The sequence below is a fragment of the Lepeophtheirus salmonis genome, chromosome 4, assembly GCF_016086655.4.
Source record: "Lepeophtheirus salmonis chromosome 4, UVic_Lsal_1.4, whole genome shotgun sequence".
Lineage (NCBI taxonomy): Eukaryota > Metazoa > Arthropoda > Copepoda > Siphonostomatoida > Caligidae > Lepeophtheirus > Lepeophtheirus salmonis.
The window spans coordinates 47,698,228-47,842,406 of record NC_052134.2 but is presented as its reverse complement, the minus strand read 5'-3'; the positions used below and the strand labels follow the sequence as shown (position 1 = coordinate 47,842,406).

General features: G+C 29.3%; 1 protein-coding gene across 1 annotated transcript; it reads left to right on the top strand.

Annotated features, from left to right (window-relative positions):
• The first annotated feature begins 63,400 nt into the window (after positions 1-63,400).
• Positions 63,401-137,888, top strand: LOC121116083 (ras-like protein family member 10B). Its single transcript, XM_040710299.2, has 3 exons — positions 63,401-63,724; positions 134,964-135,451; positions 136,943-137,888. Exons 2-3 carry the CDS (start codon positions 134,978-134,980, stop codon positions 137,486-137,488), a joined length of 1,020 nt encoding a protein of 339 aa, XP_040566233.1. The 5' UTR covers positions 63,401-63,724; positions 134,964-134,977; the 3' UTR covers positions 137,489-137,888.
• The last annotated feature ends 6,291 nt before the right edge of the window (positions 137,889-144,179 follow it).

Genomic DNA, 144,179 nt, shown 5'->3' with positions numbered 1-144,179 from the left:
TAGCATCTCTTTGTTTTGTTGACAACCTACTGAGAACACTACTACCATATTTTATATTTATTATAACAAATACATACATATATACACTATGAATATCGGATTCACCATTGGAATCCATAATCGTATTCCATTGAATACGTATATTATTATATTACAATTAGTATGATATTACTAAATAACTTGGATAAAAGGACAAGAACATTATTATATACTATGTTAATATGAAAATTCTACTACTTTTAATAATGTATTCCCATAATCCAATAGTTTGTGCAAAACATGCCACCATGCACAGGAATATATTAGTTCCTCTTTCTTCTTTTCTTCATTTCCTCAATCCTTTTTCTACTACTCCTTTTCTTCAATCCACTTTCATCTGCTACAGGTTGACCATTTGAAATAATAATATAATTTTTGTTTTGCTAAATAATATATACAAATACGAGAGGGGTATGAAAAGTTTCCGACCATAGCATGAAGATGGCAGCACTCTCAAATCAAAGCTAGTCACATAAAAATGACTCTAGGGAAAGAGCGGTTAAGTGAAAAATAATCAATTCAATCAAAAGACAAGGAAGACTATGTTCCTAACAACGACCTATAATATTATTCTTGTGACGAAGTCACCCTTATTCTTCTCTTTTCCCTAGGGAGAGACGGCCTGTTCAAACTGGCTGCATGTCTGGAGGAACATGTAGGATCTTCTAATTTTAAGCTAATCAGAATTGAGAACTATTAAATCTTACGTTCCTTGCCTTGAGTCTTTTAGTCACATATATCTAGGCTTTGCTGACAGTTACTCACCAAAGCTTCAGCTACTTTAGATGTGCAGTGGTTATGTAACAGTAGTTTGAGTTAGTTGATGTGAGTATTTTCTGTGATAATGGACAAAAATATAGTATTGAGCTGTCATTAAAAATTTATTTTTTAAATTATCACCTTAAATAGATTGAAACATTAGCAGACATGTAAAGGCCTGTTGTTTTAAAATTTGACGCTTCTAAGTCTATCCAACTTAGAATAATTGAGCTTCAAACAAAAAGTGTCTCGTGGCCATTATTTTGCAGAGAAAAACGCCGAGTACCATGTGGACGGATTAGGTAGACGAGAGCATCGCTGGGAAAAAGGTGTAGAGTAACAATGAGACTGACAAAAAAAATTAAAAGAAGTCTTGTATCTTTGTTTAGTCGGAAACTATTCAGAGCCACATTTGAAGTATGTACAAGTATCAGTGAAATCGGCGTTATGGAACCAATGCAAATAACGGATTCTAATACTTATAAAATGAGCAATTTTTGCCGATTCTGTTACTAATTTTAATTTTCTGTTTCTCAACCATATTTTAATGTATAATTTTACCTTCAAGTTGTATTTACCATAAGAACTATTTTCAAAAGACTAGTGTTTTTTTTTGTAGATAACAATTGGAAACCAATATCGATCTATTCTATAACTCTTTTCTATTCTATATACCTATGTATGCGTATGACAAAAAGTATTCAATTATACATATTCGTGTTGAAAAGAGATATGATCCTTACTAACAAACAATACATATCTAAGGATGCCATTTTTGTAATGAAAGAAACTAAGTTTAAAATTAAAAAAGGAAAAACAATTGTTGCGTGTGCTCTTTCTTCTTTTTTGCTTATTATATTATATAACAGCATTTTCGCTTGCAGGCTGAAACCCACTTTTATTATTGTTATTTAAGCCCTAAACCACGAAAATGACCTTTAATGTTTTTAATCACAGTAGATTTTAACACGTTTTTAGAGTAAAATTTCGATTTAGAGCCATATTTTGAAATAAAATTAAATAAATGACAACTGAATACAATAAAAAAAAAAATACCAGTTTTTGTTAAGAGTGACCCCTGGAGATCCATTTAATATTTCTAATTCAAAAATGAGGAGCTACCATGCCAAATAAGATTGGTAAGGATAATTTTGTGGAAGCAGCAATGTTCTTCCCTACATATAGTCCGTCTGGGATTCTATTCTTTGTCCTATTTTTAAATAATGGAACACTTTCTATTGGTCCAGAATGCAGAAAAACAAAACCAATTCCACACGTATTCTAAGACTGTAAGCTGTTGCATAAAATCATGGAAAATCGTTGGTAACGGGATAAAGGAGAGGATTAGAAGGAGTCCCTCATCACATGAACTTCTATACTGTTTTAAGGGACCAAGCAAAACACTTCGTGTGGCCTCTAAATTAATTGTTCGACTCCAAGCAATTATCTCCAGGGCACGTTATAAAAATGTTTACCCTTCTCCTAAAATAGCAAAAATAGCTCATAGTGAGTTTGAATAATATAAGCAATAGGACATTCTATTTTTATGACTTCTCACTATTACGCTGTGATATCATTTCCTTGTGTTTGAATTATTTGTTTTCTTCATTTTTGTATCTGTGTGTCTTCTTTTTCTTCTTGTATGTTTTTATGTTCATTAAATACTCTTTTTTTTAAATGACTCATGTTCCCTTTCAAATCTCATCTCTTGTTTAAAAGTAGAGATGAATAATCTTTCTTTCTTTAACGGTTATAATTGCAAGTACGTGGTTCGTATTTGTACTGAAAAGTTTATGCACTTTACCAATTATTATTTTGTTATAATACAGTTTAAGGCTCCCCCCTATTTCTCTACTGTTTTTATAAAGTTTATAAATGATTATTAATAATGATTCCATTTATATTAGTGAGTAATAAGTGGTGTAATTGCAGTCATTCAAAGTTACAAGGTAACTGACAATCTACGGTATTCATTAGCTTAGTTATAGAGTTTGTAGATAAATCTGCTATTATTTTTCTTATTTATACCTATTTACGAAAAGTACGAAAAAGATATGTCAAACCTCATTCATACACATAGGACCAGTCTCAACATATAAAATTTGATATTTAATGATAATGATTTTTTATTTCTTGATCACTGCTAAATAACTATTTAAAATTAATAAATTTACTTATGAAATAAACCAAATATATGTTATCAGAATTGTATATGATATAGAACTACGGCTTCCACTCTTTTAACTGTCCCTCCCGTGCAGAAAGTATAAATCAATTACAATATTTCCAATTTAATTGTTTAATATTTATAAAAATTTTAAAATTACAGAATTGATTTCTGGTAAAATATCCTAGTTTTCGATTAATATTTATCATTTATTTTCATACTATTTCCTTGCAATACGATTAACTCTGGTCTATCATAATATTATCTAATATTTAATTTTAAAACAAATAAATTGATCAACAGCGGTTGTAGAATATAATTGAAAATTGTATATGCACTGAATCAATGAATTGATTGAACACACTATAATTAAATTGAAATAAACGGAAGTATATTGTTAAAATAATAACCACGCAACCTATGTATATATTTTATACTGTTTTAAATATTTTTATATTATTTGATTTGTAATTATAATATAATTTAGCTTGCAAGATTTATTCAGTTAGCAATAGGAAGTGTTAATTTAATTTTTTGCTTTGTTTGTATCACTATTATTTAATTCTTGAGGAGTTAATTTACTTTTCTATTCCATACAATTATATACAAAACCGGATTTATCATTTGTGTGCGTTCGGAGAGTAACCTTAAGGAATTGTTGAGGAGTTTTAATTGTAAGTCCTTGTTTGACTCAGAGTATAATTAAGGATCGACGCCAGAGTCATTATTGCCAATGTTCTTGTTTATTTCCTTCGTTCTCTCGTCACAGCTGCTTGTAGCTGATCTAATGTAACGTTATTATAGCTAAGCTACTTTCTTCCGAAACATTATTAAAATTGTGAGGGCTACCATGTTGATTTTTGGTAATTTTTTTTTTCAAACACACCCAAAAATGATACCAATTATCTTAATTTATCATAAACTCATTACTTATTATAATACTAGTGGAAATAATTAGTTAATCTATTAGGCATAGATGAACAGACAAAAATAGGTAAAGCTTACTTAAATAATATACAAATTGTAAATCTAAAGTACTTTGGTATTTATATTGAAAAACCCCAAAAAATAAAATGATAACCCTGACATTTTGAAGAATGTTTTGGAAGAGAGCAGCTTAGCTGTTTTGGTTTTTTATTGTAACTGCGAGAAACTTTAAGTGGAAAGGAATACACACAAATACCATGCCGTATATAACAAGGACATCGGCAGGAACGACTCATGGAAGAGTGACAAATTGGAAAGAATGGGAAAATTATTTTAATCAGATATGATAAGCTACCTATCACCAAAATAATACATGTTAAGATAAATGAAAACTAATCAAATACAACAGCTATTCGAATGGGATAAGTGCTAATCACTTAATTATCTATTATCAACTATAATATCATTAGATGCGATGGATTATTCATATTGGACAACACTCATGGATTAACGAACAAGCATTAACATAAATTCTGACAAGAGCAGTGATTTTCGCTTTGTTATGATCCAGGATGTGTCAAAAGAAGAGGTGATTGACTGTGGGAAGACAAACCAGAGAAGATTCGGGGATGCAGTCAAATTAGGTGGAGTCTTTGGAGAACGTGAGAAATATTTTGAAGCATAGTAAAGTTGGAACAATTTGAAACTGCAATAAAAACGATGGTCTTCGTCTCTTCATTACTTTTTTTTCTGGTCCAAAGATAACGAAACAGGCTGCATGATTTAGTTACTCAAATCACTGGAATCTAGTAGTTGTGACAGTAAATTCATAGATCCAATGAATATCAAGTCAAGTCATAAAAACCATAAAAAGTGACTTATAGGCTCTTTCAACGAACTTTTATGTTCTATATGTTCATTCAATCCAATTAAGAATCTGACTCAAACTTCATAAACTTTTTAAAAAAAAATATAAAATGAAAATTCCTTTGTCAATATTTAATGCCATCAATATATTTTTATTTATTGAATTAATGTAATACATATTTAATGACGACAGAAAGGCCTCTAAAGATATTTCTTCGACATTTATGTCATTATTTAATTAGCTTAATTGTGGTACGTATGGTTGGGCCCAAATCTATCAGAAGGTTTGAGGTCCTCAAAGTTTTTACGTCCCTTATATTTCGCAATATATTAAATTAATGCTTCTTCGCCAATCCATGAGTCTTGTCCAATATGAATAATCTACTCTCGAGTTTGTTTATTTTTATTTTATCTTATAAATGTATATTGTATTGGTGATAGGTATTATACCAGCTTAAAATAATTTAGCCATTTCTTCCATTTTCTCACTTTTCCTTTTTGTCCCTTGCCATTTTTTCTTCTGCCATTTTTTCCTAACACCCTCCTCAACATATCCTATGAATGAAAAGACATACATCTTGGTACCTGGTTAAGAATCAATCATGTTTGATTCTTAAATTGAATAAGATTTGTGGGTATTCTCTGAACTTTGGTCCTTGAATTATCTCACTTTCACGTTTTCCCAAATGATAAAATTTAATGCCTGCATAACATTTCGAAATTGATTTAATTAGTGTTAATATATAGTTTGATTAAGGAGATTAATCAAAGACATTATTAGTAATAGATTGAATGACCTAATTATTTTTCTTTAAATCTAATTTTTTTATAACGGCTATAATAATAGATTCTATTAAATAGTTGGAGCATATAGCAGGGAATATAATGTTTTCAATTGATTTGGTCAAGTGTATTTTTACTTCCGTCTGCTATCGTTATGTCAAATAATTTCCCTTTCTATTCCTTAGTATTCTCACTTTATGGTTGCTATATTGTTATTTCTTAGATATTAGGCGTTAACTCAAAAATGAGAGAAAAAAAGAGACTAACAGAAAAAAAATTGATTTATTATTATAGATTATTAACACACTATTTGCATGCAAAAGTGAGGCATAGCCTGGTTATTAATTTAAGATATCATTTTGAATTTTGTAACATAGATTTGAAAAATTAATTTAATATTCAACATATAATATTCTGGAGACGGCTGTTAGTAATGCAATCTTTTTGTTCTCCATCATCAAAACAACTACAGCCAGATAATTTGGATTTTCATAAAAACAATAATTATAATAATATTTACATTAATATGAGCTACAAATTTCACTTTTGACAGAAAATGACTTTAATTTAACAAATCATACCAATATTTTTATATCATTATTATTTCGATCTGTTTAGAAATTATACAAGTAAGTAGTTTTTCTACAAATTGAATATATAACATTCTTATATTTGAAACTGGATTAAATATTTGTGTATACTCATAAAAGATAGAGAGTGACCATGTGGATTGGTTTTGCAGAGTTATTATTGTAAGTCTATGTTGGACTCAGAGTAGGATTGAGGATCAACATCGGAGTAATTTCTTGTTTATTTTCTTCTTCTCCTCCCCCCTCATTACAGATTATTGTAGCCACCGACCTATATAATAACTTATTAAACTGGATGCTCAACTTATATACTAAGAAGGAGATATGCCCTTCAGCTGTCGGCAGCCATTTTGTGTATACACCTATATCTATGTTATATTAATACATCTATCTAGAAAAAGATTCTATATAAACTTCCTTTTGATCATAAGTATTTTTATTCAATAAAATAATAATTTTGTTTTAATGACTTTTATAGAGGATAAGATCTGTTTTGAATTGTTCCGAGATGCAATCGAATTTTAGAGTAAATAAATATAATTTGTTTTTGTAATTTAGATCGTGGCTATTTAAAGGTGAACATTCGAAAGTGTGTGGTTCAAAATCAGAAATATCTATGACTTGTCATTTTTTACATTTTTGTAATACAAAGCTGATAACAGCGTTTTGAATTAATGTTCCTTGGTTTTTAGAATCCTTTCATTTTTAGTCTCAAACGGCATTTCTCTGTTTCTTTGCATATTTCTATTACGTCTTTTAATGGCAACAAAAAACCACCATTAGATTTTTTTACTATCAACGAATAATTATGGCTGACCGTTACATAGCTATAAAGAGATTCAAAGCACTGAGGACATACTAAATGCTTGGAAACTGAGTCCTCTAGGCCTGACTTTTGATCAATGAAAAATTTTCATCATTAAGGAATCGGAAAACTTTTGATGGTTTCCTCTTGTTCTTTGAGGTAGTGATGGGCGTCACTGTATCCTCCAGCCTTGTGCCGCTGTTAGAAACATGATGCCTAACTAATAGGCGTTTCTAAATGGAGGAAAACATAGGACAGATTGGATTATTATTGCTTCCCAAATGATACCTTATGGCACAAAAGAATAACTCTATATGATCCTGAAAAAGAATTAAAAATTGGAACAATATTAAAGTAGAATTCACATACACTAGGTAATATGTATAAATATCTACCTGAGATAGTTTGTAAGTTAGAAGATAATTTATCCTTTTATATTTAACTAGAGAGTCAAATATGCCACAAATTGAAGTAATTGATGCGAACAAATTTTTAGACGTTTTGACAAAAGATTTACAAAATTTATCCTTCAATTAAGAAATATATAAAATATATCTTGAATTATTGGTATCCAATAGTCTTCATTTCCAATTCTCAGATGAGATTTGAACCCTTTTGCCAATGAATTTCTGCTGTTGGGTGAAATCAAAAAGTCTATCAAATCTTCTAAGAAACTCGACTGTTCCTTTAGAGTTTCTAAACTCCGGTAATTGAAGATCCTTATTACTCGATCCCATCTGCTAAAATGAACTAATGAGTTGAGTAGCCAAGTTTACTTGTTGGAATAAACATATTAATTCATAACCATTTTTTCGTTTTAACGGGTGTTTGAAATGGAAACCCATATATTTTGTCTGCTTATGTTACTGTTTAATGAGCCCAATCCAAGAGCCGCAGCATAAGGATGAAAGAGTTGCATGCGGCTGTAGATCCATGGTTAACCGATCCATGTTCTAGACATAAACATCATGATAACCAGGAAAATGCATATAAGTCAAAACTTTTTTCATCGTATATGTGAAAATATGGAGTTCAAGATATATAGTTATTCTCTTGAAATTAAGTGGTTTTTTATAATGACAAAGGAATAGAAAATTACTTTTTTTTAATTACTTATTTTTCATCAGTTAAAAGTACAAAAACTTTTAAAATTTGCATTACAATGAATTAAATTGCAATAATTATTTTATAATTAAAATTAAATATATACAGATAAAAAATAAATTTTTATATGCAGCTCGAGTAATTGAAGCTCAAAAATAAATAAAAGTAATATTTTTTTGTATCTTGACAAGTACCCTGTTACATACAAATACTCTTGTGAAAATGAAACACAAATTAGAGCAATTAGAGACACAGGATAATAACAGAATATTAAAAAAAAATTACAAAATCTATATTCAGGTCATAGAAGTACAATATTTTTAACAAAATTTCAACATCACCTTGTTTTTAAGTAATTACACTAAACTATTATGTCTTGTCTGAAAAAAGAAGAAACACTTCCTTCCTAGATGAATCATAAAACATGTTATCAACTGCTATATTTGACAATTTTGATACTTTGGTTGAACTGTTTATTTCGATACCATATATATTAACTAGGTTCTTTGTTTTGCTTGTACATTACTGTAAGAGTTCTCTCTATTAGAAAGATTTGACTTTCATCAGAAGACGAGAAGGAGAATACTAAATTCATAATACACTATTTATTATGATTGAGGCTGTTGTTTTTTTTTAAATCAGAATTTGTTGTTCCTCTCGCTATGGAATGGGATTTGGATGTTAAATGCCCTTTCTGGCCGTCTATATAAATCGAAGAAATATGGCCTATTCTTGAACATTTTGTGCAGATACTACTTCGGAATTCGCACTCGGAGCGACAGTGATTGTCTCTGCTGCAACTAAAACATCGACCATGTAAGTCCTGCATTGTTCCATGAAATGTGTTTTTATTTCCCTTGAACTTTTTTTTCCTTCTTGTAGGCTTACAATGAGTTAATTGAATACTTCTTGCCATCTAACGTTTCTTGGAGAGTGTATGTTGACCCCCATGTAGTGACTGCATTGCCAAGCTCGTCTCGAGTTTGATTTTGACGTCTCATAAATTTATCTATGAGTCTCTCGTCGGATGTTGTGACCATCCGCAGTATATATGTATAGATTACGTTAAACTTTTCCAATTCTGCTTCTTGGCCCTCCAACCCTAAATACTAATGACTAAACGACTCCCCAGGTTCCTGGTCGCATTTAAAAAATATATATATATTTGCTTCAAAATTGGAATCTCCTGGAGAAAATTCTTCCTTTTTTGTTGCAGGTATCCGTTCTTCCCTTGAATAAGGATGGAATCTTTGATCTTTTTGGACATAAGTTTTTTGCAATTTAGATCTAAACAAGTGTTTAAATATCCTCCCTGTTCACCAAGACCAATATATCACATACTTTTAGTTGAATAATAACAGAAATATCCCCACTCCCAGGATCTAAAACCCGCTAACAAAGCATCCCCAAGAAGATGTTGAGGCTTTAATGAATCTTCAATCCTGGCTTGACGTATGGGACACATGCTATGTCAAAATGGTGTTGGAAAATATTTCTTTTTTTAATTTACCATGGCTTGAATAAAACTCTTTGACTGTATCAATGGATTTTTGTATCTGGATCTCCTCTTTCTGCTGATCCTTCGCCCATTCACACATCATACATTAACTGAGCTGAGTTCTCTAGACTATTTTTGATTTTTACATTTTAGAAATTGATTTATCTGTATGTTCCAGGTCAAAAGTGCATACTTTGGAGGTTTTATAGCTCTCCAGTCGTCCTAGGCAGTATTGGCTATTGCTTATCTTTTTCGTTAAGGTTGCTTTGTAACAACCAAATGATTTTTTGTTGCCACGGATATTTTGTAGAATGGAATGCAATAGAATTAAGTCGGACCGAATTGAATTCAATAGCAGTTGAAAAACTATGAAAATGTAGTTGTTTTATTAAACTCGAACTTCTAACTGCACCAGGTTTAGTTCTCTTAAGTACTTTGTATGTACGACTGAATACATTATATATGTGCATACAAAAGGATTTCATAACAATATCAAGACCCGAACAAAAGAAGGTCAATTATACATTTAATACTAGGTATTGATGACAACACAAATAATGATGATAACAGTTTTGGAAAAGAAATAAAACTGTTCAGTTGCAACTACATAAATTCTTGGACTCGTTTAAACTCATATACTTTACAACTTTAGAAATATATCTGCTTACAACCACTAATTTATACTATGTGGAACAAAAAACTCATTCTGTAGTTTTAAGAACTGTAAATGTAATAATGATAAAAATAACTATTTATCCTTATCTTTATGGCTGTTTGTAAGATAAATGTTGCATAAAATCCATGTAGAGCATACTAAGTAAACCTATAACCCATAGATTATCTTAAAAATGTATACAGGTAGGTACTATGGGTTCTCTTTCAAGATTCCGTTTTTTCCCGGGATGTTTCGGTGTTTCACACCAACAGGAAAATTTCGAGAAATATTTATTTTCCCGATTCATTATTCCATGTTTAGAGCTTTATTTAATAGAATAAAGTTTTTTGCGTCTCTCTGTATCAGAACAATCTCCGGGTGCACTAGAAATAGTCATGAACATATTTTTATCTAATATTTTTATCTTTGATCTACATATTTAGTCGTATTAATGAAATATTGCAGGCGTGTGCATTGTGCCTGTTTGTTTTTGTTATAGCTCTCTTATATATATCATAGTTCATGCATGGTCAGTATATGTTAAGCTTTGAATAAAATCGCATAAAACTCATTTTTTCTCGAACTGTTAATATTATTCTTTTATTTTGCTTTTAACTATTTTTATTCATTATTTGCACACATTTATATACTGTACACTAGTTTTTGCTATCGATAGAGAGGGAGTAAAAGATTATTATTGCCTTAGAGACGTCCTCATGGTGCCATGATGGGATACTTTGCAAATGATCCACTCAATCTTCCATTTACCCATATATCGTGTGGGCGTTATAATAAGGACTCAGTCTCGTTTCATAGGTCATTCAGATCTCTTCTTCGACCATCTTAAGGATTTTGTAATTTTTCACATTCGTAGAATAGATTAAACGAGGTCTCCATTTTCTTATGGCATAAAAAAGTAATTGAACAATCATTCTCTAATTTCAGTTCTTTTTTTTTTCATAATGAAAGAGAACCAAAGCTTTTAAATTATTTATATTCAAGTACTCAAAAATTAAATTATTAATATATGGGTCATCCATGGAATATTCAATTATTCCATTATCCTTATTGCAGTAATACTTATTTAGTAAAGGGATCCCAAAATTTGAAAAAAACAAACAAACTGTTTTGTGTGATTTTGCTCACAGATAATTTCCCGGGTTATGAGAAACTTTAGTTAGTAAATCAAAAAGTAAAGTACATAGTTAAATTTTCTTTTCTTTTGATTTATGTGAGTTGAAGTTTTGTTTTTCCTATGGATGTAACTAGGGGTGTTGCTAGCTTTCATCATTTGGACGGGGGGGATATTATCCCCAAAAATAATCAACACCGTTATATAATTAAATAAATAAATATTTTTATATGTATACTAGCAGAGAGATCCCGCGCTATAGGACTGAATAGAAACAAAGAATGAAGTTACAAAATTTATACGTTTACTTGCTAAATTTTAAAGTGTTATGTTCAACCATTTTGTGTTCCATCTGATGAAACATCAAAAAAAAAAAAAATGGGTGGGGGCTTCAAAAACTTTTAAGGCAGCTCAAGCCCCTCCCCTTAAAAGGGGATTAGTGACGTCACTGAATGTAACATTATAATTTATTCAAATTGAACATTGGTATTTATTTTTTACATGTGTGTCCCTCACAATATGGCGGCCCAAAGAGCTCTTTTTAGTGAACGAAGGCTTCTGAATGTAAGTTAATTACATATAGGTTTCAGGTAATTTTTTTAAGTAGGTTCGAAACGGATAACTTTAACTTTGGAATCGGGTGGAACCGAATATTTCAATATCCACGAGTAATTTGAAGCTATAGTCAAATTAAAAGAACCTTCAACAGTGTAGAATAATTCACTTCATTAATGCACCTAAGCTATTAATGAAGGATGAGTCAAAACAGGAGGGTCAAGGGTCCGTTGACTACAACTTTTTGAAATATAATAGTTATTAATAAAAATAACAGGTTCAGTCTGTTGTGTATAAGTTTAGAGTGTTTTCACAGACATCATAAATTGCAACATCATTGACCGCTACCTCCCGCCTTCATCTTGTGTATCAAAATATATGTATTGTAATAGCATAAAATGCAAAAATTTCCAACAAACTTTGATGAAACTTCATCAAATGGCCTTAAGAATAAAAAAATTGAATATAAATTGATGCCAATTATATATTTGAAAAAAATCAAAATAATGTGTTATAGAACTCCTATACGATGGCCATATTTGTACAATATTTTTTTTTGAACGGATCGATTAGGGACATAAAAGTAGGATCATTAAAGAGAAACATTTCATTTTCCTCATTTTAATTGATTGTCTACACTATGAAAAAAAAAAAATCATTTTATAACGATACAATAACATATTTTTAATACTGATATAAAATAAAACCAGACATTATAACGATAGATTTTTGATCGATAGTAAAATATAAGTAATTTTATTTGTTGGTACCGTTTAGTCTTTCAATAGTTCACATTTTTTCTCCAGTATTCAACTAGGATAAAATAAACCCCCAGATTTATACAAATTGCCTTATTCCCTTGTATCTACATTGTATTATCAATACTTTTCAGCATGCTCCTGAAACAATCAATCTGATGTTATGTAATTCTTTACTTAGGTTAGCATTTATTTGTATAATATATTTGGCAAGTTTTAGTGGAGGCTTAGAGAATTTAAGTAACTGTTTTGCTTAAGAGTCTTTCCTTTGATTTCGTAATTCTTCTTTTTTTCAACGTGAGGATTGAGGTGTACTATGGTAGCTACAAAATGATAATAGTTAAGATATCAGAGTTTATTATACATTATCAAAACATAAGGGTACTAATTTCATTCCCAAAATCGTAAACAGTAATGAATATTTTCTTAAACGGAAAGTTTACCGATCCCATTTCAACCCTGGAAAGTTTGCTGCTCTCTTTTTAACAAAAGATAAGTTCATCCCAAAGCAAGTTCGTCATGAGGAAAGTTCATCCCAAAGTAAATTAATAGCGAGGAAAGTTAATCAAAGACAGGTTGAACCCGAGGAAAATGTATGGGTGACAAAACATATATTTTGAATATATCTCGATGATAAAAATCAACAATGATGACATTTTTCTCCAAGAGGCCCCAAACTTCGAAGTCCAGGGGGTTGAGGTCAGGGCTGGAGGAGAGCCACATGGAGAGCCAGAAGTGAGACATATTACTTCTCCAGAAGTTTTGGTTACTTTTGGCTGTATGTGACTGTAATAGACTTATGGTGTTTTAGGTAGTCTGGATGGAGATGCCAACTGTCTCTGTAGTCTTCTCGGCACTGACACCAACGTGGAGGATAATACATCCTCGTTGTATTTTTTGTTGTAATTCCGACATTTTTAAACTTAGAACAATAAGATAAAAATAAACCTTGTTTATTTTGCTTCAGCTGTTGTTTGGTTGCGTAAAATAACCTGGCAGTCAAAAATAACGGTGGTTAAATCGTAATTAAATGTTACTGCAAGTTTTGGATCCAACTCTGTTGATAAAAACAGACTAAACTATGAGTTTGTTTCAAGAACAGGTTTGCTAAAAATGTATCAAATAAAAATGGTTGTCATGTTATATAGTTTTATATTTATTCTCAGAATATTTCGTTTGAAAGTGGAGAGGCCACTTATCATTAAATACTTCCAAAATAGACTCATGCTCCCGGATCAATGACTACTACCTTCTTCGTCCTTGTAAATTTTATTCCTTCTTTCTTTTAATCCTTGAAATTGAATAAATAAGCTCGAAGGAAAATAAATACAAATAAAACCAATATAATGTGGAAGAAATTACGTAGAATATAGAAGGGTAGTATGCAAATAATTTATTTGTTTACTATTACTACAGTATATATTGACAGTTGGTATTATTGTAATATAATTTTAAATGACAATAAAATATTAATTAACAAATTATTTTAAAGAAGAATAGTCATTAGTAAAAACTTATTTAATGATTAAAAGTTCATTTACAAAAAAAGAAGTGTGGTACATATGGTATATCATAAAAAGATCAATGCATTTTATTCCTCATATATATAAAATATTCTATTGGATGAAAAACAACTCTAGGTACTTTGATACAAAATCAAGAGTGTAAGGTTGAAAGAATTTTCGTTTGAATTTTGAGAAATGAAGGCCTCAGTAGAAACTCAGTTTGTATCTATTCACGTTTTTATACTCTTTGGCCAATAAGTCGTCCTTCATTTGATTATAATGACTCGAATAAAAATAACTACGCCTATTATAATTAATATGTTGAGATGAAGGATAATCCAAAATTATTTCCAAAAAATACATTCAAATTTAAAAAACATAACTGTCCCTTTCTTGTTTTATGGAACTCGAGATATTTGGAACAAAAATTGCATTTTTTTCCATATGAGTTAATTTTTCATTTATTATATGCATTCTATGTTAATAAAGAAAAGTTTATATGTCTGTATGAATGTCTGTATACATGAAAAAAAAAACCTGGATGCTCGCCACGAACAAATATCTAATTTTCCAGCTATATAATATGTATGTTTAGTTTGTTTGTAAGAGGCATAACGGTTAGAAAGATTTTGGGTGATCGGCGATTTTGGCTATTCAAAAAACATAGATCAAAGAATTTGGATCACATTTTGTATCTAAAAAAATGAGATTAAGTGCTTCAGAACGTTTGAAATGTTGACAAAAGATATTTGGGGAAACTGTTTTGAGTAAGGAAAATGTTTACAAGTGGTACGAACTGTTCCAAAATGGCCGAGAAGATTCGAATGAAAAACAGATGAAAACGTTGAAAGAGTGAAAAAAATTGTATTTGAAAACTGTCGAATCACTTTACGAGAAGTTGTTAAGGATTTTGACATGTCGGTGGGCTCGTTCCTTAAACTTCATGTTTTGGGAATGAAATAAGTGTCATTCATTTTTATTTTTTTTGTAATACTTTATTTTGACACAAAGAATCCTTACATTAGTATGGCTTTTTTACTAACATAAAAAAGTAAAAAATCAGCCATACCAAATGTACGTTGCCCACTAAATTTGAAAAGTCGCCCCACTTTTTGAACACACCTCCTATATAGTACACCATGATGTATATCAAAAACATATTTTGATTGAAGATTTTCAATTTTTCCCGAAAAGGATAAATAACTATCCTATATAAATAATGTGATTGATTTTTATTTTTAATCAACTCGTTTCTAGAAGTCCTTTAATAAAAAGTAAATTTATCATTTTTCCAAAAGGCCATCATTTTTTTAATTGTCAATATAAATATTTCAAAAGTTGCATCTGACATCTTATTCTTCCAAACCCACGTCACACTCTTGAAGCACCGGCCATGAATGCAGTATTCAATTACAAATCATTCATATTTAAAAAAAGGGCTATCAATCTTTGTGAATGTGGTTTTGTGAGGTGCTTGAGGATTAATTTTTAACAAGGTAAGAAGGTAAGTCAAAAGATTTGCTATTTAAAAATGATTGATTTAGTATTAAATTTACTCACGTATAATTTATGAACAGTAAATATTAGTTTGAAAGAATGGTCTAAGAATATATTTTTGATGGATCTAAAACAATTTCGAATTAAGATTTTTTGTCAAAATATAAAATACTAAAACATAATATAACTTATTATCATATTTATTTGGAAATTTTATAAGCTCCATTACGTAAAATTAGAGTAGTTCCATTGTTTAAAGAGATCCCTGCATGCCCAGAGAAGTGGGTCTTCATTGATATATTTTGCTCTTGCAATTAAAAATAGACAGGGTCGTTTAGGAAAATCTGGACTACCTGTAACTGCATCCTGATCAAAAAGGGAAGCAAGTAGGAGTTTAAATTTTATTTACAAGTTCTAATAATGCAAAAGAAAAAATTCAAGGCATGGGTTTGTTATATTTGCAAAGGATTTGCAGGTCTTGATCATGACTTCATGTGAGACGTTGTTCATGTAATTGATGATGGAGGCCTTCAAGGAGTCGATGTCGTTGTGTGAATTAGCAGAAACCTTCCTTTCTAACTTTTTATAAAAGAAGTAATCCATGAGATTCATATGAGGGAAGTTAGAGGGTTCCGGGGGAGGGGAAGTGTCACACAAAATTACACCTTCTCTTTTGGGTCTTGCCGGCCTTGTGAAAAGGGGGCTGAGTCTTGTTGGAACAGGAACTCGACACCATTGGCTTCAGCTTTCATCCAAGTTATCCTTTGGTGAGACAGGAGTTCACAGTACCTGTTGGCATCCCCCCTCTTCTTTGGCTCAAAGAAGATGGGAAGCATGACACTTCCGTTGTTCCAATTACCCCAAAGGTTATGATGCTGTCCTTGGTTGTAAACACGTGGGGGCATTTGCATCTACTTGATGCAAGCTGGGCTGAGTCACACAAAAGTAAATTTGATGACAGTATTCCTTGAGGTACATAGTGAATACTTGTTATGAATTTAATGTTGCATAAATAACTAAAAGTTAAGGCTGAACGTCTCACATTAAAATTGAAATAACATAGTTAAAGGCTTTCTTTATTATTCAGGATGTAACTAAATATGGTCCAGATTTAACTGAATGACCCTGTATACAGCTACAACTTGATAAAACTAAGTCATTTATTATAAAATACAGTCTTTTCAAATTAAATTTTAATGCTTTGTTACGTCGTTTTTACTTCCTTTCATGCTTATCGCAGCTAATTTAATGACATGTTGATTCAGTAATGCTGTTTTCCCTCCAAAATTCTTGGAGTTGAAATGCGTGTGTTATGTATATTGTGACAAAGTCTTTTTGTGTGTTGAAAAAATTAAAATCGGAATTAGTGAGGTCAAAGTGTATTTTGCCATATTTTTTTTTATATTAAAAGTATTTTAAGTGATAAAAATCCTTTTTCCATCGTTTTTTGTTGGACAACATTATATTCGAGGTTTGTTTTTTGACAGTTGAAATTTGTATATTGAGATCCTGAGGATAAAGCAAGTCATTGTTTTTGTTTGTTCTTCTCCTCTTTGGAAGGGTGCTTATATTTTATTTCATATACACATATTATATAGCTATATTTTATTTCATATACACATATTATATAGCTGTCTTTCTTTAATTATAAAGAAATAATCGCAACTTTAAAAAAATATGTCTAACAAACCTCCCAATAAACCTTCCGAGGATAAGTTCAGAAAATCATCGAGGATTGATGTAAGAGATTACTCAAATGTCCTCAAGAAAATAACAGCATTCATAGAGATACAGCGGTTCGTGTGAAGCTGAATAATAATTATAAATTGGAGACTTTTGTGCTCATTATGGAAAATGTAGAAGGTTTGTTCTTTAGAGGAAAAAAAGTTAAACATATTGATATTTACGATATAGCAACGAACTATGGTTTCAATGAGCATGAAATTGCCAGTGCTAATCTTAGATTTAGCCTAGGTCAAGCTTGTTTTTATACTAGATTCCCTCTATACGTTAGGAATAGAATTGATAACTTGGAAAACACAAAGAGATGGAAATAAAAAAAATATAGACGGTTCTTTAAAGGAGGTGACTTTTAAAGTGATAGGGTTAATATTAATTAGAATAAGAAATTGATTGTAACGCTTGTCAATACTTTCAAAAGAGTAAATGAGGCAAATTTGGTAAAATAGTTGAAGCAATTTGGGGAAATTATAAACCACTATCCCCCCAAAAAAACAATAGATAATAAAGCTCAGTTAGAATATAAGAGTTATTAGGAAATTTGGCAAGACAGTGGCTACATTGTGGAAATTGTAGCTGATCCTTCGTCAATACCTCAAATTTTACCAATTCAAGGAAGTTTAATTAAGCTGAAGTTTTCTGGAGTAAAACTTTTATGTCAAACTAGATGCTTTAATGTTGGACACATGAAACATGATTGCATGGAAAAACGAGTTGAAACATTTGAATATGAAACGGCACTCAAAAAGGCGATGCAATAACGTCTTCCATCAAAAGTACAAATTGAAGAGAATATGGAGGCCTACTTGATAGAAGACAAACATGAAGATTGTTCTTCCAGAATACATAAATATACTCTATCCGAAAAACAAATCGAAAAGGTAAATGAGACCCAAACTGTGGTAGAAAAAGATATAGATAAGTCTTTCGGATTAAATAATGAACAGGGAAAGGAATAAATGATAGAAGAAAAATAAATGAGGATAATTCTTCCAGAATTCATAAACATACTTTATCCAAAAAACAAATAGAAGAGATTAGTGAGACCCAAACTGTGAAAGAAAAAGATGGAGATAATTCTTCCGGATTAAAAATTTAACCAGGAAATGGCAATGTAGAACAGGTACAGGCCAAGTACTTGTATAAGTTTAACAATAGAAAAGACAGGCTCAGAATGACTTCTTGAAGAAAAGGAAAATTTCCGATGTGTCACGAAACATACAAGCATCTATCGAATCAGTCAATACTTGAAAAAAAAGGGAACTATTATCGGAGTTGACTTTAGTAAGACATTTGATTCGATAAATCATTGTCATGTTTTTCAAAGCTATTAAAAGACTTCTCCCCAAGAATTTTTAATCCTGTGAGGGTACTTTTATATAACGATTCATTTAATATTAATGGAGTATAAAGTGAATCAATTTATCTGAAAAAAAGCTGCAAACATGGGTTCAACGCCTCTTTTATTCATTGCATCAATAGAACAATTAATTATACATATCTTAAAAAAAGTAAGGCGAGTTTTGTGTTTATTTTTACTACTAACCGGATCTGATCCATACTTATGCGGATGATGCCACTTGTACAGTAAAAGCTAATTCAGAGTCATAGCTTCTTAAAATAATTGATATGCTGCTGGACTTCTTCGAAAAGTATGAGAAAAGATCTGGTGTAAGACTCATCAGGCAAAATTCCTTCATTCTTCTTTTGGGTGCTTGGAAGCCAAGTGAGGATCAAAAACTAACAAGTTGTCAAGTCAAAAATAAAATTGAGATCTTGGGCATGATTTGGAAGTGTCAAGGCGCTCATATTTAGAATTGCCATTCTATAAATTGTACTATTTACCGAAACTTCGCAGGGTGGAAAATTTTTAATCTTCAGAGAAGTATTTATCCATATAACACACAATTAGGTCCCCTAGTTATATACAAAGCCACTGCTTTGCCTCAATTGGTATGAGGGTGATGAAAGGGGAACAAAGGTATCTTAAAAACTATTTCACTAATGCTATTTAGTCCCCATAAATTTGCCTAAATCTGTCATGGGAGGCGGAATTACACTTCTTATAAATATAATTCCTACAAATATATCAAAATTTTTAATCGACATGTCCAGGAAACCGGACGTTGAATGGAGGAGACAGGTTTCATACAGCAAGTTCTACCATGGGCACATGATTGGTACTGACCTCACCAACAAGAAAATTGCTGCTCACTCCCTGGTAGTATGCGCTGCAACTCAACTCATTATTTGGTCAGCTGTTCCTTTATTCAATTGGGATTCTATTGTGGATATAATCCTAGGAAAGGTTAGAAACCTTGCCTTCGTTAGGAATCTTAACACTCCAAAGAAATTAGAAGAAGAAGCTCTGGACTTATCTCTTTTTAATCTTTCATGCCCTAAAGGCCCTAACCTCCTTTTGGGATGGTTGTTTTTACTTTATGGATTGCAGGGCTGTCAAAATTCTGGTAAGATTCATCACCTTCAACATCAAAGCCCTTGGAAAATGGAGCTTTGAATTTAATCAAAGCTTCTATACTCTTTGGATTATCTCAAAGGAAGAAGCAGTCTCCACAAAAATCTAAAGTCATTGATTTTGATTATTAAGCTTTTAAGGCATTAATTGCAGGAAAAGCTTACATCCTACAAGCCTTTACGAACTTTGATCAATTTTTATGACATCTGCTGCTAGATATACCACCCTTCCATGAAAATCTCCAATGCTGATGACCCTTCCTGGATCCCGGCGGCAAAAGATGTAAAATTATATCCATCAGTTTCACTCCAACATAAGAAGCAACTAAAGTCAATCCTCAAAAGTTTAGAATTTATTTTTATATAGTAACAATTATGGTTTTATTTATTAATGATATATTTTTTTTTAATTATTACTATTAATATGCTTCATTTTTTTTAAAATTTTAAATCAATGACAGTTAACTTCCCCCATTAGAGTACACTGCTTGCTTGAAATAGGTTTTTTGTGTTTCATTTTTGAACTGGCCTCTTTGATAGAAATTTTTGAAAGTTTGTATATAAAGCAACAGCTTTAAATTATAATGTTTATTTATGTATATTTATTTACGTAATTGCTTTGTTAATATAAAATGACTGGTGAATAAAAAAGTTATTGAAGTTGACAGGATTACCACGTTCATTATTAGTGTATTTTATTTTTACATAAAAACAGGACATAATTTATACAACTCTATTTGCATATCAGCTTTTTGACATTGTTAAGTGAAAAAGAAGTAGAGAAATGGATAACTGACCACATACTATATTATAATTTTTTTTATACGAGGGATAATGCTGTGTTCTTAAACTAAGTTATAAATAATGCTCAAAAAACAATCCTGTTAAAAATGACTGACTGATCATCGTACATTACACAATACATACATATCTTGTTATCAAATGCCCTTCTGCTATTGGAAGGTGAAGAATGAGTTTGATGTCGAAATAGAGTATGTATGGATACAATTTTTTTTTATTTTTTTTCTTCAACTCTATATAATATTATAGCTACAGCTACTCTAATAATATTTCATTCATCGATAGAAAAAGAAGTAGATGGAAAATGAATTGACAAGTAGATTGGTTTTTTATATTTCTTCTCTTCCTTTTTTTTATGCATCTCTTATTTCATTGTTCTTATTACATGGTTGATTGAAAAACTCAACATACTTCATATAACGATTACACAATGCAACAACATTTTTGGCCGCAGGTTGAAACCCACATTTATTATTTTATTTAAGCCGTTGAACACGAATATAACCATTAGAACCTTCAATTCATCAAGATTGGGCCTTTAAAGCCTTACTTTTAAAAATCAAGTTTCTAGGGTATAACTAAGATTCAGTGGCATATTTCGACTCGAAAAAGCGATATATATGAAAATCAAAGTAAATAATAAATTGATAAAAACATTTCAGTATTTAAAAAATGAATTATTTATTACTTTATCTTGATTAAATGTAATAAAAAATGTAAATAACCACAAAAAAGTCGAGTAAAATAAAGGACCTTACTTAGATACTAATATCTTTTTTATTTTTTCTTCAAATGCTTTATATCATAGCTGAACTTATAGAATATACCTTGTATTTCAATTTAAAAAAAAAATTGCCTCTCAAAAACGTTGATTTTTATTGATTTATGGTCAAATAAGTTTATAATATTTATTAAAAAATTAAATTCAATACGCTGGGTAGGTTGCGTGAATATATATTATAATAATATTCAAAAAAAAATAATTACATAAGAGTTTATATAATTACATAATTTATATATAAAGGAATTAAAAACAGTTAATAGATGCTTCATACTCAAAGCAATTGATTAGCATTTTTTCATAAGCAATTACATTTTTCGTCGGAATATTATTGCGTTATATTCTATAAGTTCAGCCAAACATTCATGGATTGAAAGTTTTAATGTTCTAGGGCTTAAATAATATTAATTAATGTGGGGTTCAGTCTGCAGGTGTCCCAAGAGCTTCATTTTGTTGCATAGTGTTATTAACTCTGTTAGTTTATGATGATTTTTTGGGACAATACAAATGAAAAAAAATAAATGCATCTCATCAAAGTATGAAAATTCTCATATTTCAACAATAAATGCTGTTATTTTTTAAAAATTTATCTCATTTTCAGTATGTAACAACCTTCAAAAGACAGTTGTCAAAATTTCAGAACAATCTGTGCAAAGTTGTGAAGCTACTTTTGTTATTTCCAAAATAATGGATCAAAAAAATTTCTTATTGTAATTCTACAATAATTCTCTATGGTAAAAAATACCGTTCAAGCTAAGCATAGCATGAGAAGTGTTATAATACAAAGAACATAAAGTAAATAATTATTTAAAAAAAAAAACTTTGAATGGAAAAAAAGTTTTTTCTATGTTAAGCCCTGAACTTTGTAGACCATGTGTTAAGCTTCCTCTTCACAGATTGAAAAAAAAAAAAAAGTTTGTGTCTTTCAACTCAGCAAAGTTGTTTCTCTAACACAATGCCAGTTAGAATTGTATAAAATATTATTTTAGATGAGCACAATACTTTTTGTAGTTACTATCTATACAGTGTACTTTAGTTTCAAAATCTGTTCACATTCAAGGGGAGAGGAGACAGGAATTTGGAAAAAATTAGAAAAATTAAATTTTTTTGGAAAAAAAAAATTCAAATAATAATTTCTTTTCAAAATATATGTAAAAATCTACAGTTTTCCACAAAAAATCAAATTTTTTGAAAAAAATTCGAAAATCCATAGTTATTAAAAACAAAAAACTTATAATAATTTTACAAGTAAAAAAAAAAAATCCTTAATTTTGGGGAGGGGTACAGCCTCTCCAGACCACCTTCTGCGTTCGCCCTTGCATTCATTTATTCTTGAAGAGAGAGCATCGAACTATAAAGTAATCACTAGACCGCGTTCTTATGAATGACAGATAGTAACACTGAAGATTTGTTTCAGCGTTATAGATGTAAGTACTTGATAGACTTAGAATATAATTAAGGATTGGCAGGGGGGATTCTTACTATATCATTGCAAAATACAGACTGGAATTATTGTTTATTTGTTTCCTCTTCTTGCAGCTAATCTAATGAAGCATCATGGCAGCTTAACTGATTTTATCATAAATATTATTTAAATTGTATGAATTACCATGTTGATTTTCGGTTTCTTTTTTAATATGCAGCCAGTTCATATTTTTTACAACTATAGTGACCGCTTTTATGTTCTCAAATCTTTTAAAATCCTACATTTCTAAGGTTTAAAATCCTAAATATTTTTAATAAAAAAACGAAAAAACAAGGAATATCGATATGTTAATCCAAGAATGTTTGGAAGAAGAGAAGTTTAGCTGTCATGGCATTTCATTAGAAGTAGCTCTAATGAAGGGGAAGGGGGTGATACATAAAGATATAAGCAGCAATCACTCTGATCCTTAAAACTTCTCAACAGTTCCTGTGTATTACTCCCCGCCTTTCTTGAACGCCCTTACTCAGATACTTTAAACTTGATAATATTTCTCAAAAAATTATAATTGATAATATCTTTGGAAAAGCATAAATCATTGATCCGATTGTCAACTACAAAAAACTGGCCCAAAATTTGCTTAGAATTTACAACTCATTTCTAACAATTATACTTAGTATAGTCGACGGGTAGTCAAAAATGATCTCGAAAATTTAAGATATACTATTGTTCAATTGAGTAAGAATGGAAACGAACCCTTTGTCAAAAGATTTAAATTATCCCTGCAATAAAATATAAATATCCCATCCGAGCACCTCAAAATTGTTCAGCAGGGGGAAAAATCTTTCTCTCTAAAAATTATGCTATGGGAATGTAATATAAGACATGCCCGATAGGACATTACTTCAGTTATAAAAGATACAATAATTGAAGTAATGGAAAAATTATTAATATATGTAGTTCAAGATGTGTGGATCAAGAATATCATAGTTACAAGTTAAGACTTTTTATCTTATAGGTGTAATATCAAGAAGCAAAATCACAGAATAATGGAGTTTTTCAATAATTCGAATATGAATAAAAAAACTTTTTCTGGGATAAAATATATAAAAATTCACATTTTTTTAATTTAAGTAAATATTCTTTAAATTTTATATTTTTTACATAAATAAGTATTAAATGACCTTCTTAGACCTGTAAAAGCTAGAATACTCTAAAACAATGAGAAGGTTCGGATAATTTTCATTCTATATGCATAGGTTTCCAGCAGTAACTTTTCATAATAATGGAAAAAAACATAAAACAAATTTGATGATACCTTGGGAATTTGTAAATTAAAAAATAAATTCACAGATTGCTTAAAAAGTTTTCTATTCACTACGTGTCCTTTGTGCACATTATAATTTTCTCCTCGTTTGTTCTTTCTTGCAGACTTTTTTTATAATACTTTCATCAAAAAGGGCTAAAAATGAATATTTGATAAAAACTTTTAGAATACTTGAGAAAAAGCCTGGGAAAACTAGTTTAAAAATATTGAAAATAAGTTAGGAATTTTTGTTGATGAATGAACAAAAGAAGTGTGTTAATAAAAAAATACATAGACTTATAAGTTTTGACAGAGTTGTATTTGGTGACGGGACAAAGGGACTTCCTCTTGGCAGGTAAAATTATTGACATTCATGGATTTTTGTATATTGAATTTTGCTGTCAGCTTTGACGGACCGTACTGAGTAAAAACCATTTTCAAGGCTTGTCCATAAGTCTATATACATTGTAAACAGTAAAGTATCTGATTCCCTCGTATTAAAAGATGCTGGGAGTGCTCTTGCCGGCTCGGACCAAAGTATAAACTTTTAACCCTTCATTAACTTTTCTCTTTCTTTCTAAGTGAGCTAGAAATATCCGAAAAGCCTCGTTTAAAAATCTAGATACACTGATTCTTGTAATAGAAGATCTCTAAACTATTCAAAAATGAAATAGAATATATGTAGAAAAACTTTTTCAAAGCACCATATTTGAACTTCTTTGATATCAGTCCTTTAACGAGTTTGTGTCTTATTCCTTTCTTTGACTAAAAAATATATAATGAGTAATGATATAATCGTGTGTAATTTGGCCTTTAAAAAACCCGGAAAATCAACATGGTAACTTTGAGAGATTCTAAGCTTTCAGGACATTTCATTAGATCAGCTACAAGCACTTTTGACAAGGGAGAAGGAAATAAACAAGTAAATTGGTAAAAATTACTTTGATGTCGATGCTTACTTCTATTTGGAGTGTAACACGGACTTACAATTATAACTTTGCCACAAATCCTCAATGAACACAAATGAATGATCAATCATGTTTTGAATATATTTGAATATTGTAGGAAAATAAGTTCACTACAAGGGAGTTAAAAATAGTAATGAGAACAGCCAAGGAAAAGAAAATTAATTATGCAGAGAACCAATTCAAAAAAAGTAGGCCAGCTAAAAAATACCCTCGATTTACATCACTCATAATCATTATTAGGATGATGCAGTTGCCCCCGGAATTAGAAATCCTTTTCAGAATCAAAAGAACTTTATTTTGGTACTAATTGGTAAATAGAACATACATACAAAATTTTACATCTACATAAAGCAAAAAAAAAAAAAAAAAAAAAATTGCTGTGTTGTTTCAAAAACATGTTTTACAATAAAATACTTTTATGATTAGAAAAAGATTATGATGTTTTATAATTCTGTTTGTGTATCTTATTTTCTTGATTGTAATCAGTGATCTGACCTTGACCGTTTATTAAACATAATAGACATTATTAAACTTCAGTACAAAAAATAAAAAAAAGACCACATCTCCTCTTTTTTTTTATTAATTATCCTTTTAATATAATATAAATTTAAATTTAGAATATTGTATTTATATTCTACGAAGAAAAATAACTACATTTAGAGTGGGGGGGGGGGGGTTAAATATAAATCATGGTCAAAATCAGATGGCCCTTTTTATAACAGTACAATAACGTCAGTCGAACACAAATACAGACACAGTTACTAGTACATGCGTAACATTTTACTGTGTAGTACGTAAGTATTCATTTTTTGTTTCATGTATGTAGGTATTACAGATTGACAAATTTTGTTCATTAGTAGTATTGGTCAATATTTGAGTGTTGGGTTAAACTATTCTTTAGCCTGAGTCATTGTACCCTTAGACTTTTGTTAGAGGGGATTGTAAGAAACTTGTAAATCTCTACATAAGTGATGGAAAGTATAAAGGTTTCGATATTTCATCTGCCTTGATGCCTTAGACAAAGCGAGGCGGGTGTCTAAGCTATAAAAATAGATCTGCTCAGCAAAATATAGTTCAACAGTTACCTAAGGGCACTGTATTTGTGACTGGACAGCAACAGAAACTATATAGCTTTTTACGTATTTTAATTTTTGGTTAAATTTGCTTTTTTTTAACACCCATCTTGCTTATATGATTAAGGCAACATCAAATTGATGAATCTGTATTTTATAACTCAAATATCAATTATTCACATACATTAGCCTATCACGAGTCAGCTTTTTTGATCAAGTAAAGCCTTAACCAATAAGAGATATAACAACATGAATGAGCAGAATCTTCTTAAATCATAAAACGTCAACTCTAAAATGAAAAATTCAGATTCCAGAGCCTAATAAAAGTCTTGGCCCTGAAAAGCTATTTAAATATTTAATTTTGAATTGTTTAAAATATTGGATATGAATCTGTTAGCAAGTGAAATAAAGCAATTATGGGAAAAATAAATAAACAATGCTTTTAGAGATACGGGTACATCTAACCATTTATAAAATATCGGATTGGAGTGAAAAAATATTTCTTCATTGGAACTGGTATTTGTAGCTCTATTTGTGTAATATTGGCCGGCTGAAGACGTATTCTATTTTTTGATTAGGGATGTAGAAGGCCCAACAAAAAAAAAAAAATCCAATATCTGAGCTAGGCCTTTCCATCTCACACCCCAAACAATACAAAAAATTACGCAAATATACTTGTAAGCTTATGTGAATTGACTTGAAAAAATGTAACAAACATATTACCAAAACAGTAAGAAAATATTGGTATCCTAAAAACACTTAATGATAATGAAGTATCTCAGTTTACCAATTGAGTTAGTTTCATCAAACCACAAGAATCTTTCATGTTTCAGAATAGTTTGCAAAAATTGTTCATTTCGGACAAACTAAATCATTCATTATTATTAAAAACATTGGATCATTGATGGTTACAATAATGACATAATCTGGTCAAGATTTTTCTAAGGGATCACTTTTACATTCTTTAAAATTTTTGGGACAAGTTCATTCCTTTAGAAAACATTCCCAAACAGAGACATTGCAAAAAAAAAAAAAAAAAATGCAAGGATCCTGATTCATACTGAAATATTATATATTATTCATGTTACTCCAAATTTAAAAGATAAAAATTTTAATTATTTGTCACGAATTGCAGTCCTTAAGTGTTCAATAAATTATAAGAGCTATTAACAAATCAGAACGGGCAATTCGCAAAATTATCCGGCAATCTATAAAATTTCCAATAGAATGGTTAATTTTAATTTTAAGTACATTTACATTGTCAGGTGAAATGATTGGTGGTTAATATGATTATTAAACAATTCATTGCGAATTCATTTCATCATTAAGAATTTGATTATGATACAATTGCATTGCAAACAATTATTATATTATAGTTTATTTTCATTGAAATTTATACAGTATTCACGTAATCAAACTATTGTATGATCAGAAATTATCATGAGAATCGCTTGTCCAAAAAGGTGGATCATTACCAACCGAGTAGGGTGTTCAAAAGAACAGCAGCTTCAAGAATTGGATTATTATCCTCCGCCACTGCTTCACTGATCATCAAGGACCCCTTTCGATATCCTATAATACAAGAGTTGTAATAATATGGGTTGTGCAAGTGAACTCGTGGCTCGGGGGGAGGGTAGGATTTGTTTGTATTTTAGAAAGGTTAATTGATACTCAGGAAACGGCGATACGTTTGGATTTGTCTTGTGAACAAGGGGTTCACTTTTGTAACCGCTGGGTGGAGTGAATGATAGAATATAAAAAGGGGTCCTTGATACTAAGAGAAGTGGTGGATTTGAGTACTAATCCACCTTTTTGAACAAGTGGCTTACTTGCACAACTCATGGGCCGGGGTGTATAATAGGATATTAGAAGGAGTCCTTGATACTCAGGATAGCTACGGTAATAGATTTGGATTCCATTTGTAGACAAGTGGTTCAATACCGTAACCCGTGAGCCGGGGTGTATTATAAAATATGGGAAGGGGTCCTTGATACTCAGCATAGTGGTGGAGATAGGGTTTGATCTTCCTAAGGTACCAACTGTTCACCTGCACAACCTATTGGCCGAGATATATTTTGTTAAATAAAATTGAGTCTTTTGTAACAATTTCTTAAGATAGTACATTTTGATTGTCTATTAAAAATATAAATTTCAATGAATATGCACTAAATTCGGGATTGCCACTTGAAATGTTTGAATGGGTCGCATAATCTATTAAGTTAAATTTCTCGAAAAATGCCCATATAAAACGACACTAGTAAAGACAAATTTATTTCAATTTGAGACAAGATATATAAAAAAGTGAAATATATTAGGATAATTTATGTATATCAATTTTTTACCATGTACAGTGATGTTAAATAATAAGTTTTTTTTAAATCTTATAATTAAATAAAAATATAAGTGGCTATTTTTTCCAAATGTAAATTTCCCCTCTGCAAATTTTCCAACTACTGAATGTTTATCTTAAACCATTATTAAGATGTTATTGATTAAGCTTAATAACACATAAAAAAACAATACTTTTATATACATATATGATGATCCAATTATCTAATTGATATTTTAGTGTAATTTTATAGATGATTAAGTGTAAAAATATATAATGACAATTGGGTATTTGAAAAAACAAAACATCCGTCCCACATTTTTCAAAAACACATATCTTCTATTGAAATTTCCATAACCAATGCATCAACACATTTTTATAGTCAATAGACCATTATCCATAATGAATGGCATTTAATGTAGTTAACACTTTACATTCAATTACTGTAACAGTTGTTTCTCCATTTCTCATGCTTCAACAAAACATTAAGAGGAAAAGTTATTATATCTCTTCACCATAGGCTACTATGGCGATGTTGTATACTAACTTTGTAGTACTAAACCAAAAAAACATTACCAACTCTTATGTGGGCTATTTATTTGGTAAACACAATTTAATAGAACTAATTCTTCGATAGTACTGTATAAACTCACTAATACAAAAACACTCAGTGTGAATGAGAAAATGAACAAAAATTAACAGTCCATGTTTTTCTGGCTAACCCGTACAATGTACATATTTTGGTGTCAGCTATAGATATTTCGGATTCCCTGTATCAGTGTTCTGAACGTTGATTGGTTAAATATTAGGTCTTCTTCAGGCGTGAAAGATTATTGTTCAGGGCGTTGAGATCAAATCGGCGGTTACTTGTGCCGGCAATTTTGTTATGAAGCAGCTTTCTGATGGCGTTTCTTTCCTTTTCGACAGAAACCTTGTTGTATCAAAAACTGATTAAATTTTGGGAATAATTGCAACTGGTTCTCCAGATATAATGAAACTTCAACTTACAGAGGAGAAATAGTGTTGCGCCAGGATTGCTATTTTTGTCCACAACAGTATGAAATTTCAAAATATTGTGCTGCCTTGAATCCAGAAAATCATTGGAGAACGGCCTTGAGTCTTGCAACAAGACTCAGTACCTAATGTTATCTTAGACAGGTCGCTGAAGTGGTTGAGTGAGCATAGCTACGCCTTCATTGGGGGAAAAATATGTCCTGCACTAGTCGGGATCTTAATCCGAGGGATTATTTTGTCTTGGGCAACATTAAATCTAAAACAATTCGAAGATACCATAACATCAAGGAAATCAATTGCCTTCATGAAGAAGGCAATGCCCAATAAATTAATAAACTACGTGGTCAACGCCTGGATCAAAGCAATGATTGATGCTGGATGTGGATATATCAAATGAGCTCTTTTTTAACATTCATATACAATTCAACACAATTTTAAAAATAAATTCGCCAAAAAATGTGACATCAGTGACAATTTAAAGATTTTTGAAAAATATACCAATTTTATCTAAACACCCTGTATAATAACTTCATAGTTGGGATGATTAGGATATGTGCTATCAACTGTTTTAAGGGTCTTTTTTTATGTTTCTTATGATTGAAACGGTTTGTGATACAATAAACCTTGTGAATTGGTAAAAAAAAAGAAAAACAATAAATAGAGTCAATACTATCGGGTGGGAAAATATAACTTCATTTTTTATATTGCATGGCAAATAGGCTGTGGATGTAGTAACGGGTGAGCGTAGTCTTATTCTTGAAGCAAAATTCTAAAGTTTCTTAGCATTACAGTTAGTCGCTATCATGCGAAGGAGTAGTGAGAAACGTGCGTTCGGTGTCGAAAATATGTATTCCTTAAAAATGCTAAAATGTAGAATTAAATTAAATTAATCTAATAAGAATTTAGCTCATTATTTTCATTAGTGCAACTATTTAAAATTTGTTAATATCTTTTATTTCCAAAATAAATAAATAATTTAGTAATTTCTTTTCCATAATTTGAAATTTGCAAAATTCTTTGAACGCAAGTAACTAGATAATAATAATAATAATACTAAAATAGTGGTTACATTATAATAAAGATTATTGAAGGGCTTCAAATGAAATATACTTGTTTAAATTGGGTACTAAAAACTGGGTTTATTTAGGAAAAACCAACCTTTTAAAAGCTTTTCAAAATCACCAACTAATAATTTTTTATTCCATTAATGATCCACATCTCTTAAATTTGATATGTTACCCCTTAAATTCGCCATATTTGGTATTTAATAAATATTTGAATTCAACTTTCAATCAAAAGTAATATATGGAGAAACAAAAACTTGAAAAAATCATGAAGTTTTAAATTACCAAAGTTTGATTTATTTAATAATGGAGGACGTAACTTCAAAATTTTTATATAAAGGTGGGACGGAACAATGCAATTGTAGCAAATGATTCATATCCCACAACATCCAATCAACAGTTTTTGGGAACCCTTTGAAATCTTATGAACAAAAGTTGTTCCGATATCAAATGGCTACATCCTCAAACAACACTAAAAAAATCCGTGGTGAGGAATAAGTACTACCCTTTCTGTGTCTTGGCAGTTGAAACTTCAGAACACCTAATCTTTCTATATATGTCCATGTGGCAATTAATTAATAGAGTGGATGATACTGTATATAGAAAATGAATCCGCAGAATTACAAAGGCTGATTGGGTAGTATCAACGGGGTCAAGTCACTTAGAGAGAAATTCTAAATATAAGCCTTAATAGCTAAAATACTGCCTATGATGTATGCACAAGGACTAAAAGACATGCAATACCTCAAGGGATGGAAAAATGGTCAATATCAATGATGGAAAGTATTCATGAGAATGGAATACTAATTGAATATATATAAAGAAGAGAATTCCGTCTGCCTACTGAAAGTAGAGAGCAACAGAATATATTGCAACAGTAAAGTGTTGAAATTTGTGTATTTACCTTTTTTCATTAGATTTTAATTTTTTAAATAGTGATTCTATAAACATTTTTATTAATGGAAGTGTTGTTGGATAATTCAAGCATTGTTTTTTATTTATAATATTTATTTTACGTAAATTTATTTAAGTTAATAATTAATGTAAAACATAATTTTTTATATGTATAATCATTTTAAAACAGAAAAAAAAAATCCAATTATATAACATCTATTACCTTTTGAAAAATGAATGTTATTTTGCTACACCCTAATGGTGAACAAAACGCCTTTGATTTATGTAAGCAGGGACAGACAGTGTTGGATAAAGGATCAGTGGCACGATTATCTCAATGTATCATATACAAATTTTATGGCTTTTAAGCAACAGATTTACAACTTTTTTGTAAACAAACATTTACCTTTCTTTTATTGTCCAACAGTAACAGAGAATGACGTAATTGGGTAAATATAAAATAATTTCGCCATAATTTTTTTCTCTTATTTAGAAGACAATTTGAAAGAAATTATGGTCCGTTCCCATCGCAAAATGGTTATTTATCTAAATTGTGCTTTTGAAACAATCAAGCAAATTTTAGATTACACTAGGAGAGTAACCTAATTCGACCATTGAATATACAGGATTGCCGGAAAAAAATTACAAAATTCTACAAATAGTTTTGCAGCAATAACATTAATAATTACTCGACTTTTGAATAGAAAATAGGTTAGTTGAGAGTTCAATAACTAATATTGGAGGTATTCAACGCATTTTCCCACAGCTGTAAAGATTGCTTCGACACGTTGATTTAATGAGGAGCAAGCTGAGGTGATCACCTCCATGGACGGTGCCTGCCATGCTTCCCTGATTGCTGACTTGAGAGAGCCAATGCTGCTGTCGTAGGTGCTGCTGGAATTACTCTCCACAGTCCTTCACCAATAATAATCCAAGGGTTGGGAGCAGGAGATGATGGGGGCACCGAATTCGGCGGCCCAGAAATTTGTAAATTTGGATATGAGAAATACCTGGTTCTTCTTTACTGTATGGCAGGAAGCTCCATCCTGATGCCACAGATACTCATTTTGGCGTAATTGACCTTGATCCAGGGCAAGGATCCAGGGTAAGGTATGGTGCACACGCCCTTTTAGAAGACCTCTGTATCAACAAACTATCTTTTTTTGAAAAAGTGGTGGGGAATTATATTCCCATTATATTAGATTACCCCAAAAATCAAGTTATTCTTACAGTTGTGAAGGTCTTCTTGAAGGAGAGTGACAATGATCTTATGATTTGGAGCTTGTAAATTATTTTTTCCGCTATCTGACCACACCATGGTAATAAAAAATAAAAATAACGGTACTTGACTTGTTTACATTTGCGAAACTGTCACAAGGGTTAGCAGATGTTGCTTTAGATTAATTTCCTTTTAACACTGATTGCTTCTTAGCATGAATAAATATATACTTTCTCAATTATAAAATTTTACACAACCAAAAGACAATTAGAACACACAATTTCAGCAGCTAGGAATTGGGTCATTGGCTTCGAATGAAATCAGATTGCTGTTTCCTCAGAGGTATCATCATATTTTTATCTTTTGTTTTCTCAATATTTTTGAATATGTGGAGTTTCATAATGCCCCTAATATTTTTTTCTGTAAGGATCAAAACATGCTGGTGACACACTAAGTACGAGGGTTTTTCTACCTCTGTCAATATATAATAAAATGTTAGTCTTTCTTAAAAATCTTACACTCTCTGAGAAATGTTTTGTGTTTTGACGAAGGTATTTCGCTGATAAGGTAGCAAGTCTAAACGTTAATTTACTTCCGCCAATAAATGCTAAACAAAATCAAATGCTACAACTTCCTGGTGTTAATTCCACGACAGTGTAGTTCATGATGTCTGGGAGTACTACATTGCTAGCAGTCATTATACACATCAAAGATTTTTAAAGAAAATTACAGTTTATTTTAATAATCCAGATTTATTTCTCGGGTCGTACCAAATTTACAATTGAGGAGGATCGGACCTTTGAGCTGTATGTTTGACATCCCTGCTTTAATAATATAAAAAAATCTTATAAATTTAAAAAAAGACCAGCTTTATCTATTCGATTTAGTAATACCGCTTTTAAATGTTACTTTACAACATGTAAAGAGTTTTTCAATAGGGACGCTCCCATTTAACGTTGATAGGCTTCGAAAACAACGTCATATTTGTTATTGTTTCTTTAACAGCTTAGCTCACAAATAATTATTGTTTTATCATAGAGCAGTAAACACTCGAACAAAGCTTCCACGTTATTAAAATGTATTACAAAAGTGGTGATTCTTTGATCCAAACTTTAAGAGCGTTAACGCCAATTTATGGTCAACGTAATCGATCTGCAAAATCAACAATTCAACGTTTGGTGAAAATTTTTGAGTCCACATAGACGCTACATAATGTTCCTGAGGCAGTGAGACAAAGAAATGCACAAAGTGTAAAAAATACTGCTCCCACAAGCGCATCAATTCAAGATGACCCAAATTTGTCTCTTACGCGCCGTTCTCAATCGTTGGCCATCTCTGTGACATCGTGGTGGCGAATTTTGCGAAAAGATCTTGGCCTACACCCGTATAAGATCAAGTTGACACAAAAACTGAAGCCACTTGACCACTTCAAATGTCGGGAATTCGTAAAATAGGCTGAAGGAAAATTAGAAAATGATCCTGATTTTTAACGTAAACTCATCTTCAGCGATGAGGTATATTTTTAGTTCAATGGCTTTGTTAACAAGCAAAATATGCGCTATTGGGCAAAAAAACAAACCACAAGTGATTAATGAAGCGCCATTACATCACCAAAAAAATACTGTTTGGTGTGGATTGCATGCTGGCAGTGTCATTGGGCCGTACTTTTTCGTCGACGATGACAATCGCCACGTTATTGTGAATGGAAATTGTTACCGCGCCATGATAACCGATTTTATTTGGCCTGAATTGGAAGATATGGACTTGGACAATATATGGTTTAAACAAGACGGATCCCACTTCACACACAGCAAATGTTACAATCGATATATTGAAGAGTAAGTTTGGTGAGCGTCTTATCTCCAGAGATGGACCAGTCAATGGGCCGCCTCGCTCGTGCAATTTAACGCCTATAGACTATTTTCTTTGGGTCACGTGAAAACCCTGGTCTACACCAATAATCCGTCGAGGTTAGAAGAGCTCAGAACAAATATTCAACGCGAAATTGCTGCAGTTTCAGCCAATTTATGCGGAAAAGTAGTTTGAAAATTGGGTTCAACAATTTGACTTCGTAAAACGTGCACGTAGTGGTCACTCAAACAACATCGAATTTTATTTATAAATTAACTTGAATTTATTGTTACGGCCAATAAAGAAATCGTCTATATCTCAAACCGTTATCGTTTTATTTTTTAAAGAAATGTGAGCGCTGTTAATGAAAAACCCTTTATATCAAACAATACTATTGCTAAGTGACATAGAATATTGAGTATTCCCTTGATACCTTTTGGCCATTTTATCGATTAACTTTTAATTAATGTGCTAGGATAAAGTGATTAATAAGTACTGCTCCCTTAAGTGGGGGATAAGTACACAGTCATATAATGATTATACCTTACACTCAATAATGATCCTACTGGGAGCAACTCATTTTCTAAAAAAAAAAAAAGATACATTATTCAAAGAATATCACTCACACAAACTGTTTTTTCACTTTTCTTTTTTAAAATATTTACTTATAAACACATAGATTTAATTGAATTATGACATTGGCTGTTTTTCATGAAAATCTTTTGGGAGATATTTCATGAAAGGACGCACTATTTTTTTTAAGCTCTTATTTGCATTAATTTTTAAAAAGTTTCTTGCTTTTACAGTAGGTTAATGAAACATAACAGGGATTAAATCATAATTAAACTTTAAAAGAAATGAGTCAATTCTATGTACAATTTACATGGCTAAATACTTTGCTACTTCTTATTTTTCTTTATTCCTTTCAAATAATTACTCATTGATGTATTCAGGTAATTTGTAGTCGGGCTTTTATGCATAAAGGGTGCTTTTTCCTTAAGGCTATATATTTTCTTTATGGTAAATATACACATTTTGGATATGAATCAAATATGAAAATGTCTTAAGGGTGGTTACTAAATTTATTACGTGAGTAAACACAATGAATTTCTAACGACTTTGCATATTATAATCTTCAAACATCAAACACTTTCCCTTCACAATGAATAAGTTTGTGATACAAAATATTTCTAGTTTGGGGGTGAGAAAATGCCACATAAGTAAATTTTGTGCAACCAAAACTTTACCATGGTATTTCCCTCTTACAAACGAGACACATGATAAACTACATAACCTCTTCATTTTGAAATGGAGAACTCTTGAGGTTTGAAGATGATTATATGGAAAGTTCTTAGAAATATACTGTATACATACGTATTATGTGTAACACATGATAAGTTAATTTTGTAACATGACAAAAATATACTGGATCAATGATTCTCAAACTTTTTTGTATTGAGCAATCTTTTGTCACCTGCAGCTCCATTTTTAAAGATATGAAACCCAAGGTTTAACTATTCAAACATTGTTGGCATCTTCATTCTAGTATTATTTTCTGGGAATGAGATGGAAAGAAACATAACTAATTGTGTAGTTCTGTTTCTACACGACTCCCAAGGGGGTCAAGACGAACCATATAGAAACCCCTGGCCTTAAATAACTCTACAAATGACACAATGGGGAGTGCACATAACATAAATAGTACGTAAACTACAATGTAGTAGATAATCTTTATACACGTCCCTACTTGCATTATAATTCAAGGCGAAGCCATTTCGGGGGTCTATGGTTTATATTTTTACTACATAATAGAGACACATTCCAAATATATCTAGATGGAACAAACTGAAAACTCACTCATTGAGAAAAAATATGAGATATTGTAATGTTCAATAAAAAGTGGCCAGTAACAACAAGTGATACAAATGTCACAGTATTGTTTATTCTGTATTGATTTAAATATGATAAAACAAACCCCTGGCTTTTTCAAGTGTGGGAATGTACGTTCAGTGAAAATTTAATATATTGATCTTTGATTTAAAACTGATTATATATTAATAAAGATATATTTCTATCTTTGTATGATATAATATATCATCCCCAAGTAACTTTGCAACAGTCGTATGCTGCAAGGATAGTTGCAACATAAGAAAGGTCGATTAAAAGGGCAATTTATGCAGAATATACAAAGTGAAATAATCTATATATCAATAAAATGAATATGTATGAAAGCTATGTTAAATTTAGTGGTTTCTCAACTAAACCAGCTTCAAGTGATTCAGCTAAAACCCAATAGTATTGAAATTGTACGTTTACAATGTGGTCTAAAATTAAGGTCTCATTAATTTTATATGTGTAAATTTAAAAGTATTGATGATAGATTTTTCAATATTTATTTGAGAAAATATTGCTACAAGGTTTTCTCTGAAAAAATACTGCAGTGTGTGGGTGTAGCCCGCACTGCCAATGAAGTGTTAGAATGGTCCATAGACAATTTTAAGCACTTGCGGTATCCCTCTTTACCTAACCATAATTCCATTGACTTTGTAATGTGTGTATGGTCAAGGGGGATGTTAATGTAGTTCTTAGGCTTAGAAATCACCCCCCTAATGCTGGGTATGGAGACTACGCAGACAAAACATTTCCCAAGATGTTTTGCGTACTAGCTACAAGTTAGTGGCTAGACATCTCTGCCAAGTTATTCAAAACAACGGCAAGGTAATCAAGTGGGAAACTGGTCAATTATAGGACAATGCTAAACCTGAATTTGACTACATATTCTAATACAAACCATAATTTGAAAGTGGGGTCATTGTGTCCATTAGGAAACAAAACTCATTGTTTTAATATGTTTGATTATGATTATTTGATATTGATTATTTCTTTTCAGCGAGATCAATGCCTATAAATTGTCTTTCATTTCTACATTGAGACATAAAGCCTATGTATTTTGATATTTTGGTGCCCTGGATAGGGAAGATGAAAAGATAAAACTCCAAATTAGTGAACGGAGAGTATGTCTGACAATTTTGTCTTTCCTCATGGCGATGCAAATGTAGGGTTCAGAGACTTTACACTCATTATTTGAAAAATGGGTTCACTCATAAGCAACATAAGTTAACGGAAAATCCATTTTATAACTTGTACAATATAAATATTAATGAAAGAAGAGAAAGAATTATAAATTTTCTGGATAGCCTGATGAAGTCATGGTATTTTTGTACCGGCAAAAGTTGCATTTCATTAGGATTTTAAAGTAATTGGTTTTCAAAGTCATTGGAAAAGGGAAGTTGTATAAAATAAATATAATCAATCATGCTTTGATCAAGGACACGAAAAATATTGAAGTATATCCAATTTCATTCGTCATTGGAAGACTGTGTGTTCCGAATTGGGTATTACGGGACGCTGAAGCGATGTTTGCCATATTTTTATAATCATTCTCAAGGATTGGCCTCATTGTTTAGAGAATCTATAGAAAAAATCCTTTGGTTAATTGGACATTAAATATTAACGACAGTATTAAGGAGCACATGCACGATATCCAAAATGAACGCAGATAATACAATAGGAGGGTTGAATACGCTAAAAATGATCAAGAATCTGTTATGGTATTATCGATGGACTTTTCTGAAGCTCAATCAATTCTTTACTTGTCAATTCGAATAGGAAAGACACATTTCATTTCTCTAAATAAAGTTAACCTTTTTGCTATTGAGAATGGAGGAAAATCCACTATTTATATACATATATATAATTTAACGCGGCTGAGTAGATACATTTTTACCTAATGCTTTCAGTTTTTGTAATCTTGTTCAATAATAACCCTAGGAAATTATTAAGAAATGATCATATTGTGTGGCCTCTTTCATTTATCATGAATTACAGCGTATAAGTGGTATTCTGCGTCTTTAAATTCAGTATAACTGTGTGTAAGTATATTAGAATAAGATGCAAAGTTTTTCTACTTTTAACAATTAATACAGAGAGTACAGAAATCCCAGAATAAAAATTATATCATGATGTATGTATATCATACGTGATGATTTGTGGTGCATTGGATAAAGTTTCTATAAAGTTGCTTGGTGAAAATCCTTCAAAATTATTGTCAGACTCTAACTTTGGCGTAATTTCCAAATCTTATTATAATCAACAAAAAATTAAATGTGTGAAAGATTTAGTAGAAGTTGTTGTCAATGCATCTAATAAATACAATCTTATAATTTCTTAGAAGAGGGGATGTCTACAAATACATAGATATAATTGAAATAAATTTTTAAACTAGAATTTCTTTCCTTTAAAAGGAATACATAACTATCATATATTCACTTTCAATTCTTCTTCTCCTGGAGTTGTGTAAGTAAAATAATGTTCTAATATTTCACAAACTCTTTCTGTGAACTTATTGAAGCAGGGAATTTTGTCCAGTGAATTGCTTTTCTTGATTCCTAAAGTGTATATTAGACAAAAAAATAAAACTTATCGAAGGAAAAAATTGAATATCTTATGAAAAATGTTGTTACTTTGATTTCTTGTAATGAAAAGAAACAACTTTTTTAAAATCTATAAAAAATGAAACGAGCTTCCTTAACAAAGAATGAATAAATATTCCTTTTCCTCAACGATTTATTGCTTACGTTGACTTATTTTCCAATATCCGTCACTTTATCCAAAGATTCTTCATCCATTTTATCTTCGCCATTTAATTATTTGGGAGAAGATAATCCATCAATATTATCAGATAATTTATTATAAGGTATCACTCAACATTAAGTTTTTTAATTTTATTAATTTCTAATCCACCCCATTCACCTTTTTTATATTATCAGACTCAGCATGTCATTTTGATTTTAGAAGTAACTTATCAACCCATTTTGATTCAGAACAAGAACTCTCTAATGAAAATGCAACTGATGTGTTTAAATCACATGGAAAAAGAACGATAATGTATTTTTCATGCAAAAAAAAGTGGAACTTGTAAACATGGCAAGAATAAATATCTTAAAAAATCTTTCAAAAGATTTATATTTTATGAAATACAACTGATTACCTATGGATGTAATTCGTATACGTAATATATATATATGGTTTTCCTGTTATGGAACAAAAATTTTAATAATTTGCCATTTGAAAACTATTTCTAGGAATTAATTATACATTTATAATTCTCAACATACGGTATTTATGCATATATGAAAAGGATGATAATATTAAACAATGCAAGTCTAAGAAAATCAATATTTATTTTATATTATGAATTATTTATTTACTTAAATCCATTGTGAGGTTTTTTTTGTTTGTTATTGGCAACTAGGGCAACAGTTTTATTCAACAATTTTTTAATTTAAATTACAGTGATATAATAATTTAACAAATAAAATGTATCATAAAAAAAATAGTCGCTGTACTTGTAAAAAAATGTCCTAAGACGGACCTACAGAAGGAAAAACTGATTTAATTGGTTTTTAAGTTTTGATAGGACTTCCTAAAAACACCTTAGTTAGGTTGTCTGTATAGCACAGACATTTTAATATTCTGTCAGCTAGTTAGTCCTTTTATCGTGGCTTCTGAGCGAACATCACGAATACGTTTGTCCAAACATATGATAAAAATTGTTGCATACAGTAGATGTCCCTGGGGGACGCCCCTTTTATTTTCAAAATAATTGCCCTGGTGTCCATAACTTATGGCTGTTCTGTTTCTTGCTGAGGTTACGCCGACCATTCGCATGATATAGCCTCAAAACTCTTTCTGTACAGAGCTTTGATAATATATTCTTCTGATAAAGTATCATAGGCATTGGCAAAATCCCCAGCATTTAACTTCAGCTCTTGTTCACTTTCTATATATGGTTGTAGCATGAAAGGAATGTAGTCCATTGGCTTATGTTTTAAAAAGCCATACTGAGATTTATATAAAATTTTATCCAAGACGTTGTTTATGCAATTTAAAATGATTTTTTGTAAAAATCAGGTAAAGGCAGTTTTGTATAGTAAGAGGCCTCCAGTTTTTTATAAATTTTGCATCTTTATTTTTTTAGAAATTAGAATGATATTTCCATCAGACGCATATTCAGGTAAATATCCGACGCTCATTATCTTTTCGTAAAATTGTAATAAAATAGGAGTAATATAAAGTAAGTATTTTTTATAAAATTCAAAACCCAAACCAGATGTTCCAAGAGTTTTATTAGATTTAGCGTTTTCTCTCACAGCAGTTATGATTTCGTGTATTGTTAAATGTTTATCGATGAAATTATTATCATCATGAGGAATTTTGAATTCACAGACCGCATTACATATCAGTTCTTCGCAGAAGTATGCAGATCGATGTGTATATCTGGAACATTTCTTAAGTGCTGTACAATCGAAGCATTGATATAGCTCGGTGAAGAATGTTTTTATTTCTTTGCATATTTCTGTAGGATTTTCAGATATTTCTTCACTTGCTAGCATGATTGAAAAATCCTTGCTTTTGTTTCTTTTTTTCTCCATCATACCACTTTGTAGTCTTGATTTAAATAAGTCTTTGATGTTGTACATTTTGAATCTGGTTCTAAATGCTAGGTCAGAATTTCGGAAGATTTGATCCAGTTTGAATTTATTTTCACGATTTTAAATGCCCTCTTTATTTATATTTTCAATTATATCAATTTTCCTATTCCTATTGGTGGCTTCTCGGGGTCCAGCCTGTCTGCATATAGCTTTAATCTTTCATAACATTTTTTGTACTTCATAGAAGATTTCGCATCTTCTTTTGACATTGCATCTCGTGGTTTTTATTATTTCAACGATCTCATCATTGACTTTGGGTATATCTAATAGTGATGAATTGAGTTTCCAAGCTTTTTTATCTCTATGATTTGGGTAATGTATCAAATTAATTTTAATTTACAGTCGCTTATGGTCAGATATTTTGGTATCGATTACTTTATATAATGTGAGTGATTGCTTTTGAATACCACTGAATAGAAATAGAGCAACTCCTAAAGTTGTGGTTTGCAGGATTTTTCAAAAGTAAATAAAGTATGGCTATAATCTTTTACGGTTTCACCTGCGTCATAGAGATCATATGATTTAATGATGGAGCAAAATATTTTCTCTACGCGGGAATTTGTGATCCCGTAAAGATTTGTAGAGTTCCTATTAGTGTCCAATTTTATATTAAAATCCCCCACTCATAATTTTTGACCTGTGAGCCAAAATTGGTAAAATAGAAGTATTTTACAATACAGATATTCTCCAACTTTGAAATAAAATATCTTCTTACTTCATAATTCATGTTTAAGTAATTATGTGACTTAAACAGATCAGTAAATTTTTATTTTAAAAACTAAAGGAATAAAACATGTAATGTAGACTACTCATGTATATCTGTTAGATAACGGGAGAGAGATAGTTCACATTCTGAACCTACACATTCTCAATTAGGCAGCATTCATGGATGTTTGATAACTCTATTACTAAATCTAAATATTCAATGAAAAGATAACCTTATTAATGATAATTAATTGAACTCAGGGAGCTAAGTTTATATTTGACTTACAACATAATTTAAGATTGATATTTTTTTTAAAAGTAAACATTTTAAGTTCAATAGTTGTTACCATTGCTAGGTCATATCCATTCGATAAATGATACGCAGGAATTTTACTATTTTATTCTTTAAAAAAATCTATAAAGCTGAGAATCAAATTAATATATGATAATCTTGGGAGAAAGGAGGCTCAGACGATGATATCTTTGCAGTTCGGAGTACAGATTATTTTTAGTCGAAAACATATGATCCTGGAAGAAAGGGTAATAACTAATACTGAGGAGCAAAAGCCATTAACTACATGAAATATTTCTGAACAACTTGGAAACAAATTTTAGACAACGTAACAGATATTCTCTATGCAAGGCACATTTATGTTGTATTAATTCAAAACAAAATGACTTGGGGCATAGTTAATTGACGAATTTGAACATAAATCCTCGGATTTATAATTAAGCCACTTCCTGTTATGTTCAGCTCTACCAACTATTATAGCTACAATACTTTTTAGCGGAATATTTTGATAATAATTAACCATAATTTGCCCAGTATATAAAGAGTACACTAAAATATTAATGCTATAGAAATTATAGAGCATTTTACAAAAAATAGTATACTAACATGGTCTTAATTTTACGAAAAACCATCGTATGTTGCTTTCTTATAATTGCCTAGCCCATGTCGTTTTATGCCAGTAAGAAAAGTAGGTCTTCTTGTACATCCATTAAAAAATACCAATATATAAACTTTTATTTATCTATGATTAAAGATAACAATGGCACACGCTAACGTTTACTAACTGACCATATGTGTAAAGTTTGGGTCTTTTATATGAGTTTTATTTTTGTTCTTCCGATAATATTAAAACTATACCTAATTCCACATTTGCTTTAATGTAAAAAACAACACATTGTAATAACTAACATAAAAACCATCAATCAAGTTTTAGACAAATTATATGAATCAAAAATAACACTGGACATAGTCTAGAGCTGTGTTGACTGAATGGCTTATGTACTTCTCCACCCTTTTTATTGTTATTATCTGTTAGTCCATATTTTAGATACGTCATGCGTATTTCATAATGTATTATTTTTGATAAATATACGAAGTATTAAGCTGGTTTATACATAAGCTACGTTTACTAAAGTACAGATATAAAAACTCTTGTTGATACTTCTTCGTATATATATAAATATTTGTCAATCTCATCATTTCTATGCATAAATTTGGATATCATATAGAAATACAGATATATGGAATATGCTTTTAATTAAATATTATAAACAAGGGGGGCTCATCTAAACGTTCGCAAACCAAGAAATACAAGTAAAACGCTGCTGTGACTAAATTGTATTGTAAGTTTCCCATAATTAACATTATAACCTAAATTGGAAATCCAATTAATAAAATTTACGTTTGAGCAGACCACACGTTCACAACCTCCCTTTAAACGTTCCCCTACCTTCTTGACCGTCCAACTGGGTAAAGTCCAGAATGCCCTCCTTTTCCAAGCTCTTGTGGTGGTGTAGGGACTTTCATGGGAAGCCTGTTCAACATCATCATCGACAAAATAGTCCAAAGGATTCCAATTCTGTCACGTTAGGAGGCCAAGAACTCGGTGATACATACATCCAATTCTCAGAGTAAAGACAATCGAGTGATCTTTTACTGGTACAAGAGGTTGCCCCGTCTTGCTGTCAGATTAAAAGTCGGTCTTTCATGATGCTGCTAATCTAGGAAAATACTTTGTTGTTCAGAAAGCTTATGTGAATCTTAGTGTGGATCTTCAAGTCAAGGTGGAAGATGAAGGGTGCTATAATATTACCCTTGCTGCTAACAACTCCAGGACCCATAGTTTGATGTGGGTACTTGACCTTGATAATCATACGGACATTTAAGGACTCTTTTCCATGAACTTATTGTTCCTGGAGTTATGCTTCTATGTTCAATATCATTTTTTATCATCTCAAGATACCATTAAAAATTCTTTTACAAGAGCCTTCTGTTTCTGCTTAATTAAAGCCTTGGTTTGGATGACTCTTTTCATGATGTTTGACGGGGGGTAAAATATGTACCTTATAATGTCCCCTAACTATGATACAGTAGATTTTTACAACTGACACGATGGACAGTTGAACAAGACAGTTGTCATCTATCAATTGGGCGGGATTTTCTTCAATTTTTTTGTTTATTTTCCTCCGAACAATTTTAGCCATTTCCAGGTCACAAGGCTTCTGGAAAATCATCGTGAGTGTGTTTTCACTACTCTGCTAGACACGTTTTCTGATTTTTTGGACGAATCGAGTAGTGCACCCGACTACTTCAGCCAACAAGCCTTGCCTATTTAACTATTTAATTTACACAGTTTTCACAAAAGTTCACAGCTTATTTTTTTCTGATTAAAAGAAACTGGGGAGATGTTGTCGTATGGAAGCATAATGAGCAACTAACGTGATAAGATAACATTTGTACTGACTTCCTCTCCAAAAGTCGGTTTGCATTATTAAATATGATCCTATGTAGGAGCTAATATTAATACATACAAGGTAGGGCAGCAATGCAGGGGCCTGTTAATCAATATATATTTTCTCTTCACTATGAAAAGGTTTAGTGATCATTTTTGGATATTATTTTTCTGACGTCCTTTTACATAAAAAAAAATTTACTTATCATTTATTCATTTCATCATCATGAGCGATCAAAAAGCAAAAAGGCAGCGCGTCTCAGATCTCCTAGATGCTGGTGTTGATGTCATGAAGACTACGGGCATTATTAAGTGTTCTTGGAGTCTGATTTCTAAGTTGGTCAAGATGAAAAATAATGAAGAATACCTTTTCAGGATGTCAAGAAATGGACGGCAAAATTTAAAGAGAAATACAAAGTTCTTGTTAAAGACGTGTAAAGACTGTGATTTTTATTGAAGATGCCCATATTAAGTGAAAAAAGTTTTGCAAGAACCTTGTTTACATATTTTGTGAACATTATTTTTATTCCCCTATTATTAAAAATAATGAAAAAATGCTTTTATTTATAAATCCATCTCTCTAATCCTCCTTTTGCTCCCTAGCCAGTATTTATAAATGTAATTCATTTAAAAATTAAAATAATAATTTTATGACAATGATTGTCGGGAAGTACTTAAGAGATAAGTAGCATTTAATATTATCGATTTATTTGGGTAAATACCAGATGATTTTGGGCCGTTTTTTCTGTTTCTTTTTGGAGAAAAGTTTGTATGATACAATAAAGATAACAACTTCGGTATTAGCTCCTTCCATTTTTTGAAATCCTTTAGACAAAACCTCTCCTTTTCCAATAATTTTCATTATGCTTTGATTATCCTATATTGTTTTGGCTACAATTTGTCTTTCTTCAATATGAAAGTTCAGTATTTTATTTTTCTGTAACATTCGAGGAAAGGAACTTTTAATACTTAGAATCATGTCTCTAAAATTAAAACCTTTCACGTTTAGATGAAAAATCAAAAGGTTTTTTTTTTAGTTATATATTTTCTTAAATTTTTACGAACCAATTTTCTCTGTTACAAATTTATAGAAAGTCTTGTTTTTATTCTATTTTCATAAATTATATTTTTAAAAGTAATCATAATATTATTTTTAATATATACAGTGAGAGATTTATATATCGAAGCTTATATGAAATACTAATAGACAGAATACTAATTTTTATAATTTATTCTTTTATCGAAACTAAAGCATTCTAATGACTTATTACATCAAATATTGTAAGCAAATGTACACACAATTCTTGATCAATAATGTTATGCTAAGCTAGTGGATATAATATTTATACATAATGAAAATTAATTTTATATTTTTCGTTTTTCTCTTTTAGAAAGAAGTTCCCTTTGAATTTCATTGTCAACAAGTTTGAAATTGTCAAAGGTAAAAAAAAGACTTTCTCATCCAATGACAGGCGTTTATACATTTGGGGAGCTTATTATGCATAAAAATATTCGTTTAGTTTATATTTTCTTAGAAGGAGTTAATTAATATAAATAATATTTTAACATATAATCCTTGATACATTTTAAATTTCAATAAATCTAATGTTATTCCTGCAGACAAAATTATTTTATGTTTGATCTTTTGCAAGCATATTTAGAAACCTCACCAGAAAAAAACTCAACTTTATTGTGAAATATTAAATAAATCAATATAGTCTGCAAATATATAACCATTGAAATCATCATGGGCAGCTTTTCTTCTTTTTGTCAAAAAAAAAAGTTACTAGGGGAATGGAGAATGGCGGAAGATATCGTAAACTGAATTCTAAAACGATCCATTATAGGTATATTTTACATATATACGCTTTGTCTCTTTGACTCCATGTCTCCAAAGTATTTAGGAAGACTGATTTCAGAAATATATAACACTTCATACTTTTAAAAAAGAGCAAAATTACAAAACTGATATTATTACTCTATTTAGTTCATATTAATACACCATTTTGTTTTTTGAACTTCGTAATACTGCAGCAACATTATGGGGATGTATACACAAATTTTGTAGAAATTTGCATTTTTATATGTATATATAGACCAGTGGTTTGTAAACTTAAGGGTCGCCTGCCACTTTACGCGGGTTCTCCTTAGACCTTCTCAAAAGTTGTTGTATGATACCAAATGTCTCTGTTGTTTATTCTAGTGGTGTTATAATTATTTTCTTATTATACAAGTCAATTAGACTAATTTTTATTGTGTACTATTTCAGATTGCCCATTATGAAGACAAGTATTAGAAAAAAAGAAAATAATTTTTAAATTATAGATTAACTTTTATAGTTAAAGTAGGAATTGAAAAGACACAGTGTGCCATTTGCAAATAGATTATGTCAGCTAAATCGATGAAATTGAACAATCTGCTAAATGATAAACAATCTAACTTAGTGCACATAGATTTTCAACATTGAAAGAACAAAGCTAATGGTTTAAAAAAAAAAAAAAATGCTTAATTTTGGCTGCAAATACCAACAGAAAAATATGGCAGCCTTTGAAATTTTTTATTTTGTGCCTCTCCGAATCTTCAATCCCAAGAAACCTCATACCATTGCCGAAGAGTTGCTGCTGCCAACAACCAACGATATTTTTCGAGTTATGCTTGAACTTAATAAAAACAATTTGAATTTAGTATCCTTGTCTAATAACACCGTTAATAGTTAGCTCCAAAAATGCAGTGAAGTAGGATCAACTCAATTTTTTTGTTTTCTTGGAGTTACTGTTTATCATTGTAATAATAAATCAATTTTATTGATAAAATATATTCCATTTTGAACTTCAAACTGGGAAAATTTCCTTATTTTATTCAATATTCAAAGCTCTAAAACTCTTGAAATTATGTTTTTATTGGGATTCAAAATCATCATAATAATATAAAGATGGAAACGATTTGGTTCACAAATACTATTAAAAAATACACAAACATTAAAACACAAGATTGCAATATAATTTAATCCTGAGGCACAGGCAGGGAAACACATGTGCAGGGTTGAAGCAAGAAAAAACAGCAACATCTATGTTCATCAGAAATTAAAAAAGTAGATATATCATTTTCACAAATTCATTTATATTATCATAGACGAGGACTCAATCTTGATACATAATCTTAGGACTAACCTTGATGCAAGTAGAGATTTCAATATCTCTTCATAGTCTATTGATAAAGAAATGAACTTCATATGAATGTCAATAATTCTTTTTAACGGACCATCAAAATAATGATTCTGTGATCCCTTCCAAAAGCTTTGAGCTATAGGGAATAAAGTTTAAACAGTAATAATTGTTTTATTTACTTTAATTATTATTTTAATCTCTTAAAACTGGAATACAATAGTAGGGATAAGATTTTTGTAGAGAAACATTACAGTTTTAATATCCTCCAACTCCACAAAAGTCCAATCCATTTGATAAAAGGTGCGTCAATCGTAAGTATATATTAAATTCATTAATGTTTGGTCCATTATTATTTCAACTGTGTTGTCTCTTTCCTTTTAGCGTATTTAAAGGTTAATGACCTATTAGGCACTTTTGATATGTAAAAAAGGAACTAAAATTGAGATGATCATCCTGAAAATATATAGAAAATTTAGAATCTTGTATGTTTCGAATATCTCGTTGTACATTTTTGAATTGACAAGGCTTTAATAGATCTACACACGAATTTTAACATAATCTGATAAGAAATGAGTGAGGTATTAATGAAGTCCAATTTTTTGGCCTTTTTCATAAGAAAAATATATATTTGATTTGATATTATTCAGATTCCCATACCTCTGGAATTAATTAAACAAAAAGTAGTATTAACATCCTATAAAAAAATAACTGATTCCGTTACAAAGTTTGGGTTTTTTTTAGGTTTAGTTATAGAACTAACCTTCTGTTTTTTCTTTACTGAAATATTATGTTAGTTTCTGCAAAAAATCTTATTTTCCTTTTAAACAAACAAAAAAGGGAGTCAATATTCTTCCTCAACCCCAGACAGTGATTTATTGAAATTACATTGATTTTTCTTCATTTAAAAAAAAAATATATTTTCGTCTGGTTGGCTTTACATAAAATATAAACATATTACAAAATTGGCATTTAATTTGAAAGCGAAAATATTTTTTTTATTTTCATTTTAAATTGGAGTCAATCCATTGAAAAAGGGTGAACAAATTATAAAATCTAAATTTAATAATATGAAAGAAAGTAATCAAAACTAAACTCATTAAACTAATGCGTAAATTGAATATGGTACCTAAAAGATTCTTTAAAAAGTCAATTTGAACTATTTGATTAAAATTTATAAAAAAATTAGTCTTTATAGAAAAAATTGACAAAGAAATTATACTTGTTTTTTTTAAACACAAATTCATGCCATTTATTTATATAACTCTCATCAAACATTTTTCTAACTATATAATACATATAAAGTTGAATATTTCATTAGATCTTTTACCAAATATATAAGTTCTAAATAATATTGACCCTATTTAAATTCAGATTAAGGTAAATGGTGAACCACACTGTGTTTTTGAATGCCAAAATATGAGGCCAACAAATAAAATAACGGGAAACTTTAAAGTCTATCAAAAATATATTTTTTCATACCATAAAATAAAATTTAATTAAAAAAAAAAGTTTTTTCAGCTTTCAAATGATGAATTATACGCGCCTATCATTTCTTTGTCTTACAATACATCGATTATCGAATTTTCTACAAAATACTTATTACCTAAAAACATGGAGTTTGATTGAGTGACGAATCAAAAATTTCCTTTCTGCGCTGACCTACTGTCATCAATATTATAAAGAACATTTTAGTTTAATCAGTTTCCAGATAAAAATATTTCATGGAATTACACTAAACATTAAAAATATGCTATTATTTCAAAATACATTCTTAACTACATTATGAAAGCAATACATTAACTAAAATCTGTAAGGATCAAATATTTCTTACTATCCTCATCGCTAATCGATCCAAACCAAAAATGTTGTACAAATCTAGCAATTTTAGAGGGATATTCAGTATTTATTTATTTAATTGTATTCAAATAACACTATATTGATATATATTTAGTAAATAAATTCGGTATTTCGACACATTTTCTTTGTAAAGCGCTGAAATGAATTTTCATCAAGATTCAATAAAAAAGTAGCAATCAATTTTTTAAAAAGTGGATGCTATGAGACCTTAAGATAACTTTCCTTTGGTATGTAAAACAATCTGTGACGTTTGTACAACTGATTGGAGAAAAAAAAGTTTTTGAATTTGATTGTTATAATCTTCATATACTAAAGGTCATCAAATTGAAATGTGTTCAGATGAAATTCTTTTGACACTATATTTTTTTATGTTTAGGCAAAAGGACTTGATGCAGAAGCATAAGACATCGGGATAATACTTAAATATTCGTATTTATGCTTTAAAATAAATAGTGTTTTTCTTATAAAAAAAGTCTTAAAAAATATTTTTTTAAATGTATTTCGAAAGTAAAAGGTAAGTAAGAAAATATCCAGCCCTCTTCACCATCCTTTAGTCAACTGGGCTATTACACCCCGACTTACTAAATTATTCCTTAGAATTTACATTTTATTTTCAATAGTTTTAAGTATGTACTTAAACAATACTTCAGATTTTTTGCAATTTTTTATATATCCTGATAATACCTTGTTTAGGATTTATTTGTATATTGAGCAATTTTAATCGAGGTTTTATGAATTTAATTAACTAATTTACTTAAAACTTTTTTTTTTTTGTTTATTATTTTTTCTTTTCCTTCCTCAATGTGAGGTTGAAGAAGCACGATGGTAGCTTCAAAAATTTAGTATTGTAGCGTGGTGCATCATCAAACACGGATGAGTACTAATTTGATTCCCATAATTCGAATATTTCATAGAAGTTGAATTCAAAAAATTTATGTTTTTAATTTAAGAATAATAAATTATATCTTGTTGAAACACCAAACTCATCTCCTAAATAATATTTTAAATCAAAAATTTTTGCCGTTTTATAGTTATAAAAGTATTATTTAGCACTTTTATACGATGGAATATAATGGAAATTTTAGGAAAATTATACCATAATTTTATGACGTAATTATTATAATCATTCAAACGTTTATCTTTTTTTTAAAGTTTCTTTCTTTTTACTCTTCGTTATTGAACTGCAATATTGTACAGCCCGAACTTGATAAAAATACTTCTCTTTCCTTTAAATCTACATTATTGCCTATACTTTTTAGTCTGGTCGTGAAACATTTAATCTCATTATATGGAATTCTTTTTTATCTTGTAACCCCTTGCTTCATATTTATTCGTATATTTAGCAATTCTTAATCGAGCTCCAGTGAATTTAATTAATTGATTTGCCTAAAAGTTGTCCCATTGTTTTTTCTTTTGATTTCTTAAATTCAATTTTTTTCCCTATGGCAGAATGTAATGTACTAGCTATTATTAAATATATTACATGCAACCCTCTCAAAACTTATAGGTTTTAACTTGATTCCCAAAACCCTGAAGAATAATTAGTATTTCTTACGACTTTTTATCAAAAATAAAAATGTAATATTTTTACGACAAAAAAACAATTTATATCTTTATAAAATTGACGCTATCATAATAATGGTTTAAATGTTGATCATGTAGTTAAATACGTTTCATTTTTACCCGTGTTCACTTATCGTGTTATAAAGTAGATGTGCACTTGTAGTGAGTTTACAAGGTTCACTAATTGTGTAATTTAGGGAAGCTACACAAACGAAGGGTTTGTAAGTTCACTAACTGTGTTATTTAAGGGTTGTGCACTAACTGAGTATTTAAAAAATTAACACATCAACGGCTATGCCTATTATAGTAATTTACCATCGTCTCCCCTACTTTGCTCATTAACTTTCGTGAAAGTACTTTTTTTATGGTAGGTTTTTATTTGCGCTTTAAATAACATCAAAACTATTAATTTATATAAATCCATGTGATACATTTACAAACACTAATATATATTTTTTTTTTGTAACCAGTTTGTTTGTTTTTAAATGCTGATTTTTAAAGAGAAATGCACGTGTTTCTCTATACAATATATATGCAAATATATGTTTGTTTGTCAGGAAATAAAGGCAAAAATAATGCATGGATTTTGCTGAAATTTTTCATTTAACATCTTATGCATCCAAAAATTGTTCTTGTTAGAATTTTTTGGCCTTAAAATAACATATTTCTAAAAAAAAACACGATATTTTTGACTAACAAATGACTACATAAAATAAAACAAAAAATTATGAACGTAAAATCTTGCTGCATGGTTGTATGTTTCCTTGTAAATTTAAAAAAAAAAGAAGAGATTTTAAAGCTTAGAGAAGGAAAAAAAGAAAATATAATAAAATAGTAGATTTTTAACTATAACATGACAGTTGAGCAAACGACAGTTCAACGGTTGGGTTTTAATTTTTTTAAAATCTAAACATTATACTCAAACTCCAATAGAGAAATTGTGCTAATATATATATATATATAAAACGTTCAGCAAGAAAAATTATTAAAATTTTAAAGTCTTTATTTTTTGATATATGTCAAGTTTTCTTCAATAAAAATCTATTTTTAGTATGGAGACTTGTTCCAAGATCAATTTTTTCCCCGTTTTAGTCTTAAGTAATTTTTTCAGAATTAAAAGCATATAACAAAATTTATTTATTTATTCCTTAAGTATATATATTTTTTTAAATAGACGTAGTACCGTATCAACAATGATTTTTTAATGTAGGCCAATTTTTTTTTACAAGACTCGTCCATATCAAAGTTGGACCCATCTTATTAAAAGTTTAATGGTTTTAGATGAAGTTATGATTTTCAACACTAGTCTGCATTTTGTTAATTTCAAATTTTAACGAGAAATAGAGCTCTCAGCTTCAACTTTAATCCCTTATTGTCTTAGAACTCCTTTTTTTCCCCAAAAACATTTCTATGAGTCGTAAAAAGAAAAAAAAAAGATCATAATGAACCTGAGGGACGTCGGATATAACTCATATCCCTAAAACTACAGCTAAAAATTTGAAAATTTATAAAATCTTGTATGGTTTGAATTTGTCATATAATTATCACAAACCTTCGGAGATGGTATTTGAGAAGTCACATCATTTTTCAAAAGGCCTTCAGTAAAAAATTTAGAAATACTATTTATTTAAACTTTTGAGTTATCACTATTCTTTTATTTTTGTAAAAGTTATCACCCTAAAAAACTTAATTATTTAAAAACATGTGATTTGAAATATTTATAATTATTTATACAATATAATTTATGTTAAAACCTCTAGAGTTTAGATTTTTCTTCTTTGTGGAGAGAAGATTAACTCCTCAACGGATTAATATATTGTTCAAATCCACGTCAATTTCATGGGATAACAAATTCTAAAAAATAATGTTTATTTTTTATAAAAACACATCTGCGATAATATAAAAAAATATGGTAACTCTCATTCCTGAGATATAGCATATCACTAATCAATATTTGATTTTTTGGAGAAAGGAGGAGGGGGGGGGGAAGTCATTATTAATCTGTTTCGAGGAAAAAATCATTAATTTAAGGTGAGATTTTTCCATGAAAACTTTTCTGAGTTATCTAATTAAGGCCTTTAAAATGGAAAAAGTCCCGAGTGCGTTGTCCACTGAGCTACGCCTGTACATAATTCATCACTGCTTCAAGATAAATATACCATAATTCTACTTTAACGATCCTTCAATGTACTAACTATAAAAGTAAAAAAAAAATCACTTGAGAGCCCAGTTTATTTTAAAGATTGTTAATATTGAATTTTAATTTGTGAATTTCAAAACTCAAAGCAATTCTGTTCACAAAAATGATACAAGAATAAAAATTTCAAGTGTGGATAAAATTGCAAAGACCGTCTTTTTTTGCCTGAAAATTTTCTTTTGTTTACGTGTACACAATTCTAACTATTTTTATTAGTTGACGATTAATCTAAAGTTTGGTAAATTCTGCTTTGCAATGATTAGAATAGTCGATATCAAACGATCACATCATTAAAGATTTTGCAATAAATATTTGGATTCTAGAAACCAATTATTTCTGGTAAACAGTATGATTGATCTCAATGATTTCCCAATTAAACTAGAACAAAACAGTATTATTGAATTTAATATGAGTAAGTTTTAATGATTTTTTACAGAAATTGTAAAATTCTCAATACTTTATAAGATAAAGAATCGGTTTCCGAAAATATCCGATTGACTGTTTTTGATGATGTTAATTAAGAAAAGAATGATTTTCTTCAAATAACACTTCAAAAATTATTTTTGGTAATTTGTCTAAGACAGTGGTTTGAGCAATTTTGATGAAGTAATACATTTGTAACAACAGAAGGTGATAAGCAAGAAATTCTCTTTTTTTTTTAAATAATTAATTGATGACTGCATCCTTGAAGTTTTTGTTCCAAAAATTTTCAAGTGGCTCAGATTCAGGATTCAAAAATACTTTTACAATTTTAATATTCATTCACTGTAGATTCGTCGTTTTAGATATTTACATCATTCATCCAAGGACATGTATTGCCTCAAGGTTTTTATAATTCCTTTATTTTGAGTAGTATGCATTAATATAAATTAATATTTATACTACGTTTCAAGGTCATCATATATTAATCAAAGTAATTTTGAAAATATTTGTTACTCTGAAAATAACTAGAAAACTTGTGCTACATAAGAAGGTTCCATAAAGTAATTTATCTATCTCTTATAGAAAATGAAGATATGTATGTATATATATATAGCCATAATCTGAGCTGGATACAGATTGTGACATGATCACTGTTTTAGGAAGAATTCCCAACCTTCCCAAGTTGTTATTCATGTTTAACTAAAAATAAAAAACTGGAATGAGCACTCAGTAGAGTCTAAACCTCCACTTAAAATCATTTTTTCAAAAAAAAAAAAAAAAAAAAAAATTAACATGCATTTGAGTTATGTATCTCAATTTGTGCAACATTAGGGTAGATTTTGTTTTTCTAACGTTTGATGTGATCTTGACCTCTCAAAATTGAATGGTCTTTTTTTTCTGTCAACATAAATAATCTTCCTACGAAGTTTTAACAAAATCGGTTAGTAATTTTTTCGTATTCCTGCTTACAAACGAATTACTTTGAAATCTCTAATTTTCATGGTATTTTGCTATTTAAATATATAATCGTCCTATAAAGTTTTACTAAAAGTGGTCTGTTACTCTTCTGTAATCCTTCTTACAAACAAACAGAGACGAAAACATTAAAAACCTTGGTGAAATAAATAAGTAAAAGTTTGACACAATTATCGAATTTATGTTGGTTCGATATTTATTTTTACTTAGAGTCCGAATCGAGACTGAAGTTCAAGAGGTCTTGAGTTCGAACGCAGTTCCTATGATTGCCCTTTTTTATTTTTATATCTTTGCACCCAACCTCTGCTTTTTGCAGAAAGTGTTGCAGAGTTTTGATTATGCTTGTATTAAATCAAGTACCACTCAGCTCTTATTCATTATTTAAATTTCATCATTTTGTAGCATGGATGACTGCATAAATAATAACCATTTGGAACACCTTTTTTTTCTTGTTCAAGACTTATTTTTTAGTTTTAGTCATTGTCGACGTCAATTCCTAGTCAACTATAAAGGCATAGATTGATCTCAATATTTTATTATGAATCACTATTATTAATATCCTCCCAATAAAGCTATAAGCCAAGTGGCGTAAGGATTTAAAAATTAAGTTTAACATAACGTTATTTTTTGTCTGCTTGAGGACTGAGAGTGTAATGCATTTACGCCTTAAATTATCTTTGAAATGAAAACATGAATATTAAGCTGAGGAAAAGTTAATATTTGGAAAACAAAAAAGAAAAACATACAACAATCTGGAATAAGTTGTATTTATAAAAGTAAAAAATGGTCAATTAGTACCACGGATGTAACTAAAAAGTGTTGTCAATAGAAACTGTTGTCTTAATTTAAACATACAATATGTTTTTGATACTTTCATTAAAATCGACGACGACCACATCGGCTGGCTTTTTCTTAAGCTTGTTGAGAAGAATCTTCGACCTTGCGAGGCGTTATTTCCTTGTCTACAGGCTTTAGGGCTTGACGAGGGGTTCTCTTGTAGACCTTAAGGCCAATATTTTTCTTAAGTAGCCGGTCCATGGTCCTTCTGCTGACGTTGAACTCCCTGGAGAGGTCGCTGACGGTGACCTTGCCTCTCTTGTCCTCTACATACTTTTTCACGGCAGCAACCATTTCGTCCTACCTTTGAGGCCTTGACTTAGATCTTGTGGTCGCCTCAGGAGTCCCTTTGGCTACCACACTGTAAAAGGTGGTGCGGTTGCAGTTCAGAACCTTGGCAATTTCAGTGGGAGTTTTTCCCCGTGGGGAAAGTTCCAAAATTGCGACTCGACGTCTTTCCATATTATTGGCTGTTGTTTTACTGTCGCTATTTAGATTTTGCTGGAGTTTTGTTTATAACTAGTCAAGACCCTTCGAAGTATAAACCGGTTTCAACTCAATAAAATCACAAATATGTGCATGGTGTAAAACTTAAAGGAGTGTTCAGTTTTAGACACGCACACCTTTATAAGAACACAACCTACATGAATTAAACCTTTTAATTGAATTGACAAAGTGAATTCTAAAAAAGGAGGGAAAATGATTAAGTAAGGTCAACTCTCGTATTTCAAAAGTAACATCTAGAGGGATAAAGAGTTTTTTCTTTGCCAAGGAAATCTCGTAAAGATAATAGGCGGTTTTCGTCACTTTGTTTTTCATTTTTTATCTGCACAGCCCAGCTCAACCTCAGATTATTAATAAGTAACTCATAACAACAGTATTTAATAATGCTTAATGAGAATAGCTACAATCTTGCAAACTTTTCGTTTCCCAGATAAGAAAGTGAAAAAAATCAAAATCACTTGGTAATTAGGCAATTCTTCCCATTTATTTATTATTTAAGTAATTGTTAGTTAACAACTTAATTTTAAATTCTTCAAGTTCTATAAAATAATACTTTGATCAATAAGTAAAATTTGCAATTGATAGAACGAAAAAAATAAGTTTTACATATTTATCAAAATATGAGTTTCATTAATAAGAAAAACGTAATTGTAAAAAAAGTTATTTGTAAAATTTACGAAAAAGAATTCAAAAGAAAAACAAAAAATGAGATGAAAAGATTTTTCTTTTGAACTTTGTATTGAAAATGACGGAAAAAGAAAAGGATAATCTTACTTCTCCCCCCTCTCTTCTAGCTTTCTATTGTACAAAAATAATTGATTTAACATAATTGATTGTCCTTTTCAATATCTTAAAGATTTAAAATAGTTAACTTTAATACAAGTTGTTTACATCTAATTTTTTTTCTTAAACAAAAGAAATTGAAATCTTTGGTATTATTTATCACTATTTAATGTTAGATATCAATTGACTCATTAAATATCGGATTTAAAAATGAAGATAAATGATATCATTTAAAATTATTTTTTCTTTCATTAATGTTATTATGATTTACAAGCTTTTTAGCCATTCCTGTAAAATTAAACTTTCCTTAAATTAATCTTTATAATAAAATTAATGGGGGACTAATAAAAAAAAATGGTATATTGTCTCTTTTTTTTACAGGGTGAGGATCAAAAATTTGTAAACCGTTTTTTTTTTTGCGTCATTTTTATAGCAATTTTTGAAGCAAAAGTTAGTAATGTAACAATTTTGTTTAATATGTCCCCCTCCATTCTGAATGACGGCTTCAAAATAGGGACGAAGTGAGAAGCTCAGCTGGCCTTGATGAAGTCAGAGGACAAATTGTTCCACTTCTCCGTGAGCATGGCTTTCAATGCATCAGACAAATGGCTAAATCTACAAACGGCATCAGGTTTTCACCACTGCCTGAATGCCATTATTGCCGCTTAGGACGTTTACATTAATAATTAGGGACCTCAGACACACATCTATTTATTGAAATAATGAAGATGAAATATTAAAGTTAATTAATAAATTATATCTTGTTGAAGTTTAAAACTCAAAGTGTTTAGATTTTAATTGACCACTTAGTATTTGGAATGCTATTTGTCTTGATTTCCCACTTTTCACGACTACTTGCAGTTGATTTAATAAAACTTCGTGACAGCTATGCTACTCTCCTCATTTACATATTTTTCGGCTTCTTTTATTTTTACGTACTGGTAAAACATATTTTAAACATTACTGTGTATTTCTTTCCATTTTTCCTTCACCCTTTGTTATAATTCCAAAGTCAATTTTCCTTATATTCCAATAAAAAATTTCCACTTGTAACAAGTATTTATGACAAATATCTTTATTTGGACTTTTAATACTGATGTACTATATAACTAGTAGTATCCTATCATGAATTACTTATCATAAATTAACATAAAAAGATATTTAATGGTTTATTAAAAACGGAACAAAAATTTTAGAAACTTCACATGATTAGGGAGTTTTGATTAATTAGTTCTCACATATAAGCTAAAGTACATGCAGCTTTGTTCTACTGGAGCTTTATCCACCGTAGCAGTCTTGATACCTATTAATTTAGTATAAGACCTAAAAGATTTTCTATTTACTTATTGTTAATGACTGAAATAAAGTAGAATCATGTCGGTAAACAATTTTTGATCTATTACCTTTGTAACACATTACTCAATAATTTCCTGTTCTGACAAATAACACATGGACAGAAAAGTCCTGAGCGTAAAATTAAAAACAAGTTTTTTTTCAGTTCAAATTAGCTTTTTTTTATTCCCTTTATGGAGTGGAGTTCCCATGGCACTTTTTAAGCCATTGCTTCGATTGAATAGTATTTTTTCTCATCAGGAAGCAGAGTAAAATAAAAACAAAGACATAGTTTTGATACATTGTTTTGGAAATAACAAAAGTAGCTTCACACTTAGCACTATAACTCACCAACTAAGGAACAGATTGTCATTCCAATTTTGAAAGCCTTCTTTTGAAGGCTGGTACAAACTGAAAATGAGGTGAATTTAAAAAAAAATAACGCCATATATGTGTGCAGGGCGTGAATTTTCAGCTCATGTACTAAAAATATGGAAAGAATAATGACAGACCCAATTAATTTTTGATCGTACTAAACTTTAAACAGTTGTGTATTTTGACCGTTAGTTTATTGGCTAGAGTTTCTTTAGTGACCCAAGTTTTGTATTTTTCTAAACTACAGAAAAAAGGGAATTGAGTGTGTTGATTATAGAATATACTGCTATTAAAAAGTGGCGTGACAAGCATTATGGCGATTCTGATCCTGAGAAATTAACTATTATTGGGTGGTATATAAAAAAACTATCCCATAGTTAGAGGAACATTGAAATGAATATACCCTTCTTGATAGAGAGTATGTTGATTAATGAAGTGGGATTTCTTATAATTTTTGAGACTTATTGAATTCTGTGTTACACTACTAAAAATGAGCTACATATATCAGTGTAGGCGGTGTTTAATTGAATTTCATCAAATTTATGATCGATCTTATGTCATAAGAAAATAATATAATTTACATTTTAGAGTTGTGATTGAGAATATTAAATAAATTTGTATTACGATCAAAAAAATATTAATTATATGAAGCCATTCTCAGGAAGTGCATCGACTACGCGATGAAAAATCATCTCATAATGATTAATGTCACAATGAATGATTTATTGTGTAATTTACTGACGTCACAGATTAAAAAATAAACCAAAATAATAACATGTAAGATAACTAGATTAATAATTATAAAAAAACGTAAAATTTAGAAAATCCTTAGAAATTTCATCAAAATGTTTTTTAAAAAAGACATGGATATTTAATACAACTCGATACAATGAAAAGATTAAATTAACAAGTTGTGAAAATTGATAGGAAATGGGCTTTTTTAACTTCACCAATTAATTTGAACGGAAGATATGTTTTCGCCTATTTTATTTTGTATGTTGGGCAGCAGGATTACGGCAAAAGTTAGGGATTGTTTTCAATCTGACTTAACTCAAAGATTACATATGGCCACATTAAGAGGCCATTAAATTAGGAGACGTCAAGAACAAGAGTCATTATTGCAAAAATTGATAAAATAAATAATCCACCAAAATTGAGACAGAGCACAAGTTAATACCTTTATATAGCTTTAAGTGAGATACTTCATATGGGAGAAATCAAATAAAGGAAAAATCACAGGGGCAAAGGTTTGCGCTCTACCGAGTGTCCATCCTAGTTTACAATTACTTTTATTTTGGATCGACTAAGGGTAGGAAAAGGCGAATAATTAGATTAAAATATATTATCCTTGAAATTGAAATAAGAATGTATAACGATGTAATAACATATTTTTATACGTATTAAGTAGTATATATTAAAGCTAGACGAATGAGTAATTGATTTTAAATGGGGGTACAGATTAATTTCATTTATCCCTTGGCCCCATTTTGACATTGAAATATACCCAAGTAATTCACAAATTTCATTAAACTTAATGAAAAAATTATACTACAATAAATAAATAAAAATATGATGATATAACTAGACTTTTCAAAGTCCTAACTAATGCATTTTTAATGCATTAGTGCAAGGATAGTTAATAAAAGTTATCTCTTTATAGATTGAAGAAAGTTATCCTCATAAAACTCTTTAAACCCCTGTTTTGTGTAAAAAAAAAATGATTTATGTGGTGAGTAATTATATGTAATAATATAGTCGAATCAACAATCCCTTGAAATTGTAGCAATTTTTACAACTCTTCACTTGATATTGAGCGTTACAATACCTCCAAAATGATTGTGTTTTTAATTTTGTTAAAACTATATCAACTTATTGTTAAATTATCAGTAGTTTAAATCATATCAATTGCTGGAAAAACAATAATAAACTGACCAATTTTTACATGAAAAAAGATCCTGAAGAAAAATTACGTTTTCCTTCAAAACCAGTTTTTAACCCATACCTATAAGTTGTTGCAACCCTTTCGGTTTTAATCTATCCTACAAGTGGTTCCTAATTGAGAGCGGGGCAAATGACCAATTTTCTCTAAATTTTTTCCTACGAACAAGAATGGCTTCAAGCACCATAACCTCTCTTCCTTTATTTCTCATATCTGTTGGTATATATATAGTCATGAAAATCACGTATATTTTGGGCATGTTTAAGAATAATAATCTGAAAATCAACATGGTCACCCTAACAATTTGAAGTTATTTTTGGAGGACAGAAACTTATTTGTCATGAATTTTCATTAGATCATCTATAACCAGCTGTAGCGAGGGAGGAGGAGGAGAATGAAATAAACAAAGAGATTGGTAAAAATTACTCTGATGTTGTTTCTCAATTTCACTCTGAGTCCATCAAAGATTTTCATTATAACTTCGTAAACAATACTTAAGGTTACACTTCGTCTTTTATGAGCACAGTCAAATGTTCAATAAGGTTTTGAATATAATTGAATGTAGTAGAAAATGAATTTCGCTACACAGGAGTTAAATAGTACTGACAGTAGCTTAAGAAAAGAAAATTCATTGCTCCGAAAGAAATGTGTATGTTCTCGTATGTATGAGAGTTTTATTCTTTAGAGTAAACTAGTAAACAAGAGAACCAATCAGTTTTAAATTTTCCAAGTGAATAAGTAATTAACTGTGTGCTTCATACTACGGCAAAATAAATTTCCCAATTATGTTTGAAGGATACCCTCAAAATAACACTATATATTTGTTTATTGATCTTCTTTTTTTTTTTTTACATTTGAAGTCATATTTTAATTTGATTAAAAATGAAAGAATGTCTAAAAATAAATCAAAATGTTGACCCAAATAACCTCAGGGAGGCTTTATAGGCCAACAAATCTTATATCTTAAAAGTTTTGTTTTTTTACATAAAACATTATGCTGCAAAAATTTCAATCAACTTTTTTTATGTCATTATTTGTTTTGGGCCCTTTAAAAGCTTTTAAATACGTCACATAAATTCTGTACGGAAGATACATGAGAGGCAACGATGTTTAATTTTATACTATTCATTTATGTAACAACTCTTACTTAAGTAATCCATTTTAGATTTATACATGACTTTTTCATGTTCATTCCAAACTAAATAAAATATGATTTTCAATGTTAATCATTCTTTCCAAAAGTACTTCAAAGAAAATAATTCATTATTCAATAAGTATAACTTTTTATTTTTTATTTTTTGTAGTGATAAAATCGAAATTAGCATGGGGATTTTAATGTGTATTACTGAGTACCAAAAGTAATACTTGATTGATTCATTTGACATATACTCAAATGTGAATAAAATAACTTCTATTTGTCACATGAGCAGTTGACTATATCCGAATTTTTCTTCTATCTGAAGAATATAAGAACAAAATTATTTGGATGTAAATAAATAATTTTGAATGTCTGCATTTTGAAAAAAATCCGTATTTCACTAGATCCTGTTTTTAACAGATCTTCCAGGATTTTTAGTTTATCTTAGAAGGAAAGTGTTTTTTGGGGCGCACTCATCATTTGTATCCGTATTGATTGAAAAACAATACGAAATTAATTTAAAAAGAAACGTTCAGTAGAAAAGGTTAGTGCAAACTTACTATTTGGAACTTTTAAAAAAAGTAGCTTAATTTTAATTTTTCATTTTCATGACTCCAATGAAGTTGATTGCAAAAAAAGGAAACAAAATGTACTTAAATCGGGTTTTTACTTCGTGTGTCTTCTATGAGAAGAATTTTATTAAGGAAGAAAATTGTATATGAGATAATGTTGAGTATAAGCGTATTTTTCTTATATCCGGATTTGACTGCAGTATAAGAGAGGAAAGTGACTAAATATGCCTGATGGGACCACCTAAAATTTGCTTTTAATCATTTGTATCAAAATTAAATCATCAATTACAAAAATAAAAAGACATTTGTCTATTTTTAATGGAGCAATGGGCAAAGTAGAACTCATTACCAGTTGGACTGTTCTCTATTATTCGTATTGTTTTCCCTTGGGCCTTTAGGTCAATGTTTGGTGAAGTATGGAACAAAATAGAACTATGGCTCATTCCTAATTATCCCTTGTCACAGTTGATTTAACTGATATAATGAAATGTCCTGAGCATTATTCTTTTCCTCTCCAAAATACTTTTCATATTGTCAAGGTTACCACGTTGATTTTTGGTTTATTGCCCATTCTATACTGGATTTTCATCTTTACTCATTCCCTACGGACTCTTCTCTATTACCCCTATTGTTTTCTGTTGAGTCTTTTGGTCAACTTTTGGTGGAGCATCAGTCAACGAAGCAAAGTAAAACTATGAAATTATAATCCACAAAATCCTGGAAAAACAATACGGGGGCAATATTGTAGAGTTCATAGGATAATGAGACATAGTTTTAATTTACTGTTGCTCCTCCAAAAATCGACCTAAGCAATTGAATCAAAAAAATATTTTTATATTTTTAAAAGTACATCTGGTAGAATTATATATAAAAAGATTTAAAAGCTCAAATTTCTTCATATTATAATATGAAAAATACAAAATTTGTATTCCCCACTTTTCTTTTCTCCTATTTTTTCTCTTTGAGCAATTCTCTCTTTAAAAAACCTCTCTTTTCTCTGTTTAATGCTTCTTCCGTTTTCTCCTTACTCCTCCTGTGTCGTCGCTCCTTTCGTTCGACACACTGTTGGTGTGATGTTGGTAGTAGTTGTAGAAGATACCTCTGCGCAAAAAAAAAAAAAAAAAAAAAATCACCTCACTACAAATAACTTTTTTTTGTACATATAAAAAGTTGAAGACGACTATGACTACTCAGTTAGTAAACCAGAGCCTAGATGATGATATCAACGTATTATCGTTGTCCTTTCACTCCTCCTTGTTGTTATTTTAGTGAGTTTATGCACTTATAATAACCCCCATGTGTATGGGAGTAAATAGGGATTTTAATTTCTGCAATCCCAAATACAAAAACTGTGTTTTTTATTATATTTATCACGTCTACATTGAAAAAGTGTTCAGCTTGTGTCGTGGTGTTGTAGATATCCATTAATTCAAGTGCTTGTATTGATTTTTTGACACTTTTTCATTGCTTTTTTTACGAGGTAAGGATTTGACAAATCATTTTATTATATGATGCATTTAATTCCAAAAAAAGGTTTTACTGTTTGGCAAACTGTTGAATATCAATTATTTTGTAAATGAAATAAAAATTATTGGTTTTTCAATTGTTTGGATGTCATTATTATCATTATTGGAAATTCAGGAATCATCCTTTATCTTCCAAGATCTTAGGCTGTAATTATCACCTTACATAATAAAATATCATTTCGTAAAAACGCATCTACGATAATTTACGAATATCTATTAAACCTTAATCACTCATCTAAATTGTGGATTATACAAGGAGATTCTAATGAATCTCAAAACCACGTTATACCATGTGTATTGAATCTAATTTATTTGCCACTAATATGGAATTGGTAAAAAATTCATATATGCGAGGGATTTAGTTTATATATTCTATGTTTTTTAAACCAAAAAAACTTTAACCAAAAGTTTCCCCTCTACAATCAAATTTAATTACTAATATGTTCTTTCCATTTTTCAATCAACTCTAGCATAATTCCGTGTTCACTACCAAAATCAATCTTATTTATGATAAAATGCAATTAAAAAAAAACACTTATCTAAATTCCAAATATTCTTTGAACGAAGCTTACATCAACACGTATTAACACGAATCAATTTACAAGTTAAGAAGAAGTTCCCTGTCGATATGCTGTAAGATATTAACTTATATATTAAGGAATTGCCTTGTTTATTGTAAAACTAAAATATTACCACGTTTGATAAGGGAAGATAGCGTGGCTCCAAGGCCCTTCTGTAGCGAGGGCCAAGTTATATCTAAATTATAACTAAAACTTAACTGAAAACTTGGTCAAATCAAATTTAATTACTAATATTTTCCCTCCATTTGTCAATCAACTCATAAAACTTAAGTTTCTAATTTTTATAAACCATTTTTGATTAGTAATCGAATAAACTATCAAATTAGTTATAATTTAGTTAATTTTTTAAATAATTTAGTTTTCAATCAATATTGTGTTATTAAAACTTTCCATATTTTAGATAAATAATGTTTACTAACAAATAACAAGAAACAGTAAGCATGAAAAATATGTCAAAAGATGTATTTAAAACATAAATTATATTTTTATTATATGGGTTCAGTACTTATGGGGATTTATAGCACAGAGTCGTAATCAAATATTATATCAAAGCTATTTTTACGAATCCATTAGTAAAGAAAGGACGGATCTTTTCTTGTAATTAGATAATTAGACTTAAATATTCGATCACATTTAGAGATCAAAATCCAAGATTACAATTAGACAGATATTTGTCTCGAATTTAACAAGCATTTTATACTAAAGTTAAGACCTAAATAATATGAAATACAGATTTTGTCTAATTAGCATAATTCTGTGTTCACTATAACAATAAATCTTATTTATGATAAAAATGGAATTAAAAAAACACTTATCTAAATTCCAAATACTCTTCGAACGAAGCTTACATCAACACGTATTAACACGAATCAATTTACAAGTTAAGAAGAAGTTCCCTGTCGATATGCTGTAAGATATTAACTTACATATTAAGGAATTGCCTTGTTTATTCTAAAACTAAAATATTACTACGCTTTATAAGGGGATATAGCGTGGCTCCCAGGGCCTTCTGTAGCGAGGGCCAAGTTATATCTAAATTATGACTCAAACTTGACTGAAAACTTGGTTACAACATAGCTCTGAGTCCAACAATCCTTAAGCAAAGATATTTGTTTAAGTTTATGTGTTGGGATTATTATCGTACGTATATTTTTAAAATGAGTATTTGATTTCATTGAAAAATAGAGAATAATCAATGTAGACTTCACAAAGTATCAAACAATAATTAGTTTGATCAAGTTTTAAATATATATATTCACACTCAATCGAGTAATATCTATCATCGACAAACATATACATACATTTTGCTTTAATAATCCAAGAGATGACATCCTAAACAAATCCTTGGTGTTACCCTCTGTTTTTCAGAAGCCAACTCACACGTAGATACTCAATAATATATTTAAACATCATCTCCTCAAGAATAAAAAAAATGATTTCACGAGCCAGGGATTATTTTAGCTTGTTGCTTAACCTCATCTAAAGTTACATTCATATTTATAACGTTCATATAAAGTACTCCCTATTTTTTTTTCTTTATTAATATTAGTTGAACGAAACCCCTGCTGGAATTCATTCATTTTATACAGTGTTCCTTGTATACTATACTCCCTCTTTTCCCTTTGGTTTTTGTTGGTATATGAATCAGGAATCACTCTGGTTAGTGCACCAGGTGACGTTTTTTCATTCAATCACAAATTATTTCTTACTTGCTAAATGCCTCTTAAATTGAATAAATGTTACTTTTAAAGACTTTTTACGGCAATTAGCAAGATTTTTGGCAAAAGAACAGATGTTTCCCTTAATCAAGTCAAATTGTATCTCATTATCACAGAATAAAAAATATTCAAATATCCTTAATGGTCCTTTTATATTGCAGAAAGAATGAGTTGATGATATTTTAAAATACCCATGATTATAATTTTGTTTTATTATTAGGATTGAAGTAACTCCTATGTATTGAACTTTTTGCATATCAAGATTTTAACTTTAAGCATGAAGTAACAGTTTATTAAAACTTGAGTTTATGTCGTGAGAATTATTCTATTGTGCAGTGATGTTGGAAAATTATGTTATGGATGGCAACTTTCAAATTTGCTTTTTATCATAGATACCATTGATATTAAATACCATGTTCCTTAATTTAATATGGAGATATCAGTGAATCCCTAAACAATAAATAACAGCATATAATCATGTGGGTTGGATAGTAATTATTAATTTCTAATCAGAGGCTTGTAATTGCTAATATGGATTTATGGAAAACAATGATATTAACTTTTAAATTTAAGATCATATGTTATTAGAGGAGTGAAGATTATCAAAAACATTTAAACTGCATTAGAGAGTCTCACAAACATATCGAGGTTGTGTTCAGTGATTTTGAAATTTCCAACAGAAAATGATAGCTTAAAGTCTAAATTGTGGAGTATTCTTGTTTTATTTTGTTACTTCACAACTATGGAGCAATTTAATCGACTAAAAGTTTCTGCTTTGCTTCGTGCAAGAGTCACATTGTTTAATCGTCGAAATGATGGATATATTTCATTTGGGGATATTTCTAAGGGTGCTGATATCATTTTTAGCACAAAAAATCCAGCCTCAGTCATAAGTCCAATATTTATTGAATCAAATAGCCTCAAGATGCCCTTGATTTGGTTCCCGGCCTTTCAATGCCAGATTCCCCAATAATATTGTTATTATCCAACAAGAACATAGAACCAAAGTGACCCAGTCCTTTCTCTAGAAGAACATGGCTTTTTGGACAAGACAATGTGGTGGAGTTCAGGTTGTATAAGTGAAGTCCTGGGCCAAAATACAGTTTAAACACTACCGCCGCTGTGTTCCAGGCACAATGGAATCTTTCTAATATGCTACAATAAAGCCCGTCCACGGGTTGTATATATAAGCAGCTGGTCTCTATAGGAGGTTAAATTCTTCCACCGCCGCTTTTTATGAACATAAGCAGCCCTCTTAACATCCCAAAATACACCCCGACCATCAAGTTGTACAGGGGAATTACTGGGTCAAAATACAATATAATCTGGATAGCCCCTGCATTTCTAAGCATCAAGAACCTCTTCTAGTATGTTACAATATTGTATATATGTGAAGCTGGTCCCTGACGGAGGTTAAATTCTTCTGCCTCCCTGAGCATCAAGAACCCCTCTTAATTTTGTAAAATAAAACCAGGGTCTCAGGTTGTACAGATAAATTGCTGGCCGAAAATGGCTATTTAAATCTATAGCCTTCCGATTCTAGATATTAAGGAACCCTTCTTATAAACTCCAGCACACAGGATCTGCAGGTGAATTACTGGGCATGAGACAACCTAAACTTATCTGCAACCCCTTCCCTGAGCATCAAAGAACCCTCCTAATATCCTAAATACACTCCGGCTTTCAGGTTGTACTGGTGAAGTACTGGGCCTCAAGGCAGTTTGAACTACAGTGCTGCCACATTTCTAAGCACTATAAACCCCTTTTTATATAATAAAATACACTTCCACCCACGGTTTGCGAGCTGTTGGTCTCTTAGTTAGGTTAAATTTTTCCACCGCCGCTTCTCCAAGCATCAAAGAACCCTTTTAATATCAAAAAAATACCCCACCCCTCAGGCTGTACAAATATAGTTCTAAAATATGCTATTTAAGGGCACCATGGCCTTGAAGTCCCCAAAAAAGTTATTACCAGAACCGTTTCAGGAACCATAAGAACCTACATGAAAAATTTCACAAAATCCAACCTTTGGTTCGGCTTTGATAGAAGGATACACACACACTAACACACCCACCCCTAGCAACACCATTTAAGGTGTTTTATCGATTTTTTTTCCTACTCAATGAATCTTACTTTACTAGGCAGTAAAATAATATTGGTAATAGCTTCAAAACAAAGTGTAGGCTCTTATTTATTATTACGTTGAGCTATTTTATCCTATTCCTCAACTAAAGGAAAATATGGAGAAAAAAAACATATTGTAGATAGCCTTTTGTATTTTCTTATTAGCAACTGTTTATTATTATTAAAATATTTTTTATTAATTATAACATAAATTAAATCTGATGATATCAGTATAAAAACTCGAAACAAAGGTCCATATTTGTATTAATAAAATAAAAGGCCAATATTTTTCAGTTCATAATACGTTAAGTCAACATGTTTAAATCATGCAGGAATAAACTAATGAAAAAACTTGATAAATTTATTAATTTGAAAAAGTTAGTCTTGTTTTATTTGCAAGGGGACATGACTTTTAATCTAAGTAATAGAGATAAATTTTGTAATATCTTAATCACAAAGTAAAAAAATGTAGAAATTATATTAATAAAAATATTTTTTTCTCCTTTTTCGTTTTTAACTTATTTTTTGTTTTTCCTTAGCTAATATCAATTATAGATTTTCATTTTCCGGTATGTTTTGTTGCTTTTTATTATTGTATGTATTGCTGACTATTGAGTGAAATACAACTCATCAAGTTCATTGGAAAATATTGCCCTCTCATTGATTTCCATTAGAGTGCTAGCCAGTAGGATCATTTATCAAGGAAAGTTACCTTAAAAAAGATTAGGATTAATTATTTACGTTGCTTTTTCCTCTTAATCAGAGGTAATGGATTATATTCTCCCCCGCCCCCCCTACTGATTTATTCAGTCAGTAGTAGATTTTCCAATTATCGTAACAAAAAGTCACTAAATAAATATATAAAAATATTAATCAGAAAGTACCAAAATGTCAAGTTCAGCCTTTCCAAAAAATGAAAGCCATCGATACATATAATATATATGAAACATTCATTTACCATTATTTATGTTGTCCAAGCTATTTATTGACACATGTTTAGAGTTCTAGTTGATCAAGATACTTAGGAATGTACATAAATCAGAGCCACTGGTTTAATTAAAAAAAAAAAAAAATTCGCACTGTTTTTTGACGTAACAACTATAAAACTTATAAATATAATATGAAGGGCACTATAATAATGCCCGTGTGTCTTCACTTCAATAAGATGCTATAACAGGGTTTAGAGGTTCTTTTACGATTTTTATTATTTGTTAAATATTAAAGCAGAGACAAGAACAAAAAGTTTATACTCAATTTGGCCAATCTCCATCTTAGTGATATTTTCAATCTTGTTCCTAAATCTCTTGCAAGAAAATCCCAGATCATCCCTGTCCAAGTTGACTGTAACATTTTTGATGCTAGCCATTACAAAGTCACATACTTGTGAACAAGTCTTGGATTCAAGAAACCCAAAATAAATGGTAATCACAGGAGTTTAGGTCAGGACTGTTTGAAGGGCATTCTTAAGGGACACAAATGTGTGTTGTTAAGAGTATTACAAAGACGTCTGAGTCTACTTTCTATCCTGACTTTAAATAGTAAGCATGGCTTGTGATCACTCACGCGCACTTATTAGAGTATCATTTGCTGATTGACTCGAATAAAAAGATCTTTTAATCACTGAAAGACTTTATTAAGCTACCAGTGTGTTCCAATGTTGACTCCTTTCTATCATAATTGTCTTTATCCTGTCTGTGAGTACATTAAAGACCTATTCATACCTACTTTTGAATTTAATATAATCCCTCATGGTTTTTTTCATCGTAGTCTGGCTTCACATTCCTTCTTCTGGTCAGAGTTTTGATCGAGAAAGTCAGATTCTTGTCAATTTGCTTCTTAAAGTTGGAAACGAATGTATTAGTTTGGATTCGATCACTTCTTGGCTTGTGTTAAGTCTTGGAGGTTTTTCATTCGCCTTTAGAAGCCTTCATTACACGATAGACAGTGGTCTTACCATTCTTTATAACGCTGATTATCTCCTAATTTGTTCTATTTTCCCAATGGAGTTCACGGATATTTTCTCTCAACCCTTGCTCTATCCCTGATTGTTATGAAATTTATATTTTAAAATGCATATTAAAAAGCAAGGAAAACATACTTTTACAAACAATTAAAAAACAATCATATCAACCTTTCCATTCCATCAAAAAGCTCACTTAAATTAAATCTAATTTATTTCGTTGATTTAGTTAATAGCCTATCAATTGCTGAAGTAATCAAAGTAATTTTTAAATTTTTTCTTATTAGATATGGTGTGGGGTTTTTGTATATTTCCTTGTTTTCGTTACCCTTTGCCGATAATTTAATAAAACGTCATATTCTCTAAGACATTCTTCAAATTGACGGAATTACTAAGTTTTTTTTATCTGTACATACTCACAGGTTATATTTTCTACAACTATTCACATGATATTATATTCATCTTGAATAAATGAATTATTTTTCATTCATAAATTAAACATGTAGGAATTTTTTATAAAAAACAAAAATAAGCAAAAATTATACATGTTTTCCTTCAAACTTTATTGGAAGACAATAAAAAACCTTTCTTTTTTTAATTCCAACATGATTTGATTGATTTTATACGTAAAAAACGAATACAGACTTTATATTTGTACATATTTGTCCATAGCAAACATTACTTTCCTTCATTTGATAAGTTATTATATAAATTATTCGATATGGAAATATTGCCTTTTTAATAAAATATGAAAGATTAATGTTCTTAAAACGTTCTCTTTTTCTTGTTATCATATGTACTATATAACGTAATCTCTCGTTTTCTGTGTGTGTCTTATAAACTATTTTGATCGTTTTCTCAAACCCCCTTATTAGTTGTAATGACAAAATTTGGAAGAATTAACTAGAGACTCAAAATGACTTCATTGTATTTTTGTCAGACGTTTATCTCTCACTCTGTTTCTTTCTTCTCATTATTCTTTCGATAATTGTAATGTAGGGCGACCTTTATACAATCTACATCAGACAAGATCTTGAATTTTAAACACTAAGATGAAATAAAATTTATATGAAAATATTCAAATACTCCGTGGCCTCATTGTCTTGCATTGAGTTTCGAATTTTTACATTTTTTTTTGGTTTTCAGTCCAAATTATGGTTTGAAATCCTATTGAGTTTTGACACAATACTAGTGCCATGCATCTGAAAACAAATAATTCCATTTGTTCAAAAGTCAGATCTTGAATCACACTTTGCAAAGCTTTGAATATCCCTACAATACGTCATTTCAATCTTTATTCTATCTCTCAACTTTTTCTCCAAAAAGCAAATGAGAAAAGACTTAAAATTATTTAACAACATACTAATTATCCCATTTTCTACAACTGTTGGATTATTTTTCATTTAATAGTAGGGATATTTACAGATTTTGAAGGTTAGAAAGTCAACATTCTAAACACAAATAAAACATCAGCTTACAAAATATAATGGAGTCGTTGATGGTTTTTTGGTGATACTACTATGACTATTAACTTTCGGTACAAATCCCAATGCAAGTATTCTCTTGGGGTGTTCATCCCCCCTTATAAACATCAGTGTATAATTTCAACAATTTTTTATTAAAATATCTGATTTCTATGAATTCATAATCTTAAAAGGTAATAAGATAAATAATATTACTTTTTGGACACTGTAGATGTTTTAGATTAGTATTTTTAATTAAAAAATAATTATCATAGAAGACATATTCTATACAGAATCAAACATATCCTGCTCCCATTACATCACCCTATTATATATTACTCTTTTTGGTAGATAAATTATAAAAACGTATACAAAAATCATCGATCATTAGTTCATATAATTTTTAATAACTCAGAAACTAATAAATTACCGTGGCCAAACATTAATTGCCGAGAGTATTTGATAGAGAATGAAGTTTCTCACAAAATTTAATTGAATCTCAAATGGGTACATAAAATTGTATCTTCGTCGTTCTAGTATTAAAGGATATTTAAGAGAAGTTACAAATGGTTCAATGGTAAATGGTCAGAATTTGAACTATTTATTTTACAACTTTTCTTTGACTCACCAATTATTGATTGATGTTTCACTGAAAGGAAATTTCATCTTCTAAATAGTAAAAACAAAATGTATTATGCCTTGAATAATTTGTATTTGCGTTAATGCCTCATTTTCTTGCATTGTGAAATTCTTTTGTTATTTGTTTATACATGCCCCTCAGTATAAAATGTAACACTTCTTAACTGGCATGCCTTTTTCCTATTTGTAATATTTCGATGTTTAACCTTAATTGCTTATTGTAAACAATTTTCTAAAGAAACTGTAAGGAAACAATAATCAAAGTTAATTATAAAATAAGAGCATCATAACCAAAAACATGCAACAACAAAGAGCTGCAATTCTGGAAATAACTGAAGGCTATAACTGCTATGCGAGGTACTTGTAGACTGCAAGAGGCACGCCACAAGTTTCTATAAGGTCCAAATCAAGACCAAAGTGAATGTATACCAGGTTGAGACAGTTAAAGGTACCATTAAAGGCGGAAGAGGCAAGTTAAGTGTTAATGACCTTTCTCGTGAATTTGAAAGCAGCCATACTGCCATCATCACTGCTTCACCCAATCTAAAGCCGAACGTCTTTAAGAAATGTTGTTCAAAGTTCTGTACCCGGCTGGAAGTGGTTATTAAGGAAAAATGGAGCTATATTGATTGAGAAGGTAAATAATTTTGAATTTATCAAACTACTTAGACATTTACTTTCATATGGACTTCTCAATAAGTAATAAATATAATCATATAAAAAACATAATTGATTGTGGCCTATTTATTCATAACTATCATCATCTGGAAATGTCTTCTCGAACTATCTACAATATATTTGTATGTAACCACTAAATCTATAACCAATACATTTCCATCAACTTTTGTAAAAGCTTCTACATGTTTGGTAACTATCCAAATAGAAAAAAAAATACCAACAACAAAAAAAAAACAACTAAAGATGACTTGTTCCCTGAAAAAATAAAGTTTTTTCTTTTGTGAGTCGATATTCTTTCTTTTCACTTTTTTTTCAGAGTCTATATAAACCAACATAAATAGGATAAATTGTGTTCTAAAAGTATACGGGGGAAAATACCTTTTAGGTCATAGTACCATCCTGTCGAAGGACTTAGTATGGTGCTATTAGTGGCATCTAACAGCTATCCCTTATGACTAAAGTTTCATCCGGATATATTTTCTCCTTTATACAGTTTGCAATTGAATTGTAAATTTGTTAATCATATTAAGGGCAAATAATACGTCTGATCCCAATTAGTGTAACATTTTTTGATACATCTATTCGACTTCGTTTCAATGAAGTATAAATTCTACAGTTAGGATTAAGGGATGTCAAAGAGTCCCCGATTTTTGTGAATAAATAAATTTTCCATGTTTTTTTACAACGCACTTTAGTTAAGTGAAAACTATCAAGATCAAAAATTTACTCTCAAGAAACATGGCTTCCCTAACAAGAACCACATAAAGTCTTTTTATTCATATAATCGTTCAACCCTACGCTTTTATTTTACAATGTCAACCACGCTATAAAAAGGATGTTTACTAACGGAATTATTTGACCTTTTTGTTCTTTGTAAATATCCATATGAAGGGAGGTGGAATTTTTAAGACTCCATGTTTTCACTACCTTCCTCTTATCTCGCTCTACAAATACCACATCCTTAGGAGCAATTCAGCATTTATTTAAGTGATGTTAAATTGTGAAGCTTATATATTCCTCGCAACTCCTATGTATCTATGAATAACTTATAATTACATCATAAATTTTATTATATCTATACAATATTAGTAGTTAAAGCATTCATCCAAGAAAACAGCTTATTATTTATTGATCTTTAGATTTATTGTTTTTTAATCTAGTTTTTTTTTTTTGCCCAAACATTTATCTTATATGAAACGAATAATTATGATTAATGTACCCGTTATTGGGAATTGTTTATTTCAAATTATTTTCTGAAAAGATAAATTATTCAGTTTTTTTTTACATATTTATAATCAAACTTCAATTGACGTCATACTCAATAAATAGTACAAAAATTTATATCGCTAAGTATAAGTACAATTTTGCACAATAGATATATACATACATATATATAGAGCTCTTTGTTTGATTTGCAAAAAAAAAAAAAAGATTTTACACACTAAAGTTTAGTTATTTTTATATTATGAATAAAATGGATGCAGTTCCTTCATTTCAAGGTCAATAAGAGGGAATTAAAGAATGTAATTATTAGTGTTAACACTTGGCTCAAGACTGATTTTTTCTTTTTTTTGGGGGTTTGGGTCACTAGAATGGCCTAAGTGTCTTATTTGATACAACCGTAATGTAAGTCATTCATTAGTTCCATTCCTAAGTAAACACTTTTATTTTATGACGATTATATATTTATTCAACATATTTTTTTACTTAAAAAAAATTGAAATTTTTGAATTAAAAAGAAACAGGTTGAAAGATAAATAATTATAACAGGACTTGTGAAAAACAAAAAGAATATGTTGTCTGCAAGATGGTGTAAACGTCTTTCGCTTGTTCTTTAAACTAGTTGTTAAATGAAAAAAGGTATACTGGAAATGATTTCCTCAGTGTCATCTATGAGTGTAGCATACACCTAGACTTTTTATTTCATAACACCTGCGCAGACACGCTGTTTATATCCGAAAGCTACTTCTTCAAAATCAATATTACTGAACGGACACTCTGCCAATTGACCACTTATCCGAATAAAATAATAAGTATATTTGATAATTATTCATGCTCCAATAATTATGTAACTATGTAATTATGATTCCTGTTACTCCAAAATGAATAAATAAAATTTTTAATTATTTGTCACAAATAGGAATAATTAAGTGTTCTTTAATTAATAATCATTCGATTCATTTAATTATGAACATACTTCAAAAGTTGGTTCGAACCACAATTAGAACCGTTCTATCAAAAATCATAACAACCGCCCAATAAATAAATTAGAAAGGGAAAGTATTTTGAATGAAGAGAGGTAGTCAAGTGTGAATTAATCAATGACTCAATGAGTGTCGATTGAGAATCAAAAGACAATGAGAATGAAAACTAATTTGGATGGAATGTGTTGGCCCTCCTATGTATCTGGTCACAAGTCCTGATGAACACTCCTCTATCTCCAAGTCGTCTGAGTCTCAATAATTTTCTAGTATGTTTTTCATTGGAGTATAATTACTAAAATCCAACTAACACTATTCCAGCTGCACAAGTAACAATTAATTATGACTCAGTATGCTTACCAAGATTTTTGCATCCTTTCAGACCGTCTATTTTTTAATTACTTTATACTTAAGTTCACCTTTTTTTACTGATTATAGGTATGACTAGTTAAAAGTCAAGTAAATGTCAGAAGCATTGTCTCCGTCAAATATTGCTTCCTTTTTATTCAACAATGTTTATAATATGGCATTATTAGTATGGTACATTCATAATTTAAATTACATAAAAAAGTGTAGTTAATTTGAGAATAATAATGAAGATTAATCAACGGTAGATAGTGCATGTATGGTGTCTCAATCACTGGAAGCTAGTTTAATTGTTTTCAAATTGTGAATTGGTAATTTTCGGTATGATGCTATAAACAACTTTCTCTCAATCATGTTGTAAACAAATGAAACCCTTAAAAGTTGGTTTGGTATTACTTGCAACCCATTCTGAATATTTTTACTAAATGTTAAATACATAATTATAAAATCTTATGAAGGAACTAAGTAAGAAAAAAATATGTTTGGTCAACTTACGCAATCATTCAGCACGCATAATTTTTCCCTTTTTATTATTATTTAAGTACTTCACCGCATAAATTTTTTTGAAAAGATAAAAGTTAGTAAATAAGTATACAAATAATATAAAAAAAGAAGTTTATATGCGAGCTAAACTGTGCGTAAGACCCACCCTACGGTTCAATGTTTTTAGCACAGCATCATAGGTAGAATTCGATTAGTCGTATTACAAAATGTACCAGTAAACTGAAAGATATAACAATATAGGATGCAATAACATTATTGCTTTTTTTAGCAATAAAATAAGTTTTGCAAATTCGAAAAGTTTTATGTTTGTTTAATTATGATGGTACACATTTAAAGTTTTTATCATTAACACTCCTTTGCAGATCATATAAGATAGGTCGTGACCCCATTTGTTCGTAAAATGAAGAAACTGAACTTATTTCATATTATAATTAAGGATAATTAGTTGATTACCTTATTTAAGGTTTTCAACTTTTTGGTTTTCTCTGAATGAATCCGGGTTCAATTACAAAATTTGGAGACAATTCACCAACTTCTATGACACCGGATTTGATGGCATCAATTTTTGATCTATAGCATAATCATCTGTTTAGTTATTCTTGTTCAAATAATTTTGCAAATTTGAAATTATGTAAATGAATTGAAAAAATCGTTTTTTGTATATTGAAATACCTAGAAGCAATTGATTAATTTAGCATAAATTGTACTAATAAAAAACACTTAATTTCTTAACTACAATTGGCATAATTTTATAAAAAATTATGCCAAACCATATTTTTGAGTACAAAGCCATGTTCCTTATAACTTCAACTTATAATGGCGACTGACGTATTTCCAAAAACTTTATCATCTAGCCACGTGAATAAGCCTCACTACGACTTTTATAACATGGTTGCCAAGCATTATACAAAATGAAGTTATGGCTTTCCACCCTGTACAACATCTCATTGCACTTTTCAATACTTCTTTTTTGTAAATTAGAGACATGTGAAAAGTATATATCAAAAAATGTATAAATGCAAGAAATGTATACTAATTATTTTTAGGAAAAATGCAATCTTTTTTTGAGACAATGAAATAGAGAAACTTCAGGGACACTGCGCAATTTCGACTTAGCTCTGTTCATATTGGCAAAAACTGTATATTTCTGAACATATTTAGACTTCACTGTAATTCCTTATTTTTAGGGTGGCTAAAGCCGCTCCACCCCTACATCCGCCCGGACTCAAATGTACAGGACCAACAACTTAATAGGCAAATATGAAGCCTGTTCCTATCTCATTTTTCATTTCCTAGCAATATGACATTCCTCCGTACTTTTTTCTCTTTTTTTTTAAAGTGGGTATATCTAATATTAAAAAATGCCTTGTGGTTATATATACATATGTGAGTATACATACAGTATGGTATATACACTTCAAATTAAGCTCCTTGTAAAGTATTAGTAAGACTCAATGTATACAGTGTAAACTCACTCAGGAAGAAATGCACAGATTGTAGATACATAGTATGTACAATATACGTTAGGGTGGGTCGTTTTGTAGGAGATAAATCACCTTTTTGGAATTTTAAGTTCGGAGTATCAGGAGAAGTTGTGTATTATTATAAAAATAGTGTTTGTAAAATATGAAATAGTTTACAGAGGTTCCCCATTTCATATATACATAAAATGTCTTGTTGGTCCTTATTTCGAAATTGACGGGATGGAAGTATTCCTGTCTTGTTCAGTCTTTGTCAGGTCTAATTCAGTCCTGCATATCAGTTTTAAAACTTATAAAGTTCCGATCTTGCTGACTTCATTCAACTTTATTTCTTATTTTTTAATCAATTCTGGTACTGCCAGTAAGGATTCCATGAGGTACTCTTGGATCGGTCCTAAAACTGATTCGACCCCCCCCCCTCGATTAGTTGGTCTACAGTCCTAACTATCTTTTTATTTTCTTCACTCCAACCTAAACTAATTGTAATTTAGCTATTGAGTCTTTAATGGAAGAATGTATCAAAATCATTTAATTTTTTCAATTTCATTCTATAATTAGATGTGTGGCTGAGCTTTCTTTATCATTGATGTAGCTGCCTTCCAAGTAGAGCAGAATCTCGGCACCCACTGCAGATGCACTCCTCTGTCATGTGTGTCCTAGTTCTTGCTGTTAGTGGTTTTGAAGTTCTTTGTGTTTGGTTGACGGCGACTGCAGTACATTTCTTCTACATGTAGTGACTGCAATATATACCACTTGCCTCCCCCCACGCCTACTTAATCCACTCTCCGAAATGCCAACTCGAAATATCAGTAAACGTTATGGTATTACATTTACTCTATCTGACCTAGGAATTGTGTTTGAAGTCCATGTATATAATGTATATTTCCTTACACAAAAAAAGAAAAGAAGAACACATTATAAACACCAGAACTAGGACACCATAACAGAGGAGTGCATCTCCAGTGGGTGCCGAGCTCCTGCTCTACCTGTAAGGCAGCTACATCAATGATTAAGAAAGCTCAGGCATGTTCACATCAGATGTCTGTTATTTGATTTTAGAGATAGAAAATGTATTACTTCTAAAAATATGAGAACCTTCAACATTTAAAATATCAATAGTACAGGGAAGATACTCAAAATTTATATTTAAACATATACTTATATGATATGTTATGAAACAAAACAGAAAAAGTTGGAAGGAATTCATAGTATTGAACGAGATGTTAACATCACAACAATATATCAAAAAAAACAACGTCTACACTTATCGTTTTTCCTTTTACAATCTCAAAACTGTTATTTTTCCTTTCATTTTGCACATTCCTACCTCATATTTAATCAGGACAACACCAACCAACCAGTTAAACCATCATTAAAATAAAATAAAATGTTGTAATTGCCCCTTGTCTCCCGTATCATTTAACTCAGTATTATATAACATTACATTTTAGTTTCTAGTTTTTTTTTGTGGATGTGTATTTGGCTTATAACTTATCAGGGTTTTCTATTTTTCTTGGGACCATTGTTTATCTTTTTATACTACATACAAACATTGTATGTATGAGTACACTCGTATGTACAATTATATTTGTATGAATCGTTATTTTATCATACAAAATATAATATAAGATCCTTGTTCGTCTTGACATTTATGACTTAAGTTCTTTTTGACCTCTTCCATACTAATATAATTAATTAAGATTTATTAAGGCTCTGTTATGATACACACGAATCTCTTGGTACTCATATGAATCAAAAGTTAGAACAATGCAGCATGAGCGTTGTTTACTTATATTAGTTTGTAAACAAAGCGATTGAGTGTGACACTATTTTGCAACAAATTAATACAATTATCTGAATACAAATATTAACAATATATTTATTATTTTTAAATTCAAATTTGATATATATTTGTTTTTTGAGCTTGCTCATGCCCCATTCGGTACATGAATTAGGCCTTAATATTTTATATTAGGATGGGGATAAAGTAATTTTGTACTTTTAGCTTTATTTCAATGGTTTATAAGAAGTGTTACAATCAATATTACAAATTTTATAAGTAAAGGCAAGGAAAAAAAGAGAATGAACTCAGCAAAATAGAATTTTATAAAATGTTCTTTGAGGATTTGCCACCGAAACTGAAAACAGAATATGAGAATATGAGGAATTTTTTAATAAGGTGGTATATTCCAAATTTAAGGCCAAAGGGGTTGTCGCTCTTATATAGAGAAAATGGAGGGATCCCTGCAAAATAGGTTACTACAGGCCTATTTCACTAATAAATACGTCATGCAAAATACTACCAATCCGGAAAAGGATAATCAGAGTTTTTTTGGTTGTAAAGAAGAAAAATAAACAAGTCGGGCACCTCTTCTATCTTGATATTTTCCATAATTTTATCGACACTTGCACTGACAGGCCTCATAATGCGTGGCGGATAATTCATATCTACTACACCAGAATGAAACTACTCGAACCATTTATGTGCAACACGAACCAAAAGAGTTCTTGGTCGCTTTTGAAGCGTTTTTCCCTTTCAGGAATCAAAAATGTATAAAATGACTAATTTCTTCCTTTGAGACCCTCTTACTCAAAGCTCGATAATTCACAAATTGAACCTTCAAAGTGTTATAACCTTCCAAAAAGCTTTTGTAATATACTCTTAAGCTTTTACAACGCTTTATCGTATAATCCAATTAGAAAAATAATGAACAAGATAAACTTAGTTAAAAAAAGGTCAGGAAAATACAAAATTACTTTTTTCCCAACCTCTTAAAAGCATAGGTGCATTCTCAGCAAGTGTTTCATTGTAACTAGTAATAACTAGGTTTACTGCTAGCCAGCAGGTAAAGCTGCGTATTGTCAACATATAATTCAAGTAAATATTAGCTCGTTTATTACTTGGTAGTTACATTTTTTTTTCACTCTTTTAATGTCATATTTATCAATCAACAAGTGTCTCCGTTCCAGAACTCTCAGGTCTCACAATATAGAATTTTAAGTCAATCAAATCTATATGGGTAGATATATTGGATCGAAATAGGAAAACCGATCTGTTGGGTAAAATATTCAATATATGCATTGTATTGGTATCTAAATTCTTAGAAATTTTGAATTTTGGTTGATATTTTATTGGATGCAATTAGAAGAAAGGGGAGAAGTGAAAAATAAATTTTGTTCAATTTTTGTTTTAAGAATGCTTATTAAACAGATAGGGATTCTTAGATGAATGAATAAATGTAATTGCCATTATAATTGTACTTTTTAAAAGAGCCCCACCAAAAGTTTACCTCTCTTGTCATTAATCTTATTTTTTTACACAATCATATTTGTAACATAATTACAAGGAGTTTAAATTGATGTATCCGTATCTCATAACTCAAATATTTTTATTCAAATAAATTTGACTGTCACGACTTAATCTTTTTCGATCATGTCAATCAAAAAAAGATCATTAAGATTCATGTCCGTAAATTATTACATCTACAAAATAACTAGTCAGAAGCGCTTAATAAACGTCTTGTCACTGAATCGCTACTAATAATTTTTTTTTAAATTCTTTTAGAACATAGAAAATCCTTAGGATATGAATCAGTCGGCAAACAAAACAAAACCAATTGTGAGAAGAAAAAAATGTTTTAATGAATCTAATCATTTTTATAATAAATGATCGTATTGAAAAAATATTTTTACATCAGATGTTTATAACTTCTATGGCGCAGATTGAATTTTGTACCCACTTTTTAAACAAAGAATTAAGCTTGAATTTTAAAAGATTACCTTTTTGTTTTTGAAGCAGACATTAAACATCACAATTGAGGGTAGTGAGTCTTGAAATTTCTATGAAAAGTTGTTAAATAATTTGGGGGAGGACAGAAACATCTATTAAAAAAAATTTAGAATTTTATTTAGTTATGAGTGAAAAGGTTTATGGGCAATAATGTAAGTAAACTTTGTATTCAATGAAGTAGAGTTAATGTAACACTGATAGCCAATAGACTGCTACTCATTGAAAGGGCTCCAGGACGAGTTATATAAACTTTTAAGAACATTGATTTACAATGGAGAAAAATAAGTATTTGATCCCTTGCCAATTTTGTAAGTTTTCCCATTAACCAACTCTATATAAACTTAATGGTAGGTTTATTTTAACAGTGAGGTATATTATATGAACAAAAAAAGTGTCTAGAAGAAGAAAAAGGCTGAGTATAATCCCAAGAACGCTATCTCCACCATCAAGCATAAAGGTAAAAATATAATCCTTTATTGTTTTTTTCTTTCTTAAGGGAAAATCACGAATCTATCACCTCGAAAGGAGGGTGGACGTCTAATTCCCTAAGAGCAGGACAATAAATAAGTTTAAAACGACAATGCCACAAAACATTCAAGTAAATACAAAAGGGGAGGTTCCTGTAGTAGAATATTGAGGACATGGAATGGCTTTGTTAGTCTATGGTCCTTAATACCATAGAACAACTTTATTAGTGGCCAACAAAGTTTTGACCACATAATTTTCTTTTTTGACACACTTATCACAAGTTTAACAACAAGACTAAGGTTTAGATGAGGTCACAACAGTGACAAAACCAAGATTTGACTTATGTCAGTGTTAAAAACTATATTAGATCTCAAGAAAGTGCCCGTTTCGAAATTGTTGGTCCTATCCTATTGATCATGTAGTCGTTGTGATAAATATTTCAAATGTTCCGTTTCTTATTTATAATATACATATATATATATATATATATTGTTACCTACATAAAAGAAGAGTAGTAAACATCGTGGGGCCATGGGCTAGATATGAAATAGAGGTTGTACATATTTATATTAATTATGTGTGTCTGTAGTTATTACTATTAAATCATTATAGATTGTAGATATAGTTGAATAAAGCCTAAATTCGGTTACAACAGTCTTTAAAACAAATAAAAAATAAATTGTTTCTTATAATAATCTTAACCCTTTACGTCCTGAATTACATTTTAAATGGAATTTAAGAAAAACAAATATTTTAACATGAATATTAGGGTGTGGATAGTTAATATTTGTAGTAAAAAAACAAAAAATTCCGTAAACAGAACATATTATCTACCGGTTTTAATCGGTCTCTAAGCTCTACTTCTTTATTTCTTCCCAAATATATGTATTTATTAATGATGTGACGAATTAGTCACATACAGGCGTAAAGGGTTAATACAGAAAGTCCCCACATAATGAGGTTTCAAACACCACGGATTTTGTATAATGCAGTGTTTGGAATTATTCTGAGTCCTGCAATGATGCCTGTATGATGAGATCAATTCCCCTTTTATTGCCGTTTTTTTATATTATGATAATAAATTATTAAAAAAGGTAAACAAGAATTTTTGTAGTTCTTGATGAGTTTTTTCATACTACGCCTTTAATTTCTTATAATAGAAGTGTATAGTTTTACAATTGGGGAAGGGGAGTGAACTGTCCTATGAGTATTTGATTTGATAACTAGGCTTACAACTATCGATTATTACGTATTACAAAATCTTGCAATTAAAAAGGTTATTAAAAAAATAACCTAAGTACCCATTACATAAATTTTACAGTATTGAAATAGCCGGATTAAAAAGCAAGTAAATACCAGATTAAGATTAAATTTTACAATTATTTTACAAGTATCTTATCTGGCATGCACTAAAATAAATATTAAATGATGAATTAAAAAAATTGATTGTCATAAATATACTTTAAATAAAGGAAAAATAATAAAAAGTGGTCTTTGAAAAATAATTTCTCCACTTTTGCAATTTTTAGTACTAAACAAAGTAATCGTTTTCATTCCCAAAAATTCCAAAAAACAGAAACCCCTGTAATTTAAATTATACTTCCAAAAACATCAATAACTAATAATAAATTATAATTTTTAATGTCCGAGTTATCCATTGCTTCATATCGCATCATCAAGGCAATACTTGAACTACCATTAAAAATGAATAAAACCAGTGTATCAAAGGGCTTTAAGAAATACTCAGACGATTTATGTATGAATTGCATAATATACATTAAATAAAAATTAAACACCCCAAAATAACTCATTATCCCCTAATGAAATAATTTATATAAACATATATTATTTGTTTGGATAGAAACTCATTAATCTTTGCGTTATTTTTATTTTGGACTTTTTTTTCTTTCTCTAAAAGAAGTGATTTATATATTTAATAAAAATAAGCGCTCACACATATTTATGAGAATTTGATTTTTTTCCTATTGACAATTTTTGTATTAAAAATCAAATATTCTATTTAAAAGAAACGTAAATAGCATAAATTAAGTCTTTAAGTCCTTTTTTCTAAAAGAAATTTAAAATGAAGAATGAAAATATTGAATTGAGTTTATATATGGATTAATGAAAATATCAACTTTAATAAATTATTTATTTGTTGTATTACAAGTTACGATGTTTACATAAATTTCAGTTTGTATAAGAAGATTGTACAAGTTGCAATATCTTCGTTTGAAATTGTATTATTTAATTACAACATTAGTCATTCTAATTAACAACTATCAATTGAAAACATCATTTCATGTTAATCTATAAAAATAATATGATCATTATGTATAATCGACAAATATCATTATGGGCAAATGAACTTGATAATGTCCCACATCAGTGGACGGGAAATAGGGGTAAATTAATCGAAACAGGTAATTTTGGGGGTAATGGAAGACTGCTGTGTTAGTAATATGAAAGAACTCGTCACAAGGTACCTGACCAAATTGAAGGAAAGGTTTTGTGACTTCTTCCCAGAGTTGGATTAATATACTGTCAACTGGATTGTAAATACTTTAATATTTGAACTGGCTGATTTGTAGGATGAGCGTGGTAAAAGGACTTATTGAACTTCTTTCCAACAGTGAAATAAGCAAAGAAATCGAGGCAAGTGATGGCCTATCACTAATTTTACTTATTTTTGATGTTAATATAAAAATATTACATTAGTGTATTATTTTCATACCCAAGTACTGTAAATCCCTCATTAAAGATTATTCATCTCATTATTTTTTGTTTTCAACTTATACAAGTTAAAACTTTAGAAAACATGAACGTATACTACTGTTGTTGTTTGGTATGACGATACTAAAGTAGGTTTGGAATACTAATGTATTTCAAAAGTACTAAGTTGATATGAAAGTGATACTAGTACTGCCTTTACGTCATAAATATTTTTCCAGCAGATTACATAAAAAAAAGGAACAAAAAAAAAATTCTTTTATAAAACGATGCAAGAATGAAAATTATCTTTAAATTTTAATCAAATCCAAAGCTAATAAAACCATTCAAAACAAAAAAAATTGGTATTTAATTATCGGTAGCTATTTAAATAGGGGTAATAGAACAAAAAAAAAAGAAAAGGTGGACAAACCTACCGATGATGCAAAACACATTGTAAATAAATAAACATGCGGACAAACCATTTAGGATTAAAACCTCTCTATAACAAAGCCTCTTGTAATAAAAAAAACGGCAAATGACAAAAAATAGCATACTCAATATTTCTTATACTTCGTCAAAGTTTTGTAATAATGACTATGTCATTTTTGATCTCTTATATTGTATTAAAATTTTACAGATTAAACTTTGAGACTTCTTCAATACAAGTTAGCTGAAAAGGCTATCCAGTTCGAATAGAAATGGCTATGTTCTCGCTATAAAGTTTGAATTTGTATATCAATATTTAATTAAGAACATAATTAAAAACATTAATTTTGATTGATTAGAAAGTGGAACAAAAATTCTAAGAATTTGAGTTGATTCTGAAGAAATTTCTAATTAATTATATATGATATAAAAAAGTAAAATATATGGATTTATTTATTTTTATCTCGGAGGAGAGTCTTCTAAGGTTATTTTGTTCTGATTACATAGATAAAATTAAATTTTTTTTAATATTCAAATACTAAAAATTGAATTTTTCTCTGCCAATTTTGAACATCTTTATTCATTGGTATTTGGACTGTAGAAGATTGCAACAATTTCTACAAATAGGAAAATTGTGGGTGGCATTCTGAAACTTATTAAAGTATATAAACCCTGAAATTTAAGGGTGTGCCGTGCCCTATTAAATAAACTTTAATTAGGAAAATTACAAGATGTTGAGTCTCCTTGGTCTTATTGATGATATATTTACTGTCAAATGATTAAAAATCTTTTATAAATGAAAGTATATTAAAATTATGTAAGCTTCATATAATTATTTTAAATACGTTATGTAATTTTTTTTTCTTCATTGTCTCACTTAGATATTTTTACTAATTTTTTTCAGGTAAGGGCTTTCATCTTCTCTCATCATAAATTTTTATCCTTTTTCGTAATTTTATGCATCTGGTAAGATTTGAGACTATACAAATGGAGAAAAAAATAATGAAATAAAACAAACATTCTTGCTTGAATTAACACCTGTTGAAAAAAAAAATATATATATATATAACTATTTGATCAATCTTAATCTGTAAAAATTAATATACCTTTTTGTTAAATAATAATATTAATAAGAATCACGAAGGGTTTTATACAAAAAAATTATCTTTTTAATGATTAATCGGACATTTGACAAGATGATTTTGTTACGCTTTTGTGATAAATTTTAAACAAAAAATCGTAAAAATAACCTTGTAAGTAAATGTTTCCTTTGAAAGAAAGTTATTTATTTAAGATTATGCTTCATAAAATCCAATATTTTTAAAATTGCTTTATGTTATATAACTAAAAATATAGAATATTACAATTTAGAAAGATCTATTGTCAACAAAATTTGGATTTTGATTGATATTTATTGTTAAACTAATGTATAACAAATTTAATAAAAAACAATTTAAGGTTAAGTAAAAATGTTTGGAAGTTAAAGATTATTAAGTGATTATTGAATTTATTGTGATAAATTAATATTTTAAAGGCAGGAAGATTAACTCCAATTTAAATATCTAATTTATTGGATTAATATTTATTTATTAAATATAAATAATCTAATTGCCTGATTTATACTTAGCGTCTGAACTTTTCCTTTCTTTAAATAAACAATTCTTAGCAATTATTTATCAGTTTTTTCTTTCCATATTATAATCAGTTTGAGGCACATATTTGTATTTACTAAATAATAATTTCATTAATATTTATATGCTTTCCTTTTTTGATTTTCTTAATCATTATCTACTTTTCCAAATATTTACATTAAAAAGTGATCATTCTCAAATAAAAAGTAAAATTTGTATACTATTTTTATAAAAAAACATAATTGAATAAGTAATTCATATATCAAATCATTAATGAATGATGTAATTTTGTCAAATTAACTTTCATCGGCTGATTGTGTGTGTGTATTTTTATTTTGTGAATCTGTTTATATTAAAAAATGTTTATGGTATTGATTTTGTTGCAAAGCTTGCCTTACTTTGTATAACCATTAATTTATATTCTACTTTTTATTGTTGCTTGTTCATCAAAGTAATAAAAATAAATAGATTCCTATAAATATTTTGACAGAAAATCAAATAAACATATGCTTTTTTTGGCAGTCACTCAGTTTTTAATAAATAATCAGTCGTAACTAATTGTTAAGTTCTGTTATAAACTATAATAAAATTTGACACATATTACTTGTGATTTTTTTTTTCAACATATTTTCCTTGTAACTCTACACACTAATCCCAGCGATGCTCCAGTCTCTGTAACCTATCATGTCTGTAACTTCCTTTGGAAAGTGTGTAGTGTTACCATTGAAATCTAAACACTAACTAATTCAATAATTAATGAAGGTTGAGAGATTGGTATTAATTCATATTTCGATATATTAAAGCATAAGCAATTAGTTACAATACAAAAGAAACAAAATGTATTTAGCTGATTTAGATTATGAGAAAATACTACTTGACCGTGAACAAAAAATTTACATTTATATTTGCACACTCTAAGCAGTTGGTTGTCTCCAGGACCACCGTTTACGCTGTCAGTAAGTGCGAAACGTTAGAAAAGAAGACTGATCTGTCAAAAAGGCCAAAATGGACCCGGAAGAATTAAAGAAAAAAACCAAACCAAGTCCATGAGGGCCTAATTAAGAGATCTTGGTGTTTACACCAGACTGTTCAGAGAGCTATCAATTAAGTAGATGGAAAGATCCTTGTGAGAGTCCACAGAGGCCACTTTTGACACCAGCAATGAAAAAAAAACCATCTCCTCCATCGACATAAACTTTTGAATAATTCTTAAGGTTCTTCTGAACTCTTTCTTGAGACTATTTGCACCCTTCAGCCTTGATGCCAACCCCCTCGACTACTCCTTAAAGGTGCATGTCAAGGGTGAAGGCCTGTACAGTTCGTCATCTATACACCGAGTCCCTCAAAGCCACTGTCACCCCAAACTGTGACGCCATGACAAATAACTATATTTACAACGTGTGCCAGGCTTTCTGACGCCCCCTGAAAGCCACCATTGCTGCTCAGGGCAGGTAAATTAATGATTAAGAGAGCCTAGACACAAATCTATTAATAGTATTAATTTTGTTGAAATTCTATTGTTAATTAATAAATGATAGTTTGTTGAAGTTTAAAATTGAGAGGTTTCAGATTGAAATGGACCATTCTGTACACGGAAACTATGTTGAAAAATACAAATTGTTATTTTTTTTTCTCACAAAATCACTCACATCAAAGTAACTCAAATGACTGTTGCATAACAACTTTGTTTCCGAAATGTCTGAAACTCTGGCGTGCAACAACATTTTATTTACAAGTGCTGCCATCTTCATATTAAGATTGGGAATTTTTCAGACCCTTTATCTATGTAATACGTCTCTCGAAGAAACTATGGCCAATTCCTGGGAAAGGAAAAAACCTTATATTTTTTTATAAGATTTATATGAATATTTCTTGTTACATATTTATTTATAAAACGCATAGACATCATTTTATAATAGTATATGTTTATCGACAAACGATATTTCTTTTAAAAATAACAGATAAACATAACTCAATCTCTGTAGGTAGTAGTCCATATTATTTGAATTCAAAGATTAAATAAAGATAAAAAAAGTTCTTGGAAATTTTAAGTTATCAAACAAATTTGAAAAAAACCTACCCAATAAAATATTTGGCTCAATATTTTCTCATCCAAGCATAGGTTTGGATAAACTCCCAATAACATGGTTGGTTCTGTCTCCAAAAGGTTCTGGTTCAATTCTGGAAGAAGAACTTTCTTCCTGGCAGCTTTTGAACACTACTCCATGCTGTTATTGTCCTCCATAATCCTTCAGAGTTCGTAAATAGTATGTTCGCAAGCAGTCTCTACCACATTCATGCCTGAACATAGGAGTGCCGAGATTTTGATCATGTTATCTCTTTCTGTGTTCTACTTAAACTGGAGATAAAAATTAAAAGAAATTAACACTACAACTGATTAGTAAAAGAATCTGCTTTATTTTAAACTTTTTAAATAAATGTTGCAAAAACATTCATTATTTATGTTTAAAAAATTTATACAAACACATGACTTAATTTGAATTACCTTAATTCCGTCAAATAGTCACGTAAAAATATGGTATATTTATATTTAGTTAAATTGATAAAATATTAACTAAGTTAAAATAAGTTTTAGAAAAAAAATATATGTATATTACTTAATGTTAATTGCTTTTCACGATAAAGTAAAAAAGAAAAAAGACATAGGAATTTTATGTTATTTTTCTTCGCCTTTCTTAATTTTCACAAGGTTCTAAGAATATAAAAAAATAAAAGTTTCAATGTGTTTTTTTTTCTTCATGTGGAATAACTACAAGGTTTTACCTTTTCTACATTTAGAAAATTCTGTATATATACATACATACATTGGTGTACATATGTAAGCTTCCACATACCTGAAATTAAGTATTCTCTTTTAATCTTCAAAACAAAAGAAACTTTTGTGTCTGTCACAAAATGTTAAAAAGTTGTTTTCAAATTTTATTTTTGACTTTATAAATATTTCACCGATCAGGTTTCTAAAAATATGACATACTAAGAATCAAACAATCTGTTCTTAAGGCATTACAGTCGATATTCTTAAATATTTTCAAAATTATAACATTAAGTATATTGAAATATTTTTATTCAAAAATTATACTCTTTAGTATTGCAATTTCTTTACTGTAATTTTACTAATAAAAGTTACTTATAAATCCAAAGTCGAATAAAAGATAATTCCATCTCATGACATTGCCCGAATTTAGTGAGCTACCTCTCCTTACCACCTCCAAGACCAATACAAGCATCTCTCACTAAAATATTGTAGTTAAGAATGAAAGACAAGAAGCACTGAAGATTGCAATGTTTATTGAAGTGACCATTCTTTGACTACAAACTCCCTTTGTATAATTGCCATCAGGGTTCTGGTTGCTTACACCTAGGATAGACATTGCAGCTTGCCTGGAGTTGAACAAAGTCATCTCCTTCATGATCAACATCAAATTAAATAAGAGCTTAGTAGTATCAAACAGAGAAAGAAACATTTGACAATATTTGTGAATAGCTTTTTAATTTCTTTAACTCAGCCGAAATTGACTAAGCTCAATTCTCCAAGCATTCATTCATAAGGTACCAAGTGTTTCATCTATTCAAACTGCCAAAAGGTATAAGATTTTTTATATGGTAAAGTGTCAGTTTATAAAATCAATCTTCTAAAACAGTTCTATGATTTACAATAATTGGAATGGTCGATAGTCTATTGTTTGAAAGGAGTATACATCAATTTTAGACATCTACCTCTAAAATAACAAAATGATTCTAGCTAATGCATAAAAATAACTAAACTTCCTCTAGAGGATCTTAAACGCCAGTAATAAATAGTACTTTATATTGTAGGATATATATGACAATCATTATTCAAAAACTTTCTATGTCTGTACATCTCTCCAAATGTATATATCATACATCTAATATATGACCTTCAATCAAGTAACATAATTAAAGTAAATACTCAAATACCTTTACCAATCAAAAGATATTATAGTAACGTTAAATAGAAATGTAATGTTTTAGGTTCATAAATAAAAGAAGTTTATGTGGAAGTGAGATACAAAAGTCTTCAGCAATTATGAGGAATTCTTATTACGACGACAAATCTGTTTAGGTTAAATGTAGAAGTATTAAAGCCGCACTATATTTTGATTTGATGGTAGTATAACAATTAACATTAGTTAAGCATTTACCTAGAATGTTGTCCAATATCTTGTGAAATATTATCAACAACTTGCAAATCTGATGACTGTCTGTCTACCTATATTTCTAAAATTACATTAAATTTTAAACATTGTGGTGAAAATTTTCGTGTTGCCCATAAATGATAAAATATTGACCATCATCAATACAAGAAGAGGATTATTGCCAAAATTCATTTGGCATAACAGATTATTATTCTTCACTTGAATATTTTCATCGTTTGATACGAAATAGACACTATTTTTAAATTTATGGAAAATAATTATATGCTAAATGAATATCAACAGTAATAAAAAATATTCTTGTAATATATCAATGTATAAAATGAAATAATTTAGTATACTTGTTAGGATAAGTATAGAAACGCATTAATTTAAGAACGTGAGATATTTGTACGAGTGGGATAAATTTATCAATGTTTATTTTTAGTAATTTTTCATTTTTGTAGTAACAGGAAGGGAAAGAGCTCACTTCTGAGTGTGAGTCTGATATTTTTCTTTTCTTTACAGAAGTTTTAGTATTCCTTGATAGAAACATACAACGACAGCTAAAACAGAAAATATTGTATGTATTATTTTCTATAATACACCCAACATGATCAAAAACTGAGGGCTCCTGATTCGATTTTATAAATTTGCATAAAGTAATGAATATTTTATTGTTTGTTTATCAAAAAAATATAAAACCTTGTTAAAACCCCAACTCTCATGTTGCATGGATACCTTAAAAATAAGGATATATTGTTTCTTGATATTTAATACTTATAAAAGTATTTTTAAAATTTTGATTGATATTTAATAGTAAAAGGGAATGAAATTGTTTAATAAAAGATACAAAATGAAACTGAGGTAATCATTATACAATCGTCTAACTGTTTACCATGTCATTAAATAAGTTTTATTCTTGGGGTTTCTTTTTACTCAGTTAACTAACTGAGTTAAAAAAGGATGATCACTAAAGGAGGTTTAGTAGGAAATCTATATTAATTAAGTAAAATCTGTCTTTTTGAATGTATAGATTCTGTAAAATCATTTTTGAGTGCAAATACTTGTTCTAATAAATAACACTACAACCAAGGACGTATAAGCATTAATAACAAGGCAATACGTGTAAAAAAGAAAGTTCGCGATTAAAAAGGAGAAAAACGGTTGTTTGATGTTCTATTTGATTAATAAATAGATCATCGTTTTGTTACATTCTTCCTTTGAATTAAGTATTCTTGCTTATATTTGGTTTAACCGTTTTAGAAATATAAAATAAAATAAATGTTTATGAATTTAAATATCATAATAATATTTTCTCTGCACAAATACTATTTTAAATGTAGAAGTTTCTCCTCTTTAGAGCATTAAGTATTTTCTTTCTCCAAAATCATATAAAAATGCTTTTTTTTCAACATTTCATCGCCCATACTTTTCAATATGCTCCTGAAACATAAAATATGATTCTTTATTTATCTTGATTATGTCTTGTTTCGATTTGAGTCGTATGTTTAGTTATGCCTCCTCGGGCCTTAGTTAATTTAATTATCTGTTTTGCCTAGAAGTCGTTCTTTGGTTCGTCCTTTTGATTTTTTGGATTCTTCTTTTTTCAATGTGAGGACTAAGGCAGGTAGAACAATATCTCCAATATGGTAGCTATTATTTTATATAATACATCTAACCTCATCGAAATAAATGGGTACTAATTTATAAACAAAATGTATGCGTGTTTAGTCCAAGAATATATAATTATATCCTATTGAAAACCCAACTTATATTGTGAAGATAATTTTAACAACATGGATTTATCTTTCCTTGATATCTATTATTCATCCAAGTATTTCTAGTATTTAATTTGATATTTACATTTGCAAAATTCAAATAACGTAATTATAATAATCGTTGAACGTTTCATTATATGATAATGTACTCCATATACAAACTGGGATTTAAAAAAGGATAATAACTAACAGAAGGTAAAAATAAAATATTTTTAGAGTGATACTATATTTAAGAAATGATACAAAGTGAAATGTATTTTGTGACCTGATGGTTGTGGACCTCTATTCTATAGTTTACAAAAAATATAAACATTCTCTCCTGTCGCTATTATTTTAGAATATGTGATCATAGGTATGAAATATTTTGGTAAAAATGAATTGAATTTGTGTTCTGATGCTTATAGTATGTAAGTATCATTTAAAAAAATATGATCTTAGACGCACGCTATACTTTGTAAATGTTAAGCCTAAACAATGATTTTTATTTTCAAAACTTGCATCACAATTCTTGAAGGAAGAAGATATAATCATCAATATAAAGTAATCACTTGTTTAGTGAAAGACTGAGACCAAGGCTAATTAATTGTTGGGGAGTCATAATAAGTGTTGTGCCAGTCATTATTCATTCAATGATTCTAGTCTTTAGGCCACTCCTATCAGTCCTTGGGACCTGTCCTGATTTAAAAAAGGACAAACAAAGTTGAATGACGTCATCAATGACCAATTCTTATAAGTTTCAGGACTGATATAGAGGGAAAAACTTTAACAAGACTGAAAATGTCGACACTTCAGCCTTAAATAAGGATCCACACAATACTACTTATATGTCGAAGCCCTTCTAAGTAGAATTGAGTATATCAAAAAAGTAGTTGTTGCCTATGTTAATTGAATACAGAATGAGATTAATGTGTATTTACGTTATGTTACAGCTCTTTGATTTAATCTAAGCTCCGTACCCTCCAAAATAGTTCTTCTAAAACTCAGGATTACCATGTTTAATTTTGAGTTTCTTTTAATTTTACATACCAGCGAATTATTTTTTATACAACTCTATTTAAAATATCTAACAGCTACTAAGGTGCTAAAATATCAATTATAATATTGGGATCAGTTAATACTCATGTAAGCATTTTCAAAGAATACGCATTGGGTAAAATTTTTTATACTTATATAATACATATGACCGTGTCAACAATCAAATACATTAGGCAAAAGATGAAAAAGCTACAGAAAGCTTTTACTCCCGATATCTTCTTATTTTTAAAAAATGACTTTTTTATTTAATCTTCTCCTTTTTTTTCTCGCTCCTTCTCTTAGTCTTTCTTTTTAAGTCAAGTCACATTGCTTTATCTGACTCAAAAAGGCTTGTCAATAATATTTTTTTTAGTTGTTAACAATCTTTCAATTTTTAAATTTATATAAAATTTAATCTGCACATTGATAACCTAAGCTTTCAAATACAAGCTAAGTATTTCGTTACTGTGTGAATATGTACAAATTGGATTTGATTTATATTTCTTAACCGCGATGGATGTCAGGTATTAAAGAGTCCCAATCAGGGCATTATGAGTACATTTTAGTATTGTCAAAGTGCGCTGTATTTGTTTTAAACCTCCGTTACTGAAGATCCTTTCTATAACGCAGCTATTAAAATGTGTACAAAAATAAACACAAATAAAAAAACAGGTTTAATTACATGATCAAAATTTGAACAATTAATTTTTATTTTATTAATTTATTTCCTAAAATATGTATGATATTGTGTTCTATTCTATCCATTATGAACACGTAGATATACATTAAAATCCTAAAATTTACTTCTAGGAATATATTACATCGACAAAAAAAAAATATTATTTACAACATTTTTTTAGGATTTCAACAATATATGATTTATTATTCTTATAGCAAAAACAATATTTTTGATAAAAATCCATATAATCCCATTTCCCTAACGGAAAGAGAAATATTTTTTTAAATCTATAACGTCATACGTATCATTTTTGATGTATGAGTTTTGAAATCAATGATTTGAGGGGTGCGACAATTTTTGCTCCCAAAAAAATTATGACTTCAATCGAAAAAATATAATCTAGAAATCATAAAACAGAATAAAACGCTAACTTTTTATAATTGAACTTCCATTGTTACTTTTTGAAAAAGAGACAAAATAACATATTAAAATTTTTTAAATGAATTATATAGTATAAACCAATTTTTTATTTGGATACATCAGCAAAAACAGTCAGTCAGTTACGTTGAATTTAAACCATTTTCAATATTCAGGCAAAAATAAAAAAAAATCTATTTTACAAAAAAAAAACAGATATCTTTGATTTTCACAGATTTCCAAAATAATTACGGACCAAAATAGCTGATTGTACAACTCATTTAAGAGCAATTATTCTCACGAAATCAAGTAAAGAATATTCGATTCACCCTCGATACTCCGGAGCATTTTGTGAATGTTAAAAAAATATGTAAAATCAATATGGCAACCCTGAAAAATTAGTAGAATTTTTTGGGAAAGAGCAGCTTAATTTTCAAAACAATTAATAAGACCTGCAACAAGAAACTTTGACGAGGGAGAAGATGGAAATAAACATCTTGGATCACCTTCGTAATTTAAATTATTTGTTTTTTAAGAGGAGTTTTCTTCTCATAAAAACCTCACTATAGTTTGGAGTCCAACTGTTTTTATTCAAATAGTTATTTGATTGACCAGTTTAATGCACATACATAAGCATATGTATAACTTTGGAGTGGGTTGGGAGCTAGCTCAGAAATATAAGACAAAAAATAATAAAAAATAAATAAATTGTTATGCTAATTGTTTCTGTTCCAGTTTTAATATGAGAAGAATACAAATGTGTCAAATTCCTTTGTACCCCAGTACTACTATAGTAACGGGTATTCTAAATAAATGTTCATAAATACACTATTTAAAAATAATGTGTGTTTCTATATTATACATACAAAGATAACAAAAATAAAAATTACTAATATATTTATATAAGATATAAATTCCCTATTTAATTAAATGGAAAGCCTTTAGCAAATCTTTAAAAAAAAAAAAAACCTGTATTATTTAGAAATTATATTGTGCAAATACCTTAATCCATAGATTTAAGAAGAATTGGCCTATAACATTTCGCCTTGTAACGTACGTATGTGGGAAATATTGACAAAATTAGCTTCCACTAGTTTATTTTGATTTATTTTTCTATTTCTACTATGTAAATTAGATTGAGCCATCGAGTAAAGAACGCTTTATGGAGTAATATAGATCAAAGATTGTAAAATAAACTAAACCAAATAGACGATATAGTTACATGCATATATACATTGTAATATAAGTATTAATAATATTGGAAATATAGAAAAAGACAACAGCTGATTTTTGTAAAAAAAAAGTCAAGTTGATGGCTGATCTTTTTGAAGACGTTTTTGTTACTTATAAAAATAGTTTATTTTACTACTTAAAAGTTTCAGAAAATATTCAAAATTCCGTGTGCTTAAACCATATTTGAACAGGAGAAGTAAATTAATTATTCTGAATTAGTTTTTTTATCTTTATTCATGTCATGCAGATACATAATAAACGAAAAAAATGAAAATAATATGAATAGCAAAAAGGAATTTTTTTACACTAACATGAATAAGCATTTTCGTATTTCTCCTATCCAAGACCTACACCTAAAAACAATCAAACATTTCATTAAGGCGAGCAAAAAATGATATTAACTAATCACATACTAAATATTTAAAAATATAGTAATCAATTTATGGTCTCCCTCTACAAAAGCGTTCGTACCTCCGAAAACTTATTTTTAAAGTCGCCATGTATCTATTTGAAACGGAGAGTTTTTAATGGACAATGTTAATAGCATCATCCCAGGATTCATTAAAAATACTTGGTATTTTAAAAGAAAAAACAGCTTTTATAGTTGAAGAGAACATAACTGTATGTAGCTCTCAAATTTTCTTTATAAATTGACTCTCTACATTTCAACTTATTGGAAATAGTAGCCTTGACGCTGAAAAGAGTAAAATGTAAAGCTTAGAGGATTTTCCCCTTTTATCACGTGAAAATCCAAACAAAATGGTTGCCTTTTACGCATTAACATTTCCCGCTCCACATTAAGAGACACAGATTCAAGTATTGGTTTATTTAAAAAAAAGAGCTTTTCAATATGTTGATGTTACAAACTAGCCTTAATGGGTAAATTATATAGAAAGTCAGTAAAATTTTACTTTTTTTTTTTTAAATCTTACGTTTTATATATAATTTGATAAATAAGGGAACTCAGGAAAAATTGCATCTGAGAACAGTTGCAACAAGTTAAGGGATTTTTTTTTTTCAATATATAGTATCTAAAGATTTGTGATCTTCATATAATTTATTTTCACCATATTATATTATAATGAACTATAATCAATTGAAAGTTAATAATTTAACAAATTGAAAAATATAATAATTATTCACTTCTAAAAAAAATATTTTTAAGTCTAAATTCCTTTCTCCTATTCCATTTTTTTCTAATTTTTGCGCTATTAACTTATATTAGTTGGTTGACAAAACGATAGAAAGTGGCACTGTCATTTAGCAAAATAGTATACACCCCATACTGATAATAATAGTATATAGGATTATTATTTGTATATTCAAATTCCAAATTATACTTTGGGTGCAATAAAATACAACAAAGAGGATATTCTCTTTATGTTATGTTACAAAATTTAAAAAATTTACACCGCCTTCCAGATAATATATATTTTTTTAGTTTCTTCGTGCCCTATTTGATAAAAAAACAAATAAAAAGGAAACAAAAACATAAATCTAGAGTAATTAATTACTGAAATGTATAGTCAATAAAATTTTGCCTTTGGATTAAGATGTTCTATTCCTAAATATTGTTCAAGAAACATACAAATAACATTTTTAGCCTTGTATTTATATTTTTGTGAAGCATAAATCCAATATTTTATATACCATTAATAAGATTTGATAGCCCAATAAATATGAAGCTAATACTTTTTAACCAATAAATTTTAAAAGACTTCTAAAAGAAACTAAAAAATTAAATAAATATAGCAACTCTTAGAAAATTGAAATGTATCAACCAGTGTCGTGCCTAGTCTCTTTTTTTTAATGTTGGAGATGAACAAGCCCTTCGTATCAAAATACCCACTATAATCACCTCTTACTCTCTGTTAGTTAAATACATTTTCTCTTTTTTCTTATGAATTTATATTAGAACCATGAAAAAACTGGGATATATATTGTCTAAAAAACTGTTTATATCTATGGATGTAAATTGTTTTAATAGCATTATTTTTAATAATGTCCATGAGTTTCTTGTCAATTTATGTGTCTGCTACTAACATTAATTATCAAACAATTTGACATCTTTGTTTTATTTATATTTATGTCTACTGTATGCAGAATCAAAAAACCCTTAGCTCAGCAAAAACTTGTATATAATAAATTATGTGAGATATTTTTTCTATTTTTTTGTTAAAGTAAATGACTAGTAATCATCATTTTACTGTTAATTCATGGAATAAAACTTGTATAAAAAGCTATATTCTTTAGATTTCATCAATTTTCAATGGCGTTCAAATTATCTATCATATTTTTAAGACAAAAACAACTCAAATTCTAACCATTAGCTCTATATGGACCAGTATTGTCTTTTGTACTTTTTTCATTTTTTGCTGGAGTTAAATTTAGAAATGTGAATTGGTGTAGTAAAAAGAAAAGTCAATTATTTTTCCATAGATGGCTTAAGTAATGTGTATCTCCAGTTGTATATGTGCAATTGGTTAACGCTCGATAATATTACTGAGATAAGATTTTGTTCTAAGAAAACTTCTCGACAGTTTTGTGAGTGTTTAAATTAATATTTCTTGAGCATGCATCAAAAATGGATGCCAGCGAAGAAAAAATATAAGTTTTTCCAAAAAGGTACAAGCCAGGTAGGTGAAAACGCGCATATTTTTTTGGTTTCTGATACTATTATAGCCATTCACGCTCAATTTTGGTTTAGTCGGTTCAGTTCCGGAAATTTTGATATCATAGATGTACCATTCGTCGAAAATTTCGATATAATAATGGAAATCGTGGAGTCAGACCGCCATGTAAGGACTGTGATGAAAAAACTAATTTCAGGGGGAGCTGGGGTTGAGTATAATTGTAAAATACACAACGCGGTATGCACAAATAATTTATATATTTTGTGCGGTAAGTATTAAATATAAAATCCCAAAACATTGCAAATAAACTTTTGGCTCACAATACTCTAAAAAAACAGAAGTTTTTTTTTTGTATTGTACTATAATATCACTGAGATAGGCCAGATAGAACTCTAGCCGATGTCTGGTGAGAAAAAGGCCAATCTTTGATATATCCAAAATCAATTAGGTGTGTGTCAAATTCAAAGAGAGGATTGGGAAAGTGATTGCCGCAAAGAAAAATCACTTCATAAAGTTTTAGGTAAAAATATGTTTACTTTTCTGTCAATTTAAAAAAAAATAAGCCATTGTTGAAAATGGCGGATCACAAATACGAGAAATAAAAGTATCTCAAGCATAATAGGATTTTTCATGGACCTTGTAAATGCAGGATTTTCCAAAGGTGTCAAACTTTGATAAATCCCCAAGAAACGAAGTTTAAAAAAAAAATCTTAATAACTACATACTTAAATTGTGTTTAATCAAAATAATAACTTGAATTAATTAACATAGTTGATAAAATTGTTTCAACTATAACTATATAGAGAAATATGAAGAAGAAAAAATAAAGTATTTATTTTTTCGTATTTATCATATTTTCAATTATATTTATCTTCATAACTCCAAGTTTATAATTAAATTATAAAACTTTGTACAAAAATAAAGCCATATTTAAGATAAAAGTTTATTCCTTACATCCAAAAAACTTACTTTTATATTTGTTGTAAAAAATATAAACAAACTATAGATACCTTATTCCTTATCTTGACACTAAAGTTATCTTGAAAGATTTACTCCATACATTGACGACAAAATGCATTAATTAAATTTTTTTTACAAAACAATAAATAAAAAGATAACAATAAGATATTGATCCAAAGAAAATTTTGACTGAAGTGCATTTCAGTTAATTATGCAAAATCACTTGAAGAGATTTATTTTTTTTAAGTTTATAAAATAAATATTTGTAGAGAGGATCGACATTTACCTTAAAGAAGTGATTTTTACATGTTTTTCAGCAAAGTACCATCTAACCAGTACAATGCAATTTTAGTTGAAGCGTTCTTTACCTATAGTCAGTGGTGTTGGAACCATAGGGGCCATTGGTGCCCCAATTTTTATTGTTATCGGGAAAAAAATCGTATTGACTAATAAATTTAAAATGTAATAATTTTAAAAAACAAAATTTCTTCATATTTTCTTTTTTCAAAATATTATTTTGTAAATAAATTTAGTCTTTTCACCAAAAGCTTAACTCTTTAATTACAAAAAAAAATATGTTCAAGATATTATTCATCGAAATATTTTTTTTCCAAAATGAGGGTCATTCCTGGTCTTGTTTTTATCTGTATATCTCTTAAATATCGATTGAACGACGTAGCTCAATAGACAACGCGCCCGGGATAATATATTCTATTGAATTCAGGGAGTATAAGTTCACACCCCTGTTGCCTTTAACTAATTTTGTCCGTCATTGATCTTTACTGGTCTCGTAGTAAAATGTGGTCAACAAAAACAAAGATTTTATAGCTAAAATCATTTTAATCATTTCGAAAAGAACCAAAGGAAAATTTTGAATAAGAGACATAGTCATTTAATTTAACATTTTAACTTCCACGAACGATCAGCAGGATTATTGAAGAAGTTACGCATCGATTGTAATAGAAGTTTTTTTGTAAGATTGTATATTTTAACAGTATAAAGTCAATACGTTTTAAAATGTCAAGATTAAAGGTCTGGGTCAAAAATTCAAGATCACACAAAACGTATTAAACACAAAATCAACAATAAACTCTAAAAAATTAAGAAATATATCTCAAATTAAACTTTGTGAGTTAAAGGTAACAAAAAGTGTTGAAGAACCCTAATCGGTCGTAATTATGGAAAGTGATTGTAGGTGGAGATATTTGCAGAGTTCCCTTCAAAGTCTTGTTGTACATTTATAAAATAGATATTAAGTATTGTAATGTATTTAATATTTAGAGAACATGATTTGACGAGATAATAATGAAAACGTGATGGATGCGATTTAATATAAAAAAAATATTTGTTTTTTATCTTATCAAAATAATTTCTCGTTTATATTATATTTTCTTTTGTATAATAATATAGTCTGCTTTTTATATATATATGTAGAATGAATGGATAATGTTTTATTATTATTTTACCAAATCCGTGTTGATGGCTTTTTATTGTTCCTTCAAGGTATATACGTCCACAAATAAAAAAAAAGCATCAGGTGTTGAGTTACATTTATATCTATTATCTAGTAATTTATATAATTTTTTAATTTTCTAGCTGTTAATCTAAACTGGATTCTTTATTTTCCAAAGTTGTTAGTATTATTATGTAATTACATACGGTCACAATAATCTAGTACAAATTAATTCAAGCCAAAAAAGAAATTTATCTTTGAGCGAAGAATCCAAAAATGTTCTCATTTTTCTCTCAGTCATCCGAATTCAGAAAAATTATCGTTCAGAGTCTTTTTATCCTTAAACAATCCACAAATTAAAATTAAGATTAATAAAAATTATGTATAAGTGTTTTATGATTAAAAAGGGGTTTCATTGATTATGTACCTTGTTCTGAACTAAATATATTTCCTTTTATATGCTGAAAAATTATGAAGAACGATACTTTTATTTAGGCTTGCTTAATAATGGTGGACGGGTCATGGATAAAGATGAAATATAACCGTGAAGAGTTGAAGGTAAATTTGTACTATACGAGTTTTAACATCTGAACAGGGGTTGAGTACTCGAGTTTTTACAAATCTTTAAAAAGAAACCCAATAGAAGTGTTTAATATTTCATACTACTTGAAAAACGATTTCATCAAAATATTTTGAAAGTAGCATTTTTAACTATCTTGATTAGTGCTTGGAGCGATATTTACATAAACAGTTGTGTTACGTAGTTATTATTATAATACAAAAATAACTACTTTCTTAGAGTAATAACATTGGGTTTTTTATTGTCTTGGAATCAATGATCAGTAAAAATCTAATCTTTATCTTGATACTATTTGATATAGTCAGAACTTTGATTAAAATACTCATTAAATTTGGAGAAGTATCAGTCTAATTTGGGTTTCAGATCTGGATCGTAGAATTTGAGTACTCAAAATTTAGTCGAATATTTACGTCTAAAGATCCAAACTGACCTAGATCCGAAAAAAAGTGGATTTGCTCTATTCTTCACTCCCATCCCTGAATAATTAATAATTGATTTTCAAAATAGTTGAAAGAAACAAACATCACTTTTCCATTCTATATTTTCCATGATTTAAAAAAATATATTTTATCTTTTATTATAAAAAAATTATTTAATTTATTCTTCTTTTTTTTCTGACTATTATCCAAGTGTAGGAGATATATTTTGTTAAGATACAACTTTTTTTTTTTTTGATGAATAGATAATGTAAAAAAGTTTAGCTCCAAGTTTTTCTAAATTGTAATTATTTGATGTAAATGGAAAAAAGAAATTGGAATAAATGAAGAATATATATACCGTACTTCATATGCATTTTAACTCTCTTGTTTCCTTCATTTCAACAAATAATCTATGCATAAGTAAAATATAACATTATTCAATAATATTACTCATATTTCAATATTTTATTTATACAATTACTTGATGAATTGAGTTATTGTATTTTGTAATGTTTACTTATATATAAAAAATACAACGTCACATGAACAATTTAAAAAAACATTATAAAAAAATACATAATCCGATTCATTATTTTAGGAACTTGTTAAAAATTATTGACAATAAAATATTGATTAAAAAAAATAAGACGTATTTGTATTATTCAAGAGGTGAATAATATCCCGGTTCATTAACAAACGTGAATACTGCTGTCTTATCTTTTCTACTGAGATACTCCTATGAACTCATTTTTCATTCAAGCTTTTTTCCCCAAGACATATTTGTATCATCAAACAATATGTACAATTATATTAGATGGAAAGAAATGCATTATTTGATGTGAGACTGTATTTTTTTGTATATACATATATTATATTAAGAAAATGAGGAATGATGGATACAAAAGAGGGGGAAATGATTATCTTGAACTGAATATATATCCAAAAGGCACAATTTCTTTATTTATAAATATTATAACAAGGTTAGACATGTTCCATAAAGATTATAATATCGTACTTTTAAGAGCAACCATTATATATGTATGTAATAGTTAGTGACCATGCCAACAAACTTTTCTTTTTGTTGGGAGGGGGGCGGTCTAGAGCCCCTCCAACAAGTTAATGAAACCCTAAAAAAATTGAACATATTTTATAAAGGGTGTATAAGCTATTTGTGCCACAAAAATGATTTTTTAAATGCAATTTTCTCTCCAACTAGATTTCAGATTCAAAAAATAAAAACCATATACTGAATACTTGATAAATTTTGGTATATTTTATTTCATTGAAAAACTTCCAGGTTCAATGACAGTCTCTATATGAAGCCGAAAGTGCAAGAAGGCTTTCTCCACATGGTACCGTGGCAAATCATGAAATTCCTTCTTGATCCAAGTGATAAATTACATTTATTATATTAAATTAAAATATGTTTTTCAATTGGTATTAGCTTGTCTTGTGATGAGCTTTCTTTGTAGTAAGCTTGCTTTGGGATGAGGTTGTCTTGGAATGAACTTGTTTTGGAATAAATTTGCCTTACAATGAAAAGAGAGCGATGAAATTTCCTGTAAAACCACAAAATGGAGGTCCTGGAACACCCGTCAGCTAAAAGCTAGTATTAGATATTTTTTTTTTGCGAGAACACAAAAATGACAATTAAAATCATTAACTACAATAGGTGTGATCTTGACAAAAATCTTGACTCTATAGTAAAATTACGATATACTGCCATAATTAGACGCTAAATAAATGAAAATTTAAGGTAAAAAAGTTTAAAAACAAACATTTCATCATTGAAAAGATAAATTATGCATTAAGGTATCTCTAATACAGTGCTTAATCATATAAAATCAATTACAATGAACGAACCTCTATGGAAAATGATACTTTCCTCACAATTTTGTCAAATTTTGTATGGTAAAGCTAAAATTAAAGAATAAACCTTAAATTAAATCTTCAAATGATTAGCTGTAATTAAAAGTCGATATTTATTATTGATTTGTTTTTACTTTTAATTTTCTTCTAGAATTTTGTATAAACAGTGAATTTCATCTTCAAACCCTGGAATATTTTTATGTAAATCGTTAAAAACTTTTCATTTTCATCCTAATAGATAATTATTATTCATTTTTAAAATAGATAGCTCAAAACTCAAATTTCAGAAAAATTAGTTTATATTTACGAGATCTTATAATATTAAAATTTATTTTTCCAGAAAATGATAAACCTTTGTACTTTTAAACCTATATGTTCATGTACAGGCCCTGTCCTAGAATTGTTCCTTATTTATATATATTTCTACAATTAGAGGTTGGTCTGAAAAGTTTCAATTGTGAATATTGAAGAACTTGTAAATAAAAGTTTGACACATATGTCTAGCATCTACTCAGTTACTCAACAAAATTCCAAAATAATAAAATGTAGTATCGAACTGTCATAAAAAGTTTGTTTTTGAAGGTGTAACCCTTAAATAGATTCCAACTTGGAGTAATTGAGCCAAACATAATAAGTGTCCCGTGCCCAATTATTTTGCAGTGAAAATCGACGAGCTCTATTGGAGCGGATTATAGAGATGGGAGGATCGCTGCGAGATTTTGCTGAAAATTTAAAAGTTCACAAAAAACGTCAAGTATCTTTATTAGGTTGGAAACTTTTCAGACATAAACAATTTGAATATTGGTTGAGGGAAGAGCCGTATAGCTTACATCAAGTTTTATTAAATTAGCTATAAGTGGAAGTAAAAAAATACAGGGCCACTCCGTATCAAGCAAGGACATAGGCAGGAATAATACGTTTTTGGTCTTCAATTCTACTCTGAGTCCAACAATGACTTACATTTAAGTATCCTAAGCGATACTATCCGTCATTCATAAGTACAAAAGTCCCTGGTTGGTGTTTTGTACGTCCTAATTTAGAAGTAATAACTGAAGTTCTGTCCAGTTCAATTCTGAAAATAGGTCCTAAAAACTTATTAAGTTCGTGTTTTGATGACATCACTCAACTTTATTTAATCTTTTTTTAATGAGTTTTAGTACCCTAAGGAGCAATTAGAAGGACTGGACTGAACCAAATAAATAAGGACCAACACAACACTACCAATGTAACTTTTATAGCTGTCTTTTGAAGGTTGACACTAAATGAAAATTGGTTGAAGTGGAAAGAATATCACCTTCTATGTGCAATGGGAAGAACTTTTTAGTCCATGTATTAAAATACATGTTTCCCTATACAGAAAAAGATACAGAAGAAAATTATATTTTTTTTTGCTTCATACTTATATGTTATCTCCTCTATAATGAAATTATAATAATAACAGCTATAGAAATTTTAGTTAAAATCATGTTTGGTTTGCTATCAACAACAAAAGCTCGTATGATAAAAAGTACTTAGGATTTACAAAACTTGTAAGGGGTATAACAAATATAAACAGAATCACTCTCTATTCCTCAAGTCATTAGTCATTTTTTTAGGGAAGTGGCTCATATTTTCTTGCATGAAGAATGATAGATGATGCTATGAATAGTAACCTTATAATAGTTATGTACATATAACTTGCACCTTATGTGAAATGTAACACATTTTCAAAAAATAATACTAAAGTGCAATATTGGGGATTTTTTGCCTTTTTTCTTGCTTTCATCTTTTGATTAGCATATTCAATTTATGTCTGTCAGATTATATGTGTATAAACAAAGCATAAATCACTTTCAACCTTAGACAAACAAATAAATAAATAAAGCTTTGGAATATAAAATAAGAAAATATTCTTCTATTTTAAGATTATATTAAAAAATTTTTTACTCTCTGTGGAAATGAACAATATAAAGAAACATATGATTATAACCCAGTGTAAATTAAATTAATATTCAGTAATAATGAGACACTAAACAATAATATATTATTCACATAAAATTAGGGTGTTGTTTTTTTTTTGCGAAATTCAAGGATTTGTTGGGGTTTTACACTTAGGAGAATATCAAATTTCTTCAAAAATCGGGTTTTTGATTAATTTATATTACAAGGAAGGTTTCATTTAATTATATTTAACACTAGTCAACAAAAATTTCAATATTTTTTTTTTTTTTTTTGGACAATGATTAAGAGGATGTGTTATTGATTACTTTGACATTGAGGAAATAAAACTTACATTTATAACCTAAATGGTCTTTGTTTGCGGCTAACATTTTTCAAAAAAAGAAAGACAACAATCCAACATCTACATGATTTAGTATTATCTTTTACCTTGAAAAATGTAACTAATTTAATATGTATGTACAATGTACATACATGTTTTTTAAGCAAAAAAAAATATAATTTTCTTCTGTATCTTTTTCTGTATAGGGAAACATGTATTTTAATACATGGACTGAAAATTTCTTCCCATCACACATAGAAGGTGCTATTCTTTCCACTTCAACCAATTTTCATTTAGTGCCAACCTTCAAAAGACAGCTATAAAAGTTGACAATTTGTTCCTTAGTTTGTGAGTTAATGTGCTTACTTTTACGCTACTTTTGATATTTCTAAAACAATGCAACAAAAATTACTTTGTGTTATACAATATTTCTTCATGGGAAACAATACCATACAAGCCAAGCCGTGGCTTGAAAAGTATTTTGAGGACTCTGATCCATCAAGCAAATAAATAATGATTATAAATAAAAGCCAATTTCGGACGAAAAAAAAGATGTATTTTCTTTTTTAAGCTTGGGAATTATAAGCCCATCTGTGACAAAAATATTGAACCTTTCCTTGTAAGTTGAAAAATTCTTCATTTTGGATGACAATGTAATAATTTTTATTTAAAAATAGCATCTTCAAAAAATTAGTATTTTAAAATTATTGAAGATTTGTTTCTTGAAAAAATATCTTATTTTGTATATTTATTGTGCTATCAAGACTTATTGAAAGAATATAAAATATTACTCTTTGTAGGCCACAGTAACATCAATTTTGTACTATGTTATTTTCATTAACAAGGGAAACAACGGGCTTCAAAAAAACAACCCAACACAATATCAGTAATAATAATAAAAATAAAGAAAAATATCATTTTAAAAATTTGGAAAAGAATAGTTAGATTTTTTTTTTTTTGAAGAAAATATACATTTTTAGTAACTTTTTAAAACAATTTTTTCCTTTTAGAAAAGCACTTCATACTTAACATATGATCTATATAAGTTCCTATTTATTATTACTATTTAATCCAAACATGTAATGTTCGTAAATTAAGGCGAGCAGTGCATCACTCAAATTTGTCACCATCTAGTCTGCCCCTCTCCTTTCTTCTCAAATCACACATGACAACTATGATTATCAAGATATTTACCAGTCCAGAATAAATTATATATGTAAACATGGACGTAAAGTTACTAAATTTTACCATTGTATGTTTTGATAGACCTCGAGACATACTTTTGTAGACAACACGGAACGGGACTATGTTTAACCCTAATAGCATTTATGATCCCTTGCACTTCGGATATGAGACCCTCAATCTTGCCTGACCCCACGTAACTTAGGGATGTAGCGATGACCAATCGGAGCAAGTAAGGTTTTGGTCGTGTTCACTTCTTATAAACTCTCTACTATTTTTATTACTTATTATTTACAATCCTAAAATAAATTAATAGATTCTTAAAATATGAAAATAAATTCTGATGTTTTACTGATTTTATTATAAACTAAAAAGATTCCCAAATTTCCTGTGATCCCATGAACAATCGAATATGAGTAAAGTGAAGCAATATGCTTTTAAATACACGTAGATACGTAAAATCAATTCCCTTTGATACGTATGATTTCCTCTCTCTACCTCTCACACTTTACACGACAATTTTATTAGCTAGTATTAAAATTTTGAGAACACATTATTCTAATCTTGTTACCCTTAGGAAAAATGTTGAATGCGTTAAATATCACTATTTAACTATTAAATCATATCCCTTTTATATATGTTTAAGAGGTACAAACTTTTTGTATTTATGTCATGGTTGAAAGAACTGGCGTAAAAAATATGTCATTGTCTGTGTAAGAGTTCGTAATAAGGTTTGGTGCACAAAAATAAACTTACTAAAATAAAAAAATAAATATAAACAGTAGTGATGTGACGATTAATCGGAATCGGGGAATCGATTTTTTTTCTAGAATCGGAATTGAGATCGGCATCGGGAAAAAAAGGTTTAATTTTTTAATTCCAATTTTTATTTATGAATGGTATTTAACTATTAATTACTTTTTGATATTATGGAAAAAAAAACGCCCCCTCTTAAATTAAGTAATTTTTACTGATTACAAGAAAATTTAAATAATTTTTTTCCAAAAAATTCTTTAATCTTCTTTAAGTAATTATATATTTTTAAAATTTTCTATATAAAATTTAATATTTTCTATATGAAATTTAATATTTTCTATATGAAATTTAATATTCTATAAATAATAATATATTCTTAAATATTTTCTCTCGTATATGAAATTTAATATTCAAAAAATTTAATATATAAAGTAAATTTTGTCAAAATAATTATATTATAAATTAAATATTTGAAATCGGAATTGGCATTGGAAATTTTTAATAGAATTGCATCAAAATCGGCATGGAATTTTTTGTTGGAATTGTCCCATCACAAATGTCAATAAACAGGGCATTTAACAGATTGAATACTCATCATATGGCCAAGAGCTGTAGTACTCAAGTTGGACTCGAACTAGTATCATTTTTTCATACAGTCAGACTTGATCATTTTTTTTGAAGTCTTTTGGTATAAACTTAAAATAGCTGTTTTTTTTGGACTTTCCATGTATATTTGATTTAATTTTTTTGATGGGCAATACTCATTATTTTCATTCCAGCTCATAATTATAAATATATCTACAATACAGTAAATCCTTTAATAATCGAGTTTTGTTATTCGTGGATTCAATTATTCAAGGTTTTCAGCCATTCACTACATCTTCAAGTCTGTATCAGCTGTGAATAACAAGGGCTCACTGTATATAAGGTATGATTAATATACAAAAAAAAAAAACTCTATTCAAGTGGACAAAACTAGGACTTGAAATAATATGGATTAGACCAAATACTCGAATTGACTCCACAAGGAACATATGGAGTCAAATATAGTTCTGTTACTAACTAAAAGTTTGAGTCTAATCAATTTATCAATTGAAAAGATTGACATAGATTGTTTGAGAATAATCGGTCATCAGCCAATATTTAGCATTATACTATTTTTCGATTTTTAAGAGTAAGACTTATGCACCTTGCTCCATCGTGGCCTATTTTAAAACTGTATACTTTATTATTCCTTTACACGATCATCTTGTATGACATATATATACATAACATAGGTACACATATTAACAATACAATATCTACAAGTGTAAACTACATCCATCTATAACAGACCCTGAAAAAATTGGTATTACTATTTGGTTCACAAATCGACAAGGTTGACAAATTTGTCAGAGTATAATTTAAGATCGGCATTGAAGTTATTCCTGCGTATGACCCTAATAGATACGGAGTGACATTTGTGTTTATTTACTTTTTATCATAGCTGCTAACATCTAATCCAATAACAAGTCACCCCTGCTCGTCTACATTTCTCCTAAACATTCGTCAAAATATCATAGTTACCATGTCATCTTTCGATTTCCCTTTTTTACCATACCAAAAGTCCATATGTTGTACAACACTTAAAATTACTGAAGATACTTTTATCAATACAACTTTAAAATATGGAACTTTAATCTGAAGTTAATGTTAAAAAAATGATTTGGATATAAATGTACTTTTTCCTTTCACACTTAATTAGTCATAAAAATAAATCATCTTAATTTTTAAAAAAATAGGGTCATTGTATCACAGTTTTTACAATGTTTAATTTGTAAATTTGGGTCAATTTGGTTCATTAGTAAGAATATTTTTATTAATTTATTTAAATGGAATGCAATTTTTGGAAGGTATGGAAAAGAAAAATTTTATCTCTTTATTTGGGATATTTATTATTTATCTTCCTTTTTTGAGAATATAACATCTTATTATATTCGACTATGCAAGAAAGTGTTCTTGAAAGATGGAGATTAACAGGAAAGATTTGTTGCGGAGTAATAAGTATAGTTCCATGTTGGTCATTGAGTAGAATTTATAATTGACGACAGATTAAAATATACAGGGTGAGATATAAGTATATTTATTTTGAGTCAGATCTAGCATTTAGCTAATCTAATGAAACGTCATGGCAACAAAGCTACCCTCCTCCCTAACATTCTTCAAATTTTCAAGGTTATTATGTCCATGCAAATGGTAATGTTTTTACATACCGAAAAAAATTACCATTTACAACTCTAGATATAATAATAGTCGACGTGACGTCCAATTTGACTTAATGTTCTTCCAAATAGAAAATTTATTGCAAATGATTTTGAAAGATTATTTTTATGTATAATGATTTTCAAAGTTATGGGTATAGTATAATATAATAGTTAAACAGGAGTAAAAAACAATGTAAAAGTAATGATAAAATGACTGTTGGTGGATATGTTAGTAAAAAAGCTATATAATACATTTATATATGTACAACGACAGTATCTAGTATTATCCAGAGTTATTAGGCGTTGTTAAACAGACAAATATTGGATTAATTAGATAGAAGATTACTCCCAAAAAATCCTTAGTGTTATTCTCTTTGTTTTACATGAGCACGCACTCAGACGTAGTTAATCAATACTAAGATGTTTTATCTGCAAAAATGAAAAATAATAATTAAGGCTTGGGGGAAAAAAATATTAAGTGATCAGTCAAGGACTAATTTAATTTAGATACTAAGTACTCTCTGGTTAAGTTTTAGCTACAAACGTCCGTTGCTTAGTCTAATCTAGAGTCACATGCATTATTTTTTATTAGTATATTTACTTTTATATAACTAGTGTATACATTTCCTTCCAATGTAAGATCTCATATAATAATATAGTCAGTTATACGTGGACACTCTACCACAGGGGTAGGCAACCTTTGAGACATGGAGTGCCAACTAAAACAATTCTAATCAATGAGTATGCCACTATCAACTGTAGTGGTAAAACACACACACAAACTATGGGAATATGTTCCAATTTGCCCCTGCCAGTGAATAAGCCTCCGCGTGACATAGGTTTCCGACCCCTGCTCTAACACATAGATGATCTAAGACATGGCGTAGGGATGGAAAATAATCTACTCCCAAGGATTAAAGTGTTGAAAGAGGATATTATTGATACAAGACAACTAAGAACTTTCTACGAACAATTCTAGAATAAAATTTAGTGCAATGATGTTGAATGAGTACTTCTTCACGTTTCTTCCCTTCTTCCTTCACGACAAATACTTATACACGCACTCTTCTTTTCTAAAGGGGGAAATTTGTCACTTATTATTTATTTATTAAAATGGCCGAGCACTTTTTTAATAGGAGCTTTATGCACACAAGTGTGCCGTAAGGAGAGGAATTGCAATGATTAAAAGGTTAATTGATTTTATGGATAAACGACTACAATAAATGAGACTACAAAAATTATTAAAAATCAGATAGAAAAGCCCAAAGGCATTTAGTATATTTAGAGGAAACTGGTCAAAAGATAATTTAACACTCCTCCATAGATAACATTCTTATGGAAGAAGTCAAAGATGACTTGACTGCATACACCAATATTTTAATAGATGTAATTAACCTTGTTATTACTCTCAATCTAGGGGTCAGAACCTCAAGAAGGTCTCCAGAACCTCAATACAAAACTCCTTGAGCAAACAGTTATAGATCTCCTGAACTACTTTATCACATCAAGGCAGGTGTGATACATGATGGGGAAACTTCAGTAAAATTGGATATTCTTCATGGGAAACTTCAAGTCCCAATTCACTCAAAAGATACGACTGCCAAATTTACAAATTCGACGAAAACTAAATCTCAACTTCTACATGATTGAGAAACTTGAGTAAAATTGCATATTGTTCATAAGAAACTTCAACCCCCAATCCCCTCAAAAATTACGAGCGCCTAATTTACATATTCTATGAAAACTCTTGATCAGCTCAAATATTGCTTATATAACTATTGGAATGGCTTGAAAACAATGAAGGGTCCTCCCCTGAAAATACAACTCAAGGATGAACCAGCTATACCCTTCAAATGTTTAACTGGTCTCAAGATTTCGATACACTACGAGGATAGTCGAAACAAACTATGGGACAGGTAAGGAATCGGGACTCTTAAACCACTTCAGTGAACGATCCTTTACAAGAACTTACATAAGAAACGATAAATTAATTAAAGTAAGGACAGATGCAAACCCCAAGACATAATTTATACTATTTTTGGAATTATTGTGGTATATATATATATGTCATTAATATATCTTGAGGGGCGTGTTACCATATTTACGAGTATATAACTAGTGTATATATTTCCTTCCTATGCAAGTTCTCATATTATAATATAGTCCGTTATACATAGATCCTGTAATACATAGTTACTCTGAGACCATTCAACAATTGACTTCCCATTTTTTAATATAAACTTTAGCTACACAAACTCGTTCTAAAAAATGGGGCCTTAGCTCATCTTCCATACTGTAGAGTTGTATGAAATAGGAGTTGACCTAAACCCCTTTGATATTTTGTCTTTTAACACATCATTCTTATACGAATTTATAGCAGGCTTTACACATAGCTTGTTCCACTATTTTAAATAACCATTTTGTCAGTTAGTACAAATGTTCATAAGACACATGTCAAAATTTCTTAACAATATGTGCTAAAGTTGGTGAGTTATTATGCTAAGTGTGAAGATATTTTTGTCATTTCTAAAACACTTTCGTGTTTTTAATTTTACACTGCTTTTTGATGGTAAAAATTACCTTTCAAGTTAAGCGATGGCTTGAAAAGTGTTCTGGGGACTCCGTTCCATAATGTAATTAAAAAAGCATATTTTGAACGAAAAAAAAGAGAACTTTTTTTTCTTTGTTAACCCTATGTCTTTATAGTTCATGTATTACATAGGTATACTCCCTTTTTGTTATTTTTCAATATGAACCGTACGTTCGATTCAAACTGCCTGTAAAATTTTATATATGACTAAGATCAAAAATGACTGTACAGACTACACAACGACAGAAAGTCATACAGACAAACATTGCTTTCGTTATATGGATATGTAATAAAAAGTACATATTATACAAATATTGGTAGAAAATTAGACGTTAAAAAAAGTTTAAAATGTCATAAATCATAAAACTAAGAAGATTACACTTTTACAATTTTCTCTTATTACTTCCTCTACATATTTTCTCTCTGTTTTTTAATTTTAATAACACATTGATTTATTAAAAATGAACTTTTATAACATGATGGATGAACTGTAAGCACCTCATTTTACTTTATAATTCCTCCGTTCTTTCACATAATGAAGGAATTTATAAGTGTAAGCATAAAATGTTAGGAGTTAATCTCCTCCACACACAAGTCGATCTTCGACAAGAAGATCTTCACAGTGGACACTCTGAAGAAATGATCGCTTCTTGACTGAATCAAGAACTCAGGTTCAAAGAACCTTCAGGACCAAACATCAAGCTTAGGACATGATCCTCAGCGTCGTGGCCTCTGATAGCAGCAAGATGTCTCCCTACTTCTTCAATGCCAACTAGAAAGTCAACACGGACATCTACTACAAGGGTTCAGGTACCATGTCTTGGCATGGATGAAGAAAACGTTCTCCAAACTATGTGTTTACTGAAAGCATCCCCCCAGCACACACATCCGAGAAGGTGCATCATTTCCGCAGGGAGAAAATAGCTGTCTTATTGCTAGCAAACTTCTGGCCCTCATCCTTATACGATGTTAACCCCCTGGACTTAGCTATTTGATGCATCTTGGAGTGCAAGACAAACAGGACTTATTACCCAAAACTCGATGCCCTGTAGTCTGAGATCACGGAGGAGTGGAACAACTTGTCCTCGGACTTCATCTAGGCCAGCTTTATTTCCCAAATTGAAGCCATCATTTGAAATGGAGGAGGACATATTGAATAAAAAGTGTAGAAAATTGTTAAATTACTAACATTTGCTTCAAAAGTGTACTATAAGAATGGCATACAATAAAAATATGGTGAAGTAAAAACGGCTTTTAAAACTTTCTAAATTTTAAGCCCTCACTCTGGTCATATAAGCAGGTATCGACGGTCGTTAGAAATTAGCCACTAGCCCACAGACCTAGTCATCTTTGATTTTTTTTACTAGCCCCGTAAAAAATTTACTGGTCTAGATCACCAAAAAATATAAGCCACCAATGTACTTGCTATATTTCGGGAGATATTTGATTTGATTGTTTTCTAAGGAAAACACTTAAACAACATTGGGTTTTTTTGTCAATCAAAAATAAGGACACAAAGTTTGTTTACAATCCTAAGTATCAATTTCTACAAGTTTATAAATCCAAATTTTCCCTAAGTGCAAAGAATCCACATTGTGTTCTCTTGGACTAGAGAAGTTTTCTTGTAATACTTTTATCTGGACTATCATTTATAAAATATATCAATATTTTTTGCAAACACTTTTCGAGTAATTACTCGTGGGGAGTTATAAAAAAAAGTTGTGGAGGTAAAATACCCATTTGGCCACCCTTGTTTTTGTAGTTACACTCCTTCTTCATAAACAGTTTAGATAGATTACTGAGTTACTCAAGTAAATTATTATGTGCTTCTCAGGTTCATTTTAATTAAGGTTATAAAGCAACGAATTACTTGCAGATATTAAAATACCTCCTTTAACTTATGTTGACTTGGTTCGAGCAAAACTATTCGTAACCCATGGCATTAATATTTAATAAGATTCTATATTATTGACGATTCCTAATTTCTTGTTTATGTCCCTTTTTATAATAAAACTTAAAACAATTATTAAACAGTGAGTTTGCTGTTCCAAAATCTACCAAAAAATGCGAAAAACCATTTTTTTTACACCACTTATTTGTCATATAAGTTATAGTTAGTCTTATTATTATACTTGGGGAAGATAATATTACGTTGCTAAGTGGTGTATTTGTTATTGACAGTACAATTAGTGCTTCCAAGCTTTTTTTCGAGAAGATGAAGAAAAAAAAATGATAAATTAGTACATTCCGATGAATGAAAAAACAAAAACAGAACTGAATTTTTTTTTTATTTCCACGTAAAGGGGAAATAAAAGGAGTTATTGGGTGAAAAAAGAAAACAAAACAAAACAGTCATCCTCATTTTTTACTTCATTCCTTCAAGAGCGGGAATAAAGAAAAACAAGATAAGCTGCATGTCACTGAATGAAGCATCTTTTTTTCAAATGGTTCAGAATGGCATTGGAAAATAATGGCATTCGATAGCGCAGTCATCTTAACAAGACAAACATTTTGAAAAAAACTCCATTTTTTTTTTTTTAAATAGTATCAAAATGAAATAAAAAAACCAATAATATCCATTTGAAACTTGTTAACTGCTTAAACGTAAAAATGAAATCAAATAATTGTCTGTATTTCAAAAAAAAAAAAAAAATCTATGTTGCTTATAGCAGAGACTAAATTGAAAAATTTACAAATAACTTATAATAAGTATAATATGGAGATTGAAATTATTCAGATATTTAATATATTAATGGTGTAATTTTGACATCTTAAATGAAAATTACTCATTTAAAACCATTATGTGGGACATTCGAATACTAAGCCTAAAGGGAGATATTCTCAGCAGTTGAGGGGAAATTGAGGTGATTCATTTTTATTCTACAAAACGTTTTCACCTGACGTTACCATTGTTGATGTTTTGGAGGCCTAAATAACCAAGTTTTTTTGAACATAATAAACCTTTTCTTTTTTACATTAAGAAAAATAGTTAACCTATAGCAGTGTGTTTGATGCAAAAAAATGCCTAATAAATAGAAGGACTTAAATTCTAATATATATCAAAGAATGTATTACATTAATGTGTTGTTTTATGATATATTAAAAATATTTTAACTTATTTTTATAATGTAGACAATAAATCAACTATAGCAATGGAAAGAATTAGATATTGTTACCTAAATATTTTACTCCTCTCATTTTTATTCGATAAATTTTTTTTGTAGAAATGGTTAAAATCTTGCCATTTCATATAGATTTTCAGTACCTTTTATTTAGGTAATTTAAATATACCTGATTACCATTGTCCTCAAGTACAATTAAATGGAATTGTTAAGTGTGTTCTATTTGTTACCCATGGGTGGGAAACTTTTATGACCACCTCCATTGTAAATAACCGTTTAATGTTGTTGTTTTTTCTTAGTAAAAAAATACCAACAAGGTCTTTTTTCTGCACAGATCAAAAATTTAACACTTTCAATTTTTTTTAATTTGGTATTAAATTTTCTGATTTTAATACTTTTTCAACAAGGTCAATAACAGACAGATAATACTATGAATTAAATTAAAATAATTAAAAACTACAAAAATCTATAGTATTTACTCAAGCTTTTCTTGTCTGAACTCACTGAAGAACCTCACTTCTTGATCGGATTAGTTATCTACCGGTTTTTCTTTTTTCTTTTCCTCGTTCATTATTGCAATTCGACATATAATATTTCAAATTTTTAAATTGACTTATTTGTATTTTATAATTATCAGTTGGACATTCTATGTTTTCTGCTTTGGATTAAAAGTTTATATTATTTTTGACTTATGCAAAATGTGTAAATAAATAAATAAAGAAACTGTGAAAAATAAGATTAATAGAAGAGAAGAAAAACAAAAAAAATTGTCTACTCATGACGTCGAGAGTACCAGGAGTTGGTAATGAAAATGACAGGGGTTAAAAATCATTTACTTTATAATGCCAAACATCTCATCCTCTTTATTAACGAAGCAAAGTTTGTCTGTTGGTACAGAATAACTCATTTTTACACCGAGCGTGTGAAGCTCTTTTTCAACGCGTCATATAAAAAAAAAACGAAAAAAATCGCAAGTACACATAAGAAAACTTATAAAGGTATATTTAGGTCACGTTAAGTAATGATTAAGCAGTTTGATTGTAAATACTCAGGCTTTATTAGAGTGTTTGTCTCTTGTTAGGAACTTGAAGAATCTTTTTTACATTATGTCTGGCAATTACTATTATCCTTTTATTCTGAAGGAGCAAACATCAATGTGTAAAGTAAATACGTGTGAATGTGCTCTTGTAAAACGGAGCGTAGTACCAATTATTTATTGGGAATTTATATTTTATATTTATAAAGTAAATCTTTATTATTTCAGGTAAGTGTGTCCCTTGGTTGTCGCCTAATAACTCCAAGAAATGCCGGGAAATATTACTAGTATTTGACAAATTAGTTTTGCAGTTCTTGATTTTCGAAGTTTGTTAATTTTTTGGATAAAAACCATACGAAATTGAATTCAATAGCAAATATATTATCATTAAACCTAAAAAAATGCAATTTTTGTACTTATGATCTTACAGTGTTGCAAATGCGTATTGTCTCATCGTAAAAGTAATATAACCACGAGTTTAAAAAAAAAAGAATTAAATTATAAAATTGTTATTCTTTTGAGAAAATCAAGCAATAAGAACTGGTAGTCAGATGCTTTGAATAATGATAAAAATCTTTATTAAAAACTCAAATTTTGATTATAAAATTAAATAAGTAATCTTTTATTATTACAGATTTTTGAAAAAAAAATACGGTAATTTTTGTTTTTATTTGTGAAAAGTATTTAAATGACGACCTGACCCTGTGATTAATATAGGGATTAATATGATACTATAAGACGAATAAATTACAATATGTACGATCGGTTTGTAAAAGTTGTTATATAAACAAATAAAATAAAAAAGCCTATGGTTTCTTGTACTCCATTTCACTTCTAAATATTATCCAAAATATAATATAAATATTCACATGGACAATATTTATATATGAATATACAAAAAATCATTATATGAAAAATTTCAAGCATAGTCAAATTAACATTTATTTGAAATATATAAAAAGATATTTTCTTTAAGTACTAAAATATGTTTATATGACGAAAATATACATTTATGAAATGTAGAAAGTTCTTCTGAAGTTTTTTTCTCTCTCTTTATTAAAGACATTTCTAAATAATTTTATGTTACAAAGAAAATATATGACAGTCAATTTGAGGAATGGAAACGATATTTTTATCAATGATGACATTAAATTTTTTTAGTTAAATTTGTATGCGAAATGGCTCAATATGTTAAGAAACTATTAGTACATAAAGGAATCATTAGTTCAAATCTAATAATTTAGATATCAATTAAATACATTTAATTTTTAGGATTTTTTTTATACACAGTTCACTAACTGGGTTACAAAAAGGAAGTTCACCATCGTAGGATTAACAAAATTATTATGTGCTACATAGTTGAATGATTAAAATATCTACATCTTTAAAATTTTGTATAATTTTTTTGCACTTATAAATATCAGTAAGTATGCTAAAAATACATGAATCAATAAAATACATCAAATAAAAAATCCATAATTTAAAGTAATCTTAACAAAACTATTTTAATGAAATATACATTACTTTAAAAGAATTTAGAGGATTAAATAAGTACTAATCAGTTTTGATGTAGTTGGTTGTCTTAAAAATATCATAACTATAATATCGTTCCCTTCTGAGTACTTAAAAAAGAAGAATCTAAGACAGCTGAAGGAAAAACAAACGAACAACTTTTTAATAAAACGGGTAATTAAATTCACTAAACCTCAAGCTTAAAATTTGTTACATTTACTAATAAATTCTAAATATTATATCATAAGAATAAATAAATCATTGCGCATAATTTAATTCAATGTTTTAGAAGCATACAAAAAAGTATTGGCGATTAAATGTAGATTCAAACTTTGAATATTAAACATTTTCAAAAGTATCCTGGTGTATAAAATAGTTTTCTTTCAAATGGAACATTATAAATAATGGATTTTTTAAACTTAGGGGTTTCCAATCGTTATAAAAACTGCTTTGTTTAAAACCTAAGCTAAAGTAGTAAAAAAAACACGTTTAATTTATTAATTTTTCTATCTTTTGTGTTTGTTTACTTAACAGTCGGTTACTTGTCTTCAAATTGGTGATTAATAACCCTAACACTAGAGCGAAGGATAGTAACGACACCCTTAAACGCCGGTGGATATCAAAAATAAAATTCTCTTATTCTTAATATTTGTAACAGTTAGTGGTTGATAAATTTATAACTAATGTGTTAGTTTTGATTTTCTACTATGATTTATTATTTATTTTAAAAAATATACATAACTTTTAGAATAACGCATATTAAAAAATAATCAATTTTTACGTGTAAAATTTTTTTTTTTTTCAAAATAATACAATGCTTGCAGACAAATCTTTTACATTTACAACAAGTTTTCTATGCTAAACGCCGTAATTTTCTTGTACAAGTGACTGTACACCTGCTTCTATTTTAGCTGAACAGGTAGGTTATGATTGAAATACTGGATTATTTTCTTCTATTTCATCCTTTGATTCATCATCTTCACCAATTCGTTCATTAATCAAATTATTCAAAAACTGACGACGAGTTATTGTATTACCGATCACTTTTCTAAACATTTATACAAACAAAATCCAAAATATTATAAAAAAACTTTTAGAAGCCATTGGTATAAGAATATTTTGGTGGAATAACGTAGTGCCATTTGATATAGAATATCAACTCCATACTTAGTTTCATTATAATCCTGAATTGATTCTGGTAACCTTTTTCGTCCATATAATTTTTTTTACTTTTATGAACAGACCTCAAAATTAAAGCATTTTTGTTTTTCTTGATATGAATTCAATATTTTGCCATTAATTAAAAAGATTAAGGCTTAGAATTGTGTTTTTTTGGTAGCTTAAATTTCTATTTTTCTGTAGTTCATTTGCAAAAGACAATGACGAAATTATATGTTGTAACATTCCTCTCTTACCCAAATATGGTTCCAGTAGCTACATTATGATATATTCTGATAAATATTTTTTTCTGGTTTTTGATAATCTATTCCCAGGTAAGAAAATCAATTTACCAATTATTTGGACAATACATCAACTGCTAACCAAAATATTTTTCCAAATTTGTCGAGTTGATTAGCCATATAATGGTAAAATGGAAAACTAAATTTTGTTAGGAATAGTTGCTCATCAATGGTAATATTTTTACCTGGCCTATATGATGACTTTATATTTTCAACAAATCTATCCCATGTCCTTGAAATCTTGGCAAACTTGTCGTTTTGAAGTCTTTGTGATATTGTGGAACGAATATCAAAGCGTATAAATCTCAATAGTTCCTTATTTCTGTCGGAAGGCATAGTATTCCGAAAGAGATCGATCCCAAATGTTCTTGACCAAATGACTTTCGCGACTTCCCTTTCGCTAAGATTCCTTTCGCATACATTAAGAAAATTATTTTGATTATTTATCCTTTTCTGGTAATCAATACATAATTCTTAATTTTTGAATGACCTCAACTATTGTACATTTTAAATTGTGATAAATAAAATAATTATCGAACAAGAATTTCAAAACCTGATAATTTTTTATCTGAAGTTATCTTACGTTTGGCAAATAATTATGGACCTGGGACTTCCTTCAAAATGTTTTCTTAGCTAAACTAAATTTTCACCTTCGGAATTGGAGTACGATGTGCACGCAAAATGATGTCCTATTTCTTCAATAGATAATTTTTTTCTTAGATATTCTTGCTCAAAAAAAGGTTGAATCAGATTTGTCTCATTCACCCAAATCTTTATTGATATTTATACAAGATATGCCCACGATTCATATTTAGAGTTGTTCATTTATGACTTAAGTTATTTGATTGAAATGATTAAGTATCAAATATAATACTCATGTCTGTTGTGCTTGTGCTCAATGTACCAACCAAACGACTACTAATTTAAATTTAGTTTTTTTGTTGCTAAGAAAAAGAATAATAAATATTGAAGAACTTATAAACTAATAAATCATGAATTTTTGCACAATATTTTATTGAATTCAAAATGGTTATCATAAATAACAAACTCGTCATTCTAGTGTGAAGGATTAATCTGGATATTTTAGTTATATGAAAAAAATTTATACATTTAGGATTAATTGTTCCATATGATATTTACTATAAGCAACATTTAAAATTGAATACTTATTTACTAATATATGTTAAACCTCTGAATTCATCATCTTTATTAGTAATGGGTATAGGTTAAAAAATATGGAAATGGAAGATAGGGCTCTGTTTTAATTACAATTTCAACTGGATTTTTTAGTGTTCCTTTAATTGGTCTGATTAAGTATATGTATATATTATATCATAAATATTACTCCATCTGAACTAGGAATTGTATTTGAAGTCCATATATGTACATTAAGTATGTTTCCTTCTGTTGGAGCGAGTAAGTAACGAACATACGGACATTGAGTTGTCCATTGAGGTACGTCGCTCCAGAAAATGTGTATTTTCTAGAAGATGTTGTCATTATTTTTATTTAACCTTAAAGAAAGAACATTAATATAATGTAATCGCTAGTAAGTAAGAAACAAAGAGTTACAATGAGGATTTCTTGATGAGTTATAAGTGTAGATCCTTGTTGGACTCAGAGGATAATTGAGGAACAATAATGGAATAATTTTTTTTTTTTAAATTGCTAGATACGGGGTGACATTTGTGTTTATTTCCATCATCTCATAGCTACTTGCAACTAACCTAATGAAACCTTATGACAGCTTAGCTACTCTCATAGAAAAACAGTAGTAAGAATGACCATGCTAACACTTAAATGGTTTTTTTTTTTGCTCAGAAAACAATTTGTCGTATTTTTTTATAATTTAAACAATTTTTATATAATACTTATTTATATTAAATATTCAACAAAAAGTTATTGACCTTAGAACTGAAGAAACAGGAGTTTCACTAGTCAGAGATGAGGGCAATAATACAATATTATTATCATACCATTGTACGCAAGATACATCGATACTATCGAAGCTTGTAACCATCTCGGTTGAGTCATTTTATTATTTTTTAGTCTATAACTTGCAGTTAGCCATCTTATTACGCCTAACCATACCAAGTAAAAATATACCTTGTTTGGCAAACCACACTATAAAATTTAATGAAGTACAATAATTTTGAAAATACAATTTATTTACAACATTTCTTGGAATCTTTCAGCTTAACCACACCACAATATTTAAGGATGCTCCTAAATCTGGTTTATCGACTTTTCTTCCCAAATTTTTTTTTTGTATTTCTAGTATACACCTCTAAATTATACAAATATCCTGAGGCACCACATAATAGAGAAAGTTTTATGTCCCATTTGTGAGGTTTTGCTGGCATATACTCTTTGTTTGAAGAAATATTTACATTTTCTGGCGCACATCTGCTTATCAATACTAAGGTTATCTTCAAATGGAGCTTGAGACTATGTTTCTCTAAAATTCTCAACGACTGGGTGGATTTTATATATGATTATTATCAAAAAGATTGGTGTCATTTTGTTTTCTTGCGACGTGAAGATAACCCATATTTTTTAAAATAAATTCATCATAAATGCATGCGGTTAAAACAGTACATAGTTTTGACCTCCTTACACGCATTTGTTTCATATTTTGAAACAAAAAAGTGAAATTTCTATTTTACCGAAAATTCCTTTAGTAGATTTTGTTGCACATTTGATAAATAGGAAAAAAGACCCATAAAATATTACAAATTCAACAAAGTACTAAAGTATTTTCATTTAAATCATTGTAATAGAATGGAAAATCATAAAATATTTTTTGATGATTATTATCAACAGATTTTAATGTTTAGGCCCCTGAACTAATTAAAGAACTCACTCGCTCGTGGTAGCAAAGATATTGATTACCATTTACCCGGTTTTTAGATGCAATATAATAATAATATTTACTCACGCTTATGAAGAGATTCGTTGTAGATATGAAAATAGTTTCAGATTAACAATTTTTTTTAAATTTTATATTTAGTTTACGTTTTTTGGTAAGTTAAAAAAAATCATTTATGGGTTAATTTTTGGTTTCTTTTTTTAACATAACGGAAGACCATATTATTTAAATTTATGGTAATGGGAGAGTATGATATTCAAGTTTATAGATTTTAGAAAATCAATAATTTCTTAATTAATAAGTTATTTTTAAGACAACGTTGTGAACAGTATAAAACTTCTCCTACTCCGCTTAAATCTTCCTTTTTTATATTCATTGTTGGGATAGAAAAATAAGATGAATGCATAGATTACATTATTTGAAACCTCGATAATATATTTATGCATTAGTAAATAACCCAGAAACTAATAAAGTACGCCCCCCCCCCCAAAAAAAATGGATACATCAAGTATGTGATAAAATAAGAATTTCAAGGGTATTACAGTGTCTTGGTTAAAGAAACACTCAGGGATATAACATAGCGATAAAATTGATCAAACTAACATTCAAAATACGTCATTGTTAATTACATCAAGAATTACCAATGTTTGAAACTTTATTTCACTAATAACAAAATTTACTAAGCATTTTTTTATAAACTTTAAATTATACTTCAATCGGTCCTTGTTATTGACTGATCGTTTATTTTTTAAGCACTATCAATGTATTTTTCACCGAATGAATATCCATATTATTATCAAATATAAAATAGTCCAATAGTACTGAAGAATCACGTAATTGGTCAACCACTAATTAATTTCTGTTTCTGTGGATAATTCAGCACCAATGACGAAAGTTTGTAGTTTAAAATAGGCCCTTTATTTTGAAAAGAATAATTGTTGAGTATTGAAGATTATGATATGCAAGGCTCTTTTTAATAAATAACTTTTTTGCCCCAGCACAAAAACAGGCTATCTGGGAATACATAGTTATTGAACTTTTAATATTTTGATTACATTGTCTACTCAAATATTGAAGTGAGTATATTCAAATTTTTCTGTCATAATTACCATCACCTAGTCACTAGATTGTCAGTTTTTTTAATCATTTAAGCCTGTTATAAATACCAAACTTATAAAATGCATGGAATTTAGCATGACCCCCCTTATGAGCTCCTAGTCACTATTTAATTAAACTAAGAGAGAATACAGTTTATTAAAATTGTTGTTGTATAATAGTTAATGTAGCTATTGAAGAATAATATTGTTAAAATTATATTTGTTAGAAGCTTACCATATGGAATGCACACAACTGCAGCTAATAGCCTTTGTAAATTAGTCTTAATTTATCTCGCTTGATAAACATGAAAATTATTACTTGAATTAAAAAAACAACATCAGACTTTTTAAGTATTTAGCTTTTGGCAATGACAGTTTTCAACTCGTTATAACAAGTGGTTGGAAAGTCCCGGCCTTAACAAAAAAAAAGGTGGTTTTTTTTCAAAATAGTCTTTTTTAAATTATTATTCTTAACTTTTTTATCTTATTTTTCGCGTCTCCCATAAATCTTTTCAAGCCATTGCTTAACTTTAGTGTATGATTAAAACGAGAATAAGTATTAGATCCATTGTTTTGGAAAATAGAAAAGTAGTGACAGACTCATCACAATAACTTACTAACAGATTTTCATGAAATTTTGACAGCTGTCTTTCGAAGGTTGGTACAATTTGAAAATGAGTTGAATTCAAAAGAAATAGAGCCACTTATTTGTTAAACCGGGGACTTTTCATCCCATGTGTTAGGCTAAAGCCACATAGCATGGTTTTGAACTTAATATATTCATGACACATTGCAGTTACCCTATTTTTGCTTCTGAAAAATGGAAAAATATTAACTATTGACAATTAAATTCAGAATTAAAACTGCAATCAATGATTACGGCAAAAAAGTTAGGTAACTTATCTTATTATGTTCTGCCAGTTTGTTTGTTTTTAGGCGCTGGTTGAACTATTTGTAAATGTATAACAAATGTATGTCATTAATAATCACACTTGCTTGTATTAGTTGAAAAGGCAGTTTCACCCATCCAAACAACACTCTTTGAACACACAGACCCACTTTATTTAAAAAAGTTCATTATTAAGGTGTGAAAATTATCATCTGATAAGGTCTTAGAAATGCATCACGTGTAAACGCATGATAGATTTGGTAACCAACCATCTTTTATTCTATATTGTAACAGCAATCAATTTTTATTAAAAAAAAAAGAATAAGACATACCTTATATGAGTTTCTTTACAATTCCTCAGAAACGTATTACTTTCATTTGATGAGGTACATACCCTTATATTATATGCAAGAAGAATACTTGCTTCCAAAAAAAATTCCATTTATTATTTCTCTTCCAATTTGTAGGCATATAACGTGTGTAAAACTTTATTGTATCCAATTTATAGAAAACTTGTACGAAATGAGATATTTTACTTTTTTTCAAAAAGAAAGTTCTCCTTTTAATTGAATTAAATAATGAATAATGTATTTAGCATAATGCCCATTCACAGAGCAGTAGTTTTCTTTTTTAAACATACATAGATCACCTCTATTGTATCCCGCAATATTTCTTCTAAAAAAGAAACAAAAGAAGTACCAAAGTCTGTTGGTATTCCGCCAATTCTATGCCAATTCTCCTCAACTATGGAATTTTTCTTCAAATATTGTGCACATCATATTTAGACCTAATTTAAATTTACTCAATTTATGTTTAGAATACTGATATGAGGAAAATATGCAGAAAATTTGACAGCTGACAACCAAATAACCTATAATTTTTTTTTGGTAATGTTGGATTGTAGGATCAATCCACTATTATTTAGAGAGAAAATTTCTTTTTCAATTTTGTTGAATTATTTTTGATTTTTTTAATATTTTACGAAAAATAATTACTTCTAATTTTATTCCTTTTTAATTCTATACTTTTTTTGAAAATATAAAATAAATCCATTTCTAAAAAAATGGTAGACCCTTGATCTTGAAACATTTAAGATCATAACTAAAATTTAAAAAAAAATAACATAATTTTATTTAGGGCTATTTGATAGCTTTTTGTTGATACACTGTACTTATTTATTATTATTTTGGTTTAAGAAATATATCACTAATCAAAAGTCCATCAAAATCCTAACTTTTTCATTTATACCACTTCATAATTTAGATTTGGATTGAGTTACAAATGTAACATTCTACTACGAAAAAGGGCTAATATATTTAATACCACATTTACAGTTGAATCAAATCCGTTTCTTTGTGAAAATGTATCATAGAATGACTTATATATAGTAAAACCAGTATTTAACGATCTGGCTACTGATTATTGAAATTGACCTTTTCAACCAAATATCCTTTCTATATTTAAAGAGTTTACTAAAGCTGCTTGGTGTGGTTACAGGATTAAAATATGTAACCGGTAAACCAGGTTTGATTGTATATCAGATTTTATGGACACTTTCAATTCGGACCAGGTAATATATAACAAACTATATCATTAAAAGTTAATACAATAAAAAAAGTACTAATACATTATTGAAATAGATAAAAAAATTAAACTGAGATATAACAAAACAGGATTACATTTTGAATGTTTCTCCTATTCACCGAATTTTTGTGTTATTAATTTAATGAAGAGAAAATATGCAAACTAAAAAAATCGACGATGGGGACTGGATATACCTGGACTTGCAGTTTTGAATTAGGATCAACACGACATGATTTTATTATTTTTTTTTTTTAACCAAAGAAAAACTACATTTTATTCATGGACTAGCGGTAGTACCCTGCATTTCACGTGGTAATTCAGCATCGACAAACCGATAAACAATACTTGCATTGATAAGGCATAGTTAAACGTAGTTACTCATTTCTTATATATTCTCTCCTCAAGGATAATAATAAAAGCTTAAAAATGTTTTTTTAATATGACGTGAAATTATAACCCTTTTTTTCATTTTTTGTAGGATATTTTCATAAAAGGATACGATGGGTGATATCCCCTAATTAAACATTATTATTCTGTTAAGTTCAGCGCCCACATATACTGTTGTGTAGGTCTTTATTTAGGACTAAGGACTGCAGTCCGGTCCAGTTCCACATTTTGGTCCTTAAAGAAAGTAAAATCGATTCCTCATGGCGTCATTCAGAGTTTTCTTTCTTTTTTTTTAATTATTTAAATATATATTTTATAACTAAGTAAAAATAAAATATGTCCGTAAAATATTGCATTATAATGAAAACATGAATATTTTTGGAAAATATAAATCATAAATTTTTTTTTGGATTTACAAACTATGGAATTTTTTTGGAACAATTCTATGGAACGACACTTAAAGACCGCCCCCAAGGAATGACAGTCCTAAGACGGATCCCAAGAATAGATTAGATGGAATAAAATGGGACTGACAAATACTAGCCAGAGCCACCATGGTTCGTGAGCTGGTCATAAGTACTGATTGTAATGGGAATGTTAAAATAATTGTCCCGTAGCTACACTTATCAGCATTATATATCTACTTTCCTTAGTACTCATTCTTTCATTCACTGAAGTTAAGGCCTTGATTATACACATTTTCAGTAAATTGATAAAATCCTCCTTCATTCTCATATGTAGGTAGATATATGTAAACATTATTAAAACAGTTCTCGGAAAATTATTATGAACATATATCATTAGCTCCTCAAGTATACATTTGTAGTAGGATAAATAGGGATTACGTATATCGACCCCTCAATTACTTAAAGTTAAGTCATATAAAATAATTCCAAGTAAGCCAATTACCCTCTGTGATTTTGCAGTTCCATTTTTTATATTATATCATCCACTCTGGTAATTAATTTCAGCACGGACGGACATTGAAAAAGAGGTGCTCTAAAGTTTCAATCGCCAAGGCACAGAAAGTGCCGTATTTATTTTCCATTGAAAATTTATGAGTTTAGAGGGAGGATGTACCCTTTCAAAATGAGAACCCCTTCGGTTAATAAGCAGTAAAGTGTTTCCTCTTACTGTTTTAGGATCCCCTTAAAACCTCAGATCCCCATTCTTTTTCCAGTGTCTTTTAACAATTGATGTACCATTATCTAACTTCTGAGCTTTTGCAACGTTCAATGTGACACTGATTGTTTTTGAGTTCATTATTCAAAGTCGATAAAGAATAAATTCGGTGGTTATGCATTGAATGAAAGCAGATGAATGAATTGCTGTCCTTTCCAATTGCTCCATCTCTCCCTGAAATCGAGATCCAAATTTTTGATGGGACGATTCTCAAACTCAAATGATATTCTCCCATTATTATCGATCCTATCGATCAAAAAATATCATCCAGTAATTTAAGACGGGCAATAAAATTCAGTGCCTTGTGTCTAAGAGGGGAACTAGGGCTACTTTTCTAAGACATAACATTCTAGAAAACATCCCAAGCCCCTGGTTAGTTCTAGCAGTTCTCCGGGACTTATAAAGACTCTCATATGAAATTGCCTCCCAAATTCCTATTTGAACCAACTTCGTAGCCTAAAAGCCCATTTATTTTCATTACATGTGTGGGCAGAAGTATCTGTAAAATATTTCCCAGTAAGTTTAAATATTAGTAAATGGCGTTTCAAGACAAAATTTACAACATATTAAACTTGTATTGAACTATTGAGTGTTGTATTAATCAATATGATAACGTTCGTCATTAAACATTTAATGTAAATGGGATATAAAGGCCTCTCTTACATCTTTATTGTTGAAGAGGAGAATGTTCCTCTTCATGGAGAGCTTCAAGGATCTCAAGAATCTATCATAATGTTCATAAGCCTTTCTTCCAAGCACCAACTAAAACTAGAAATTGCATATGTTAAGGTAAGGGCTGTATTCAGGCCAGTCATTAACTTTGATAACGGTGTTGAACTAGCTGTCGAGGTAATACATAACATTTTTGCCAACATTTGAAGTCTTGATTCTACAAAAACTTTGTATTCGGAGGTTATGTTATTGTCATCACAATATTCTTAAGAAAGTCTAAGTACACTAGGAGGTCAACTTGAGACCGTTGTCAAAATGTGAGCCAATATGATATTTCCGTCAATGTAAGGTGAGGTTTCACTCATCACTGAATAGATTTATGATGCCTGGATTTGATTTACCAATTCGACAGAGTTTCCTGCCTCTTTGCAATCTTATGTCATTCATATTCGTGGTAACAAGGTGACGCCCTCCCCTGATATAAGACTTCAATTCAATGTCGTCCTTGATGGCCCTGGTCACCACCCTCTTACTGATAAATCTTCTACAAGCATGAACAGCCATTAATATGCCAGGATTTGCTCTGATAGATCTCTTGAGCCCAACCATGAAGTGACCAGTCCGCTTTTTGGCTTTGTGTGAAACATATAAAAAATTGGAAAGCCCCATATCCAGATTCAGTCGCTTGGAGACGTCATGGGTGGTGCCCCTGATATATTTTTTTTCTCTTGTCACTTTTTAGCATCGTTATGTGTCTCAAAAAATTATGGAATCATTTAATGTTTTTTTCTCTTGCTGCTTCATAGCGAAACTGAGCAGATTATGTATAATTAATTAACAGTACGTTCTGGTGAGGTAAGAGCTTAAAAGATAAATTCACTGGATTTTTGTAAAACAGTAATTATAACTATGACCGGATACTTGTGCTAAAACGCTGTATGTCTCACCCCCCCTCCCCTACATTCTTAAAATAAATAAACAGATGGGTCACTCTAATTTCAACCATATCTCCCAACTCAATTAATAATTACATGTATTTATATTGTTATTTAACAGGGTATTGTTAATACTATAGAATTTGTCAATTGTGAAATTTGTTCAAAATTAAAAAAAAGATTAAGTGGGAGGGACATAACAGGCAATGTGTAGATAAAAAAATATATTATTTTCTCATTTTCTATTAATTTCATACTTTTTTGATTTTGAAAATGACTAAAAAAACTTTTTCATCCTTTTTTCATTTTAATAGTTTTTTTTATTTGTTGTTGTTTTCCAAAGTTTATTTATTTATGAATAACATTAATTTTTTTGTGGTAGAACATAATATAAGTATGGTTATTTATTTGAAAACATAAATTTATTTCCTTGATTAATTCTTCAATAAAAATGTCGCATGTGAATAAAAAAAAAAGTTTGAATACCTTGAAAAATAATACATAAATGAAATTTCAATTAATCAAATTTGATGGGAAAAAAAATTCAAAAATCCACAGCTACTCTCAAAATATTTAAAAATTCACAGCTACTTACAAAAAAATTCCAAAATTAAATTTCAAATATGATTTTTTTTGTTATACCGCTTTTTTTGTATAAAATGTTTTCAGCCTGAGCAAAAAAGTTTTTAGTTAAAAGTAAATATTCTTTAATTTGGGAGGGGGTACAGCCCCTCAATCCCATCCCTTGCAGACACCCCTGCTCTACTGTACCCCCACAAAATATGCATGGAGTTGTGGGCCGGTGAGTTTGGAGGCCAGAGTCTTATTCATCTCCAGACTCTTCAAGTTCCTTCCTAATTCTGCGGAAAAAGGAACGTGTATAAGAAATTTGCGTTCTCTACATTGTCTGGTCTGGAGCAGATCGAAATAAGAATACTCCCTCTTTCACGATCGTGTAATAAGTACTTTGTTGATCAATGCAATTTTTTTAATTGACACCAAACACTTCTAGCTAGGCACAAAAAAAAAATTGTGTGTGCATGTCACATCCACTCAAGTTCGTTGTTCAAACGCAGTATAGATATTTATATATTGACCACCTTATTATTGATATGACTTTTTTTTACTTTAGGTAATTTTGTGCAAAAATTACGTAACATAGATAACGGTATTTTATCAAAAATATCAATAAAATGTGTGACAAAATTTTTAGCAACTTAATTTATTGATCGGCCCTTCAGTGATCATCGATAAATAATAGTAAAAAGATAAACAAATTAAATTTTTCGTTAAAAGCTTTTTATTATTTTTCTTAATTTCTTAAAACATAAGTATTATATTTTTAGCACTTAACCTCGACTAATTTATTCCTGTATTACGATTAATGAAAATTCACAAAAATGAAAACAAATAATTATTTTTAACATTTAAAAATTTAAAGCTCCGCTTTATTTAAAATATTAATGAGGAATATTACGATACTGTCTGAAATAAAATAATATGTTGGATTTTAATGTCATTAAATATTTAAAAAATGTGGATAAATCATATGCCATTAAAAGTCGTGGACTAGTTCAGAGATAAACAGGAGTTGGTATGATTGACTTATTTATATAAATACCAACAGATTATATATTATATTAATAGATCTTGATATGCAATTGTAATTATTTAAATACAATTGGTTTAAACCCTTCGGTCTAAAATTCCATCTTAGTTCCTTACAAATAAGTCTCTTCCTCCGACGTTCTTATAAAAATTGACAAGGTAAAATTAATCAATGTTTCATAACGTTTAATAATGAAATACTGCGCAACTAATAAAATAGTTAAATTAATACACCGTGGATATATGAAAGTGGTCTGAAAAGTTTCCGACTTCAACGTGAAGATGACAAAATTTGTAAACTAACCAAAGTTTCAGCCTTTTTGGACGTCTAATGACTAGCCCATCTATAGATTTATAAAATTAGAGTAAATAATTAATTAACTATCACTGTGATTCACTGGAAGTAATTAAACATATTATCTTTTAAAATTGAAGTAACATAAATAGAAGCAATAATTATATTGTTTTGCAGCATGAATCATTCCAAAACAAATATATTATTTTTCGGCAAGGTAGTCTTTCGGCAAACTTTATTTTCTACAAAGTGTATTGAAACTCAATTAACTTGTTTTTTATTGATTGTTTTTTCAACATAATTGAAAGGACTAATAAACTCGTAACATTAGTCCACAAAAATCACGAAGCACCTCATTCTTTTTTTGCTATATTATTTGATTTATCTAATATTTATGTTACAAATGAATTGTACTATTATATAAAATAATGTTCCACCTATTTGGAAGACTAATTGAAATATTTTAAAAGTGTAATTAGTTCCACCATATTATAATCTATTTATTTCCTTTTTTTTTATTAGTTAACTTCTAGTCTAATTCCATCATTTCATCATCACCCAGTGGGTATATTCTCTCATGTATTAATTCATCTTATATAGTTTGATGATAAAATTAATATTTTTACTATATATTTGATATTGAATGTATGAAGAATCTATTATTACTTTTTTCCTTCATTAGATTAAGAATAAAAAAGAAAAGGAAGATCCAAAATGATGAGAAATGACATGAATAGAAATTAGGTAAAAGCTTTGATTCAAAATAATGATTAATTATGAAAAAATATATAACAAAATATGTAAAGATATTTATTATCTTATGTTTGATTTTTTATATGTATGGGTATAAGTCCTTCGTAAAATGTCGCTAAATATCTTGTAAAAATCAATTTTTATATGATTTTTATAATTCTATACCTTTAAATTTTGATGCATAAGTTTTTTTATTGCTCGATTTGAGCAGTTTGACAATTTTTTTGGCTCTTGAACTTCATGGATGCAATTGTAATATATAATTAATAAAAATGATACAGATTAATTTTCTAATTATTGTTTTATTTACAAAAGATAGTATGATTATTAAGGAATACCTAATGATAAAGTGTGTGTACTATCAAAGGTCGAGAGTAACCCTACAGATATGTTGTGCAGTTGTTCCTAGTTATAAGTAGGAATTATATATTTTTTGATGAAAATTGTTTGCATTTTGGGTACGTTTATAAAAAGAATACAAAAATCAACATGGTGACCCTTTAAATTTGAAAAATGTGTTGAAGGAGAGAAGCTTAAATGAGCTGTGACGAGGAAGGAGGGGAAGAAGGAAATAAACAGAATACATTGGTTAGAATTGCTCCCATGTTTGATTCTCAATGCAATTTGTAGTTTGACAAAGACTTACAATTAAAACTCTGTAGTAAAACATTAATATTACTCTCTGTGTTTTACAAGGGTGGTCCGAAAATTTCTTACCTCAACTTGAAGATGGTAGCACCCCTAAATAAAAGCTAATATAATCTATTTAACGTCTGTTGCCAGTTAATCATCAATGTTTCGGGCATTTTGGACGCGCAACTGTTATAGAAATGTTGTTGGCATGAGTTTATGTGAGCAAAAATAGAAAAAATCAAGTTTTGAGCATTCATTAAACTTTTATTTTTGTACGTGTAACTTTTAATTAGATTAAAACAATAGCAGACAAATCAAGTCGGTGTAATTTTAGCTAAAAACAAAAAGTATCTCCAGAGCAATTATTTTATACAGACAAACGCCTAGTCTATTCGGACGGGTTACAGAGATAGGAACATCGCTTGGAGCTACGTGTAGAATCAAACAGATTCTATGTTAAATAAAAAAAATAATTATATAAAAAATTTTATTGTATCTTTGTTGGGTCGAAAACTTTTAAGACCCCCCTCGTTCAATTGTACTTTCGCAAGAAGGAACAAACCACCCAAAAACTATGCATAATACAAATAAAACTTTAAAATAAATCCCCCTATCATAGAACTTCCTATTTTCAAATTAAAAAGATTAATTAAATCTCACATTAATTTAAGTATCTAGAGAGTTGTGTATGTTTACATTATCACAATATGCGTGTACGGGTGAAGGAAAAAATTAAAAATAACAAATGATACTTCTACAATGATAAATAATTTGATTAAATTCTTCCCTGTATCGTTGAAGCAATAACTGATTAATTAGACCATGCAACAACATTATCTAATCATACAAAAATCTAGTAAAATGAAGTGTTTTATATGGAAACCAATATATATATATTTTTTAATTGTATTATATCATTGCTAAAACTTAAGAATACACCTTATATTACAAAATATAAAGATATGTCGTCTAAATAAGTTCGATATTGATTGATTTTTCTAGTTCAACTTTTAGTTTTCATATAAAATATTTAATAAATAAGCAATGTAAGGTTGCGTGGAAATGTTTCAAAATTAAATAGAATTAAATAACAAGTAATTAATATTTTAGAGTCTGGAAGATTAACTCTAATCAAAATATGTTTCATACCTTATGTTTTTGTTAGTATATATTGATTAGATGTAAGTTATCTAATTGACCTATTTGTATATAATTTTGAACATTTCCCAACCTCTAAAATATTTATTATTTTTTAAAATAGTAAAATTTAATTATATTTAATTTAGAAATATTACCACGTAGCTTTACTTTCTATAATTATTAAATATTCTGTAAGGAAGTTATAAGTTAAAAAAATGAATATTTTTAAGATCATTTTGTGTTCTAGGGCTTAAATAAAATAACAAATGTAGATTTAAGTGAACAGGAATTCCAAGACCTGAAATTTTGTAACATATACTTCAAGGACACTTTCTAAGATCACTTCAAAAATTCCCTCTTTAACTCTCTTCTCTCTATTACTCTTAAATTCAGTTCAGTCCTTCTGTCAGTTATTGGGCAATGCATATTATTTCCAATAAGAGACAGCTGATATAATGAACCAGAGGAACCGTATACGATTAGGAATTGAGGACGTGCTCACTTAACAAAACAAATCGCACAGCCTTAACTATGACACATATCAATTTTGATTGTATTTAGTTACTATTCTTCCAAAAGAGAAATAATAAGGGTCTGATATTATAATTTGTAGTAATCCGATTACGTCACATCCTCTCCCTTCTCCTACTGATGGACTATTTTCTTCTTAATAGCATAGATATTTTCAAAAGTGAGTAATACATAATTAATGTTCAGAAAGTCAACGTTCACAACGAAAATACTAAGGAAGAGGAGACAAATATTCTGCTGATAAATAAAAAGTTATGAGTTGTTGATCTTATAGAAAAACCTTTGATCTCTATAACATCTTTCAACTTCTCTTTTAAAAAAGGAATGAAAAAGGGCAGAAACTTGTTTGTAATTAACTAATTACGTCAATTGTTTTACAGTTCTTTATTTAACCGTGATAGTAAATGTTTGCACCTTCATAATTGAAGTTCAAAATTAATATACTAAGCATTCGAAAGGTTCTAAATTATTTCTGACTACACTTTCTATAAATTTATTTCAGGTAATTGAGAAGAGATGAGCCCAGAAAATGCAAATCTCATCGAAGATGCTCCTTCCTCAGCCACTCCAATCAACCTCCCAACGTCAAGTTCTAGTGACCCCCAAAGTGATAACATGGGGCTCACTCCAACCAGAGGAGCACCTCCCTCAATCTTCAATCCATTCCTTCATGCTAAGAGTTGCAATAGTACTAACAACAATAGCAGCAACTCCTCTTTTACAGCGAGCAATAACAATAACAATCAATTACTCAACGTCAACAATCAAAACTCTAACACAAATAATAATAACAGCAACAATAGTAACAATTCTGCAAATGCAAACATCACGACAGTGAACAATCAGAACGGACCTCCTCTCGACAACACTGTGCTTCCAACTCGGCTTGACAATGGACTTCCACCCCGCTATGATGAGGATGTTAATATAAAACTTGTTAAAGTGGTTGTTCTGGGTGCACAAGGCGTTGGAAAAACGTCCATCGTACGGGTAAGAGGGCTTAAATCGTATTATGATAATTATATCGTGTACAAATTGCAACATTCTCAAATGTCTGTCAGTCAATTGGGCTTTTATACACCCCCAGATTGATAAAATTGCTGTATATTCCTTTGAATCTACATTTTATCGCCAATACTTTTCAATATGCTCCTGAACAAATCAGATTATATGCAATACTTGGTTTATATTGATAATGCCTGGTTTAGGATGAATAACATATTTAGCAACTTTTAATCGAAGTGTATTAAATTTAATTAATGGTATCGCTTAAAAGTAGTTTTTTTGTTTTTCCAATTGATTTCTTGGCAACTTCTTTTTTTTTAAAGTGAGAACTACAGCGAACACTGGTAGCTACAAAATTATCATATCGTAACTACTCCCTTTTTTATAATACACGCAATGTATGCAATTGGTCATCAATAAAGGCCTGTGAAAATAGTTTGCCAAATAGGACAAAAAAAGCTCGATGAAGTTGGATTTGCGTTCACAACAAGTTATCAAACAGAATTGGGCATATTTGAATTAAATTAGAGGATTATAACAGTTTTTATACAGCATTAAAATAAAGCAAATAATGCAAATATTTGCTTCCCTAACCTATTATTTGGTTAATAGAAAGGCTGCTTTCATATTTAAGAAAAACGTTATAAACCTTCAAATTGAACCTTGACGAATCTGCTTGTAAAGTAACTGTTTCTACTAATCGCAAATTGTATCTCACTTACTGTTAAAAATCACATCCCGTTCTTTCATTTTTCTAAAAAATAAATGCACTCTTTTTATTGTGGAGTGATTTGGGAATAGCTTATTCTGAAGAAAGGTTTTGCTTTCCCATCATGTCTCAAAGGATTTAAAATAATATAGACATCATGTAGTAAATCTTGAGAAAATAAGAATTTATATATATATATATATGTATCAAATAAAACAACAAATCATGGCTTTGTTGACAACAACAATAAAAATAGAAATACCAAATTGCTTAAGGGAGTTTCTCAATTCATATTCCAATTTCCAATATTTAGGGGAGACTAGGAACAATTGAAACTCGAACCAACACGGGTCCCTTGTATCAATTGTCTCAAGTTTTAGTTCATTATAGACTTATCATTCCAACTTTTTGGATGAGTAAAAATAAACAAAAAAATAGCTATATTTTCGAACCTTCAGTTAATTAAAGAGACTTATATTTGCGCCGATATGACTTTTCAAATTAAATATGTTATTTTATCATTAATTTTAGTGACGATCAATTTTTACTTCTTTCAGTACAAATTGCAGTGCATCTTAACGGCGAATGATAATAATTTATTGATATAAATTGATGGTAGTTTGTCAAAAGATAGAAATTTTTTCTATATTCAACTTTGAGATAATACATTATAGTTTTATTTTGAGTTAGCTTGCAAAATTTCATATTAAAATAGATGTTTCCCAATCTTGCCTAAAAATGGAATCAATTTCTTTTTTCTATTTCAGAGGTTTGTCCGGAATGAATACAGCCTCAGCTATGAACGCAGTACATCAAAATCCGAATATTTCCCTTCTCTCATTCTGAACGAAAGACTCTTTGAGCTCAAAATCATTGATCTTCCAGTAATACCTTACTTTCCTGCAAGTACAGCTATGGAATGGACACCCGAGTTACGTTATTATGGCCTTAGAAGTGCGGGCGCCTATGTCCTCGTCTATGACTCTCCGGCAACTTTTCAGTTTTTAAAGACACTAAAAGAGCAGATCTGCGCCTCCCGCGACATGTCAAACATTCCAGTCATAGTAGTAGCCAATAAAATTGATCTTCTTCCTTCTGAAGGGAAGAAGCTCCTTGCATCACAAGAGAGAAAGGAAATTGTTCATCTAGTCAAAAAAACATGGAGAATGAGTCATATCGAATGCTCTGCAAAGTGCAATTGGAACGTATCTAACGTTTTTAGAGAATTGGCTGTGACACTAGACATGATTGCTAACGGAGAGGTAATTCGTTCTCAACATTCAGTTCGAAAAAGACGGTGTCTGATGTTCTGACCAAAGATTTCTTGCTGTTTCAAAGGCTTTTCATCTCATTCCCCATCGACTTGATATTCAAAGATATATACGATATTTTTATCGTTATATTTAAAACTCTTTTAGGGTAAAAATAAAGGGTTAAAACAAAGAGTGCCTCAAACAAACAAAATAAGTAAATAGACAGACAAAAAAAAACAATAAGTGATCATTTGTTGAAAATTATGATATTATAATTTTATTCAGTCAATGCACAAAAATTGTAATTAATATGGTATTCTATGGATATATTAGTCTGTTAATGAAAGGTGGTGTCTGAAAATTATTTGATAATGTGATTTAACTCATTTTTATAATATCTTTTCATCTTTTCAATCCCCCATCTCCTCCCCCCTATTTTTTTTTCTTAAAAAGCAATAAAGAAGAACATTAAACTATTTTTGTGTTGGTTTTCATTCTTTCGGTCTAGTCTATTATAGGATCGGTCCTTAAAAACAACTGAATAGCATTAATTTATTAGGAAAACACCATAAAAGTAAAAAAATACATCAGATGAAAAAGAGATTTTGATTCGCAGTTTTTCATAGTAAGGCTTTATAATATTATAATCTTCAGTCTGCAGTAGTCAACTAAACAAAAACAGACCAATGTAACGTCATATTATTCAAGGGTTTCTCAGCATTTTTTTTGTGTTTGCTAAAATAAGATGAAGAGAATATCTCTTGGGCCACACAAATGAAACATTGACTACAATTTTAATTAGACAGTAAATAATATAAATACCATAAAATTTAGTATGGTTATAATATTATAATTTATACATATTATATTTCTGATAACTGTAAACTGCTCTGGAATTCGTAACTATCTTTTTAAAGTTAGCATTTAAAGTGATTGTGGCAATTCACATTATCTGATATAAGTGTTCATTAGTGAGTTTATTATGAAATTTATTTTTACCATTTCATCTCAGAGAAAACATAATCGCATTCTTAAAAAAATATAAGATTAAGATTATTATTTGTAGTTGGATCTAATTAGCAAGTAAATAATTTAGTGTGGAGGTAATGTTGGTTGATTTGAAAATGTTTGATTAGAAAAGGTGGATTTTGGCAAATAGTGGCAACTGATTTTTCCCCTCCCAAAATTTTGAAGTAGTGCATGTAAAGACGGATTACCACATCTATTGTGCGTAGACAAGTATATTTATTTATATATTATCTCGTATCAATTGATTAAATGAGGTTTCCTTGAGATAAACGGTTGTTCCGATATATATAAACTTATACGTCTTCAGGCACGTAACTTGCCTGAATTCTTGCCATAAAAACCCAATTTAGGCTAATTATACCTACATCAAATGTATTTATTTAATATAATTGATAAATAACTTTCACAGACCATAGGAATTGCACTCCCTGGTTGTCTCATGAAAATCCCTGTATTATAGCCTTTTCGTCAACTGATATCTTTGGCCACTCATTCTTGTATCTTAGTGCTAATTTGTATTTCTGTTTCGATAGAAGGAACACCTCAATTACGTAACAAGGGATCGATTTTTTTATCAATTTTTAAAGAACTAAAAAGTAGAAATGGGCTTACTTGGACTTGACTGCAGTTCTCTTTCCAAATTATAGGCCAGCACAACACTAATTAAATCTTGTCTAATCTACTCGTTAGGATCTTTTTTCCAAAACGCACATTTATATATTTAGATCTTACACGCATTATAAACATATTCAATATTCATACTATCGGAATATTGAATGATGAAAAAACACTCACTCAACCTATTTTCAAATAATAATTTTTAGAAGAAATTTTATCTCAATTTTTAAAACATTTATTGTTCTTATGCTGCCCATTGCACAAAAAACTCACCATTTATATATTTATGTTATTATTAAATCTATTTCTACCCTCAGCTTGTTCAAGAATTTTATTATAGGTATATACAAAAATATTTAATCTGTATAAATTAATATTTATGTTGGGATATTGTAAAATATATAAATATAAATCATATATTTTAAGAATGTATTTATATAAATATATATCAAAAGACGACTGTTCAAATAAATATTGCAAAAAAAACAAAACTGTTTCTTTTAGTTATTATTTATTTAATCATTTGACTGTTGACTGTGTGAAAAGTTACGCTGATCAATGATTTTAACCGTCTTACAAGTCATTTTAAGATTAATTAATTTATTGATATCAAAAGTTATATAGTTATTTAAATACATAGGATCAATTCAGGCTCCATTAAATCATTTTTACCCGATGTTGGTTATAAAGAAAATTTTTCAAACTTTATTAACATTCTCACGCTGTCTTATTTGTTGAAACACGTCAACAAACAACAATCATTTGTGTCCAAAAAGCAAATGATTGAAGATCTTCTGAGCCCCACCACTCTTTGTTTATGTATGATGGAAAGGAACCCATCATCAGTATCCACTAAAATAGTTCTTTTAGAATTGGTGCAAGTTCATCAGCATAAAGTTGATATATTTCAAAACCACAGCCTGATAAGCCAGGAGATTTAACTTTTTCGCCACATTTTCTTATAGCATCTACAATTTCTTCCTCTGAGAAGTGTTTCTTAGTTTCCTGAACAGACAATGGTATGCATTCTGGAGGTTCCACACGAGTATAATCGGCAAAGCTGGCATTATTCAATACACACTTTTTGCACTTAATAGGTAACACAAAGTCTCGGCATCTGTACAATACTTGGTAGTACTTAATCACATCATCAATGTCAAACTCACTCGTTTCATATCTTGAACTGGGTTTATGATGAAAGAACTTTATCACCGGATAGTATCCTTTTCTAAATTGTTCTATCGATCTTTTCTTTACTTCTAATTTTTATCACGATAATTATCATTCAAGAGACCATTAATCATTTGCTTATTCCCATTATCTTCTCCAAGCTTGATAAGATTTATGAGTTTCGCTTTTTTTTTTTCACTGCATTCCTACAGCTGTGTTTTATAACAATTTTTTCCCGAGCCAGCTCCATATTCCGAACTTCTTCTGACACATCTTTCCCCATATCTATACGAAATCTGACATTGGAGATCACTGTTCTCATTTCCTCATGACATTCCTCATGGTATAGGACGGATGAATTGAATAACCATCTCCCTTTCTATATTATTTGGAATAACGGTAAATTCAGTAGGCCTAAATGTACTCCCTGTTCTACAGAACCAAATGTCAAAACGTGAAGATATAACCTTATTATTCCTTGTTTTAATAGAGGAGGTGTGTGAGTCTTTTCCTTACAGTTCAGCACAGTCAACATTTTTTTTCTCCATAATTCTCCTCAAACTCCTAGGGGCTTTTTAATTACCCTTTCCTGTTGCAATAGAATATTTTTTTTTCAGTCTTAGATTTAGATCCCCGATTACTATAGTACAACAATTGCCAATTAATTAATACAGTTCATTAAAATAAAATTTAGGGGTATCCTCATTTGGTTCATACATCCCTAAAATGTCGAAAAAAGCACCAACTTGTTTTACTTGCATGTAACATAGATTACCGCTGGAATGAGAATATTTCAACACAGGATAACATTTTTTTCCTAATATGGCTACTCCACGACTATTTTCATTTGAGTTCGATTCGAATGTATCATAAAAGTTATTAATTCTATGAAAACTTTTTATACTTGTTCTCGTATCTTTTTTACTTTTTGTTAAGTATAGGCTCGATTTGTTTTGCTAAAACACATGCTAAAATTATTTATGATTAATTAAGAATTGTCAAATGCCTACAATGACTAACGGATGTCCCATTACTTTTTTCGGAGATGAGATACATCCTACCTCGAGTTAGAGCTGAGGTGAGCATACCCCTCTTTTCCATTTCAAATCCAAACCCAAGTAAATAGGGAAGAATACAATCAGTGCATAGGGTATATATTTTTCCCTTTATATTGTCAGGTCCAAAAGCTTTATTATCTTGGTAATACTCATTGATATAGTCCAATATAGTATCAAGTGTAAAAATAGAAATTCACGCCACTTTTTTTTTATCTAGGAAATCCACTTTTAGAGTATCCCAATGTTCCTTGATAATTATTCTGAAACACTTTGAGAATTGATTTCAGATTTGTAATTACAATAATTTTTTCAACTCTTGTAGCAGGAATTCTTATTTTCATTTATACATAATCGACTTTCCTCTCTATCTCTTCTTTGGCCCTTTCAGTAATTTTAAATTCAATCATACTTTCCCAAGTTAGCATACGGACAAATAAAAACCCTTTATTCATGATTTCATCTATATCTTCCTCTAATTGCATTTCTTTCCCTCTTCTTACTAATCAAAGTAAGAGTTGTGTCCCAAATAGTTTTATTGAAGAAACTTGATAATCTTACATGATAGAGTATACTCGTTGGAATTTCTCAATCTATTATTTAATGTATTTGAAATTATTCTAAACCAATGATCCAATTAGGAATCCAAAAAGTTTTGTTGGTAAGAGTTGAGAAAAATTCTAAATCTACCATTTTGTGTTGAGAAGAAGATTCGAATCAGTAGTATGTTTTTTTAGTATAAGTACATAAGCATGAAGACGTCAAAGCAAGATCGATCCTTGATGACTGCTTCTTATTCTTCGAAGAGAAAATATCATCATAATTATTTAATTTTTGAAGACGTCAAAAGGATTCAGTTCATGAATTAATTTTCTGATCATAGCAGTTTTCCGATGTACATATGGTCTTTTATCAATATAAAGGGGGAAAAATCTCTTTTTATATTATTGATTGAAAAAGGGGGATGACTTTACATTACCCCCATATGGATTTACGATATTAAATTGATATACACCAGATGATATTAGGATTTGGTGCCACTTACTCTCAAATAAAGTATTCTTTAATACATTTGGATTTCCCCACTGACTTAGCAGCAAAAGTGATTATCCTTCGAAGGCCTAATAGACATGAACTTAAACAAGAGGATCAAACTTTGGATCGTATGTCCTGTAAGCATATTACGTCTGTTTGTAGAGTGAGAATCCTTTTATCATACCATGTCTAGTTCTCAGTTCTCTCCCTCCTTTGGTGTTTAATCAAGCTATTCTTTTCATCTATTGCTTTTGATATCATCTACATATCATCCATGGATGTTGTAATTCACTGTGTCATTTGACTCCTTTTGAAGTCTATTAAAATGTAGCATGTTAAAAAACAACAAATAAAATAAAAGATAAAACTAGCTTTTTATTACAATTATTTTCTATTATCTCACTTACATGTTTCTATTATTAGATGGCTTTTTTTTTGGATTAAGTTACCTTGGGGCTGAAAAGAAAGCGGTGAACTTTCCTGTATCACCCATTGGTATGTCTGAATGAATCCAACTCCGAGCAATTTAGGCAAAATACAATTGTTTTAACTATCTTCCGACTTTCCTTCGATACGTTTTGCTCCTGATTATAATACGTGCCTTAATCTATCAGTTCATTTTTACAATCAAAATGATTTTATTTTATTTTTTCAATCAATCCAAAAATAGTTTGAGAGGCCTTACCCTTTGTTACTTCTATGATTAGTAATTTAGTTTTAATGAGTGACAATAAAAATGTAAAAACTATGTACGTAAAAAATAACTTAAAGTATTCGTGGAGGAGTTTTGTTAACAGTGTTGTAAACATGCCATGTATATACACTTACATGAAAATAATAATTACTAAACTTGTCACGCTATATCTTACACTCCACACACTCAAGTTAAGAAAATTATATCTTGATTCAAGACGCAACTTACATAAATATATAACTGTCAATGAACAAACTTTTTTTTCATAATTTGTTAGTTTTACTTTCTTTCTCAAGGACATTGCTTTTCGTAAAGGACTAACTATTCATTTTTTGTGCTGTGTCAATCATTACTATACTGAGGAGCCTGTCGAGGCCAATACCACTTGTTTGACCTTAGCCTATTAGTTCCTATGGTGTGTTTAAACACCCGTGTATTCAATCTAATTTAAACATTAAATATCTTCATAAATATTTTTTTTGCTAACGTCGCCTAGGATTTGTGATGAAAATTGTACGTATTTTGGGCATATTAAAAAAAGGAAACCGAAAATTAACAAGGTAACCCTGATAATTTGAAGAATGTTTTGGAGAAGAGCAGCTTAGCTATCATGACGATTTATTAGATTTCCTACAAGTAGCTATGACGAGGGAGAGAATAATTTAAGCAAAGAAATTGACAATAATTACTCCAATCTCAATCCTCAATGCCCTTCATGTTCATGAAGGACTTAAGATTTGAACTCTGCAACAAATCCTCAAGTTTACTTTCATTCTGTTATGTAAACACACGAATATTCAATCAGGTTTTAAATAAAATTAAAAGGACTTTAATAATTATGACAACAGCTGAGTAAAAGAATAGTTAATTTCAAATTACCAATTCCAAAAAAAAAACCGGGCTACTGCTCATGATGATCTATTGAATATCCATATTAATTTTCCTTACAATGTATTTAAAATTGATAAATGTAGCTCTATTCATTGGTATAGAAGGGATCTGTGTAAAGAAAAAACTAAGTTTATGGATTAAAAAAGGGGAAACATTTGATGCGTGTGCTCTTTCTTCTTTTTTTGCATTATTTAATATGTCATGGGGTCTTTATATCTCCCTCTAAAAGAAGATTTCTATGGTGTAAATTGATTTTAAA

Coding starts and splice junctions, on each gene's coding strand:
- LOC121116083 (XM_040710299.2), top strand. CDS start 134,978: ATGAGCCCAGAAAATGCAAATCTCATCGAAGATGCTCCTTCCTCAGCC. Junction 135,452..136,942: donor GAAAAACGTCCATCGTACGG/GTAAGAGGGCTT, acceptor TTTCTATTTCAG/AGGTTTGTCCGGAATGAATA.